This window comes from Osmia bicornis, chromosome 14, assembly GCF_907164935.1.
Source record: "Osmia bicornis bicornis chromosome 14, iOsmBic2.1, whole genome shotgun sequence".
NCBI lineage: Eukaryota > Metazoa > Arthropoda > Insecta > Hymenoptera > Megachilidae > Osmia > Osmia bicornis.
In genome coordinates this window covers 6277207-6410232 of record NC_060229.1, presented here as the reverse complement: position 1 = coordinate 6410232, position 133026 = coordinate 6277207, and the positions used below count along the sequence as shown (strand labels likewise).

The 133026-nt window shown below is 42.2% G+C and overlaps 13 protein-coding genes across 21 annotated transcripts; 5 read left to right on the top strand and 8 right to left on the bottom strand.

The window, feature by feature from the left end:
• The first annotated feature begins 3017 nt into the window (after positions 1–3017).
• On the top strand, positions 3018–19113 carry LOC114879546. The gene is made up of 14 exons (XM_046288660.1): positions 3018–3084; positions 10619–10928; positions 11000–11335; positions 13640–14745; positions 14917–15099; positions 15216–15414; positions 15477–15715; positions 16415–16542; positions 16620–16890; positions 16966–17182; positions 17253–17378; positions 17461–17668; positions 17993–18235; positions 18316–19113. Exons 1-14 carry the CDS (start codon positions 3027–3029, stop codon positions 18421–18423), a joined length of 3732 nt encoding a protein of 1243 aa, XP_046144616.1. The 5' UTR covers positions 3018–3026; the 3' UTR covers positions 18424–19113.
• Positions 19114–19196: 83 nt separating this feature from the next.
• On the bottom strand, positions 19197–27675 carry LOC114879526 (protein N-terminal glutamine amidohydrolase-like). Its single transcript, XM_046288664.1, has 7 exons — positions 27421–27675; positions 26732–26981; positions 26433–26594; positions 23068–23221; positions 22673–22943; positions 22382–22548; positions 19197–21464 (listed from the first exon to the last, which is right to left on the bottom strand). Exons 2-6 carry the CDS (start codon positions 26836–26838, stop codon positions 22394–22396), a joined length of 849 nt encoding a protein of 282 aa, XP_046144620.1. The 5' UTR covers positions 26839–26981; positions 27421–27675; the 3' UTR covers positions 19197–21464; positions 22382–22393.
• Positions 24697–26019, top strand: LOC114879525 (isochorismatase domain-containing protein 2-like). The gene is made up of 4 exons (XM_029194516.2): positions 24697–25053; positions 25188–25331; positions 25417–25602; positions 25680–26019. Exons 1-4 carry the CDS (start codon positions 24925–24927, stop codon positions 25830–25832), a joined length of 612 nt encoding a protein of 203 aa, XP_029050349.1. The 5' UTR covers positions 24697–24924; the 3' UTR covers positions 25833–26019.
• Positions 27676–29486: 1811 nt separating the features above from the next.
• LOC114879527 (ataxin-8-like) lies at positions 29487–31759 on the top strand. Of its 2 annotated transcripts, none has more exons than XM_029194518.2 (4): positions 29487–29660; positions 31149–31179; positions 31275–31488; positions 31597–31759. In XM_029194518.2, the coding sequence occupies exons 2-4, from the start codon at positions 31155–31157 to the stop codon at positions 31709–31711; spliced, it is 354 nt and encodes a 117-aa protein (XP_029050351.2). In that variant the 5' UTR covers positions 29487–29660; positions 31149–31154; the 3' UTR covers positions 31712–31759. The 2 variants fall into 2 exon arrangements, with proteins under 2 accessions (XP_029050351.2, XP_046144618.1); XM_046288662.1 differs by having other exon boundaries at positions 29492–29660; positions 31275–31484.
• Positions 31760–35075: 3316 nt separating this feature from the next.
• On the top strand, positions 35076–37213 carry LOC114879543. Of its 2 annotated transcripts, XM_029194541.2 has the most exons (3): positions 35076–35484; positions 35892–36208; positions 36996–37213. In XM_029194541.2, exons 2-3 carry the CDS (start codon positions 35893–35895, stop codon positions 37088–37090), a joined length of 411 nt encoding a protein of 136 aa, XP_029050374.1. In that variant the 5' UTR covers positions 35076–35484; position 35892; the 3' UTR covers positions 37091–37213. The 2 variants fall into 2 exon arrangements, with proteins under 2 accessions (XP_029050374.1, XP_029050375.1); XM_029194542.2 differs by lacking the exons at positions 35076–35484; positions 35892–36208 and adding an exon at positions 36232–36887.
• On the bottom strand, positions 37196–51238 carry LOC114879541 (transcription factor CP2-like protein 1). 4 transcript variants are annotated; one of them, XM_029194536.2, is made up of 12 exons: positions 50672–51238; positions 50150–50396; positions 48842–48986; positions 46870–46947; positions 45771–45980; positions 45544–45688; positions 45067–45303; positions 44548–44796; positions 43767–43843; positions 39668–39860; positions 38530–38980; positions 37196–38446 (listed from the first exon to the last, which is right to left on the bottom strand). In XM_029194536.2, the coding sequence occupies exons 1-12, from the start codon at positions 50807–50809 to the stop codon at positions 38394–38396; spliced, it is 2223 nt and encodes a 740-aa protein (XP_029050369.1). In that variant the 5' UTR covers positions 50810–51238; the 3' UTR covers positions 37196–38393. The 4 variants fall into 4 exon arrangements, with proteins under 4 accessions (XP_029050369.1, XP_029050370.1, XP_029050371.1 ...); XM_029194537.2 differs by having other exon boundaries at positions 45067–45279; XM_029194538.2 differs by having other exon boundaries at positions 50150–50354.
• Positions 51239–51409: 171 nt separating this feature from the next.
• On the bottom strand, positions 51410–58208 carry LOC114879542 (probable inactive tRNA-specific adenosine deaminase-like protein 3). Of its 2 annotated transcripts, none has more exons than XR_003789924.2 (2): positions 58004–58208; positions 51410–53254 (listed from the first exon to the last, which is right to left on the bottom strand). XR_003789924.2 is itself a non-coding variant. In XM_029194540.2 (2 exons), the coding sequence occupies exon 2, from the start codon at positions 56110–56112 to the stop codon at positions 54928–54930; it is 1185 nt and encodes a 394-aa protein (XP_029050373.2). In that variant the 5' UTR covers positions 56113–56117; positions 58004–58208; the 3' UTR covers positions 54787–54927. The 2 variants fall into 2 exon arrangements, 1 of the variants encoding a protein (XP_029050373.2); XM_029194540.2 differs by lacking the exon at positions 51410–53254 and adding an exon at positions 54787–56117.
• Positions 58209–59085: 877 nt separating this feature from the next.
• Positions 59086–70170, bottom strand: LOC114879531 (receptor-type tyrosine-protein phosphatase T-like). 2 transcript variants are annotated; one of them, XM_029194521.2, is made up of 29 exons: positions 69859–70170; positions 69646–69795; positions 69300–69577; positions 69029–69230; positions 68081–68443; positions 67859–68005; positions 67637–67792; positions 67431–67574; positions 66745–66863; positions 66487–66673; positions 66348–66412; positions 66092–66287; positions 65906–66024; positions 65637–65829; positions 65278–65577; positions 64049–64296; positions 63359–63973; positions 63035–63291; positions 62669–62969; positions 61624–61711; positions 61352–61563; positions 61147–61287; positions 60704–60901; positions 60341–60644; positions 60067–60281; positions 59865–59990; positions 59643–59797; positions 59389–59524; positions 59086–59310 (listed from the first exon to the last, which is right to left on the bottom strand). In XM_029194521.2, exons 1-29 carry the CDS (start codon positions 70073–70075, stop codon positions 59236–59238), a joined length of 5907 nt encoding a protein of 1968 aa, XP_029050354.2. In that variant the 5' UTR covers positions 70076–70170; the 3' UTR covers positions 59086–59235. The 2 variants fall into 2 exon arrangements, with proteins under 2 accessions (XP_029050354.2, XP_029050355.2); XM_029194522.2 differs by having other exon boundaries at positions 67637–67789.
• A 202-nt stretch (positions 70171–70372) lies between these two features.
• Positions 70373–73773, bottom strand: LOC114879533. The gene is made up of 5 exons (XM_029194525.2): positions 72547–73773; positions 71888–72133; positions 71406–71782; positions 71116–71270; positions 70373–71044 (listed from the first exon to the last, which is right to left on the bottom strand). The coding sequence occupies exons 1-5, from the start codon at positions 73154–73156 to the stop codon at positions 70738–70740; spliced, it is 1695 nt and encodes a 564-aa protein (XP_029050358.2). The 5' UTR covers positions 73157–73773; the 3' UTR covers positions 70373–70737.
• A 3032-nt stretch (positions 73774–76805) lies between these two features.
• On the top strand, positions 76806–80366 carry LOC114879535. Its single transcript, XM_029194529.2, has one exon. It carries the CDS (start codon positions 77956–77958, stop codon positions 79090–79092), a length of 1137 nt encoding a protein of 378 aa, XP_029050362.2. The 5' UTR covers positions 76806–77955; the 3' UTR covers positions 79093–80366.
• A 963-nt stretch (positions 80367–81329) lies between these two features.
• On the bottom strand, positions 81330–95474 carry LOC114879532. 2 transcript variants are annotated; one of them, XM_029194524.2, is made up of 10 exons: positions 94938–95474; positions 91448–93051; positions 91095–91281; positions 87167–87339; positions 86610–86672; positions 85956–86083; positions 85518–85883; positions 84606–84949; positions 83611–83898; positions 81330–83545 (listed from the first exon to the last, which is right to left on the bottom strand). In XM_029194524.2, exons 2-10 carry the CDS (start codon positions 93041–93043, stop codon positions 83103–83105), a joined length of 3588 nt encoding a protein of 1195 aa, XP_029050357.2. In that variant the 5' UTR covers positions 93044–93051; positions 94938–95474; the 3' UTR covers positions 81330–83102. The 2 variants fall into 2 exon arrangements, with proteins under 2 accessions (XP_029050357.2, XP_046144644.1); XM_046288688.1 differs by having other exon boundaries at positions 85956–86077.
• Positions 95475–103325: 7851 nt separating this feature from the next.
• LOC123988473 lies at positions 103326–104207 on the bottom strand. The gene is made up of 3 exons (XM_046288716.1): positions 104105–104207; positions 103728–103853; positions 103326–103657 (listed from the first exon to the last, which is right to left on the bottom strand). Exons 1-3 carry the CDS (start codon positions 104142–104144, stop codon positions 103326–103328), a joined length of 498 nt encoding a protein of 165 aa, XP_046144672.1. The 5' UTR covers positions 104145–104207.
• Positions 104208–108482: 4275 nt separating this feature from the next.
• LOC114879545 (uncharacterized protein DDB_G0287625-like) lies at positions 108483–118221 on the bottom strand. Its single transcript, XM_029194543.2, has 9 exons — positions 118003–118221; positions 114263–114633; positions 113994–114190; positions 113698–113925; positions 111430–112968; positions 110361–110627; positions 109995–110235; positions 109770–109916; positions 108483–108720 (listed from the first exon to the last, which is right to left on the bottom strand). The coding sequence occupies exons 1-9, from the start codon at positions 118219–118221 to the stop codon at positions 108483–108485; spliced, it is 3447 nt and encodes a 1148-aa protein (XP_029050376.2).
• Positions 118222–133026: the final 14805 nt, after the last annotated feature.

The window sequence follows — 133026 nt, the reverse complement described above, 5'->3', positions numbered from 1 at the left end:
AAAAAAAATGGTTCTACGAAACAATGTAGCCCAACAATGCCAAGAGCAAATAATTTTACATTCTATTATTCGATCCCGGATGAGGCTGAGTTACTGACCGACTAATTTCATGGATACTTGCCCAACAGGCTACCCGTTACACAGAAATGCAATTTTAATTCTCCGTGCGCTGCTCAACAGACGAGCCTGACCGAGCTTCGGAAACTTTGAGAATAGAAAATACTGCGACCGCTTTACGTGAGGTCAATGGGTAAATAGAATCCTCTCGTTCGAAGCAGATCTGGCGAAGAATTCTAAACGAAACCCCGAAAAGCGAAACGTTCGATACGAAGAGAGGCCCAGATATCAATGTACGCGTGTACACAGGTTTAATTAGGATTGCTCGAGTTCTTTTGAAGGGAATTCGTTCGGATTCGATACGCAGTCTTTTTGCCGGAATGGTACGAAAGATTACGATGCAATTTCAGCAGCAAGCTGACATTCTGAAGACCAATGTTGCTTGACTGATCGAGAAGGCAGAGCCGCGCATTCCAGTCTGGTTTGACCATATGAAGAAAGAAGGAAGAAAGAGAAGAAGAAAACGAAGGGTCGTTGCTGTACTCAGCGGAGAACATTACGTTGCGTTTGAAAGAACGATCGAGACGGTTTCAGAGAAACTTCTTCGCGAAGATTCACACCTGTTGAACTTTCGTGAGTTCGCAACTCTCTCGTTAAATTGCCATAATTGCGAGAAACGTACAGCAACAGATGATCTTTTTAAGTACGAATGTTTAAATACCATGAATTCTAAACACTTTCTTCGGGAGGATATTTATCGTTTCTATTTAATACCACGAGGAATGCGTACATTTCCAAACTTGTTCCTCGAGGTCATTAATGGAGCCTCGAAATCCCGCAAAAAAGGACCGCCTTGACCCGTTCCGTTGCTCCTTTTCTTCCACCCAGATCATTTATCTCCGGGGAACGTTTGTTCCTCGATTATCTTGACAGTGGTTTGTCCCTCGAAGGCTGCGTTCTTCAATCTCATCAACAGTTATCAGTAAATCTGCTTTACTTTTATTCCAGCTTCCTCAAAATTTATTTCGTTTCGTTTCATAATTTTCCCTCGTTTATACCTGTGAAGATGCTTCTCTCCAAGAACTTTTGGTTCCTCTTCTGCCCAACGAAAATTATCAGCCACGCCCTCGAAATTTATAACAATCATATTTAATTAGGGGAGATATATCCCCTTCGATTTTCTGGTCTAATGGACTGCCTATCTATTACCGCTTGACCCTACGAGAATTCTAATTCCCGCTATAATAAAGGCTCGATGTACCATTTCGGTCCCTACGAACCCTCGAGGGATACCGCAGTCATTCAGGACCTATTGATTTTTTCCGTTTAACCGCCGCTTACTGAATCCCGTTATCTGCACGTGCACAGGCTTCCATAGCTCGTGCACCTTGCACAATTTACCCGCATCTGCAAGAGAAATCTAGGCTGCTGTTTTCCAATGATTTTCTTCCCTCGACGAAATCCCGCGTTTCCCTTTCGCCAGAGTAAAATCGCGGAAGGTAAAGGAAGAACAGGGTAGGTACAGGTGGAAAATGGACGCTTCGAGGAGGTCGGTGCACAGGTAGACACGCTTCGCTGAAGAGACTGCAGACGAAGAGAGAGAAAGAAAAGGAAAAGAAAGAGGGAGCTCGGAGTAAGAGATAAAGTTTGAGGTGACCAGAGTCCCGAAAGAATCGAAAGGTAGGTCGAGGTAAGGCTTGTGCGTAAAAAGTGAGCAAGAGGATGGTGGCTCGCGATTAAGAGACAGATGAAAAGGTGAGAAAGAAACGGAGATAGAGAAATTCGAAAGGAGAGTGGGGAGAAGAGGAGCCGAGTGGACGATAGAGCTCGGGGCATGGTGGAAACGAGCTACGAAGACGTGACGTATACAGTGCTGAAGAGTAGTATAGTGCACCATGGTGTAGCATGGCATAGTTAAAGTGGGAGAAACCGTGTATGACCGTCCTCACCGTAAGCCAGTCCCGTGTGAACGACCGTCAAGCGAACCTCGAACGAAACTCGATCAAGCCTCCCGAGGCTCTTCCTTCTCCTCGATTCAACCTCCTTCGATTTTTCAACGAAATTCACCGAGATATTCGTTCGACCCCACGGTACGAGTATCGCGAAACATCGATGGAGGACGAGTTTTATCACAGTCCAGTGATTCGAAAGTCGGATACAGCTGTCTGCCGGTGGTAATTTTGTGTCAACTCGATAACACACTTCCGAAAGGATCGGTGAAGTTAAAAGCGTCGATAGTGGCAGTGTAGTTATGTGACGAAAGGTGTACGCCATGTAGAAACGAAGAAGAAATATCCTGTTAATAATTGGAGCAATTAAAACCGTGTAAAACTGGTCTTCCAGTTTGTAAAATAAGTGAAACGTCTCTCTAATAAGGACACCAGCAGCTGCGAGTGACATCAACCCGCATAAGCGAGACGCGACGTGGAAACGTTCGGTGAGCTTAACGAGTGGAAAGCTGAAAAAGCGCGAGAAAGTTTGGGGAAAAAAGGTGGAAAATCGAGGAAGAGATCGCGAGAAAGGTGGAAAAGAAGGTGAGACGTACTACATCGTACGAAAAAGCTGACTCGTTCTTGTTCACGAACGCAAGAACACACCGGACCTAGCTGCGGCCAAGTAGGTCAACCGGCGTGCGCGAGAGTGCGAGACCGAATAAAAGAGAGGAAGAAGGGAAAGAAAAAAAGAAAGAAAAGTATCGACGGGAGAAGGATTGAACGAAGAAAGGAAGGAAAGAATGGCGAGACGAGGGCATTCGAGTTTCCACGATGCTCGACGTTTTTACTCGGCATAGGTTCGCGATCCAAAATGGCGGCGATCGGCTGGTATCGTGGCACGATTTACAACGATAAAGACTGGTCCAACCACCGCCGGTGTTGCTAAAGAACTTCTCTCCAGTGTCCTTGACAATTAGCCTGACCTTGATCGGAAGGTGCAACCACCGTTCGACCGCAACGCTCAAGGATACCAGGATGCCAGGACTCGCGGGGTCGAAGGTCCTCGTGACCTTGTCGCTGCTGATTCTTTCAGGTAAGTGGATGCCGACTCAAGGTTACGCTTATGCCAAGTGCAAACACGAGTACAGGGTTTCCACTTTTGCGGAAACTTTGACGTTCGGGTAGATTCATTTTTAAAACGCTTATGGAATTAACGCGTGAACCTGTTTGATGGGACTTTATTAAAGAAGCCACGTGCGGTCGAGTTTTAAACCGGTACCTTGACCTCTGTCGAAAATCTCCTGATGTTCGAGAGACAAGATAGTGAACCAAGAGTGTCCATCGCGTTACAATAGGACCGCTTTTACGACTTGCTACTCAAACCGAGACGTATCTACTGAAAATCGGGAAATCGAGTGTATACACTAAAGCTTAATGATTTCTTCTTGAGAAGCACTATTACACGATCTGAAAAGAAATATATGGTTCCATTTAAAAAACGAAACTTGACCATCATATCTCTTAAACTAATAATGCAAAAGATTTTTCACTTCTGCCAAAACATAGGCCCCCTTTTGTCGTGCAATTCCCATATCAACCATTTTTTGTACCATTAATAGTTACGGAATAACGGAATTATAACACTTAAGTTGAGCCACCCTGTATACGCCGTCAAAAAACGATACTTCTTTATCAATGGATACTGTAATAAGTATCCTCAGGAATGCTTGCATCCCTAACACACAGCCAGAGGGTGCTTTCACGGGAATAATCATACAGATCGTGCAATCGACTCGTAATTGCAGCGGAAACTGATAACAGTCGATGATTTACCATGTTCCGCGGTGTAGATAGGTAAGTAGGTATATATCCGGCTCTACCAAAGAGTATCAATAATTTACTATAAGAATTCACCATAAAGTTGCGGCTAGAAATCAAGGAACTCGGTGGAAAAAAGGGTTCGTCGACCTGTGGAGAGTTATCTCGAGTATAAATATTCAAAAGTCGAGTAAAGCTGACGGTAATTAATTTTTCTCCTCGTAATGGAGTATCAGGCTCTCCATTGAACACGCATAGCGTTAACAAAGCTCGAGTAATTAAAAAATGAATACATAGGGACGTTGTTTGAAAGAAACATGCGTCACAGACGCGTTTCAAAAGCAACAGAGGAGAAAGCTGCAAACATGACGCGCATTCGTGTCCTGGCACGTACCTGTTACTCAGAGATTTTCACATCCCAGAGTAAAACGTTCGTTCGAAAGCGCTAAGAAACATTTACGCGTTCACAGTTTGCCGAGGAGAGCTGAAATTCTAAAAAATTACAAAATTCTTGAAAAGGGAATCGAGAAACTCGTCGTTCGATAACAAATACGTGGACGCAAACGGTTCGTTGACCTATGCAAATTGGACAGTTTTTCAGAACTTAGGTGCGGCTTAATCGCCAAGGTCCTCGGGTCATCGACCAGGATTCCACGCGCGATTAAACGAAATGAAAAATTATTTTCACGAGCTCTCTTCTTCCAATTTGTAACTTCAACTGGTTTACGCAACCAGAAGAATTTACATGAGACGTTTAACGTCATCGTTAACGTGGACGAGCCACTGCTACAAAGAAACGTATCCGGCATGGGGTTTCGTCACTCGACTTTCGCCCAGACGCGTTTGCCGTGAAAGTGTCACGAAATCGCGTCAGAACGGAAAGTCCATTGGTTCACCGTTCAACATTTCGTCTGCCGGATAAAGAAGACAAATTTTCATGAAAATCCTCCTCGAAAGGACAAGTGGACGATTGCCCAAGATAATGGTTAAATTGAAAGAGGATCTGAAGAGATAGTTGAACGTGGGTCGTGAACGCTCCACGTGGCAGGGTACGTGTTAACGAGTCCCAGGGAACACGTGTCGAAGGTCGCCCCGACACCTGTCGAACCCCGAGGATGGGGCTACCAAATGTCGTGTTCGCCAGCGAAAAGAATAAATATTGGGCTGGAATGGTGTACCGTTAACTCTGCCGTTACCGCCTCGAGTTACCGTCGCATAGCTCGGTCTACGGTCTTTCACGGACAAACCCCCTTCGACGTTTCTTTCTTCTTGCTTTCAAGTCGTGCCAGACGTTGTTAGAATTGCGTCACGGGTTCGAACAACCCAATTTACGGCGACAGATAATCTACAGGGTATTTTGGTGGACTACGTTCGGTCTATGTCAGTGGTGGCCAAAAATTCCCAAATATTATTTATCGACTGCCTGACGTGCCGGGTAGTTTTTTAAGTATATTTATTTAAATAACTACAGTCAACAATTATGCTAGCTATTAGAAAAAAAATGGAATCTATAAATTCGTGCCAACGTAAAGACGTGCCATCTCTGGCATGCGTACCCTAAGTTTGCCACCACGGGTCTACATAAGTAATGGGGGTGATCCTAAATTTGCGTGTATCTTCATTCATTAGCTCGAACAATCATTAACAGCTTGTAATGGCTGTGTTTCCGGATGGCTCCACCAAAATTGAGAACTCAGGTTTGGTATATAACCTAAATTGACTGCAAGAAACCGATTAAAGTTGGTTTCAGAGCTGGATGTCTTACTGTTTTCGAGATATCGTGGTAAGGTTAGGTTAGATTAAGTTAGGTTCTGTGTATGCGCAGTATCGAATAGCGCATGCGCAGTACCGAATAGCGCATGCGCAGTACCAAATAGCGCATGCGCAGTCCCAAAATTGCATAAAAATTTCTTACCACGATATCTCAAAAATGGTGAGACATCCAGCTCTGAAACCAATTTTAATCGGTTTCTGGTAGTCAATTTAGGTTATATACCGAACTTGAATTCTGAATTTTGGTGGGGCCATTCGGAAACTATACAAAATTGTACAAAATTGTACCAGGATATCTCAAAAACGGCAAGACATCCAGCTCCGAAACCAATTTTAATCGGTTTCTGCTAGTCAATTTAGGTTATATACCGAACCCAAGTTCTCAATTTTGGTAGGGCAATTCGGAAACTTATCCCTGGTAATCAATGGCAAAACGTAGATAATCGAAGAGACAAAGGAGGGTGGAATGACGGGTATTAAAGGCAATTGGGAACAAGAATGAAAATTAATGGACGAGGAAACGCGGTCGTTAATCCCTGTACACGCGAGATTCCATTAATGTGATTCAGTGGTCGGTAAATATCATCGTTACATAGATATCTCGTCAGGCAATCGAAGGTATCTAGAACCGGTAATATTTTTTACGGACGTTTTCCGCACAACACAGAAACTATGTTACCTCGTTACCTCGTGAGCCGCACGTCGTGTTTACCATGAACTTCACGCGAGCTCTTGCATTTTCTCAAAGTTATTCGTCCGTGTCACGACAGCCTATTATCTTTACACTTAGTATGCCCAATAGTAGAAACTAATTACTCCATAGAGTCGGTGAAATTTTCGGCGAATTCAACGGGGCGGTCAAAACGGTGAGGCCGTTAAATTAGCATTGCTAATTATTCCGGGCAATGACTTATCCGGATGAGGCAGACGCAGAAGAGCCTTGGGCCTGTTGAAGGATTCAGGACACCGCGAACCTGACCAACAGACTGCATTCCCCGTTCGCTGCGACAGAATCAACGATGCAATTCACCTACATTCTCACGGGATCCCATGCTCTCACGTTAGGAAGGTTATGGTATTCGCCAACACCGTTATCCGTTCGCGGCATGCAAGCCGCGTTTATAATTATTATTTACGCCTCGATCCAAATAGGAAACGAAAGTCTTGTTAACAAGTTAGGAAATTGATTCGTCGATCTTATCTGCGGGATAGATCATAGATCGCAAAGGGGTCGTTACGCGCGATTTCAAGATCGCGAACGATTAATTAACTCCTGATCTCCATAATTTAATAAAATTATAGGTATCGAACTTTCAAATTGTATATCGTTAATCAAAGCTTCCGACTGCGCTCGAAATACCGAATGCTTTTTAATTTACCCAGATTCTCACGCTGTTTCGTAGCATCATCGCTCTCCCCGCGTAATGTATACCTCGGAAACTAAGTTAGCTGCCTTACTGTAACCTCGGCTACAACGAACACCGTAATCTCGTCGACGGTAATACGTAGTGAACCAACAATGGCTCTACCGTTTCCACTTGGGAAAAAGAAGAAAAATGAACCGAGACACACGTATGTAACTGTAGTTCCGAGACGGACGATCTTAATCCTTGTACGAACTGATCATATAATGTGTTTTCAGAAATTACACAGGGCTGTTGGTGAATGACAGACAATCGTGTCTTTACAGGCACAGGGGGATTAAGAAACTGTGTTCTCACGTCTGATTTTCTTAACACTAAAACTACCTTTGATGCATACTTATGTTTCAGTTGAAAGGATGAAAAATAATTTAATGTATACATCCATTCTTTATCTCGATAATAGCCAACATACATTTCAACAAAAATACCTCGATGAAATTTAAAAATTAAAATAGGAAACTGAATGATTTGGTAGTTTTAGTGTTAAGTAAGCGTTCGAGTCTCATTGTCAGTAGAAAATCAAATAGATAAAGAATTAAACAATTTAATATTCAGGGTGAAGCATTTAAACAGGTCTTCTGACTAACTCGATTGCTATTGATAGAAAAAAAATGGGTCAGACGAAACTTGCTTGGTGTAGAGAATGACACAATTCTATGTTAATAGTTTTTTTTATAAGTGGACGTATTCTACAATCATATTCTACACTCCCAAAATAATTTGGGCGCCTTGAAACGCCCTATTAGACAGTACATAGAAAAGTGTACCATTTTAATTTAAAAAACATTGTTGAGTTTTATATGTCTTCTACATGTCTACATGAGAATTATGCCATCCTCAAAATCAAGCAAGTTTCGTCTGATCCACTTTTTTTGTATTACCAATAGCAATTGAGTTACTCAGGTGGCCTGTTTTAGGTGCCTCACCCTCTCGATAATAGCCAACATACATTTCAACAAAATACCTCGATAAAATTTATGAATTGAAATAAAAAACTCAAAGCCAGTCATTTTGTCCGGTTTCGCAGTTCTAATATTAAGTGTTCGAATTTCAGTTGAAAATAATTGTAGAAAATTAAATAGATAAAGGATGAAGCATAATTGAATATATATACATCCATTCTTTATCTCGATAATAGCCAACATACATTTCAATAAAATACCTCGATAAAATGTACAAATTAAAATAAGAAACTCGAAGCCAGTCATTTTGTCCGGTTTGGCAGTTCTAATATTAAGTGTTCGCAGTTTGTTGAAAATAATGTAGAAAATTAAATAGATAAAGGATGAAACATAATTTTAATATATACATCCATTCTTTATCTCGATAATAGCCAACATAAATTTCGATTAACATAAGCCTCGATAAAATGTCCAAAATAAAATAAGAAACTTGAAGCCAGTCATTTTGATTGGTTTGGTAGTTCTAGTGTTAAGTGTTCGAGTCTCATCAACAGCATCTCTTCAGCTTAATCTCCATAAAGGTGTTCCTCTAGCGTATCAAGGAGAATCAGAGAACATCGAGAGCATGATGTTCGGCGAGTAGAACGAACCAGCGGTCAGCTTAATTGCGGTTGCGAACGAACAACTGTTTGAAAATTCGTGTCGCTACGAACGTTCCTTAACGAGCAATTACCATCAGCTTCGCGCTATTAAAATTACTTGATCTCGCAAGTACTTCGTCATCTTCGCCGCAGAGTAATCAGACTTATCGATTCATCTCTTTCAAATGCAAGTAGAAACGTGCTCTGTTTGTTAGAAAATATTAATCACCGATTTATCGATGAAAGAATCATTCATTTTTCTAAATCATGTTCTTTAACTAAACGAACGTGCTCCGTTAGGCTGGTGCTCTCATTATCCCGTTAACAGCAGGAACTGTCTCGAGGCGGAGCATTCTACGAAACAGTCGGTCAAAGACGGTGAAAGGTTTGAAAAAGAAGGAAAAAGTCCGCAGGAAAACGATACTATAATATGCACACTTTCTACGAGACAAAGCTGAAGAGCCAACGTGTCGTTTGCGGCTTGCTGCTTTCGATGGAAACGCGTGGCCGTGCACGGCACTCCGTGTTCAATTTCGATCGGAGCGATTAATTATGTCGGTTAGTATTCCAGATCTCCGCGCGATATTTAGAACGGCCAGGATCGTTATTATCGTCCCGCGATCATCTCGACAGACCACAGGAAATTTTAGTTTCACTTAAATTGCTTCGCGCGTCGTTGAATCGCTGCATGGAAATCTTCCATTGTTTCTGTCCCCGTCTTGCCATGGAATTTCAATGCGTTTCCATCGAATGCGATGGCGAACTGGCTGGTATAGTCATGTGTGACAATGATTTCCCTTGCTAAGGGAAACTGCAGAGAAACGTGTTGTTTCAGAGGGTATTTTCATTTAGAATGGTCACTTTTAGGTGATTTTTGAAACTGAAGAATCTATCTTGTACATATTGGTGTACACAGTGCCGGCTTGGGGGGGGATCGTCCAGGACGCTGTAAATTAATAAAGCTGCCATGTAGTTTCATAATTTTTTACAATCTAACTACAGATTCATCGCTTCATATTATTACCTTGTCTTTCTTTCTTAAAAATTTTAAGCCCCTGAATGGGCATCACGATAATCTTGCCCAGGGCGCCAATATTGCTAAAACCGGCACTGGGTGTACAATACAAACAAACGCCTTTTCATTATAAGAAAAGTAAATATGATGCTTTTCTGATTGAAAAATGAGGTGGTTAACCTTTTGAAACATGGCGGAGCTAAAAATGCTTTTTATAACAATTCGGAAAATTAAAATTAATTGACACAGAGGTTTATATTGAAACCCATCTCAGTGTGTACACTAATGTATTTTAATCAATACCATTCATAGCACGATGGGGCTGTTTATATCCCACGCATTAATTAATTTTTTTTAAAATTTTTTATCAATTTTATGTAATTTTATTTCTCCATTAATTAAAATGAACTTAATTTGTTAAATTTTATAAGAATAAAATGTCTGGCCAACATGGGTCTTTTCATTGCCTAAAATTCGGTGCTTCAAAGAGTTGACGTGTTATGATCCTCGAGGAAATCGTAAACCGTTCGATTGTGTAATAGAACGTAATCCACGGGACGTAACATTAAGACACTGCTGATTGGGATCCCGTAATTGATTCCAGACAAAAACTACCGCTCGAATATCGCCGATGTCGATGAACCTTTTTTTCTCCCTCCCCGCAGAAAGCGGAAGATGCGCGACAGGAGGAATGTCGAGGGAATGAAAGAAGGAGGAGGAAAGAGATAGTAGTAATTTCATACTCGTCACGTCCACGGTTGGTCAAACCACTCGATACCGGCCTCGAGAATGTCAACCGTTCGAGTACCGTTTCCCTTGCCGATCGGCCATGGATCTTTGCGATTTTTTGCCACTCCACGAACCCTTCTGCCATGGCTATCGACAGGTTTCTTATGGCTTCGACCGGGTGATTTAAGTTAAATGCCCGATTGATCGAACGTTCGAGGAAACGTGAAATTACTTTTACAAAGAATCCAGGATTCATTGTTTTCGAAAATGCAGAAGCACTTCTGGCATATCTTTCGTGACGTGTAATCGATTAAATTTTCTACAGGTGTTTCGGCTATCCAAAATGATCGAACGTCTTCTCGGTCCTCTAAAGAAGACATCATCCTCAGCTCGTATACAGGGCCTGAGAGAACGTCCAGCGTGTTTCATCGCGATGCGTCGCCAACTTTCCAAAGAACCGTTCCAGCATTTCAACTGGAAAGCTCGAAAAGCGTCAATAACTATGACAAAGAAGAGATCAGGTTCGAAGACAGGAATACCAGGCACGAGGAATCTATCGACGAGCTAACGTCGTCGAAACACGTCGATCATATAGACGGGAACAACATCGAAGTGAAACCGGGGGAATATTATCAGTAAGTCTTTCAAAACAATTTTGTCGATCTACGATTTATATCCGCTATAATTCTCATCTTTCTTTCAATAGTATAACACCCACAACGAGCGAATCCATGTCGGGGGAAGGACAAGGGGCTCCGCAGGGACCAAAACTCTTGTCGGAGCCCCACCAACTGGCTGGAGTGTCAAACCAACAGGCACACTACTTGCAAGCAATAGATCAACAAAGACGGGCACGCCAAGAGATCCCCAGGATCTATAGCGAACACGCTCCGCCGCCTATCCTGCAGACCGCTTCTCCAGGAAACCGACAGGCGAATCCTGATATACAGGACATCATCACGGGTATCGTCAAATTGTTGAACGGGAACGTGAATGTCGCTGCCAACACGGTCAGGCCCTTGAGGCCGATTCAAGCCACCAGGTACGACCTGATTATTACCTTTCTAAGCAACTGTGGGATTGGAAGTTTTGGAAGAACAAGTGTCGCAATCGTTTAATGGAGGGGTTTCGTCTCCCCGGACGCCTTGAGTTCGGGCCGGGGAGCGCTAGGTGGCGGCGAGAGGAACCGTGCTCTCGCAAGCGCTCGCCCGGCATGCGGCTCGAATATATACAACTTTCGAACCGCGGTATGATAGGTGTATGGGGCAGGGGTCGTCTGTTGTCAGCCCCACTGACGAGTCTAATGCCGGCAGTACACGCTCGCCGAGGCGATTCGAACGCGAGATCTCCCGAGGCGAGAGTCCCGATACCCGAGATCCGAGAGCACCGTGTACACTCTCGCGAGGGCTACCCGTGTGCACCTAGTGTCGGCTTCGTTTCCTTTGACTCGTCCTGAAAGCTCGCGTCTAGGCCGAGCGCTCCGAGCACGAGGCGAGAGGGCACGAGGCGAGGTGAGACCATCAAGTACATTCTCGTGCTCGCCTGGTCTCGGGTCGCCTCGGCGAGCGTGTACTGCCGGCATAACAGACGATCCCGAGACGAAACACCGTTTGTTTTCTTTCGACTGCTACACAAGCTGACGTGTAATTGTATTTTTATTGGCCTAAGAAACTAAACTAGTCTAAATGTTCTGAAAATATCCACTCGCTATTCCTCGCTGTTCTGTTCTACACAAATCTACACAGTTCTACGCCAGACTACTCTGTTCAGTCCTTCCTGACTCTCAAAATCACTCTGCCCGCTTTTTCCTCCATGAGCACCCTTGTCACCAGGTTATTGTCGAAAGTGACCCTAGTGGGGTTCATAACCCGTTCTACCGTTCCCAAGCTTTTGCTTATAGCGGCGGTGTTCAATGGCGCTTATTGCACCAAAAAATAAATCTACCCCCCAGCAGCTACCATCCTCCAAGCGGCACCGGGTTTGGATAAACTGTCCACCTTTTGGGTTTGCCAATCATCGTTTTCGGGTACGGAAGACCCAACACTTGACTCATTGCCGGCGTAAGGAATGTTGATATTGGGACGAAAACACTAACCTGAGTGGGTTAATAACTCAACCCGCCAGTCACTCACTTCCATATTCTCTCTCTCTTATTCACACCTCAATGCCTAAACTATAAACTTAAAAACTAACTCCGGCAATGCCAAGTACGGTTCTATAGACCGTCACCGGCCGCCTGCGAACCATCTACAGGGTGATCCTCTCGCTAGGGGACACAAAGTAACACTGGCGACAATGGACCCCTTGACCACACCATAAAGAGGTCCGTATTAAGGACCTACCCGGGCCGAGACGACTCTGTGTGTCTTCATGGTGCGGTCAAAGGATTTCATTGTCACCAGTTCCTTTGTGTCCCCTAGCGAGAGGATCACCCTATATGTCCTGAGTGGCTCGATCATAAAATCGTTCGCGTATACCGCAGGCAAAGAGGAGGTAAAACAAGAGGCGACACTCCGGGCGGCACCTTTGATGTCGACGATTCGCTGTCCCTTTAAATGGGTTGTATCAACGAGCGGGAAGTTTGAATGAATTGGATGTAATACTGTCTTTTCATAACAATCTTTTATAACTAGAAACCTTTTTGCATCGTCAATTTTTCTGTACTTATATTATTAATCGAAGTATTTACATTAATTTTACATAATTGAAAAGTGGGAAAGTAAGAAATATAATAAAATGATAATATTAGAAAATATGTTTGAACATAAATTACACAATTATACAATAGGATGAGGGAAGGTTTCGGATAATATATTTGAAGACATTACAATATTTACAAATTTAATACAATATGAAGTCTTCTATCTTTTTTAACGCAAGTTTTAATCTAATCAATAAAATTTTAATCTAATAAATAACTTTAATAAATATTCAAGGGGAAAATTGTTACAAGGATGAATAAAACCAGTTACATTTCTACATAAATGATACATATTTTTACCTACATGGGTGCGAAGTAAAATAGAATTCATGGTTTATGACGGTCTGAAATGCCATAAACTCTTGCTTTTTGGAGCATTCTGACAAAGAAGTTTCCACAAAATAGGGTATGTACGTAAATCCACAGTACAAACTGGCCGCGCGTTCACGACTGTTCACGGCCGAAAACGAAGATTGCCGAATGGACCTTTAAATGGGTTGTACCACTTCGTCTCTCTCTACAAGTAGTTTCTCTCTCAGAGTGTCGCCTCTTATTATACCTACTGTTTGCCACAGGTATTAGGCTCTAACCGTCGCACCCCACATAACTATGGTTCATTAACAAACACGTGATTATCTGTTTTAGGATTAACAACAGAGGTCCGCCGAGAATATCCGACGTCCCTCCATTACCACCTGATTTCGATACACCTGGAATGAATCCTCCTCCTCCACCGGATCATCCTTATCCCTTCGAGAAACCACCAGCCCCGGACAGACCCTTGGTGAACCAATTACCGCCCGAGAGGCCAATCAGACCCTTCGTGAACGGCGTTCCTCTGCCAGAACAAATCGTTCCGCAAGGAAATCGTCCGTGGACTTGGAACCGTCCTGGTTCGAACAGGCGACCAATTCCTCCGTACAAACCTTTGCCACCGTCCTCGGAGTCCGCTTTCAATCGGGAGAAAGAACAGGAGGACAAAAACACGAAACCTGACGCAACGTTGACAGAGGAATCCTCGACGAAAAAAGAAGATCAAAGCGAAACTACCACGAACGCTTTGGAGAACACGACCAAGTATCACCAGGAGGGTGACAATCAAAAGGTCAGGTTCGATTCGAAGACCACGATGAAACCAGCTACAGAGGGTATCACGAAAAATCCTGAATCAGGAAGCTCCATGAAGAAGGATAACAAACATCAGTCTCCGTCTAAAGAGAACAAAGTGAATAATCATAACCCATCGTCGCCTCCAACGGAATCCAATAATGTTAATAAGATAAATAACATGAAACAGGAAGATTCGGCAAAACCTGTGATACCGTTGGAAGGTTCGGTGAAACCAACAAAGTCCACGAAAATCAACGACACACAGAGACCCAATTCCAGCGTGAACAACGAAAAATCTATCGACAAGCCGAGCGTGTCCAAGACCCCGATAAAATCCTATTCCACGTCCACGCTGAATATCGAGACCAGCTCGTCGGTCCATGTAATCGAGCCTACGACCACAAAAACGGTCGTTCAATCGACCACAATCCCCGTGAATAATAGTGCAAGTTATACGCCAATTGCGCCTAGTATAGTGGCTTTAGAACCGAGCAAATCGTCCGATTTTGAAAGTACCATCAGCACATCGAGTGTACCAACACCGACGGACAATTTACCATCGACTTTCACGAAAGGCTCGTCAATAGCGGACAAAAGTATAATCCATACTCCGGCCTCCAATACGTTCACAAAGAATTCAGGTAATAGAATAGACGTATTATTTTTTTATTCGATGAAACAAAGAACTTTTCAAATACAATCGTAGGGGTAGGCTCTGTATAGATATAAAAAGGGAAATAAGCTAGCGGTCGGCAAAGGGTTAATTAATTCCCTTTACACGGCTTATCATGCTCAACTAATTTCCTTTGTAGCTGCCACGGATCGCTATGCTTACCGACCCCGACCTGGGATAGTCCTTGACGACACCTTGGATTACACGGGCAGCCAAGGATTGGCTACTCAACGACCTTACGCACCACCGAGACATCCACCTCTCGGTGATATTTTTGATGTCACGGTCTCGGCTATTCAAGGACCGGGTGGCGCAAGTTCTGGTATACATTCATGCGTTTAATCCTTTCCCTTTGTACCGCGTATACAAACTCGTTCATTGTTGACCAGCTCGCGAATTAGTATGAAAACCCTGGGAGACTTTTCTTTGTTTCATTAGGGGATGGTGTAAGGGTGCCGGTAAACGCGGGAAACGCGGACGTGATTCTCACGTCGGCGGTCGAGGGTCAAGGATTTGTCAGCATCGACGGGAAAAGAACGTACTTGAACCTATTCGAGAACACAGATCGAACATCGACGCACGTGCAACCGCAGCCTCAGCCGACCAGAACGCAATCGCCCGCCGTCGTCGGCACTGGGTTCGTATCCTTAACCCTTTCGTTAACGATGCTATGCGAGGGATGACATTTTCCTTCTACAGATTTGCTGTGCCGCAACCGGACCCACCTACGGTGACTCCGAGGCCCAGCGGACCGATTCGAAGGCCCACGTTCCACAGGAGACCCACCCAGCCACCGGTCAGGATAGACACCTGCATCGTGGGCGACACGAGTACTTGCGACATCAGTCAACACGAGGCGTGTGCCACCGTTCAAGGGGTGTCTGCTTGTCACTGTAAACCAGGATACGCGAGGCTACAGCACTCCTTGCCGTGTAAAAGTTCGTACAAACTTGTTCGAATCAAGCCAAATCGAGAGAAACTAGATTAACACGTTGAATGCCATGAGATCCATATTTGGGTGACGCTTGAATTGCCAAAGGAAGCCATTATCTACAGGGTTTCGTTTAAAACAGGCCACCTAAATATCCCCTCTATCTCTGAAAATACAAAAAATGTTTCTAACGTAATCTAACTGGTTTCAAAAGACGAATCAGATGGAAGAATCGTTTTTTATAAATTGTAGTTTTTTAATCGTTTTTCTAGGTCGCTCATGTTTTTTACGTATGTACACACATTTTTTGTTGTTGTATATTATAGAAAATATTATTGTGCATTCATACATGTTTAATAGCACGACCTTGAAGTGATCGTGGACTCTAAAATTTAAACACGAGTGACTTTAAAAAAACGATTAAAAAATTACAATTTATAAAAAACGGTTCTTCCATCTGATTCGTCTTTTGAAACCAGTTAGATTACGTCAGAAACATTTTATGTATTTTCAGAGATAGAGGAAATATTTAAATGGCCTGTTTTAAACGAAACACCCTGTATATTATTAGGGATTTGGTTACTTATCTAATTAGAAATATTTTTACTAGGTATTCGGAAAATAATAAATAAAATTTTATCTAATGAAATTTTTAATAGCGTTTGCCTGGCAGTCAACGTGTTAAACAGATGATTTCTGTTGTTAGAAATCATCAGTATCGTGGTGTCGATGAGGGTGGACAAAATTTACGACAGGAAAGTCGTGTGGGACCGAGGATTCACGGACAAAGATTCCGAACCCTATCAAACTTTGGCCTACGAAGCTAATCGAGCTGTGAGTGAAATTAACGCTACGATTTGCGATTGAAAAGTTTTATTGAAGATTTGAGATAATTGTTTGAAATGTCCCAGATCGAATCCGCCATGTCGATGACACCGTTTTCGGACGAATACATGGGGTCCTTGATCAACGGTGTGTATCAAGGGGATATAAGCCAAGGCCAAGGGGGTGTCTTTGTGAACGCAACCCTGAAGCTCACCTATGAACCGAGAACAATAAGACCAAGTTTAGCAGGGGAGTTGCAGAGACATCTGCTCGGGGTTATTCATAGAAGGAGCAATAATATAGGGAACAGCGCTCTATACGTTGATAGTCCTCCTGGATCTATATCGAATTTACAAGGTCAGCATAAAAGACTACACGAGTCATACGTTCACTTTTTTACAATAAAATAACGATTTATATTACTTTTTGCAGACTTGGACGAGTGTGCTTCGTCAGAACTGAACGACTGCCATTCTTCGGCAATTTGCATCAACAATTGGGGTGGATTTACTTGCACTTGCAATCCAGGATTAAAGGATCCTCACAAGGATGATCCTAACGAATCTGGTAGGACTTGTATCTCCTGTCCTTCGACCTATTGCAACAATCGAGGCTCTTGTTCTTACCAAGGCGATCATATGCAGTGCTCGTAAGTAAATTAAGCTTTTCGGTAAGAACAAACAAGTTTTGTCTGCTTACAATAATTATTTATTCTATAGGTGCACTGGTAATTATTATGGTGCTCAATGCGAAGTCGATGGAGAGGTCCTGGGCGTAGCGATAGGGGCGTCCGTAGCAGCTTTAATCATTATAGTCCTGACATTAGTATGCCTGGTCATGTGGAGGTAATACTTTGGATAAAATTCTTTGGAAGATTTTCTTTTCTGTAGCAAAGTAACATAACGTTGTTTCCAATGCGTGCCACAGTCGACGATGGTCTCGCGAACAAAAATCCGTCGGCTCACCGGTGTACGGTTACATCCAGGGTGGCATCCCTGGGACGCTTCCAGGAACTCTGGCGAGGGTTGGTTCTGTGGGCACCCTCGCTTCCGTGAAACAAGGACCACCGACCAACTTGCCGCCGTACATGTGGGCACATTTTGGCGACCATATGGCAACTGCTAACGTATACGCCGTAAGTTATAGGGTTGTATTTCGAAGGATAAGGGTTGAATTTATGTTCTTCCAAATGGAGGGTATTTTAATCCTTTGAGTGCTATGGACGCATATATGCATTCAACGAAAGCTATTTGCGTGGACTATGGCGTATAGGAATTACAATTATAATTTAGTTGCACCCTGCGTATTCAATCAACATAATAGCAAAAAAAGTATTCCCTCCCCAATGATTGCAACCGCTAGGTGCGTGCCGTCCACGCGAACTGCTTCCGCCGGGAGTATTCATCGCTCAAAGGGTTAAAATTGAAGGTATATATTTATTCTTTTTTTTTTATTTCAGACGGAACCCATGGGACCAACGCGGCCAAGTTCCGCCGTGTTCGGATATCCACCACTGAACGTCCATGGAACGTTACCACCAGTACCTCTGCCAAGACTTCAAGCTCCGCCAAGACCGCGACAAAGACACCAACCCGATCCCGACAGCTCGGATTCCGAGCCACAGGACAAGGACAGGGCCGATCTGATCCCCCAACACAGCGGTTTTCATGTTCCCAGGCCACGATCTAGATCGTCTCTAGCCGTAAGCATCGGTTTTTCAATTTTATAAACGTTACCATCCATTTCACCGCGGTTTCGTGCTCAATGGTACTTCTATTTCAGAATCAAAGCGGAATTTACAATGACGTGGAGTACGACCAAGGTGATGTGCACCATTTATCGAAAAACAATATCCCGATGTCCACTTACAGGCCGTACTATCGAACGTGAGACACGTGAAAAAAGAACCTAGCTGTACTGTTTAAAAGGACAGAATTGTTAAGAGAGAAAAATATACGAGAAAAGTCGAAGCTGTGAATTCTGTCAATTGTTGAAATAATTGAAAACGAACTGTAAACGTAGATTATGGACACGTAGTATTAACAAGAAAGAAAAGAAATGAAATTAATGCACCTATGTATGTATGTTTTACAAAGATGTTATTTTACCTGTTTATAGATATTCAAGTCGATGTAAGGTATCAGCATTGCTAATTCTAGTTACTTATTTGTTATACTATATGAATATTTATTACCCTAACGTTACCCTCGATATAACATCTTGCAAAAAGAAAAATCATACCAAGGCTGTTTTATACGAACCTAGTGAAACGAAGGGTGCATACTGAACGACTAGTATTGAAGCAACTGCTCCTTTTAATTACTTTAATTTAGCCTATTATCGTCGATAATTATTTATATTTTATAGTTTAGCGATAAGTATCCGTGAAAATTTGTTAGTTTGCAGCTTGTGAATTATCTTGGGACCACCATATTTCAGATACTTATCACTAAACCGATAAACGATAACGCATGTAATATCATTACACAATCTAAGAGAAGAAAGATACGTATTAATAACCAAGGATCCGTAGTTCTCTTTGGAAACAAAGCGTGTACAAGGATCAAAAAGCAATATAAAATAAGAGTAAGAATAAGAATAATACTCGATGAGTGCGTGAGTTACGTTCTGGGGTGTCGAATACCATAATTCATTTATGTAACTCTTCTGTAATTATACATTATATATTTTTGCAAATTGAATACAATATACATTTGAAAATCCATGCGCGTCGTCGCTTTCTCCTTGAAAATTCTCCGATGCCCTAAAGGTACAATATCTCAACAGTGTTCTAACCGGATCATCGAACGTACGCCGGAAAATACTGTGCGCATAATGAGCAAAAACTTGAAAACCCTTGTATCGTTATCAACAAACATCAAGTTATCTTCGTTAAAGTGAAACACGTCGAACAGAGAGTAGAAAAAATCGATGGCGCTGAAAATAAGAAAAGGGACAGTTTATCGAAGGACAAAAATGTCGAGAAAGAATATTAAAAAAAAAAAATAAATAAAAATAAACAACAAAGCCAGTGAAATCGTTTCACTGATAATTGAACTTCGATTACCATTTGGAAGCATTCGTTCTTCGTTTTGAGACATGGCACCCGACCAAGGAAGAGGAGACAGGACCATGGAGCGTAGATGGTCGCGGTTTATAAAGATTTGAAAAAGTACATTGATAAAATTTCAAGCTGAGACGAACGGATTGTTCCGTTCGTTTGTAACTTATCGTAGACTCGAAAGACGAAGAGGTATCGTCGTTCCTCGTTTTTCGTTTTCTTCTCAATTCTCCTCGTGAACATGCGAGAATCGTTCAAATCGTACAATATGATATATCGCAGAATGAAAACGATAAGAGAACGTGTCGTTCGAACGCAAACGTTTCTGACCAAACCTCCTCTTATCGGCGTATCGAAATTGATACAATATAATTAAATATATATCAATATAATAAATATGAGAATATTGATAAATATATGTATGTATACAATATATATGTAATAACCATCATCATCTTCTTGATAATATAATAATTTCATCTGATATAATATATTTAGTAATAGTTTGAACGATAAAGAGATTAGGTCTTTTTTTCAACTTTTCCATTTTCTTCTTCTTTTCTTTTCTATTCTCTGGTAATCGAAGGTATTACAGGCTAAAAAAATCGGTCCCGGGTTTTTCCACGTACGATGTTCGTGTAAAAGCGACGAGACTTGTCCCGTGTCCACCGATCACGCCCGATCGGCTGTCTCCGAGTCGCAGACACGGTTGGCTTACAAGTACGTATGCAAATATAGTAAATATATGATATAGGTGAATCGGAGAAAAAACACATGTCGATGATAAAGACAAAGAGAGATCTAGTGAAAGATTCTGGAAGGCAAAGAGTGGACGAATTCTTAAACTATCGATCCTGATTGTCGGTTCCTCTTCCTCTCCTCGAGCGACTCTATTCGGGAGTCCGAGGAACCGATAGTTCGATTGCGTTCGCTCGTTGATTATCATTTCGAAGCGAGACAATGCAAATTCGCTAAAAAATCTACCGTCAATCTGATGCTATTTGTAGAGTTATTCAATCTGCGTCTCTCAAAGAGAAAGATAATTTGTGTCGAAAAGTTTCTTAACCCTTTCCATTGCTGTTGCATCCACAGACATCCAACTGTTCCTGATAACTATAAGGCTGGCAAACTTCTTTAATCTCTCGCAGCGAAAGGGTTAAATATATCAAGTTTCAGAGATTTCGAGCGTTCGTTGTCAAAATTCGTTTCGATGTTGACAAATTGGTCGTGTGGAGGTGTTTAACTCCTAATCGAATCTGGATTTAAATAATCAACAAGCGAACGCACGATCGCATTAAGAATCAGTTGTTTCTTCTTGTTTTTCATTTCTTCTTTTTAGTACAAACAGTAGACAAGTACAGCGTAGGTATTCAAAGTAGAAAGTGTAAAGTATCACAAGAATTACAATAATCGTAATCATTTACGTTTATCTCGCAAAGATTAAGTTCTTGCCCTTACTATTATGTATATATCAAATTGCACAATAATAAGAATAATAATTAATAATAATAATCATAATAAGCGCATTAGTCGCGTCTGTGCCAAGAACGCGAGCTAATTAGATTCAATATTGTTCGGAAAAAAAAATTGTATTTTTTTTTTTCTTTCTTTCACGTCGAGCTTGGAAATTGTCCGTAGATACATCAGTCTTTGACACAATTAATCGTAACGATAAATACCATCGATAGAGCGAAGCCGTGACAAAGATTCACGCGTTATGATAAACGTATGGTACGAAGACAAGAGAACACTTATATATATATATATGTATTTGTATATATAAAATCACGACTGAAAACTTGGAATATACATATGGTCGATCGTAACACGTGTAGCACACGACAGAGACCAGGCTTGTCTCCGGAAGGCTCTGCAAAAAAAGCCTTTTAAAATGGAAGGAAACAAACGTATCAATAGATATAGCTTCTAGAAATACAATAACAGGCGTTATAGAGTTATCGAGAATTATTATAAAGGAAAGAAAAGAAGTAGCACAAACGCGATTCAAGCCAAATCAATTTCTCTTCTCGCTTTGAAACGTTTCAACCAACTTATACTTTGAACGGACAAAAGTTAGAGGCGAAAGACAAAATTTGTGTAAATTCAGGAATGTCTGGCAAAAACAATCGATTGATTCCAAAGAAAGGTATCTTTGCCCGTAGAAACAAACGATTGTGATTTCGAACGATTAGCAACAACGATCAGGCAAAAGTTGGATTGCAGTTTCCCGGATAATTGATCTCGACTATTTTATCGGATAAATCAAGGTCGGAGAAGACGATAGGAAGTGTCTCGAAGTCGATATCACGTGGCGTTACAAAGTTATGGCCATTTTAAAAAATCACAATTTTTCAAAAATTTTCCAATAATTTCGAATCCAAAAAATAACCTAACCTAACCTAACCCAACACAACTTATCAGCTATAAAAGCTAGCCTTTGAATTAGCTTAGCTTAGCTCTCATCAGCTATAAAAGCTAGCCTTTGAATTAGCTTAGCTTAGCTTAAAATGGCCATAACTTTGTAACGCCACGTGATATCGACCTCGGGACACTTCCTATCGTCTTCTCCGACCTTGATTTATCCGATAAAATAGTCGAGATCAATTACCTGGGAAACTGCAATCTAACCCAGGCAAATGTTATCGTTAAAATTTTTTTCTCGACCCGATGTACACGTATCAGCTGGCAAAGGTACATGCACCTAACCAATTCCCTTAGGCCATACGATGCGATGGGTATGTTGTCATTGGAAATCGAAGGAAACGGTCGTTACCCTGCGGAACTTACTTAGCAGTTTACTTAAGTCGGCGTTGCTTGAGGCTGAGGTGTACGAGTAGCAGATGCGTTCGCGTTTGGCCTATGAAATCGGTCGAATAATTGCTCTAAAGTCAATACAACCCCGAACCCGGTTCCTGGATCCATGTTAATAAACGAATCCAAGTTATCCTTGCACGCTGGAATGTTTGCAAAAAGAAAAAAAAAAAAGAAAAAAAGAACAAAAGAGAAAACAGAAATGTTTCATTTTAAACACTGTTGCCAGAAACTTCATATCCTTTAATCTAGTTTCGATGAACATACTTGGTGTTGAGATCGGCGGATAATCCGGCGGTGTCTTTATCCATGTGCCATCCTCCCGTTTCATGTGATGCCGATCAGACGCGAACTCTTTCAAGTACACACTGGCCGGGACCATTCGGAATCTTCTGTGATGCTTCGGGGGCACAACTTCGTCCGATCTGAACGTTTCCATCGCGTATTTCCAAAAATGCGTGGGAAACGGCAACACGCTATCTAAATCGTATACGACCGCCCTTTCGTCGGGTGCGTAGATAAGGATTACATGGAAGTCCTATGGATACAAACAGACACGTTGGTATCCATATAGTACCGTGATTAAAAGCGACTATGTACAGGCTTAATAAGCGAGAAATATCGCGAGCTCTATTGTCCGTTTGCTGTTTGTTTTGACTAACCCAAACTACGAGCTTATCCTCATCCTTTCCTGCTCGTTGTCGCCAAAGCGGTACGCTACGCCAGGCGTTGCTCACGAAGGCAACGTAACAATGTTGTAATTCCGATCCGTGTCTCGTGGCTACATCCTGACAGAGCTTCCACACATTTTCTTCGCTAGAATGATACAGTACGTTCTTGCAGATTGACTTTTACCGTTCGATGATACGTCAAACACCCGTTCAGTTCGATGCAGATACACAATACGGTGCAGTGTAATGACGCGAGCAAAAAGCAAAATAAAAACGGTGTCTCGCTGGTGTCTAGCTAATAACGTTTATGAAACGTTGTGCTAGTAGATAGGAAGATAGTGGTGGTTGAAGTTGCGTAAGATAGTCGATGGAAATGAGGTTGTTGGATACGCAAAGGTGATTAATATACGGCTGGTTGGTGCGGTGCGTGTTGGTTATTAGAAGAAAAAATGAAACAAAGCGGGGAGAATGCATGTTGTCGACGATGATATCGTGCAAACTATCAGCAACATACATGCATTATTAATTAACAAAATGAGCGTGTGCTCGTATATTCCCGCTGAGCGAAGGATAACAAAGGCAAAATCGTGATTCTACCAATAAACTGGCCACGATATGCGCGGGAGTTTTTAAAGTCGAGCAGACGGTGCACCGTGATTCGTGGTTATTTCATTCGTTTCAAAGATGGCGGCAGCATATCGCACTGCCGTCTCTGTACCACTGCAACGTATCGATCCATCGCGGGTATATACCGCAATACGACACGTTTATTCGTTGAAAGTCGATCGTTTTTCTCGTTCGTACGACATCGTGCGAATCACGCTGTACAACTTACCAATAACAACTCGTGTACACGCACTCTGATGCTTTAGGAAAAAGCTGCACCAGCGGCTTCGTGTGCCCGGTCTCACGAGGCTCTCCGGCCATTCTTTGTTTACAAACTCGCTGAATGTACAGGATCTGCGGAATCGGATGCAACACGGGCCTGAAACGTTAGAACGTGCACAATTTCTGTACCGAACCGTACGCGTACGTCATAACGACTCGGTCGGGTATCAGCCTGATCAGCTTGACAAACTCAAAACGACCCTATGCATCCGACTACTCGGAACAGCATTGTTTGACTACCGCTCGTCCGCTCGTCGCTGCTGTTCTATCTGGCCTTCCTATGTTCCACTCGCACCTGGGTCGCTGCAGCAATACGCACGCGCCAAACCAGTCGATTTAAATCACTAAACTTTACGCACCACGATACGTTAGAAAATATATTATACAAATTGATCCTGTCGGTGCATGCTCGTTTCAAGCCATTCAGTTATGCCTCCAATAGGATACACTTATAGACGTATTGTTGCCCGTACTCTTTTCAATTCCATACCTTTATGACGTATCTATGTATATACGCAACAGATGATAGCTCTTTCTACCACTGTCATAAAACGTTTTAACGGTTGGGAAATACACGCACCTGTAGAATTGGAAGACCTTTTGAGATCGTAGAAGGCATCTCGAGGAACTTAATGGTATCGCAGATGCAGCGGTATAGATCTAAGATATTTCACAATGTTGCTTATTAAAGTGTTCTTTTACGCACTTAATTGTATCGCTTGCGCATCGAGAGGGTTCATTTGCAATCGATCAAGTGCAACCCGTCTAAAGTTAGTAATGCTAAGATTGACCATGAACTTTGAATATCGCAGAATAATATCACGTGCGTCACAAACGTGGACGCACATTACACTCAGAGATACATAGAAATTCGTTTCTGCCGGACTGCTCTTCTTCTGTAACGATTCAATATCGTGGTTAATATCCCACGTTAATTTGTATACATTATCGTGACAAATAATGGCAATTAACGCTGCCAGAGCAGTTCTAAAGCAGGGTAAAAGTGTTCTGATGATATGTGATGTACAAGAAAGATTCGCCAAGGCGATGTACGAATTTGATAAAATCACACAGAATTCGGCGAAATTGGTAAATATTGATGTAGGATTTATACAAGTTAATGGCATATAAATCTTTACTTCCATTTTGCAACGCTTGTAGAAATGCGAGGTTATGTAATCAAGGTACCATTACATTGGTTAACTATATGTTCATTTCTGCAGATAAACTCGCTAAAACTTTTGGATGTACCCATGATCGTCTCTGAGCAAAATCCAAAGGCTTTAGGAAAAACAATTCCAAATTTTGATATCTCTGGTGCCAAGGGACCATTTGAAAAGACTCAATTTAGCATGTGTACACCTGAAGTATGGACTCTATGGAGTTTCTTCCTCCACAGAAACACACATCATTTTGAGCCTGTTCTTTAATAACATTTTTTATTTACCTTAGATAAACAAAGAACTGTCTACAATTTGTTCTGGTCAGAAACCAGATTCGATCATCCTTATTGGCATTGAAGCCCATGTATGCATAGAGAATACAGCAATTGACTTAAGACAAAGCGGGTATGAAGTACATACTGTTGCAGATTGCTGTACCTCTCGTACTCAAGAAGACAGAATACTGGCATTAGAGGTAATGATAGTAAAATATGAAATAGTAGCAGGTATGAGAAAATGGATACTGTAACTTAACTTATGTTATTTTGATAGAGGATGAGAGAGATGGGATGTCACATAACTACTTCAGAAAACGTTATTTTTAAACTCTTAGGAGATGCAAAACACAAAGAGTTTAAAAATGTACAAAGCTTGGTGAAAACACCAACACAATACACAGGCCTTGTTCCTACTGCAAAAATGTAAATTGCAATAGATAACAACTGTATTGTGCCAGATCATTAGAAAAGAATATTTTTATACAAAGTATATAATGGCTATTATCGCTGAATGATCAATCATCATCATCATTTTGTTATTCTTTTATTAGAATAATAATACCTTGTAGGTGAAGATACAAAAATATAAAAATATAGTGAACATATAACTAAATAAATCTAAAAAACACTTTGTATTTTATTTCAATTTTTTCCTGTGGAACCGAACCCTCCTTCTCCTCTATCTGTATTATCTAAAGTAGGAACTTCCTCAAGTTCAGGATATGTGATTTTTTCACAAATTAACTGTGCTATACGATCTCCTGGCAAGACTTTAAAGTCTTCGTTACTGTGATTAAATAGTATTACCCCTACATTTCCCCTGTGTTAAAAAAAAAGAATAAGATTTCAATATCTTTGACGTAGATATATTACGACCACACATACACATGCATCCTAACTTTCTGGAAACACGCTCTTAACTTTGTAACTTTAGAGAATTGAGCACATACACATACACATATACATATACGATATTTAATCAATCATTGCATCAATCACATGTTTCAATCAATTTTGAACAACTTACCGATAATCAGCATCGATAACGCCGGCACCTACATCAATGTAATTCTTCCACGCTAGTCCTGAACGAGGTGCGACTCTTCCGTACGTGCCATCAGGAACTTCGACTTGCAAGTCAGTCTTAATTAACTCTTTACCACGTGCTGGGACGACATATTCGTATGCACTGTTGAAAAGGTATACACATAATACTCTTAAATACTACTAATACTGACTACTCCTCAGATAACATGAAACAAATGAGAAGCCGAATCATTACGTTAAATATTTATTTAGACAAAAAAATTGAACGTGTTTGTGTACCTTCTTAAATCAAATCCAGCAGCATATTTTGATCCTTTCATAGGTGCATAAGCCTTGTCTGTTATTTTTGCAAATTTCAGCACTGCTGCTTTATTCACCATAGTCATGATGAGCTCACAAAATGTTTCTCGTCGATATGAAGGATACAATAGAAATGACCGGTAAAGGATCCCTTTTGTACAAGGTTTTACCGCGTTTTTGCAAGGCCTAACTGAAGTACTACTCTAATAGTTGGACTTGTTATTTTTATCTTGTTTAAAAAAATGAAATCTTATTAACTTAAGTATTATTTCTATAATAGTTATTAATTATTTCAATATGTTTTTCAAACTAAAAGGACCTTATAAATAGTTCTTTTAATTGTTCATATGTAACATACTATCGGTCCGCGAAATTCAAAAGTTGCAATTTCTGTAGGATAAACATCCTTACACATCTTATAGTTTAAATTTGATCTGCTTGATATGTGATGGATCGTTTTGATACCTATTAATAGCACATTGTTGACTTGTAAAACTCACAACAATTTTATGAAAAATTTTTAAGAAACAAATTTTCTATGGTATATCTAATGAATTTTTGAATAATTTTAACAAATTAGAATAATTATAAATGTAATAAATTATATAAATTTCTGCGCCGACGCCGTATTTAAAAATCAATACGAGTTATAAGGTGGTTAAAATCACCTGCGACATAAACTACGTCCAGTAGTTCAGGAATCAAGTGACATGGCATAATATCATATGTAACATATTTGGTTCGCAAACAGCGAACCAAAATATGTACTGTTAATCCGTGGACTCCATAACCCTAAAACAATTTCAGATCAATGACTATAGATCTATAAAGGCTAGACATGCTTTTCAATTTGTGTCTCGAGAACGAGCGCCGTCTGCTATACTAGTATGCAAATTTGAAACACTTCGCACTGTAACACCGACGAGATACTGTTAAAGACTGCCAACCCCTGTGTTAAATTTCGGCACGCCAAGTGGGCCCAGTCACCGACGAGATACTGTTAAAGACTGCCAGCCCCTGTGTTAAAGTTCGGCCCGCCAAGTGGGCCCAGTGGGCCTGGGGTACGATCGGTAAATAGGAATGATGGAGGGTAAACTTTACTTTACCGGACCCAAAATTTTGGACCTTTTTTTTTTTTTGATTGATAGGTTTTTTTGTGTAGAATCTGAAAATGCAAGTCTCAACTTTAGGAATTCAGTGGTTAAAAAGTTATAAGCGTGTAAACTTTTACATTTTTAGCGGATTTGCTACGTTACTGTGACGCTATATTGCCTTATATGTATAACCTGATTGGTTCTCACATGGGCAGTACAGTCTGTTTGTAAAATAAATATAAACTTAACTAACTGAGATAGTATCAAATGTACGGTTTGACTGTACCCGCCAAAGTAGTCGGCACCCAGATGAATCTGCCTGCAGCTAGCGACACCGTTCATTGGACAAGAAGTCAATATGGCGTTACAGTACCGTAGCAAATGCGCTAAAAATATCAAACTTTAGATGCTTATAACTTTTGAACCATTGGATTCCTAAAGTTGAGACTTGCATTTTTGGATTCTCCGCATCAAAAACTATAGATTGAAAAAAAAAAAAGTCCAAAATTTTGGGTCCGGTAAAGTAAAGTTCACCCATGATGGATAATGTAGAATAGTGATATTACCCATTCTACCACCGAAAAAAACTGTTATACCACCAACGAGATGATTTAGCTTTGCCACAGTACAATAATTATATCGTCGGTGCTGCTTGGAAAACAATTATATTTTACCTTATAATTGTATTACATTCTTATTGTAATACAATAATACAATTATTGTAATAATCGATACTAAATAAATATATGAAAAATAAGAATATTTGATATATAACATTCTGAAGAAATACAAGAACTGAATAAAAAATAATAAGTTGTATATAAAATAATAATAATAAGTAAAATAATAACTGAATAAACAATAAGTTGCAGGATCTGCTGCCAATCTGCCGCAAATCTGCCATCACAGTCTGCGCGCTGACTGTTCTGTTTCTGCCTCCAATTTGGCAACAGATTATGTTAGCGGGATCTGCTCGGTTTCTGACGCCAATCTGCTGCAATAACTGTATTTAACAGATCCTGCATCAAATCTATAGCCATTCTGCTTACAAAACCATGTAACAGGAATCCGACAGAATCTGCTATGCGCAGGTTTGGCTATCAGGGTTCTCGATTTCGATGATTTTTGGATATGGTATAAAAATCGATATTTTGAACAACGAGCCCAGTGGAGCTTCGGATCCGTAAACAAGGAAAGAGAATACGTATTACGCGAGAAAGCGAGATAGATGGATTATAAAGGGATGCCGCGAGTAAAACAAATCAGCATCCAGTAAAGAACATTACATTTGGACTAATTTTTGTCGTACCTTGGAAAAGATAGTACCAATGGATTGCTGAGGTTCTTCCGATTAAAATAAGTCCAAACACAACATAAATCGGTTTAATTTTACTTTAATTGGCTATTAATGATTGACTGGATCAATTTAAATTGATTAATAACAAAACTAGTCCGATTTACGTCGTGTTTGGTCTTATTTTAATCAGAAAAATATCACAAATCTGTTGATAAAAGTTTCACAGCAAAAAAATTAGAAATAGAAAAGTTTCATCGTTGCATTAGGATTGTTTTACAGACATAGAGTGGTTTGTTTTCGCTCCGTCTTCTTTTCCATTTGCTGTCCTTTTCTACGTTCGAAGCAGTCGGTAAACTTCAAACAATGTAGGAACTTCACGATATTCGTGGATTCATACGACGCAATAGCGAAACAATGCGTGCGATCATAGAATGTGCCCCACCAATTCTCTCATTCTCTTCCTTTAGAAGTAACAGATTTTTCTTCAGTTTGAATCGAAGCGAGCTGCTGTCGAACGGTAAGTACCAAATAACAAGCAATATTTCATTTTAATATATGTTATATATACAGGGTGTCCCGTAACTGATGGCACGAGCGAGTAGGGGGTGATTCTACGTGAAAAATGGAATCGAAAATGTAGAATAAAATTATTTCATATGACGCTTTATTTTCGAAAAAAATAAGTTTGAAAATTTATCGAGTACACGTGTACTTGATTTAGCTTCAGTTCGACGGACACGACGAGTGTTGAACAATTAAAACAAAAATTATTATAGCGTTTAAACAATTAAAATTGCAATTTAATAAGGAGAACACAGTTATGTTTGCAACAACGTGGACATCACTTCCAATAGTTCATAAATTAGACGAATTCTAGAAATCTGTCCATCGATCTATTGACAACGTTTACGAACAAGAATGAAGGTGATCTACAATGAAATCCGTTGAGCTGAAGCTGGTCCAAGTGCACGCGTACTCGACAAATTTTCAAACTTATTTTTTATAAAGCGTCATATGAAAAAATTTTATTTCACATTTTCGATTCAATTTTTCACGTAGAATCACCCCCTACTCGCTTGTGCCGCTAGATACCGGACATCCTGCATATTAATTTAACCCTTGATGGTTGGTGGTTTGGTTGGGTGTAATTCTGAAAACCACTCACCCTCGATTTTTTTTAAACCACAGTATTCTTACGCTTTTTTTATACGCTGATTACGAATATTATAGTGAAAAATTGGCAACTATTTGGCCATTGTAAGGCGGCCGGCAGCGCTTTCGCGAAATAATAACAAATTCTTTAAACAACATTATTATTTGCAAATTTTTGTGACGGCGACGTGTTAAGAAATTAGACGTAGATCTGTTTATTCAATTACATCAGGATATTAGGATTTGCTATTTTGTGGCAGTACCACTTCCGCTTGTGAGAAACAATTGTATGAGATGAACGTAAAAAACTATAATTTTTATTTTACCATGAAAATCAAGTAGTCACCAAATTTTAGTATGATATTTGTTCAATATTATATATTTAAAGCTTCGATGTAAGCGTTAGTAGCTCGTCAATAAAGTTCGGTAGCATTGTCCTTATGCGATCGGCCCCGCGTCCCGCAGGACTGTTTTTCATACTTCGACCTGAGAAATGATAAATTTCAACGCTTGCTTCGCAATCACGCTATGAGTGTGAGATTCGAGTTGTCGACGAAACATTCATTGTAATCCGTGAGCTCAGGCTTGTACGACGAAGACCGCGAGAGGAGCAATAAAGTTTAAAGTTTAACACAGGACCGAGAAAAATCCTTTTATCCTTTTATCCTTTTTCTCAATCGGATCGGTTCGACAAAATTAGACCGAGACGAAACATGACGATATTCGTAATCAGCGTATAAAAAACGTAAGAATACTGAGTTTCAAAAAAATAGAGGGTGAGTGTTTTTCAGAACTTTATCCACAAATGCGAACGGATTATTTTTTATTAATTAATAAAACCTTTTTTATTCAGAAAAAGATGGGCAAAGAATCAACGAACAATCGTAAGTATAATTCCAAATTCAATGGAAAATGAATATACTGCATGATTCAAAAAGATGCATGTAACATATATGTATATTTCTCTTTTTGCTTTCAGAACAGGAAGTAAAAAAAGTGCTGCTGCAATTGCAGCAGCAGCTGCAGCAGCGGCTGCAGCAGTTACAGGAGTTGCAACAGCAGCTGCAACAACAAGAGCAGCAAAAACAACAACAACAGCAACAGGAACCCCAACAACAGCAAGAACAGCAACAGCAATCCCTACAACAGCAGCAGGAGGAGGCTGATAAAAATGAGAAGCCAAAGCGCAGTAGGTACCACAGATCCTATCAAACAAATAATTAATCCATTTGCGTCATAAATAATAGAAAATTAATTCTCAAATGCATGACCTAAGTAACTGTTCAAATTTTACATTACAGAAAGAGGAACGGCTGCAGGGTGGCAGCGGCGCCTCCGCCGCGAGATATGGCGGCGCGGCGGATGGAGAGGCGGCAGAGGTGGCAGGGGCGGCCGATATTTAAATTTTCATTTTAATTTAAAATAAACGAATAAATAAAAATAAAAATAATTAAAAAACTAATATTCAGATTGTTCTCTTTTATTTAATTATCCGACTCAACTCAATTAGTATATATTTTGTTTTTTAAAAAAGTATGAATTAAAATAATTTTTATTATCAAAAAGTACAACCGACTTCAAGTTGCGCTGAAAAAGTATAAAATAAAATAATTTTTAATAATTTTTAATAAATGTATTTAGTATACTATTTAACGAATAAATAGATTTTATTAATAGCTGTTGGGTATTTGTATAAATGAAATAGAAATTATTTCATACTTTCTAATGCATTTTGTTGTAGAAATGAAGTATACATAAGTTATTAAACACCTTTTAGCGCATTTTGAAGTCAGTTGTATTTTTTGTTTAAAATTATTTTATATTTATTGTAATTATAATTTATTAAAGGAGCAAATTAAAAAATGCGCATGCAAAATAACACGATAATAACCGCATCATAAAACAGAGTAATATATTTGCAAGCATTTGTGAAAACATATAACTAACCATACCATAAAACATTAGTAAAATTATGTCAAACTACATAGGTAACTACATCATAAAACATTTGTAAAACTATGTCAAACCACATAGGTAACTACAACATAAAACATTTGTAAAATTATGTTTAAAAACATAGGGAACCACACTATAAAACACATTAATAAATCCTTAAATAAATGTCAAAACATTTAGGGAACCACATCATAAAGCATTTGCAAAAGTATACCAAAACACATAAATAATCACTCCATAAAACACACTATATATTCGTATACTCATGCCAAATCACATAATACAGACACATAGGAAACCACACCATAAGACGCATTAAAAAATCCTCATAGGTGTGCACAAACACGTAATAAAAACACTATGCACATGCACTATCATTTTAAGGAATCCATAGATGAACACATAGGGGAAAGGCGGGTAGCCCCGGACATTTTTATGTCTTTATTGTTACGTCATATAGAAATACAAGTGACATATGACAACATGGCTTCTGTGCTTAAAAAACAATTGCAAACCAGTAATTGTATGCACACCAAGCAAATTAGATCATTATATAAATTTTAGTTTCGCTGAAGGTATCCGTGGCTACTAGCCTTTTTTCGAATGAGTAAAAACAGAGGTTCCAGTTTATTGCTTGTTGTCTTAAAGTTATTTAAGAAATATGTTTTTTTTTTAAGATATAATGAATCAAAAAGACCTTATATTTATTACCTTAAAAAAAAATTTGATTACAATTGATTGATTCTATGTTTTTTTTTGCATTTTATTCAAGTATCCGGGGCCACCCGCCATTTTTTCGACCGAGTAAGAACTGGGGTTCCAGTTTATCGCTTGTTGTTCTAAAGTTATTTAAGAAATATGTTTTTTTTTTAAGATATAATGAATCAAAAAGACCTTATATTTATTACCTGAAAGAGAAATTTGTTTAAAATTGATTGATTCTATGTTTTTTTTTGCATTTTATTCAAGTATCCGGGGCCACCCGCCATTTTTTCGACCGAGTAAAAACTGGAGTTCCAGTTTATCGCTTGTTGTTCTAAAGTTATTTAAGAAATATGTTTTTTTTTGTGATATAATGAATCAGATAGACCCTATATTTATTACCTGAAAGAGAAATTTGATTAAAATTGATTGATTCTATGTTTTTTTGTATTTTATTCAAGTGTCCGGCGCTACCCCCCGCCCTTCCCCTACTTTAATAATACAAACGTGGACTCGTACCTGCATATGTTTAGCCGCGTACTGACTTGAGCATTTATGTGCATATGCGATATTTCCGCCAACCGCCGATCGCGTTCGTACGTGTTTAGAATCAGCGCACACGCATAAACGCTTCGTACTGACCAGAGAATTCGCGTGCGTGCAAAAGGCTCAAATGAGTATGAAGTTTTTGACAGGTAGATTCACACCCCTGGATGGTCGCGATAAGACTAACAATAAGTTTTCGCTCGAGGTCGAACAGTTGACAATAGACAACAGAGGTGCCAGAAGTATGACGTCCTGCATCACCTCCTTCCGAGCTACCATCGACTTCAGTCTCTGATTATTTTACTATAATTTTTAATTTTACAATTATTTATCAATTAAATTATTATTTCTTAACTGAAATTTATTATTTGTATAACTTTCACGCGTCGATATTTTACATAATTTTGTTTATTATTATTATTATTATTATACAATCTATTTAATTGCAGGTTTTAATTTTTTAATAATTTATTAACTAAATTTATTATTTCTATAACTTTTATAATTATTTATCTTTTAATATACCATATAGAAAAGTTATTATTGTATTTTAATACAAATTTGTGAAACAATTATTTTTAATAATTCTTCGGTCTTGTGCTCATTTTATGATTTTTACAAAATAGAAACAAAGGGGCTCAAAATGCTGTTTTTTCATTTATCAGTGATTACAGATCTACGTGCCTTTCCCTGTGTGGTGTTCACCAAAAGAAGGACAGATAAAACAGGCACGACTATCATACCGTCTGTGCTCTGTACATACCTGCAGACCTAACCCTACCTGGGGGTGTCAAGGATCCCCAAAATGATGACCTCTCACGAACAAAGGCATGTCCAGTCTTTTTGTATCTATAGTCACTGCAGATATTATATCTAGATGGCGTTAACGTGACACCTGTTCTAGTAGGATAAGTGCAGGATATTACGGTCCACGAATTTTGTGAACAATTTCCTGTGTATCGAAATGGCAGATCTTAACGGTGCCTTCGAGGGTCCCATCGAACCTGGCTTCAGCAATATCATCTTCGTTATTCCAGCGGTTTGTGTGGTTGGTCTCGCCGGTAAGGATACATTTCTGAAAAGCGCGGCATCTGACACTGTCCTGTACACCAATAACAGTATTTCTAGAACATATGGTTTCCTATCCGAGTTCGAAAATATTGCTGCTTTCTCTTTTATGTTTTAACCACTTTATTTGCTATGCCACTATCTTAAATCCCTTTAAGTTGTCAACCGGCGTTGCTCGACCGCAAACAGGTACTTACCAGAGGCAACAGGTTTCAACCTAGTTCCACAGGTCAAACACCTGGAGTTGTTGCACGTGATTTAAATGATAGATTGATGAGCTGCAGCACGAAGAATACCCAAATCCATTAATTAAAACATTAAAAAATATTCAACTTTTTTATGTTCAATCCTGTAATAGCATTGAACCGAATGAAATATCATCAGTTTGAAGCGAAAATAATTCGATTTTCCATGCATATGCTCGAAGATAAAAATAATTGCAGCGGGGGTAATTAATCTTCGATATAAGTTCAGCTACACTGCACGATAACGTGTAATGACGTGAACGTACAAGGCGTAATGCGCCTGCTTAACGCGTTTTAATCTACACGTTGGAAGGGTCAGATCGTTCTACCGAGGTTAACTCGGAATTCGTGGCTTGAGAGTTAACACGTTGGAACTAGCCACGTTGGCCTGAGACGTACGCATGACCAACACCATTCGAATCAACCAATCGTCATCCACGTGTCTGCTCGTCGCTTATCTTCCCGCCAAACACGAGTGCTTTTTTTCAGTAAACGATCATCTGGTTTTCAGTCTATACACACTCTCGTGGATTTCGATCGTTTTGTGAGATCATCAGTTTGGACGCATGATCGATTTCCCTGGTCAAAAGTGTTTTAGGATCGCTATAGTTTTTAGTTGAAACCAAAATTTCAGGTGTTCCAAGTACATCACCGAGGTGTTCTCCGAGCAGTGTGAGTAAATCGCTAACGATCTTTAATTGTGTGCAAGCGTTAAACTTGGTTGAGACTGAGACAAAAAAATATTACTTCTCACTTTGGTGCGAGTTTTCAGGCGCGTTAGTTGGTTACTTTATTCTAAGACGTTACTCTTTTGTTATTCCAACGAAGAAACATATGGTGGTTCACGTTATCTTATTATCAATGAAGGTTCTTAGGTGCAACAATATCGCTATCTAATCATTGAGAAGTGTATAACTTGGAGTGAGCACAGTTTAATAACTTACAGGGTGTTTCAAAATTTGTGCCAAATTTTAATAACCACATTTCATTAGTGAATAGTTTTAGGGGCATACCCGTAAAACATTGCACTGCTTTTATTAAACTTCACCCTGTATAACACGGACGATATTTCCAATTAGGATGTGGGGGATGATGTTTGCGAGTGGCCTTCAGCTCGCTGCTTCCGCAAACGCGGACAAAGCAGCCGGCGTGGCACCCGAAGAAGCTTCCCAAGGGATTCCGAACATGGAAGGGGAACTTCCTACACCGGAACAACTTCTTGAAATGCTTGATTCATTGGCTGGTATATCGGACGAAGAAAAAGCCACGCTCAAGGAGGAATTACTGAAAAATTTACAAGATATGACTGGGGCTGGCATGTCTCCCGCAGGAAATGACATGACAATGCAGACCATGGTCCTTCTTTCTTTGCTGGCTTTAGTCGCTCTAATCTTTGGTAAATATCCTCGGTTGTTGAAGCTTCGATCCGTGATCCGATCTGAGCCAGTTATATAAAAGCAAAAATTCTGGGTCACCTGTGCCCCGCCACTTCCTTTTGCCCTTGCCTCGTTTTCTAAACAATTCACGCTGACTCAGGAAATATTTTTTATTTGATCAGCAACGTTGCATAACAAACGAAATTGAAAATTGCTGTTTGGGCATCAGGTATAATCACAGTTCAGTTTATCTCGCTACCTGTTATCTAATCGACCACTTAACCGCGGCCGCGATCATCTGATCAATTTTAATTTGACTCTCTTAACGAAATTAGCCTTATAACGTGGTTTCTCGCGAACGGGGGAAGGTTCTGTGAATTCTGTTTTTTGAACTCTGAACTATGGCAGAGAATATTTTGCAGTCGTTAATGGACAAAGGTTTATTATCGGAGAATGTGCAAGAGAAACTGTTGAACCTTATACCGGAGAATAGCAGAGAAAAGCTATCGGGTCTCTTTCAACGATATCAACAGCTGGACGAACAAGAAAAAAATGAATTATTGAACCAACTGGTCGGCAGGTTCAAGCAAACGTTGCATAATAATATGTACAATGAGGCGAGCCTGTTCGAGAGGCTTTTGTACTCTAACTCGTACACCATTTTCTTTTTCGCTCTGCTATTTGTTATCCTTATTCTCGGTACGTTCTCTTCGGTCTCGGATAGGAAACGTCGTTTTCCTTATCGTTTACAATCTTCTTCTATTTTATTGTTAACAAATTGATAAGTGTGTTTCTGTGTGATTGCAGTGTTCTTCGTTTACAAATTATTCAAGTGTCTGTCCGAGAGGCAAATCAAACGGGAGGAGAAGAAGAAGATCAAACAGATGAAGAAGAAAAAGTAACCACGAAGACTGTCGTAAATTCGTGATCGTGTTATTGCGTTAAAGAGCGTCATCTTTACATTTTATTACGACTTATTCTATTTTTTTGTTAAATGAAATAATATATTTACGAGTAAAACGCTAGACTCTGTTTATTTTCTTGTGTACCTTGTAAACATACTGGTTATACATTTTGGCATCATTGAATATTTATTGTGCCGTTTACTGACGATACATGACACTCGTGGAATTTCTCTCTATTTGAGTACTTATAAATCGAAGAGCATGCAATTCGACCGATATTTACTTTCGTGGTCGGTTTTACATTAAATCTAGATTAAAATAATAAGACTAAACAGCTCCCTTGTGTATAGCATCGCACATACAATGATCCATTCTAATTGTTATACACGATTAAAGAAAAACAAAGTCGTATTGAGCATTTTGAAGTTACATCAATTCAAACGTAACCATACGCTTCATTTAACATAAAATACAGAACAGTTTTGGTAACTGTATTATACGGAATTATTATTAACACTTTGAGATTAACAATTCTGGTTCTTCGTGAGAGAACCTTTTTCTAGCTTAAAATTCTTCAGAGTTTGGTAATAGATTATAATACTATCTTTCACGATCTTCGAAGACGTGCAAGGAAACATTGATCTTTCTTTCGTTTTGTACTATGGAATAAAATGTTTCTTCCCTTGGCGAAATAATTATTCCTAATTGTCAAGCACTTATTAAATAACTTCTAATATTTTGCTATTTACGAAACCAAAAAGAAGGCACTTAATATTCTTCCTAATGAATGCACCTTTCATTTATCATAGAACAGAAACCTTTGGTATTCCATTCATATTACTTTCTTTTTTTTCCTTTGCTTTAGCAAAGTTTGCTCCTCAAAGAAACGATACGCTTTACCTAAGTCTTTCTATAAGACAAACATTTGATAATACTGTCGCATTCCGATCATAGCAAGTATAAAATTGTACAAAATGCAACTTATCGAGAAATTGTACACAAATGTGCCATACTTAATCATTTGTTATCTCGATGATAAAAGCATACTTGTTCTATTTATTCAATATTTATAATTAATGGCTAACATTACATAATTTCCATCACATTGCAATAAATAATGAGACAATTCACTCGTGTCGTTGCTATACCTCTATAATAATCTCATGTCTCCGCTCTGAAAACAATATGTTGTAACGCTGAAGGAGTAACGTGCTATCGAATCACAGATATATTTGGCAATTTAGTACTTATGGAAGCAATTACTCAATTTTCTAATTAACTTAGCAGCGGATGTACCTTTTTAGGAACGCGACGAAGGCTTTAGGAGTAGCTTGTAGCGATCGGTCGCGTTATCTGCAACAAAGTAGAAATTATTGTCCACAAGGTTAAAATGATATAAAAAGGCTTCCAGAAGTTTCGAAAGTGTTTCGGCATACCTTTGATGGTTTCAACGAAGTACATGCTCTCGTCCTTCATATTCGCTACCAGTTCGTCGGTCACCAACACGTGAATACCCTGGGGACCAAGGAAGAGTACAGAATGCAGTCGATCGTGAGGTAAGCTCAAAGCGTTCAGTAGTTTGTTCATCAAGGCACTGCTGGTCAGACTTTCCAGATAGGCGACTCTCCAAAGCGAACCATTGTCTTCCATCGAGAAATACAGCGTGAGCTTTGGGGTTGGAGGTTTCGAATGCAAAGCGTTGAACAATCGAATCCCATCGGCTAGACCGCAGATTTGGATCAAGTCGTCTCGGGAGAGTCGCAGGATGTCCGAAGCCGAGAAGCTTGAGAACGTCGATTCGAATGCGCCGAAACGACTCGCGCGAAGCCACGTGGTCGTTTGTGCTGCACTCGCGTCTGGTAACAATTGAGTCAAACACGATGGTCCCTACGTAATCAGACAAATATTATTTTTATTACTTGCACTGTAAAGTAATATTTGCAGCTGAGCTTCGGTACTGATTGTGTTTGATGAGTGGAGCAATAAAAGTAGAGGGCGCCATTTTGTTCAGGAGTGTCAATGGACCATCAGTGAGGCTGCTTAGTAGATGATTATTTTAGATGTGGGAACTTAGAAGGAAATTCAAGAAATTATGAAATTTTGTGAATATGTAGGGGATGTCCTCCTGATTATAACGTAATTTTCGTTTGCTGCCCGTTTTCAGTCTAAGAGGGTGGAAACCGCTCCTAAAATGTCAGCCGTTTCACGTGTTTTTTTCTTTTTCTTCAAAACCGTTGGAGATATTAAAAAACTTCGTTAGCAAAATTTGTTCGTTTTAATGTATAATATTTTTACTTATTGAACTTATAAACAAAAATATTTTAAGGGCGATTTTCACCCCTTTAGACTAAAAACGGGCACCAAATGAAAATTGCGTTTTAATCAGGAGGACATCCCCCACATATTCACAAAGTTTCATAATGTTTTGAATTTTGGGTTCAGGATTATTCCTTGTTAGTTCAGAAAGACTATATGTACATATATTTGGTTAAATAATTAGCAGAGGACTATGTAGGAGTAGTGTCACATCGTTAGTACAATAGCGGATTAACACTAATCTGCTGACAAACTAACTTCGCTTTCGACGCAGGACTGATCTGGCAAAATAGCTGCGGGCGATGGTAGAGCTGGGGCTGTTCCTATGTTTTCCTTCACAGCATCAGAGGCAGGAACCACTGGTACGATACTGGAATTGGAAACTGAAAGTGCCAACGGTGCTGCTACCGGCGAAGTATTGCCACTTACGGTGGACCGAGTTTGGGGTGATCTATAACAAGATTTCCTTCCTTTATTACAATGTCATTAGTTGTGTTATTGCACCGTTAATGGTCAAGCCTTCTTTGCATTCATCAACCGGATACATTGTGAAATAAAGGTTACAGAGGACTGATACCTAAGCGCGACGTGAATTAACATCATTAGATGCAATGAAAGCAAACACGATAATAATTGACACCGCAACCTATAGCGGTGTACGAATATTAAGTCGTCAGAGGCAGTCGGTGAACGAGGATCATCATGCAGAATGAACGATTCTGTTCGAAACATGGCAAAGAATAAATAATGCGTTACTTGATCCTTGACCTTAAAAATCGTCTAATTTATTGTAGAGTTATGTAAGCGCGCGAGCATGAAACCTAGAAACACGCAAACTAGAACAATTTCCTTTGTCTCTTATTCCTGAACGCGAACATTTCATCGCTCGACTATTTCTTACATGGAATGTCTCTTCAAGTGAAATATCAGCTTGGAGATTTCCCTTCCGTTGATCCTTTTGTTATTTCTGCCTTTCCTTATTGTGAGGCTGACTAATCCACCCCGCATGAGATGATTGCTTCTCCGCGTTCTGAATTCCGAAATAGAATGAACAAACTTAGCCACCAGTTCAACTTGCAGGGGCCCACCGGTCACTGTTACTTCGTGTTCCAGGAGGTAAGCCGAGGAGGAGGCATTACCACGAAATTTCGCGGCCGATCTGATGGCCCAACAGCTCTTCAACCTCCAATTCGCACAACTCTTTGGCATCTCGAGTACGCGTCTTTTAAATCCCATCTGCGTTCCCAAACTTCTCGTCTTCAATCTTTTTCTCTATTCTATTTTCTCTTGTCCAGAAATTTCTCTAAGAACCGATCTCTAATTTCGAAATATTTCTTTATCGATGATAAATCCTGACTGGTTCAATATCGAACAACGTATAACCACCAGGGACTACATTTTTACTATCCTTTCCTCTTGGTCACCTCGATTACGATCAAAATAAATAAATGTTAAATCGAGGCGTCTTTTAAGTGCTAAATATTCAAAGTATAGGCAGTTTTACATTTCATTCGTGACTGACTGATCCACGATTGATCGTTCGAAAGTTTCGATTGGCAAAGCAGTAGCCTTACGAATCGGATACGATCGGTGCGATTCAGATCGTCATTGGAAGACGAGTCTGCTCTGAACCGGATATCTCTAGTCTCGTCGGTTCGCGCGCCACTGTTGCGCTAAATTTAAAAAATAGTCTCGCTTCGTGACGATAAGGAAAGTTGTGTTTCTCTTCGAAAATTCCTTATCACAATCTCTTCGAACTCTGTGAGTCTTTTATCTAACGTTATCTCGCTCTTCTAGGGACCATATCGGTAATCATCTGCATTCGTCTGGTCTCGTAATCTTTTACGACAAGTCGTTCATTAGACAACAGCTAGTGAATGATTTGAACGCATCTTTTGACGTAATTCTTTCTGTTTCTGAACAATTAGAGGCCAGAATAGCGTCCGAGGACAGGCTGTTTCTCTTTGAAAACAAAGGAAGAAGTATCCGTAAATTCTTGGTGAATACGTTCAGTTCAAGGCTGAATCGAACCGCCCTGGCATCAGCTTTTCGGCGGCCAGGCTGCTCGTCATCTGAGCAAGTGATCCTGCCGTGACAGGAGCACCTGGCTGGCCAGGATCTCATACACAAGCACGCTCTGATCGTCGACGCGTAACGATTCCAGGTTAAGGATATCCGACACGCGAGGCGATTGAGCACGATCGGATAGAAATCGAAATTTTACACCGGACCGGGGCATTCCAACGGTGTGAAGCAGCTTCGTTCTCGATTCGATCCTAGCTCGATAAACTGTCGCCGATTTCTCGAGTGTTCTTCGCTCGCCGTTGCGGTTACGATTTACTCGGCAAGGTGGACGAATACGCAGAGAGCAGGACTCTGATGCGTGATAATTATCGTGCTCGTGATTCTCTCAACATCACATATACACGCACGTTTCGTTTAAAGCGCGTCTCTTTTATTGGCTCGTTCCAAGTGCCTGAGATGTGGACGCGCATGCGTGGCAGGGAAGCCGTGATCGATAACTCCCTCGTATCTCGATCGACACTGTCTCGGTGGCAGAGTTTCGGAATCAGCTAAGGATTTATTTTTACGTTCACGGTCGGTGCTGTAATCCGATGGCGTTGCCGGTGCTCGATTGGCCGAAGGACGTAGACCCGCGCGGCCGGAAAGCGACCGTAACTAAAAGTTCTTTCCGGTTCGCAGATTACTTCACACGGTAGAAATCGTAGCACTCATTACCGTGCATCGTGCACGACGTTCCGTTTACGTTTACCGGAGCGACCAGTGCGCACGTGAAATTCAACTCCCTCGGATGTTGAACGTGGCTGACGTAACACGTTTACGTTGTCGAGGGGGACACACTCGGCGATCGCGGCAGTAATTTCTGGATCTCGCGCGATCTTTTTTCTCGGCCGACAGCAGCGCACTTCAAGCCGTATCGAATAACCCGATGAATCTCACCAGTTCTAAAAGACGGTCACCGATCACCGCTTTACTTAAAAAACATGCGGCCTCAACGGTAGATCATGTCTGCGACTCTCACTGGGTACCGTTTTTTCGTTCACTGTTCACCGACGACGGATCGTGGGGAATCTTCGACGCGTCGACGAGGTGGGAGAGACGAAAACGAAGCCGAAGCACGAAATGCGAATCCCAGCTTCCGAGATCGGTACTGTATCGCGGCAAGACGAACGATTCCGTGGATAGAAGGCTGATGGATATAAACGAGAGAACCAACCAAGCGGCTGCGCGGTGACGCGTGTATCGTGCTGCGTTCTGAATTTATTTGACGTCGCGACTGTCTCTCTCTTTCGCTCGAAGCGTCGTTGTCGGCTCTACTAGACGCCGGCTCGTGCCAGTTCGAGCCAGTTTCTCGACTCCCGAGCTTGGGCACCTCCTCTATTTCCACCACTTTATCCCGAGCCTCCTATCGTCCATTGCCATTACCATCGCCACGCTTCCACCACACCACCAACTATACACTAACTATATAATATGCTTCTACCTCCTCCACCTTTCGATTCATCCACGATCCCCCACCAGAACCGCCTTTGATCCATCGTCGTTTCGAAAGAGACACGGCAACGCAGCGTTGCATTTCTGTATTTTCCTCTCCTTCTCGTGGCGATGAATCCTACGTGAGAGAATTACTTTTTTTTCCCTTTCGAATTTTCTTCCTACTCGTCCTATCGGGCAGGGATTTTTCCGCCTTTCTTCCCACTCAAACGGGTTAACCTCTTAACGGCTGGAAGAGCGACCTTGAAGAGCAAGGCTTATTCCTTTTGCGCGTTAACATGGAGGACACGTTCTCCGTTCTTTGTTTACAACAATATCTATTAATAACTGGATGTTTTGAGAGGAAAAATTAGTCCTCCATTTATCCAGTTCGATTATTGAGACCAAAGGTGGTGACGAGTTCGATGGTTCACCAAACATGTCCAGAGACGACCACCGTGTTACTCGAAATGCGTTTAACTGATTGTTTTTTGTCTACAAAAGAAGGTGGGCGACGATTTGTTCGGTTGGACGGCGGTAACTTGTAGTATCCGGAACGGGCCAGTTTATATTTACATAGCAAAGGAAAATTTACTACCTGTCACGTCTTTGTACGACTACCAACACTTTTTTATGTACCGAGATAACCCAACGATAAGTTTGTTACGATATTATAAACAACCGGCAATTACTGCACAATCGATGCAATTTACAAGCATGCTTGCGAAAGAAGGAGATACAAAAATTTGTGGTATCAGCAAACACCGATGTTATCGAAACGGTTACAAAAGTTAGCAGACAAAACACGAAGAGCTGCAGTAAACACATCGAGATGCAAAACTGAAATCAGAACTGTACTTACATCGCTTCCGTGGAAGCATAAGGGCTGCCTCCGTTTTGAGTTATCAAACTGGACGGCGATAAGGAGTCTAGAGGAATCTGTAATCAAAATCAGGCATCTTCGAGTTAGTATTGTAGGATAGTGGACATCTATAGTTCGCCAAAAGAGATGAGTCAGTAAATGTATACAAATTCTCAGGCACGATAAACAATAAGAAGCTACTGCGTTTGGAACAATAATAATAGGTGTAAAGTCATCTCCCAAAATCATGACAAATCATTTTTGCGCACCCTATATACACGATTTCAAAGACGTTAAGTTCCCCCCTGCCTTTCTAAGCAAGGGCCCACGGCAAAAGACCGCCGAAAGTTGGCCCTGAACTCGACACTTGACTTGTTTACATTTATTGACTCGTTTCGTTGGACGGACTATAGTGTTAAGTTTAGTTATACGTATACGTTTAGTTTAGGTTACAATAATTTACGATAGGGTCAGATGACGCGTCGAGGGCCTGCAAAGTCGAAAAATCGGGGGTGGCCGAGGACCTTACGAATGGGTCAGTCATCGTGTGTCGTTCGTATTTTAGTCATTTCGTCGTAATTTTGTCATAGTTTAGTCGTTTAGTCCTAATTTAGCCGTTTAGTCGTAATTTGGTTATCCATAGTCTAGACGGTTCGGGTTGTAACCATTTATACAAATATAACCTTCACTCCATTCGAATCGAACTAGCATTCGTTTTCGCCTCATCATCGCTGAACCCCACAGTATCTTGCAACAATGGACGTATCAAGAGGTCACTTACGTCGGAAAGGACCGTGCAATCGTAACTTGGCTGATATTTGTCCTGTTCGTGTGGCGGTCGTCGAAGTATCTTGTCTCGATCCTGTTTATGCTTACGATCAGCTCCCTTCAGTTTGAATACCTTCACCTGACAAGAAGCAGCATGCAAACGCGGACCACCTGGCAATCGTGTCTCCACTTGGATTCGAAACGGTACACCTTTCTCCCCACCGTGCTTTTTTGGCGTAAATTCGGTGCTTATACAGTTCACCTAGAGAAAAAGGAACAAACGCCATTTTATTTAACCCCTTGCCTTATTTTCTTTGTCCGGAAGGTATTATAGGATGCAGTAAAGAAGGCTAAGACAAGGGGGTTAGCCCTCTGGCGGCGGGCCATTGAAGCTTTAACCTCTTTCCGACATATTGGTTCCAAACGTCCAAATATAATACTTTCACAGGATTGAGTTAGAAGGGTTAAGGAATAATTCAAGCATTTTATTTATTGGGTGGATAAAATCCATCTTGGTTCAGGTCTCTTCTACCTTTATATAAACGCCGACTTCTTTGGTGGGATCCCACATAAATTCCACGCTGTTATTGGACGGGGACGGTTGACACACGTCCACCATCCCATAACTGAGAGGAACGTCGACCTCGAGCAATCTCTCACCGGGTCTTGCCCGTTGCCAAGCTTGCATTTGTTCCCGTTCGGTGTACTGAAGCCTCCTCTCGTGGAAGCATATGCGGATCGTCGACTGAAACAGAAAGGTTGCGTGTCCCTTCAGAGACGTTGTAGCACCGTTTGGGTGACACATCTTTCGAACGTCCGGCACCTAATGAGCTCACGCTGAATTGACGATTAGTTTAACCGCGAAAATGGAGTTTCATAGGTTGAAAATTTGAATGATAATTGAGAGTGACCTCGCGAGAAGATCAGTACGTTTTGCAAGATGTCGATACCCAAACACAGGAAAACCTGCTGACCCGTTTCGATGGACAGGATGGAAATGATAGGGTACCTTCAGAATTTTTCCGCGATACGCGGACAGGTCTCCTAATTTTTTCAGTTTAATCTCGTACGACTGACCCTGGTTCAGGTAGGTGAGCGTCTCCTCGTTGACTTTCGTTGCGATGCTTGTGGCGGCAGCGAGCACGTATTGAAAGCTACGGGCAAATGTTGTATCATCATTAACTGTACCAAAAACTCCACTTTCTCACACAGGGGATAAATCATCGACAGACGTACCGACAATCCTCGTTAAGCTCGTTTCCCTGTTGCGAGGAAGACACATGATTTCCCGATGACGAGGTCGGGGGATACTCTTCGTTGGAGGAATAAAGCAACTGATGAAGATTCGTCGTTGTTTGACCGTTGTTGTTGCTGTCAGCCTCTGCAGGGCTGTTCCCGTTGTTCGCTGGTGTCGAATTGATCGTTCTTTGCGACACGTGGTTTAAACTGAAGCAGACATTGAACGTGTAATTTTATCAACAGTTGATCAACACCGTCGAGACGGATTCGCTTCACTCACTATAAATTAAAAAACACCGAAGAGGGTACGATCAAATCCGAAGCACTTCTCATCGTACTTTGATTCGCGACTAATGCCGCTGATTAGAATTCTTGATTAACGATCATTTCTACAAAAACTCGCGCAACTTGCAAAACACTCCGCTGGCAATGCTTCCATTTTAATTACAACGCGCATAAATGCAAATTTCCTTCAGGTCCAAAGTGGAGTGCGCAGAAAAGGTTTCCAATTAATGGACGGAGATTAAGTATAATTGATTTCACGTCTCGTTTCTCGTCGTTTTTCGAGTAGCAGCGTCACGAAGATAAACGCAACACTGATTACTTCCGTGGGATCGCGGCGAAGCGTAAACCGCGTCACGTTTTGAGGGAATCGCGTTTTTCGCACGGTTTCATCCGTCGAACGACTGGCGTTCGCCGCTGACAGGGTAAAACGAAGAACGATAACTGCGGAGGAACCTTGCAATAGTAAAGGTCTGACCTGAGTGCCATTCGACTGATAATTGCGTGAAGAAACACGACGATAGGATGCCTTATCGTGGCTAATTCTCTCTCTCTCTTTCTCTCTGCGGGGGAGTCTTACGGCAAATTCCGCTTAGCTTTTGTTTGTTTTCTTTGTTGATGCCACCATGAACGACTTAACACATTTACTGGGACAGTGAGTAAAAAAAAAAAATAATTGCGGTGACTAGTACGATAACGCAGATTGTTAACCCCTTTTGTTTTGAACGAAGTGTACACGAGTCCTCGAAAATTGACAATCGACAGAACCAAGGCGTATAAAAAGCGAGTGGTTCTTATGCAAAAAAGGACTTACTTGGAATTTTGCTGGTTTTCTGGCGATGGTGCTTCTTGCTTGAAGACCGTCAACGATGGCAAAGCGAGCAAGGCTTCGCTGTAAACAAATGAACGCTATGCTTACAGTTCTGTATTGCTAGATTTTATTATCTTTTTGGGACGAAGAGATCTGATACACAATTTCAATCAGAATAATTATGTTTACTGTTCGTAATGTCAATCTTGGTTTGGGTTTATCCGATCAAAGGATGTTCGATCCGATACTAACCGATAAATTCCGGTTTCCTTCATTGGCAATTAGGTACTGATTATACAGAGCTCGATAATATAACCGACTGAGAATCGATCAACACTGATCGATTGGGGACAATAGTTAATTACACGTATACATCAAGTTTTAATTTATACAGAGAAGGTATCTATCTATTCTATCTGTTATCAGTACTTAATCTCTGTTAATAATGAAATATTGTCCATTATTTTCTTTGGGGTGTTAAAATAATAGAATCAATATGAGTCTGAACTCAATGACTGATACAAAGAACGTAAGAATAGTTTGAGAACCGCTATGATAAGAATTAAGTCGCTAAGGTCAACTAAAACCGGAACGTACCGGTTCTCGAATGCAACGAAATTAATATCGCACAGGCAAAGTACCGCGATAAGACATCGCCGAAAATACGGCATTAAATCATCTTTTTTCGATATTTTTTACATTAGTCAGCATAAATGGACACACCGTCAAACATGCTAATAACTCACCCACTTTTCAAGTACTGATGCATGATTTTGATACTCGAATATTAGTCTCGATTCTTCCTCTTCATAAAAACATAACGATAACCCCATAGACAGTATTCGATCACAAGTTACGCTAGATACACTAGTTCAAATTTCACCAAGTTTCGCGGTGTCACGTGGGCGCCAATATTTAGCGCTCATTTAAATAGGAAGAACGAGAAAGTGGAAAGTGATTCACCGCACCGGGCTCAAATCGCCGAGAATAACTGGTTCCGTACTCGCGAATAGTTACAAGGATTATTATCTCACAGATCAGTATCACGATGAATTGGTTTTCGGCAATTTTTCATTCATAAATCATGGAAAAACTAGAACCGAGTTTCTCTGCGACGCAGAGACGCGTTGAATGTCTCGATCAGCTGATCACCATCAAACTTTCCCGCTTTTTTCGCGTCCAACCTTCGCAATATTCGTTTTTATCTCACTTTCCCTCGATATGAACGAATATTACTCGCTTCGTTTCGTAATTAAACCTTGATCTTAATGTTATTCGATTAAGCAACAGTGCTCCAGTTATTCCATAATCTATGATTTATCATCAATACTTTGGCGGAAGCGATAAAAAACGAATATGCTCAAACGGCTGATAAACGTTCGTTTCAAAACACGTTATTGAAATAACAGCTAATTTTTCTGCAATTGAAAAGATTCTTTTTTTCGGACAATTTGGTAGAACAGAGTTCAATAAACGAAACAAAAGTATAATGAACACTGTCACAAACGTGTAGAGTTCAAGGTATTGACACAAATGTTCTGGAGGACTCTTCGCACCGGATGTTAGGTGTTTCAGAGATAAAAGTCGTAACAATTGGTTCCGGGACAGAAATGCACGTGTGTCTGTACGCGCCTACACTCGGCAAGCGTCTATAAACGTTTGTGAGCAACGTGATTTCCCAGTGTGTGTCGTTCGAGCAACGAAACACCGACAACTGTGTCTGGTTTCAACCGGATTCCTCGTTCGGCATGTTTCTTCCCACTACCAGCTAGGTTTTAATCGAGATTCGATTCTAGTCTCGAAGGAAACCTACTTTATCGACTCCAACTAAAGTAATTCGCGACCCAAGAGGCTCTTCATGATCGACTATCGGTTAAACTGGAAGAAACTTTCAGTAAGAGTCTACAGAGCATTTTGTGTTCTAATTCACCTGACTGTTGGGCAGCTTTTAAGAAAATCTGAAGAAAATATTTACCTCATGTTGTAAGAAGCAACGGCTGTCGCGAGATCTGATGCTGCGAGGGCTGACAGGGATCCATCGAAATCGGCGGCAAGATGTTCTGCCAGTTCCTCCACTTGGTTGGACCAACCCTGGCCGGAACTGTTGCTTCCGACAGATCCTGCGAACACGAAAGACTCTGAATTAGAATTTCAAGCCAGTAATGTAGAATGGAGGATGTAGACTTGTTTTAATTAAGGGTACAGAGAGGATCTCCTATCATCTGCCTTCGGTTTTGGGAGAAACTCAGAACTTATTTTTCAAAATCGACATAGTACCACCTTGTGGATTAGCATAATTGATGTAAAACTGATGGTGCATGGTTCCCATCCTAGGCTTCGCTTCCTGAATAGCTATGACCGCGTTCCGTCGTCGATTCTTCGACGTAATTGGTGAATAACGTCGACTCTGTAGCAATGGCAGCCTAGAGCTGTCCACTTCGCACCACTTCATTCTCTATCTCTGACAAACTAAACGAACACGGGGCACACACCTGAGGAAACACTATCAAAACAAAACTCGAAGATAGCCGTACACCTTTCGCGTAATTTCCGTCGGCTGGAGAGTTAATATTGGCTTCTTTCTGTCTCCTCGGATAGACATAATCTGCGAGATACCGTGTACTCAGGAGTTATCAGTTTCTACGACCACGTGGTCATAAAGGCGTCGAACGTCGGGAAGAATGTTTGTCGTCGATCAGTCTGGAAGTGTTCTTCGCTCTGAGCACGCGTTCTTCGTATTTGACAAAATTTAGAATTTTTCATCGATGGAAGACCAACAAGGATGCTGGTGAATCCATGATAACTGAACAGCTCTTGCATTTGAGAATTTATTTTAACAAATCAATGGGGGTGTCTTGCAATTTGAACAGGGTAAGTGAGATTCTTGATCACTAAAAACTACTACATATCAATTTCATGTTTCAGATAATAACGTATAGAGATTATTCTTCGCAGGAAGAGTCTGCGCCTACGACTGTGTATCTGAGGTCGTTCGTACACGACCTTTCGACGTATCTACACCGAGAGCAGAACGATAGCGACAATGGGTACAGAGAGAAGCGAGTACTTCTTAAAAATCACAGAAACGGAATAGAGGGAACATCTGTGCCTGGTCTCTTCGTATTCTTCAATGTCTAAATACCAAAAGGTTCAATCGTATTAGCTAAACTATTCTAAAAAACGAAACCCATGCTACATCATACAGTAAACTTTAACCTATTCTATTGTTGAACGGTATTAACCGACGAAACTTGCAGTTTCATCGTCTTAGGAATATACTAACCATCTCGTCTAGCATGCTTCTTCTCGAGTTCGGTAATTTGCGGCAACGGTTCTCCGGCTCGACGTTTCAGGCTGCTTTGTTGCTGGCAATTAGGAGTGGTTGTACCAGCATCGTCGGACGATGGGCTGAAATGTTGAAGCGACTCGTTGTTCGAACGTATCTGGACACCGTCCTCGGGAGAATCCTTCGGTGAACCGTATTTGTCCTGCCAGAAAGAATTTTGTAGACTGTGATATCCCATTGACGCCTATAAAATGTTTCATTACCGTCAGTTTCGGGAAAGGATTCGCGGGATTGTCTTGTTCTTTGGAAGGAATATCGTCCTAGGGTACTATTACGCGGTTAATCCTTGTAAGGACAAGTGTGGGATACTTATTAAATCCGATTTGGTCCTTTAGTTTTAATTGAAAAGTGGGTATGCATCGAACTCCAGTAGCTCTATTGTTGAAGTTGGGTTTGAAAACGACATTACTTGTGGAACGACCCGATGGAATTATCCTCGTGGAAAATAGTGATACTTACGTGTTGGGAAGCGATGGCGTCGCATCTGTTCTGACGAACAGGGGACAGTTGCTCGTACGGAGGCGACGGTGTGTTTGGAAACCATATGGTCCCGTTCAAAGAGTCTGCACTACCGTCCATGATGAATTGGAGCTCCATTCAACGATTTTGAATCCCAAAGCACTCGTACCGCGAGAGTTTATCTATTCTGTTACACCAGCGTTTTGATACCGAATTCCTTTGATCCTGATTCAAATTCTTTCCCTTGTCGTTCGAGTGCTGAAAGATTCTCTGGAGAAGGCTTTGGTAGCCGGTAAGTTCAAGCTAGTTAACGGATCGTCCAGGATGAAGAAACTTGAAGGACTTTTCTTTGAACTTTCCTAAACGCTAGTCTGCATTCTGCGGTTAACGATGCTCCTCGGTCCCTTTCTTTCCTGTCTTATCTTTCTCTAAGAATCAAAACCTTTACCAGCTTATTTCGTGCGTTCTCCGCGTTTGTTTCCTTCAGGAAGGATCCACGAAGGTGTCGCGGGAGTGCACGGTGCATCACTCGACCACCGTCAATTAAAGGGCCGACTTTCCTCGGGCAACAGTTATCCTTAGAACATCACGAAGAAGCTGTTGTACAATTTCTTGATGCCAGTTGTCTCACGTTGCCGGTGCGTTTCCAATAGTGCGCAACCCCGCGACTTGAGGGACAAAAAACGCGAAAAGACGACGAACGCGTCCTCGAATACCATTGCCACACCTTGACTGCAACGCATTTTGTTACTATTACTCCTCAGCGAAATTTCTCAGCTACGGGAAATGACTACGGTACTTGGTTGTTCTGCGATCGTACGTCTGTTATCCTTATCGAGTCCTTTAAAAAATCACAGTCGATCGCTGTTATCAAACTCGATCGTACGAAACTTTAAACAGGATCGTGCTAGATCTAGATCGAATCCGATGAATTCTATTCACGATTAAGCTGTTTCAGTTAAGAAACAGCCTGAACGATGTTGTTGCTCTGAACGAGTGTCACTGGACACGTAAAATATTTATCTCGATTGCTGTCTAACGACTATGGCTCACACACTCGATAGTGTCTTGGTAATCGAAGGCCTTCGCCTGACACGTCGTCACCACATTTTCAGAATCCTTCGTTCCATGGTGCCGACAGAAAGACAAAGTTGATCGTGAAGAAAAGAACGAGGCTTCGTTGCCGTTTGACCAAGTGAGAGACGCGTTTCGCTCTTCGACAGTTTCCCAAACTCCTGTCGATCTTCCGAAAGACGAATCCTTCGTGAAAATCACCAAAGAACGATGTTATTTTCGGCCGAACTCGGGAACTGAGACCTTCTGACGCGGACGTCGATCCGTTTGCTCCTTGAAACGTTCCAAAGGCAAGCAAGGTTTCTTTGCTTCCTGATAACGATCACGATCAAGATCAAGATCTTTCGAAGAGCAACAGCCAATAGATTTGAGCCATTCACCTGGTGATCTAGACTTCTGCTTTTATCGCTTAAAGCGTCGCTCTCGGCTGGAACGCTGTTATTTACGACAAGGCTTTGTCAATGAACCTTCAACGATGCGAATCCTCTTCGGAAATTGGTCGCGTGGGAGTCTTTGGTGTATTCGTAGCGTCGACTTCCTGATAGAGTCGCTTCTTTCTCCGTCGTTTTTGATTCCGTTTTACGAGGCTCGCTGTTACCGTTGACCGACTTAAAACCGACTGAGATAAACTGAACGAGCGAATGTCTGTTTAGTTCGTCTCTTTACCCTTACGACGACGACGACGACGTGTGGGACAGTAAATTGCGCGACACTGACGACGTTAAAAGTTTTGAACCGAATGCTCCGGCTATGTCTTCTGTCTAAGAACGAACCGGCTATCCGATCCAATCGCGACCGTTGGTATTAAAAGGCTGACCAATAGTGTCTACGCTGGAGGGTCGACCCGACCCGTCAATTGGAACCACTCAGTGTTGATGAGCAAAATGTGACTCGGTTTACCTCGTACAATCGTCCCGTATTTGATGACGTATTGAATTTGAATTTTCATTAATACCTGACTTATTCTTTGCCCCACTATTCTTTCTTAGACAATTTTCAAATATTTTATTCGTTTTTCTTTAATTTTCTTGCGATACAAGATTGAAACTTTCTACTGATATCGTTGAGAAACGAGGACGAAGATGTTCTCGTCGAGTTTCGACGAAGAACCGTGTCGTAAAAGCTGCTTGTTTGCCACGTGGATTAATTACTTTCGAGTCGTTATCTCCCAACGACCGTGTTTTCGTCGCGAAACTTTCAATGAAATCGCGAAGACGAATCTTTCGCTGCTTCGCGAGCGTCGACAGCGTAGCCTGAATAAACGGTGGAAAGAAACAAGGTAGCTGCTTGATGCGTTTCCGGGTGACGTTAATGGACGACCACGTGCCAGCTAGTGCAACGAAGTACGTGGAACAACTTCTTGGTCGTTAACAGAGTTTCTCCGTGAAGCTTCGAGGTGTGTCTGATACGAGATATATCCGTCTCTCCAAATCGTCTCCTTAAGCTTAGAAGCTTAGTATCTTCGTCCCAGAAAATCGACGAGCTAAACTAAGATGGCGGATGGAGAACCTGAAATAACAAGGTTAATATATGTCCATGGAACACTCGTGTACTCGGGTGTTTAGCAAACTTTTCACGATCAATCATTCTGTGACTGTGGGAACAAATAAGTTAAACTCGATCAATGAATTGCCTTTATTTACTTGTATGTAAGAATGGGAACAGAGAAGATTCGAAAGATGCTATTTGCTCGAGCGACAAACGAATTGTCTTGCTTCCTAATTCCCTGCTGCCGCCATTTTCTCCTAAGCGCGTGCTTGCACGTACATCCGTCCAGCAAAGCTCTGGCCAGCCCAACGGGGTTAGACGTCTGAAGTTTCGCTGATTGAAGTTAATCCGCGAGGTCATTGTTATACGCGCTACTCGCTTGCACAGAAATTAAACCGTCTTACGAGAGGAAAGCTCGGCGAACAAGAGTTTCGTCGTGAACGACGCGATGGAAAGAGGGGTGGTCGCGTTCGCATCGCGGAAAAGGAACTCTTCGTCGTCGTCGCCGCTATATCGCGCCACATTTCCAGCGATCCTACACGAGATCAACGACCATGCTCCCCTCGAATTACTTCGCGACCTTGTCTCTTCGCTGCCGCGAAGTACACGACTTCGTTCTTCGAGCAACGAGGTTATTCGTCCGCGTGCCACGCCGTTCGTTTCGCAGAGACTAATACTTTTCAAACAGGACGATCGAATCATGACAGTGATACGATTACTTTCGTTATTATCGATTCCGTGTCGACATGCTTTTCTCCTCGTTGCCGGTCACGTGTACGTCGAGTCGAAAATCGACCGTTAATCGGGTCAGACTGGTTCATTTGGTATTCGTCCGAGTAATATTAAGTAGGTGATCGATTAGCTGAATAATTGCAGAATGTGTATCTGGATTTTTTCTTCAGGGTGGCATATGGAATGACAAATCATCAAAGGAAACTTCTGCATGGAGCTCGAGCATCTGCAACGACTTCTTTTATAGCCTTAATGATCGAAACGTTCTTCAAAGGAGCACAGATATTTGCTACCTCTGACGCAACGCTTTTAAAGAATCATCTTCTTAATTAATTAACTACGAGTCGTCTCCGAGCTATGCTCGCTCCTTACGAACCTTAAATCTGTCGAGCATCCGATCTTCTTCTAGTCTTTGAACGACATCAAAGTGAAAAACTTGCAAAAGAAAGTTTGATGGGTCTTCGGTTAACGTAGCGGTGTCGGGGAACACGGAACCAACGAAACGTTTATCTGGTCGTGTGGATAAAGGAACAGCGACAGACCGATGGATAGAGATCTCTATTCCTGCAAATTATACCAAGACACCAAGGTCGTCCCGTATATCTACCTCGTAATGGACAAATGCACGTTCGAACCACGTGTAAGATCATGTACGCCGTCTGCTTTTCATTGAAATTCTAAACCGGTCGTTACGTTTGCAGTTAGAACGTCGCTAACACGTCTGTTAAGCTTCCTAAACGACCATCAGGTACGAAACCTTTCACAGGTGTCCAAATTTGGGAAGCAGACTGATCGAGATCGATGACCCATTCAAAGCCGACTTATTTCCACTCTTTTAATCTTCATAAAGTACAAGAGGAATATTCCATATAAGATATTTTTTAAAGGCATCATCGTGGCTGTTCCACGAATCGTTGGTTAATAGAAAATTACAATCAATTGTTGCGGGTGAATCGGCTGAGTCAATCCGTATTTCTGTTCTGGATTTCTTGCAACACTCGTCGGCAATCTTGCTCCAGAACACCGCTCCAAACCTGATACCGATGATTCAAACCTGGCACAGCGTGTAGAACCGTTTTAGATCCTAACACGCCTGTACATTGATTAGGTACTCCATAAAATATCCTCGAAACTCTGGAATGCAAAAGAGCCATGGCGCAGAGAGGACATGGTTCCCTCAACAGAAACGTCCAGTACCCTGTGCACAAATAGGGACCACATTTTTCTGCGTTTACTGCTTCACTTTTCCCTGAATCTGTCCTCTTGGAAATGTTGTTTCTGCGTCCTTGTTTAACAACAGTCGACTTCAAAGACTCTTCTTCCGGTAGATCAAGGATGGACAACGACGAGGGGTAATAAAGTGGAGCTTCCTCTATGTACTTCCTTTTTATCCTTCTTTCCCTGGTTGCATAGTCTTCGTCCGCTATTTGAACACTTTCTCGGGAGTCTTTATTCAATTTCCAGGCACCGCCACCTTGAAGTTTGGCCACCAGATCCACGGCTAACATAACCGCGTGCCACATCGGATGCTGATCGATTCTGGAAGCTGCGATCGCGAGGATCCTTCCATCTTCGGGATCAACGATCACCGCGCTACCATTGCAATGCTCGTCGCCAATGGCTTCTAATTTGGCGGCTTCTATAGCAACGTTCATGTACCTTTCTATCAGATCCAATTGCTGATCCGCGAACACGGATCCATCGATCAGACATTCGATGTTAGGATCTGGATGGAAATTCAGAGGCCAAATCTTCGTGGCTCTCGCTGCCTGTGCTTTCGTCCTCGCGGCTCTGGATGGCACTTTCAACACCTGGAAATCTTCTTCCAGCAAGGATAAATCAAAGCCTTTCTCCTTTAACATCGTTTTCAACTTGTCTGAAGTTAAAGTATGTTCTGATGAATGTAACGGTGCCAGGAGAAGCTTGTTCGATGAACAGCGTTTCAGATGATGAAAACCCGGCAGAATGGATGATACTGTTTGAATAGCTGTTGATGTATTCTGTTTCTGCTTCAACAGACCCACGTAGACCTCTTCCAAGATCGGATCGTCCGTGAACTCCGAGCTCAATATCGGCCTTGCTATCCAACTTCTAGTCCTGGCTTCTACTTTGCTCTCCTTGGAACATTTCGGCGAGGTGATCGCCATTTTCCCTGAAAACACGTGGCCTTCACTTTTCCTCGAACCATCTAAGAAACTGTCTCTTCCTCCGAGTCTAAACGAGCGTTTCGGAAGGCACAGTAATTTGCCGCTAATTGCCGATTTTCGTCGTCGTATGTACACGTTGTGGGCGAGCAACGATTACTTGTTTAACATAATTGTAAATGGGCCTAGCAATAACTGCTTAAATAATCATAACGTCGGAACAATAACGCGAGTTGCTGTATGGAGAACGGATATCCCGTGGATAATTCGATCGGCGGACGAGTCGTGTCAATTCTGTTGCACGTTCGGGGAAAAAAAGAAGAAGAAGGCGGAAGAACGTCTAGGATGGGTGCGATTCGTGGGAGAATCGGTAGTCGGTGGCGGTGCACTTGGTACGGCTCACAGGAGGAGAAGCGATTTTAAATTGCTGTCAAGTTGGGCCACGGTCGGATCGATTGTCGGAGTTAGACGCAATTGTACGACGTCGATCCGCGAACAGAAGAAATAAGACCCTTGTTACCAGGCCGCGATAGAGTCCTGATCCTGCCGAAGACGCGATCGCTTTCGAATTTCTGTTGGTAACGCGTCGACCGGAATGGTAATGATATCGTCAGCCGAATATTGTGAAATCAGGTATTTCTCTGATTTCATGGGTGCTGCTGTTGGCACGGCTCGTCGTTTCGATCTTCGAGTGACCCACAAAACACTCGAAACCTGGCTGTTGCCTTTCCATATATTATCCAGAGTGTATGCTAATGGAAAACTGACGAGAAATCCAACAAAATATTTGTCAACGCCGAGCGCGATTGCCAGGTAAACGAGATACCGCGTTAAGTAGGTCTCATCGAGAAATACCATTTTCTTTCCTCAAAGTTAAGATTATTGCAATATTTTACGACTTGGTTATTCCGGAAATGAATAAAAAGATGATTGTTACGGACGCGTTTTGCAGTAACGAAAACGTGATTCGTTAGTACCGACGGGGAAGTCACATCTTAAAGCATATTAACGGTCAGCGGGAGGAAAATATGCCATGGTCGGATGATCTGTGAATGGATAAATGAGTGGACAGGACAGATTAAATTATAAAACGTTCATAGCGTAATAGCGTGCCGCGAATACGAGGTTATTGTTAAAGATGGTCATTAGGCGAATGATAATTTTATTATTCATTGACGGTGAAAGAAGCTAACAATCCAGTGAGAACTTGTTCAAAAGATATACTCGAAAAAACAACGCGATTAAGTAGTCTGGAAATTTTCAAGTTCAATTTAATACGCATTTCGATATATATTCTCGTTTTATCGTGGAAAATCTTGCGCCTACGTGTGTGAACAAACATAAAGTATAAGAAACGTTTATTTAAAGTTCAAACAGTTCAAAAAGTTAGTTAAGATCGATCGTAATACGAGAGGAGTGACGTTCGACGGTTAGTCAAACTTCGCGGGTCGGTTACGTCAGCAACATGGCGGCGACACATTCGTGCGAAGCGTGTTCCTTATATAACAGAAAAGAAACAACAAGCGGGCTTCTGTGACGCAGAACGCGCAAACGTAAACTCGTCAGGCGAATGTACTCGACAATCGGGACGAACGATGGAGTTTATACGCACAAACAAACACTTTCCGATCGATCGGAAAATCGCAATTGTCCGTGATACAGGGCGGCTCGTTTTTTTTCACGGGTCCTGTTCACGTGCCAATATGTCTTCCCTGGCCTTGAATCGAAACATGACACGCGTGTCCCGCATCTCTGGCGCCTTTCAAACAAAACAAACGGTCTCGATCGCAAAACACGTATCGTGTTACGGAAAAAGTGATACGATTACGACACTAGGATACGCGTGCATGAATTTTTTACGAGTAGCAGCGAAAAAATTCATGAAAATTCTTACCTGCTGCTCGTAAGAGTGGCACGTTCTTCTTACGTCTGCTTTCGCGCTGTTTCTTCAACAACACAACGAATAAAGCGATCCCTGTCAGCCACACCTTGCACACCTTTTTGATACTTTCCACTTGATCCACGACACACGGAAACGCACGTGAAGATATCCGCGGAGATGAAACGTTTACAGGAGGTCGACTGTGTATACCTTTGGCGATTACCAGTTATCGGCGCTGCGCTTGCGCCCTCTGGCGGTCATTTCAGTAAGCTCGCGACTGGAGGAAGGGAAGCACGACTACGGAACGTTCCTGTTATTTTCTTTTTTTCACGGGAATACATTTTTCGATTCCGTTAAAGTTTGTTCTATCAATTAACCAACATCTTTGCAAACAACAAGAGTTGAAGACTGAAACGTGTCACACGATAAATCAACCGTATACTGCGACAAAAGTGAGCAGACTTTGATAGTTATTCTTATTGCCGTGTCAAAATCAAAGTCGATGATTGTAAACAATAACTTCGTTGAAATGACATGTGACAGGTGTTTTTGAGATTGACCAGTGGTTGAATTATACTTGTTTCATTGTTTGCTTTCAGGATACACCACTGTCAATGGTCGTGACATTGATGGGATAGATCGATTTTAGCTGATGAAATTTGGCGCGAAATCGTTTGGATGACGTAACTGGTTGGGCGGCCATCTTTGTATACAGTTCGAAGCCAGTTCGAAAACAGATTTCAACTTTTCTACGGTTTGGTGAGTACTTTTATTATTCATTATCGATCACCTCGTAAATGATCGCTATTTATGTAGAGTTGTAAGAATGATTTAAAAATCCTCTATAATTTTGTAAGAAATTTATATTAAGCGACCGAAATTGGTGAACTGTCAAAAAATTATTTAAAGACATTCTAATTGACTGTTGGAAAATCCCACATGTATGCATGGTGCGATCTAGACGAAATCACGACAGTCGTTACTACACACGTTACGATGTATCGGGATAAGGTTCGTGGGAACGAAAGTCGTTTGCCTTGAGTACACGAAAGCGATGGAAAACGATGAAAATCGGGGAATAAGTAGTCGTGGCGTTAAAACGATTACGTAACGATTGTAATTTATAGTTGAGACGATACAAGAGATTAGAAAAGCCAGTCTTGATTGGAAGCTCGTTGAAATGAATCGAATCAATTTATGTAACAAATTGAACCGTCTATGCTCGATTAACAATTGAGATTTCTTCAAGAGAAATTAGCGTACGTTTCGAAGTACTCTAGGTACGTTATCGCCGCATCGTAAAGATATTCCATCTGTTTCTGAAATTCAAATAATTATAGGTTATCAGTCTCCTAAGATACTTCAAACAGATAACACCGCGTTTATTTAAAATTTACCAAAGATTTGACGAAATCGGGCCTCGATCTTCTAATCGCGCGAATTGCCAGGCAAACGTCGCATTCTCTTTCCACAGCCATTCTCTCCAAAAGAAAGCTTAAGGCCAAGTAAAGTCCACAGCCGGTTACACCGTCGCTAATTGGACAAACATACACCTCTAGATACATTTCGCAATTTCTGTTTGATTTATACGGGATTTTGAATCTTTCAGCACTCCGGATACGACATTTCGCGAGATTCGAGTAATTCTTACTGGCAAAGAACGGCGGTAGGTCCTCCTCCTCTCGAAATCTTTTCCGCAGCTTGCCAGAGGGTGACCAGCATCCTCGTGGCAGGTGGATCTTGATCCCTACCACTTCTCCATTCCGTAGAGCATAAAATCGTTATGTGCTGTTCCGTCACAGGCTTCTGTAATAAATTCTCTTCGGAATAAGAATCGAAATTTTTATTCCGGAGAACCGATTCGATCACCTACCTCTAAATTATTGATAAGTACCAATTTCTGTGACGTGTACGATTCGTATTCGATAAATTCCTTCGATCGAACGTTTATAAATGGTACCGGTTTAAATTCCTCGCTTGGAACCACCGGACAGCAAGTCTGGGAACAATTCCAAAGAAAGAAGTAGATTTTCTTGGTGAAAATGTATTTTCATCGGTTCGATCCGAATACCAACCGTATCTTTCGGATCTGGTGGCTGTAACAGCACGATTAATTCCACTTTGTACTCGGCCACCATTCTCCAGAAATCGCTCAACGTTCCAGGCAACGGAAGTTGCGTTGCTAGGTGCTGATTTTGCAATCTTACACCGTCCACATAGACAGCGGCTATATAATCACTGTCCTCGTCCGTGGCTGGATATCTTTTCAAATACACTCGGCTGAAATTTGCTGCGAAGCAATGTAACTGTCAGACAACGTTTCTAAACACGTAATTAAGTATTTCCAACCTGATGATAATTCTGGGTATCGGTTCTTGGCAAGGTTGCGTTCCGATAGAGACACTCGACTGGTCGATGGTCGAAGGGCCTGTTCTTGCCAGGTCATCTTTTCTAAACACTCTCGTTGAACGTCTAATTGCTTCTTAAGCTCCACGATTCTTGCTGGCAGGTGTTCGTCACACGGAAGAGACGTTGAAATGGAAAACAGACACTCGACTAACGTTAAATGAGCTAGACGATACTGTTGAATATTGTCCACCATGTTAGCCCTTTGACTTCTGATCGATTCGACTTCAGCAAACACGTCGATTGCCTGGAAATATTTGTAAAATATTTTAAGATGTTCCAGGGTATTTCTTGAAAATATTTTACCCCTTCAACGGCGATCCGTCGCAGGCATATGTCGCATAAAATGATAGTGCCGGTTCTTCCTGCACCTGCGCTGCAATGGACCACCATCGGTCCACTTCCAGTCGGCGTCGCCAATACCTTCTTCAAATATGTTGCCACCGAATGCGTGGACAACGGCACGCCGTGGTCTGGCCACGTTGTGTAATGCAAATGCTCGATCTGATTTTTAAACACCGTTTAAACCTAGGAACGTTCAGTCTTTACCCTTTCGCTGCGGTATTTTTCGTTTGATCAATATCAACGAATAGAGTTTTAGCAATCGTATGAAGTGTGTTTTTGCCTTCATTTCTATTGGAGACTGCACAGGTCGTTAAAAAGTAATTAGCGCCAGTATTTAGAAAAGTTTGCTATCGAGTTAAGTGGCACAGCGAAAGGGTTAAAAGTTTCATCAACGATTGCACTACCTTACGAGCTTCGTCTCCGCACGACACATGCAAAGTACGAAACGTGAAATCCGCGAATACGGTGTGTCTAGCGTTGAAAACAATTATTTCACCATATTTCTTCTTCTTCCCGATGTCCGGCCAATACTGTTCGCACTTTACCTAAGAAAATTTCATTATCAACTTTCAGCCAGTGTTGATCTTTCGATTTTGAAAAGGATCTTACTTTTCCACCTTCTGTGATGTTCGCAAGCATGCAAATAACGAGAACCTCTTCTTGCCAAATCATCCGCCAGAAGTCGATGACCGTGTTCGGCTTCGGCCCTTGCGTCGCTATGTAACATTTCTCCGTCTTGTAACCTTTGATGTAACTAGCGTTGATGTAATCCGAGAAAGGATCGTCGGGAAGTTTATTCAATATCACTCGATTCTCATCGTCTACGGAACGTGACTATTTTTCAGAGACTTTGTATATTACAGTTTACAAGGATCACTTACACGCTATGAGATCTCCGTATCGGTTCTTTGATTTGTTCTCCGGTAACTTTCCGTAGTCCCATGGCCTCGTTTGTCCTCGTCGAAGCGTCTTCACAAACAATTGAACGGATTAGAGGTGTGCGAGTACTCGAATTTCGAGTCGAATAATGATCGGTCGGTCGAGCCGAGTCGATCGCTTGAATTTGCCCAGCTACTCGAAATCGACGAATTACTCGAAAAAATCGAACTACTCGAATATTCGAGCCCTCGTAAATCGAAGTTTCACAAGGGCTCGAATATTCGAGTAGCTCGCTTTTATATCAAACAGTTCGCGATTTCGAGTAGCTCGGCAAATTCAAGCGATCGACTTGGCTCGAACAATCGAAGCGAGTTCAGCTCGGCTTGTAAATTACGAGTACTCGATTTATTCAAGTACTCGAATTTCGAGTCGAACAATGATCGGTCGGTCGAGCCGAGTCGAGCGCTTGAATTTGCCGAATTACTCGAAATCGACGAACTATTTGAAACAAAAGCGAGCTACTCGAAAATTTGAGCTGAAGATTTATCTTCAAGTAAATCGACGGCTCGAATATTCGAGTAGCTCGCTTTTGTTTTAAACAGTTCGTCGATTTCGAGTAATTCGGCAAATTCAAGCGCTCGACTCGGCTTGAACAATCGAAGCGAGTTCAGCTCGGCTTGTAAATTACGAGTACTCGAATTTCGAGTCGAATAATGATCGATCGGTCGAGCCGAGTCGATGGCTTGAATTTGCCGAGCTACTCGAAATCGACGAACTACTCGAAAAAATCGAACTACTCGAATATTCGAGCCCTCGTAAATCGAAGTTTCACAAGGGCTCGAATATTCGAGTAGTTTGATTTATTCGAGTAGCTCGCTTTTATATCAAACAGTTCGTCGATTTCGAGTAGCTCGGCAAATTCAAGCGATCGACTTGGCTCGAACAATCGAAGCGAGTTCAGCTCGGCTTGTAAATTACGAGTACTCGCACACCTCTAGAACGGATCGTCATAAAATTTCACAGCTGACAGTGATATCAAGCACTCACCTTGTATTGTGTTTCAAGTAGCCCAGACTGAATTGCTTGTTTCACGTAATCTTCGAAATCCTTCACCTTTACCAGAGACGATCGTTCCTCTCTCTGATTAGCATCGTTCACGAATACCGCGGTATCTTCTTGAGGCGTGTTCGAGCGTGATAACAGTTCCTTATCAGAAGGAGTGGACATCGCGGTAAAAGGTTGCTTCGAGCTCGAAGAAAGTGATTTCACTTCGAGATTGTCGTTGTTGTACGCCAGTGCCATTTCTCCTCGTAGAATAACCTTCTGCAGAGACCTTCTTCTTTTTCTCCTGGAAAACGTTTCCGAATTCACTTTCTTTTTTAATCGCGCTGATAATGCGAAAGTAGTAAATACCTTCGATACAGGTAAAAAAGCACGGCTTTGACGAGGAGAATTATCGTAATTGGAACTAGCCACGCTTCGTGTCGCTTCGATGCGTCACTGATACGAATCGATGATGTTTGCGTTATAATCTGATCGTCCAGCGATTCTTCTTCGCTTTGCACAATGATTACTATTACGTAGGATTCTTCTGGCTTCAACGGGCAATTCGCGGCGCCTTCGTTAGGTTCGTAATCAATCGTGAATGTTTTGCCAGCAAATTTTTCTGTCTGTCGTAGATAAGAAAAATGAATTTCAGTCTTCCTTATTAGTTTTATCGAAATATTGGATACTCACGGAAAACCTGTAAATACGCCAGACGTTCTCGTAATATTCGATACCAACTTTCTTGCTCAGATAAGGATTCAATTTCTCGTAATGTTCGCAAGCTCTTGGTCCTTGTACAACCACGGTAGTCAAACTGTTCCTCGTGTCATTTAAGACGGCAGGAATATGCAACGAGATCGTCGAAGAAGTCTGATGCACCTCCGAGCTTGAATTCTTCTTGAATCCCATGGACGAAGGTGTTTGCACCTCTGTAACCTCCGTCGCTCCAAAGAGACCCGTGTTCGTCACGGCGTAAATGGAGATCTTGTAAGTGGTCGACGATAACAAGTGCAATTCTTTATAGTACTGAGATCGATAATCATCGATCGAATACTCGTGAGACGAGAGCATTTGCGATCGCTGTATCTTAATGCGAAGACGGGATGATATTATCTCAACGATGATCCGAAATGACACCAGGTGACCACCTGATCGCCACGGATGGGACCAGGTGAAATTCACGATTCCGTTGCCCAGCGCGCTGGCGGTGATAATTTTAGGTGCGTCTGGTCGGATTTCATCGCGATTAATCGGCACGGATGACGCGACGCTGAGCGTCGAAACGTTTACGTTCTTGGCTGAAACCTGAATCGCGCGTCAACACTGTCATACCTGTTTGTTTTTAAACGTAAAATAATCGAATGCGAAAATGATATTCACCGTGACAAAGCTGGTGAATTGACGTTGATGGGATATTTCAACAGTCGCGCAAATGTACTTGTTCCATAAACTGCATTGCTCTGTTGGTTGCACTTTCGAAACAACCGTGCAAGTCGAGTGACAACTGCGTACAACATAGTATTCTATCTTTCCATTGATCGGTGGTTCTGGTTCTTGCCATCTCAAATGCATCATCCCAAATAGCGCGTCTATTTCAAATATTTGTAGATTCCTTACAGGAGGCGGGGCTGTTAAAGACACATCATAGTTATTAATTTAATAGTTAACCCTTTAACTGCGGGTGTGGTTTATAATAGAGGTGTGCGAGTACTCGAATTTCGAGTTGAACAATGATCGGTCGGTCGAGCCGAGTCGAATGTTTGAATTTGTCGAGTTACTCGAAATTGACGAACTGTTTGAAAAGTGAGCTCCTCGAAAAAATCGAACTATTCGAATATTCGAGCTGAAAATTCATCTTCAAGTAAATCGAAGTTTTACGACGGCTCGAATATTCGAGTATCTCGTTTTTGTTTTAAACAGTTCGTTGATTTAGAGTAATTCGGCAAATTCAAGCGCTCGACTCAGCTCCATCAATCGTAGTAAGTTCAGCTCGGTTTGTAAATTACGAGTACTCGGTTTATTCAAGTACTCGAATTTCGAGTCGAACAATGATCGGACGGTCGAGCCGAGTGGAGCGCTTGAATTTGCCGAATTACTCGAAATCGACGAACTGTTTGAAACAAAAGTGAGCTACTCGAAAAAATCGAACTATTCGAAACTTCGAATTACTTGAAGATGAATTTTCAGCTCGAATATTCGATTAGTTCGATTTTTTCGAGCAGCTCGGTTTTGTTTCAATCAGTTCGTCGATTTCGAATAATTAGGCAAATTCAAGCGCTCGACTCGGCTCCATCAATCGTAGTGAGTTCAGCTCAGCTTGTAAATTACGAGTACTCGCACACCTCTAGTTTAGAAACGAAATACTAAAATTATAGCCAGAGGCGAGTGTGGTACATAAACAAAATGTTAATTTTTGCTAATATCAAATAGCGGCTGTGGCATATATACCACTAAAATAAAAATAAAGTAAATACAATAAAAAGAATCTTTTAAGGAATATCACTCCAGTAATGCAATTTAAAATTAGAATGCAATCGGCTGTGCTAAAAGTGCCCGCAGTTAAAGGGTTAAAGTCACTTTGTTCCAATTATTTTTCACGACAAACCAACTTTTTGACGGAGTAGTGAAAACAAGTTTCTCGTAAAGCGATTCGTCGTGCTGTTCGTGGTAATCTCTAATGGCGTAAATCCTTGCTTCGTACGTTTCCGCGCCATAAAGTTCGTCATTTAAATCGATCAAGTGCTTCGTCGTTTGTTTGGCGATGCTGACGTTCAGCACCGCGTTGCTGACACCTTTCACGATCGCTTTAGCAATGATAGGTCCAGAAATCGTGGTACAATCTTTTGGCGGATCCCACATTAGCGTGTAATTCTGGACTCTCAAGTTTGTAAACTTCTCGGTTGGGATTTCTAAAAACACGACAGGTTGAAGTATTTTCGAACAACATTTTACGATCGATGGACAGTACCAGTTTGTGGGGTGGAAAATTCAATGATCTCTTCGAGGCCACAGTAGGATGTGCAGGCTGCAATTTTTGCAACGTAATGTGTATATGGCGTTAAATTTGAGAATGTGATACTAGTAAAGGCTGTTGAAGTCGAAATTGTATTGTTTTTTCGAGGCTGGACCTGTCGATTTTCGCAGCCAATGTATCTTTGTATCTTGAAACAAGGAAAAGTATTTCTTATTAATTTGATCGATGTTGGTGAATGAAATGAATTGATCTTGGTTGATCACCTGGAACACAGCTTCGTATTTTGTTATCATTCCATTTAAATTGCGCGGAGGATCCCATTTCAGAGTTACATCTCCGTTTGGGAACAGCAACTTTTTAATATTTCGTACTTGAGATGGCACTGTCAACACAAAGAAATACATATTTAAATAAAGAAAAATCTCACTCGAATCTCAGAAATGTATTACCTCCTTCGAGAGTTTGAATCTCTCGCGAAAACAGAACCGCTTTCCCTTTACTGATTGTAATTTTATAAAGCGTATATGGTGTCAAGTTTCCAAATTCGTGTGGCAGTTTGAATAGACTCCCTTTATTGATTTGAACTTGCGTTTCAACATTTTGAAAAATGAAATCGTACCATCTGTCTGGGCAGGAATTGGGAACCTAGAAAACAGGAGACTTCAATTCCTTTAAAGGAGATACAATTAAAAATTCATCACTTACTGCCTTTTGATCCTTTCTTAACGTTAAACTAGTATTTGTAGTTTTTACTTGAAAGTCGTTTGTCGCTGAAAAATTTCATAATTTATTTTTGCATCGTTAAATAGACGATCATTAATCATCAATTTAATCGATAACTTACATGTGCAACGAGTTGTGAAATTTGTCCATTTTCCGGGTATAGACACCGGATCATTAGTGTACAATATGCAGGAGATTTGATAAGAAACACCAGGTTCTAAATCATCTGTGTACCCAATCAATTGTATCGTATCGTTACCAATTTCGGTATAATCTCCAATGAAGCGAGTATCGGTCTCTCCCTCTTTCTAATAATAAAACAGAACCCTCTGGCAATGATTAATAAACGCATAATCACGTTAAATATGTGAATGAATACCTGTACGATAAACCGATAAGTAGTAGGTATCAATTTATATTGTTCCATCACTGGAACGATAGCGCGAACTACCGTTTCATTGAGAAAATCAATGTCAGGTGGTGGAAGAACATCAATACCTATACAAAAATTCTTTCATTTGTTTGCGCAATCGTTAAAGTAGCTAATACAGTCCCTGGCCATCGAATTAGGGCCATGTACGAAAATTTCACTTTTATGGCTATAATAATATGTCATATGGAAAATTGTCTTAGGTCATTCAAATTATTACTAAATACATTGATAACCAGGTATACATAGCAATAGATTTGTTACTATTGTGATGAAAATAAAATTATACGGGCGATGAGCGATTAAGGGCCGTGCCTTTGGGTTTGTCTGGAGCCTACTCAAAGGACTTAAAGAACAAAACAAAAAAATTACAGATATTTGGGAAAATAACGAAGATATGATAAAGCAACGTGCGAAGCATGCCAGAAAGGATGCAAGCTATCATTAAAGCAAAGGGTGGAAATACGAGATATTAACATGTGTTAATATTGTTATGTACAGTAGTAGTGAATTACGTTAGTAGCTAATAAATTATATCATTACAATTTGAACAGGCTTTTTAATTTTACGGAAAACGTGAAAAATGTTGAAAATTTGTAGTGGTCCTAATTCGATGGCCAGAGATTGTGCATTACCTATTTTACAAAAAGGTGGTATATTGTATCTTTTAGAATTGTTGCAACCACTTTTGCAATGTCCTGTCTTGAAATTACAATTGTTTCCCTTACACCAGCCACAAGTTTGCTTACAACCGTGACCATATTGACCAACATCACAACCTGCAAGTACAATTCAGCAACAATGATCTTTTTTTATTTCTATTGCAATAAGAGGTTCTTACTAGAACGGCAATTCTTTCCCACGAAACCTGGTGGACAGGTGCAACCATTTTGGTCGCAAATTACTGTTCCTCTGCAGTCTGTATCTTGTTCCAATTGATAAAAGCAATTAATGGAACAGTAAGGTCCCACCATATAATCAACACACTGTGGATCTTCTGTAATACAATAAACAACGTTAACGTGCTCATTTTAATGTAACAGAAATTTATCGAATTAATTACCGAAGTCTGAATCGAATCTTGCGTCGAGTGCAGAATTGACGACAACGTTTTCCTTGTAAAATAATTTTTGACACGTAACGTTTGGCCAGAAATATGCACCGTCCGCGTAATCTTGGGTTGCTTCTATCCTACCATATCGCAAAGTACCTAATAACAAGTTATTATAGTGATTTTCTATCGATTTCATCGAGACCTTGTCCAATTTTTTTAATGAAAACACACCTACTGGGGGACACGTGCGAATGTCTGCCACGGCCCACAATGGACTTGAAGCTCTTTGTTCGAGATCTGAGATCAATTTGATTCTTCCTCTTTTCCCAATGTACGAGGATATTGTTCTCTTGATCTGAACGTATTGCCACATGGCCAATTCCAAAGTTGACCCATCAGCAGCGATTCTTGCTGATGCTTTTATCGTATCTAAACTTTCTCCCTTTTCTTCGTTCTCCGAATCAATTAACACTATTTCCATCTGACATTTTTTGCACAGACCAACCATCATTTGTATGCAAATGTTTCTGCTGGTTAGGTCCATCTCAGGACTGATTAATGTTGCCGCTGGGGAAGTTGTGTGCAGGAAAGTGTCTAAAATCGAGTTATTTATTGTAATTATTCGTGGAAGTTGATTAATATTGGGTTGTCGGAAAAGTCTGCAACAGCTGGTACTAGTTTACTTTTGGAAGTACTAGAGTCATTTGACAACTAAGAGTTCTAGCTTCATACTAAACAAAAGACTCATCGGTTTGGTTGAATTTTGAAAATTTTACGATAAATTGAAGATAGAAGATCAAACTTTCCATTTTCGCCATATTCTATTGTTTTACTTCTGTAAAGGGAAGAACATACGTCAAGCTTGCGAAAAGTTGCGATTTACGGTGACAATGCTTTACAAGAACGTCAGTGCCAACGATGGTTCACGAAATTCCGTGCTGGTGATTTTAATCTCAAAGATGCTCCTCGGTCAGGGAGACCCACCGAGGTTGATGATAACAAAATCAAAGCATTAATCAAGACAAATCCACCTTACTCTACATGAGAGATTGCAGAAACATTGGGCAATATATCACTGATTGATCTTTGTCCTTTATATAAATAAATGACCTTTGAAAAACCAAGAAAAAATACGTCATGACTTTTCCGATAACCCAATATTCAACACGAGGGACTCACATATGTGAAAGCGAAAAAGCATCGTCTTAGAACTTGCTAGAAAGATGTTGTAATTGGGATGTATTACTGTTCGATTTCGTTGTTCTTCGTTGTCTGTATACATCATTAGAAGTTTTGTATCATCGTAAAGTGATATGCTTCTGGTGTTCTCGTTCCATACGAGGATGAACGTTCTCCACTCAGTTGGGGAGAGTATTTCAGACTATATAACAGCCAATAATTAGAATTAATTCGTTTATAACAGCGAATTGAGCAGGTATAAGGAAATTACATAGTAGGAACTCCTGATCTTAGCACAGGTAGGCTCGATTGGAAACGTCATCGGAGGTGGTACACCTTTGGCACACTTTCGTATCACAGATCTAGTGTTGTTCCAGCCACCGATGATAATCCAATAACAAAAATTAGTTTCGTAATCCTCGTCGTCGCACAAGAGCATATAGGCATCCATGGATCCACGAATCGACATCACGAAAGCTCCTGATCGTTCTAATTTATCAACTAGTCGGTATTGGTTCAATGTGCCGAAATTATTGTGCTCTCTAAAGCCTATAAATTTAAACGTCGCTTTAAAATTGATTATTTGATCGGAGAACAGTCGATTTAACCGAGCAAACCTTCCCATCGACGATCAAACGCAGGCCCCATGGGTGTTCGTTTGGAATTTGTCAAACTCCAGTCACTACGCCATGCCGACATGCAATCATCGTGGGAATTAAAATCGCAGTCTATCTCTCCTTTCCGATACTCGTTTAATAGCTGAAAGTCTATGCAGAATTTCTCTTGCTTATTTCAAAGATAATCACCAGTTTTTGTACGAACAAACATACCTGTATTCCCACCCCTGTCTGAAAATTCATAATAGCTGTACGACCAGTTTAAATTGCTGTTCCATATCAAACCTGCGCCATCGTCTTCCGATAGACACAACAATTTTCTGTTGCTCTGAGTGTATCTTCTTGTAACCTCCTTTCCTCTTAAAACAGTCAGCTTTGCAAAAACGACAGAAACTTGTATCGCGAAAATCAGCACCACCGATGCTCTCATCTTCTATTTTTCTCGCGATTCGCAGTAATTAAATCATATTTTCTTGCACAGTTATTTACATTTTATCGTTGCACTCTTGATGGTTTACTCGCGATTAATAGAATAACGTAGAACGTTTGACGCGTATGAAACTTGAAAGAGATTTTACCAGGGGCAAAGGAACTCGACTTCCTACTGGTGAATCTGCGATAAGGAACATATCCGGGAATGACGTGACATGTCAGACAATCGCAAATAAACATTTCACCGAAGCGCTTCGTTTTAAGGTTTATTGTATCGGTGTTTTTATTTGATGATCGTTTATAAATATACAAAGGTTTACAAAACTATTCTTTTGAAGAATACAAATGCCTTATTCCTACGTTCTCCTTAAGGTTTACACTTTATTTCGTACATATTACAAACTTATTTGGCTTTGCGTTTACAATTGGGGGTTCGCTTAAAAACGACGCTTTTAACCCTTTACGAATTTATAAATTCATGCATGTGCCTTAAGTAATCTGTTAAAAGGAAAATTGCATCGTTCGTAAAGGATTAATTATTCTCTTAGATTATTCCGTACTGTAATTTAATAAAATAGCAGACTAGGATTTTCTTTTTTGCTCAGTATCAAACATCCCTTCTCAGAAATAGATCAATAAATATCGATCAGCTATCGAAAATTAAGGCGACAGACGGGGTATCCAAGAGTGAACCCTTCTGTGCCTTCCCAAATTGCATTTCGGTGATAGAAGCGCTATTAACGCTAAAATGGCACCCAATAAAGAGACTCCGCACAAAGCACCAGCCGTGACGTCGTGAAGAGGTGTGCCCGCTTTGGGAGCTTTTGCGGCAAGCAATAAAAGTCCCGCGCAGCTCAGTGCCGATAGTCCGGCGAGGCCGAGTCCTGTCCAAGTCTTCCTCAGTGTCCTGCAAGCTCCTGCCAGGGCGCAACAGGCACCGCAACCGGCTGCACTGTCGTAATAGTATCTGGAAAGGAATGCCGACCTGTTTTTAGCGTTGGAAAATAACGTCTCACCAAATTGCAAGGATGTAAATACCTTCTTCCTTGCGTCCAGGATAAATAGAGTGCCAAACCGCAGGTTAAAATGCCAACAAGGATCAATAGAAGCGGCGCGTTTCTTCTGTCGTTCTTCTCCAAACCACTGGCCAAGGTTGTGTTTGCCTCGCTGTTCGGTGGCGACAGCGGAGGAACCTGCGTAGATGAATAACCAGTTAAATCATCGTTTTCTATCGCATATTTTCTATAATTGCATCGTTTCGCAATTGAGAGGTGTCAAGGTTTTTGCAAGCGCCATCGATTCAACTGTATGAAAGACTTTGTACTCACCACGGCTGTTCTAGCGATGAACGCGCTTTCTACGCTTTGATAGCCGCTTCGTTTCTGTCCTGCGGGTATCATTTGATACCGCGGCGAACCGGATACCATCGGCATAGATTCTGGCCCGTTTTCCATGTACGCGTAACGAGGCGGTGGGTCGCCGTGACCCATCGTGACAAGGTCGACTGGCGCGGTGCCAACGTAGCGTAGTCTGCCGCAATTGCTGGCTGGACAAACGTCCTGTTGCCGGGACGAGGTTTCCGACAATGGTAGACATCTTCTGGCCGAGGATTCTTTATTCGGTGTAGAGGTTTGAATTCCTGAAGAGTATCCACGGTTGGGAGGAGTTCCTTGAGGCGTGGAACGAGTCGGACTGAAGGTTCGACCTTTTAACAGAATGTCCAGGACGTTTTACGGACCGTCTTCGTTTGGAAGCTTTTTTGAAGACGTAGTTGCACGCGAAGGATGTTCGTAGTGAAAGAAATACGTACCGGTTGGGGAACCACCTGGAGTTAGCGCCCTTCTTTGTGGCGTACCGGTTTGATGGAACGACTGGTGTCTCTTTGGGGACAGGGTCCTTTCCTCGGACCTGGATCGAGGTTTCCTAGGAGTGGTCAATATCTCGTGCAGCTTTTGCGTGGCTAAATTATTCTTCGGAGAGACGGACAACTCCTGCGCGTTTCGTTCCGGAAGCGCTGGAGGGTCTTCTTCTTGCAAAGGCACTCTGGTGTAACGACCTAGTAACACGCTACCGTTTAGTTACTATGCTCGCAATCAGAACCATGAAGAACTTAGTTGTTCATTTTTATTTTTTAAATTTTAGATCATCGCATTAACTCCTTGGAGCATGCCAGAGCTATGCCTCCCTCCTTTTTGATATCTAAATATGCATGTTGGAATGTTTTTTATACCACATCAAAAAATTAAAATTATTTGAAGCACAGTTTTAATCAATACTGTTCATAGACCCATATAGCACGGTGGGGCTATTTATGTCCCACCCATTAATTAATTAATTGATTAAATTTTTTATTAATTTTATGTAATTTTATTTCTCTATTAATTATAATAAACCTAATTTGTTAAATTTTAGAAGAATAAAATAGATTTTCTTATTGTCTAAAGAGTTAATGAAATCTCTTCAACGTACCATGGGGTGTGTTAATGTGCCTCCGCGTTGGCGATAAGTGATTCACGTTGTTCCAACTGTTTTCTTCGTCCTGATAATTTTGATCACCCGGTACAATGGCGTACCTTCCAACATTATTTCGACGACTTTGTATCTGCGGCTCTCGTCCATCGTCTTGGTTGGTCACCGGTGTGGAACGTTGTTGCACCTGCTGGTGCGGAATGAACTCGTACCTCGAGGAACCCCTTCTTTCCATCCGACCAGTCTGCTCATCCTGAATATATTCGTACCTCGAAGGTCGATTATACGTTGTCCGATGCTCTTCTATCGGCAGACTCGAGTATCTTCGATGAGTCGGCCCGTTGTTTTCCTCCAGATAACAGTATCTTTCCCTCGCCTCGTAAAGCCCGACTTTACTTTCGACCGGCCCTTGAAACGCAGGATTGCTTTGGCCACCGTTGTACTGCAATTGTAATGGCGGAGGCGGTGGCGGTAAATCGTCGCCGCCGCTTTGAAACTGCGGAGGTGGCGGTAGATCGCCCGTTTGCTCTTCCGGTATGTACTCCGATTGTCGACAAAACGACGGATTCGTGTAGCAGTGAACCGCGGTTGGTTCCGTTGTCTGAGACATGATCACGATCCTTTCGTATTCCCTTCGATGATTCGATTCAATTTTGATCCGCGCGTTCGAAGCTCGAGATTCTCACTCGATGAACGTTCCTCGTGGCACGAGGCGATCTTGATTGTCCGCGTGGAACACTGGACTTAAATGGATGACTCTTCATTAAGACGCACACGACGCTCGTCACGCGCATTCAGAGTTCCTGATGGTCATCGTTTAAGCGGGAGTTCAAGAACCGAGGAAAATTCACTTTTTGTATTTCTTTTCTAATTCACTTTCGATTCAGGAGGATCAGAATGGTACTGCTCACGTAGGAAGGGGGTGTCCAAGTTTCCAGAGAAAATGTTACCGTTCTTGCGGGTGGCGAGACAATTTCCTGAGAGGAACCTCGATGTTTCCTGCACATTTTCTTCAGTTTCCCCAAAGAGTCTCCGCTTCTTCCAAATTACATCCCTTTTTACAGAAATCACTGTACAGAATGCTTTTTTAAATTTCGTCTCGTTTATCAGAACAGTAAAAATTGTCAAGAATAATGTATTAATTTTTCACTGTGTGCTTCGAATTTTTCTTCTGAAGACAGTTTATTAGTTCGTCGGGGCAAAGACCAGTGCTCGAACGCGTTCGATCCGTGTACTACGGTTGCCTCCGACAAACTGCCATATGAGTTTCCTTCCCGGCAGATGTACGAAGGGCGTTTCTCCGAGCGTTTCCAATGGACACGCGTGTGTATGTGCAACGTACTACCTGAGGGGTTGTCAGAGGCTTCACATAATACGGGCCTGGTGTCCCGTCACAGAACGAGGGCCCCCGTTACCTATAGTGCGTTCTTTCCAACGTTTTTCTGCTACCACTACCCCCTCGACATTGTGCCAAGGAATTTATACCACCTTTACAGTCAACCCTCGACGCGTCTCCGCAGTGACATTTAAATTTTAAATCCCGTTTCCTTTAATTTTCGACAGTTCTCTTCTCTTCGCTACTTCATTTTCCATATCTTTTTGGGGAAATTTAAGTTTTCAAAATAAATCTTCTTACACATAAAAATATTAAAGAGTTAAATAATGCATGAATTATCAAATGGAGGAAGCTATTTCTCAAAATTCTTATTATTAATCTTAATTAACTTAAAGTTGATAATGCAATGTTTATTTCATAGTTTTTGAATCTGCATGCCATGACATTGTAAATGGTGAATGGTAATGATAATTTATGATAAGATCAAAGCAGTAAGCAATAAATTCATCGCTGTGTTGATCTACGTCTCTTTATTTTTTTGTTAATGAATGTTATATATGTTTGTTTTAAAGATGCAATGTGAAAGTATGCAACGTTTCGTGTATTGTGAAGGAACTTTAGTTGAGGACACTATAGAGAATTTTCTGGGCAGCTGTTGCGACCGTTGGGACGCGTGCCCCAACCGTAACAGCTGCTCCAACACAAATGCATTTCGATCACAAACACGCTCTTTATCTTTCACTCTTCGCGAGCCGAATATGTAACTGCATAATTGTTCATTTTTCTACCGTTTCAATTGTTTCATCAATCTATGCCTCGACAGTGACTTCAGAACCCCTTTTCTTCTCCGCTTTCTTTCTCGTTTAAACAAATTGCAGGAAAGTTTGTTCTTAAGAACAAATTCAGCATCAATTAAGTTTATCGCAAGATTGTTTCACTGTTACTTTTTATGCGCTAATAATCGGTTTCCAGGAAAGTATGGCAAATTTTCTGCTCCAGCGATTGATCAACGACATAAGAATTTAATGCTATAAGATCGAGAAAGTTCAATTTTCTCTTTTCTTACATTAAGTACGAAACTTTGCATACGTTTCTCCTTAATTGTTGCGCTTCAAAACTGATAGAACGTTTCGGGTGCTGTACAAACAGGATAAACCATTAACACCAACCTAATAAACGGTCAGTCTTTGATCGTTGAGCATTCACAATTGTTTGTTCAACAGCGTACATTTTCAAACTGGGAATCGAATGCTCGCTAGGGTGGTTGGAAAGATTAATTCGAAAAATAGGGGTAGCCACGTGCGTCGCCATTTACGCGGCACGCGCTAAAACGCGTGTCGCCTCTTTTTTCTTCTGCTTCTGTCCATCATTCGTGTCGGACACTGAGTCATCGAATCATTTTCGATTAGCCCTTTGATTTCTCTCGATTGATGGACACTCGCTGATCGCTAAACCTTGTGTTGTTCGCATGTAGTTGCAATAATTTATCAGCTTAGTGGTTTTTAACTAGCACTGAGGATGAGCTTGTTAATGAGTAAAAATCATTTTTAATGATTTTGAAGAAAAAATAAAAGGACGTAAGAATTCCTCTTAACCGTTTTTGTGGCTATTGGAAAATGGTTACAAAAATATAAAACTTTAAATAAATAAAAAGTATGCTTTACTTACTTATTTTTAGAAATTCATAAGGTACACTTTGATCAGTCTTTTTCTTTTATAGATTAATATAAAAATAGACGTTGTAAGGATTATCGCTCGTTATCATTTCCTTAAAACTAGTTCCATTACTTTGGTAAATTTAAGGTTACTTTATTTTTATCAATGCTCCCCAAAATAACCACTAAAAAGGGAGCTAGCATTATATTGATTTTTTACAAACTATAATATGAAATATTTACAAAAGAGGATAGAGTGATACCTGCCACCGACGCTGTTGGAAGAAACTTTAATATTCTGGTGTATATCGCCAAGAGCATAGTATTAATTATTTAAGTTAATTGAATCTGAACTCATTTGAAAGTATTTAATACACGTCTTAAAAAAAGAAGACTTAAAAATTCGAAGTAGAAGTTTCTTTTTTTGGTTTTTGATTTTTTAACTGTGACGTACTTTAATAAAAGATTTGAAAAAATTCAAGAGCAATAGTTACCACAATAATATAAAAGTAGTGTTCTTACGTTTTGAATAAGAAATCGCGTTTTTCCAGATTTTTTGTTCGGTTTTTCATTTTTTATAACTAAGATTTACAATGGAAAAATCTAAAAAATTCCTTAATATGCGCTAGCGAGCCCGCAGTGTGCCAAATTTTTTTCAGAATTTTCGGATGTCATTAAATAGGAAAATTTAATAAACTGGAATTTCGAATTTTCCTCTTACTATTTCCCTGGTTGAGATAAAGGGTTGAAAATTGGTGTCCACTGTTTTCTTTCGATATGCTCTCGAATGACGCATTCCAAGTTTAATTTGATACGAAGGCCATTTTGACTACTTTTTCTGAGATCTTCGAAAGTTTTTTTCCCGTGAGAAAATCGACAGTAATGTTACCTTCACGTTATTCTTCAAAGGAAAGGTCGACTGCCAAGCCCGTGTGTTTCCATCGCGAAGAATAAAGGTTACCATGATCCTTCGTATGGATTCTGCACGGTTCTCAAGACCTCTACCTCTTTTATTATTTTTAAAAACTTCAATAAACATATTGCGTTAGAAACCAATATTTTCCGTCTCTTTTGAAAATTAACACGTACGGCGGAATTTTTACAAGGATCACGGAGCAAATACGTTCATCTGTATTAGATTAAATTTTCCCACTTCTTTTTTTTCTGTCTGCAAGCGTGACATCGTTTTGCGTCCACGGAAAGTGGCGTGAAGAAGGCATAAAACAACGCGAAGGTTCGCCTATCCGTCGTCGTTCTCTGTTGTCCCTTTCACTGCGAACCGACCGCGTGGGAGGCCTGTTCAGGATCTCGTAGTAATTTCAACGAGAACTAGCCTACCTTCGTTCGCGGTTCAGTCTTCACCGGAGTGTCTCTCGCGAGCAGTTCTCATAAATCAGCCGTGAAATACGATGAAAACTTTGTACTATTTGTAACGAGAACATGCGTCTTCGAAAGAGCATCTCTTGTTCGAGCAACGAAACGTTCCAGTGATGTACGAGTGTGTTTGTTAATAATCTTAACGAAGTTAATTGATCGACAGACTGAAGAATAATTAGGGAGAAGAAGTATTAATTAAAAGATTGATCAAGATAGCTTTTATCGGCGGGAATTGGATCGTTGATTTCTCAAGAGATCGAAAATCCAGAGCGGTTCGCGCAAGAAATCGGGGAAGAAAATCGTCTGAGAAAAGCTGAGCCTCGCTGGTACAATCGTACCAGCGGGATAATTGAATCGCCTCGTAATCAGTTGCATAACATTCGCGGGCAAGAGGAAGATAATAGAAAAAAAAAAAAGAATAATAGTTGAAGCAACCACGAAGCGTCAGATTGTTAAACCTATTTACCGTTTCGCGTTCACGCTCATTGGATCCCTGCTGGATCGTGTGCCTCTTCCTTGCTTTTCGTCTCATTGTTAGAGACGCGTTGCACAAGCCTGGTCGTGCACCAAGTCACGAAGAAATCCACGTGATACGGTGGGACGAAGATTTCAATTACAGTCGAAGCGGTTAGCATAATTGCCGAGCCGAGCGGTCGCTCGTGTCGGCTAGAAAATCATCGACAATTTCGTCCGCGATAACGCGACTAGTCTGCTGGTTGGTACGATTCGCGAGCTGGAGCGAAGAAATTTCTTTCGAAAGAACATTTCGTACTTTGATGACTCGTTACACCCGGTGCATTTCGTTCACGGTCAAGTGCCTTTGATTCCGACGACCAGCAGGAAGTGCAAAGCAATTTCCGTTGAGGGGAACCAGGTTAATACTGCGTTACGTATGGACATCTGGAAAACTTGATGGCACCGACGATGTCCCGTCACGATACAGTTTCTATCCAGTTAAAAATCTTCTACCCTGCTGTTAATTAACTTCATTCTGTGACTTTGTTCTCGTCCGATTGCGTAACAACCATTGCGAGAAGAACAATGATGGAGAACGTGTACGTGATAAAGGTGAAAACGAAGCCAGCATTATCCTCTCTGTACCCATCGGAGCGTCGGTATTCAGCGTCGACCGTGGGTGGTCTGTCCTTCGTTCATTTCGGTCTGGGTGCGCTCTCCCTTTTGCTGGGCAGTCTCGCGTTATCTCTTCAAGGTCCGATCCTCTCGATCGCGTGTCTGGTACCGTTCGTGACCGGTCTGCTCGCCTGGAGAAGATGGTACATCGATCGGAACATCGCGATTTTCTTTTACGGTAGCCTCTTCTCTCTGATAGCAGCGGTCCTCTGTTTTATCGCGACCGTTCTGGATATCGCCGCTGCAGCGGAGAGCAGAGGAACATCGTGGTCCTTGGAGAAGATTCTCGATCAGCCTCCAGATCCTTCTCACCTGGAGGAATACCTGAAGACGGATACTTTGATGAACGAGACGATGTCCCTCGACGAAGACACTTTCAACGCTACCGGCACCCATGATCGTTTGTCGGAGATCAATCTCTACTCGCCAACAGCTGGGATCGTGATCGACAACATGTCCAATATATCCGGATACATTCTGAGAACTACAAACGAATCCACGGACGATCACCTGAAGAATTCTAGCAAATCTTCCGCTGAAAGTCCTGAGGATGAACTTCTGTCCACCGAGGGACCGCAGCAAGATTCGTACAACTCCAACGTCGAAACTTTGCAGATGATAAAGGATAGAATGATATCGTTTTGGAAGAAGGATCATCAAAACACTCCGCATGATAAGATTTTACTTACGGTGAATGTATTGGTCGCGTCTCTTCTGGAGGCGTTCTGGTCCGTTCTGAGCGCAAGAATAGCGTTGCGAGGGATGAGGAATAGATTGCCGGAAAGCGGTTACTCGAATGGATCCGTCGAGAACAAAGTGGACGGAACAGTGGCGGGAAAGAGGAAACCACCTGCGCCTAGACCGGATATTCTGGATCACGATCGTAGACTGACCGAAAGTTTGCAACATTTCAACGCGTTGCATGGTCTACGAAACTCCGGGCCGAGACTTCCCTTGCCAGAATCCAGCAGGGAATTCAGAGAAAGGGTTGAAAGGTTTCTGGCGAATCAGGCGGCGCACAGGGTCGTCGAGGGATCCTGTTCTTGATAGAAACGTGAAACTGAACGAGGCGGAATAAATAGTTTTTGACGATAGGAAAATTTCTTGTAGTTTCTTCGATCTCAATAAGCAATACTTTAGAATAGGTATTTAACCCTTTAATTGAGGGTACTTTTAGCACAGCCGATCGCTCTAATTTTAAATTATATTACTGAAGTGATATTTTATTTTAAAAAATTTTTCTTATTGTATTTATTTTATTTTTATTTTAGTGATATATAAACCACAACCGCTATTTGATATTAGCAAAAATTAACATGTTGTTTATATACCACACCCGCCTCTGGCTATAATTTTAGTATATGGTCTATAAACCACACCCGCAGTTAAAGGGTTAATATGGCGGTTTCACCAGCATCGAAATTATGGATCATGTTTATAAAACGGTTAACGAACGCAATAAAAGATCCGTGTAAGAATAGCCGTTAATTTTTCCTCGTTTACCGGTTCGTTAATTAATTCGAATCGGTAGAAATGTACTGTTAAATGCACTGTAAGTAATTTGTAAGTAAATTGCGTCTGGCTACGATTGCAACACAACTGCTGCTGCTGCTGCTGCGGATTCAGACACCCGAGTGGATACAGTTAAAGAACGGTAGTCCGTTTTGCTAACGAACCTTCATTCGAAAAGATCGTATCAACCGCGACACGATCTTAGAAAACACTTAATTGCAATTTATTAACATCAGTCGCTACGTTCCTATGCCTTTGGTTAATTAAATGATTGAGCTTACGGCATACGAACCCGTTGTCAGTCAGATGGGATCGTAAGAGTGGAAAACTTGGTCAGAACTGACAATTTTATCGTCTGTTACATCGATCAAGATAACGTAATTTCTAATCGCGCTCATTCATGTTTCGTATTGTATTTATTTATTGAACTTGAGTAGGCGATAGAAAAGGATGCTTTCCGTGCTGTCGCTGGTGATCGATCTAGATTACGCGAAATTAATGGTAACTTACAATGGTCAGGCATCTCGTGTGTGCACACGTTCTTGCGAAAGTTCAACGATCGTGCCGCCTGTTGCGAAAGCGTATAATCTGATATTGGGCAACGCGCAGAGAGCGCGGGAGTTCTCTAAGAAAATTGCTGACAATAGCTGTGCCCGGTATAGATCTCGCATTCCTTTTTAAATGCTTACCTGGGTGTGTTTCAGTGACATATAGACCGCGATAATATCGTTCGTTCGGAATTAATTTGTGTCCTGCTTGTATCGGTTTCTTTATTTTTTCATTTGTCTTAGTCCGATAACCCTTAGGCTACGGCGCGGCGGTTAGAGGTTAGAGGGAATAATTAGATTTATTCGACTACTCGAATTTCGGGTCGAACAATGATCGGTCGGTCGAGCCGAGTCGAGCGCTTGAATTTGCCGAATTACTCGAAATCGACGAACTGTTTGAAACAAAAGCAAACTACTCGAAAATTTGAGCTGAAGATTCATCTTCAAGTAAATCGAAGGCTCGAATATTCGAGTAGCTCGCTTTTGTTTTAAACAGTTCGTCGATTTCGAGTAATTCGGCAAATTCAAGCGCTCGACTCGGCTTGAACAATCGAAGCGAGTTCAGCTCGGCTTGTAAATTACGAGTACTCGAATTTCGAGTCGAATAATGATCGATCGGTCGAGTCGAGTCGAGCGCTTGAATTTGCCGAATTACTCGAAATCGACGAACTGTTTGAAACAAAAGCGAGCTACTCGAAAAAATCAAATTACTCAAATATCCGATCTGAAAATTCATTTTCAAGTAAATTGAATGCTCAAATATTTGAGTAGCCCGCTTTTGTTTTAAACAGTTCGTCGATTTCGAGTAATTCGGCAAATTCAATCATTCGACTCGACTCGAACAATCGTAGCGAGTTCAGCTCGGCTTGTAAATTACGAGTACTCGAATTTCGAGTCGAATAATGATCGATCGGTCGAGTCGAGTCGAGCGCTTGAATTTGCCGAATTACTCGAACTGTTTGAAACAAAAGCGAGCTACTCGAAAATTCGAGCTGAAAATTTATCTTCAAGTAAATCGAAGGCTCGAATATTCAATTAGCTCGCTTTTGTTTTAAACAGTTCGTCGATTTCGAGTAATTCAAGCGCTCGACTCGACTCGAACAATCGTAGCGAGTTCAGCTCGGCTTGTAAATTACGAGTACTCGCACACCTCTAATGGCGGTATCGTTTGTTACATACGTTCGATGACAATGGACAGTATTGTTTGAAACGAATCACGCATGATTTCTTTACAAAACAAAGCTTTATTCTTAATAATTGTCAGTTACATCGTTCGACAATGTATCGGACTTAGCTACGTATCGCTGTTAAGGTACACTTTTATCGAGTAAACAACGTTAAACTACTCTCCTAAGCTGGCCTTGCCTCTTTCACTCTCGAATCATGGTTATAAAATATGCATCTGCTTCGCGTGTTCTATAATGAACGGCTCTAGTCGACGGTAGTGTAGAAAATCTGTCACGTTAATTCGGTAAAAATCGCATCTTTCTCTACATTGTTCTTGGTCCACCTGGATTGTATATTGTTCTTGAAATTCACGGTTCTAGAACGCAAAGTAACTAACACAGATCGCCGATACGATTCGTTCGAAGCGATAAGCATCGACAGGCACGAATAACGACAATTTCTTTGCAAACATTGTAAAATCGCGTCGGACTTCGTGTTCGGATGCTCGAAGATATTTCGTTCGATTTCTTGGAAGATAAATTGTTGGTTTAAAAGGCAGTGAATAGAATTTGATGAACTAATGGTGCGCGAATCGGAACGTATCGTTGAACGATAAATATTTTTGCAACGATTAGCATGTAAGTGCGAAAATCGGCTGACACCTAGCAAGATATTGGCAAGAGTAAAGCACACACGTTTGTACATGGACGTTTCTAACGAGTCGCCAAGGAAAAGATATCCATTGAAAAATAGAACATTGTTTGCAAAAAACCTTTGGAAAAATCTATCTGTTTCTTTCAATGATTATTCGGTTAGATTGCAGTTTCCCGGGTAATTGATCTCGGCTATTTTATCGGATAAATCAAGGTCGGAGAAGACGATAGGAAGTGACCCGAGGTCGATATCACGTGGCGTTACAAAGTTATGGCCATTTTAAAAAATCACAATTTTCCAAAAATTTTCCGATAATTTCGAATTCAAAAATTAACCTAACCTAGCCTTAACTAAACTAAGCTATTGGGTTAGGTTAGGTTATTTTTTGGCTATAATTTTTATCAGAAAATTTTTGAAAAATTGTGATTTTTTAAAATGGCCATAACTTTGTAACGCCACGTGATATCGACCTCGGGACACTTCCTATCGTCTTCTCCGACCTTGATTCATCCGATAAAATAGTCGAGATCAATTACCCGGGAAACTGCAATCCAACCGATTATTCTATTTCATAGACACCTTTTCCATGACTTGTCACCTATGAAACTAATTATCTCTTTCTCTATGTACGATTTCCATTCGACATACATTAAAGATTAACGTTACGAACAACATCGGGCGACATAGCGTTTAATTAACAAAAATACATTGCTAAGTAGGATTATCTCGGGAATACTCTCGCGTAATCCTTTATCAGACTTCTGTTAACGCGACATAATCTCGTTCGCTTAATGCTCTAACGATTAAAGGTTTACGTCTTAAGCTATCGTACCACAAATCACAACGCTTAAACTCTATTATAAACATGGTAATTATAAGATTTCTATTCTTATCACCATCTTTATATTCTACACGGACACGATCCCCTATCTAACTCTGCGGCAGTTCAATTGCGATGAACTTGGAAGGATATCTCCAACGTGTACAACGAAAGGCTAAGAGGAGACGATCCTTTCACTGATCCTTGAAAAATAAATTCTACCGAGCCGAGGCTCGGATCGTTGGATAAACCACCTTTCCGTCTACTTCTCTTCTCTCTACCTTCATTCAGACTATAAGTATCCTCAGGCTTAGTACAATCCTCCTCGACCAATCTTATTTCTCATTGAAATCTAATCACACGTTCACCGGTCGTACGTTATCGTCCGATTGTTGTTGTTCTCCGCTTTGCCAGCCCGAGTCCAACGTCGTCGAGTCGCTCAGACAACATTGAGGTGTTTCCTCTTCCTGACTGCTCCTGTAGTCCCTGTAATCCCTCTCTCTTCCTCTCTCACCTTCCTCCTCTCTGAAGTATCCCGAAGTCGCTGGACCTTCTTGCAGCTGTTCGTCCTCCTTCGACGCGTAATAAGAGTATCTGCCTTGTTGAATCACCTCGTACTGGGCGTCAGGAGCTAGAAACGGGCCTCTCGCACTTCTGGGTTCGTCGTTGTTCGCGTAATTGTCCGACGGTATGTCGCCGCTGTCCGACGGAAGAGGAAGAGGCATCCTGGACCTCTTCGAGAGTTGTCGTTTACCTAAACGAGCTGCCAGGTAATCCACGCCCTCCGAATGTTCCGCGCCTGAAGAAATTCAATTGAAACAATCGTTTATTTCTGGCGAGCCCTTTGTAGTCGAAAGGCTGTACCTTCTTTGTCCACGGCCAGGTCGTAGAAACTGCTCTCTGGTCCGCAACAGGAAGACACGTCACCGAAATAGAGTTCGCTTTCCGACTGTTTGGGACCAGGATTCGCTTCCTGTTGGAAGGCACTGTTTTCCACGCCCTTCAAAGGCTTCCTGGTTCTTCTCCCCTTCATCGTACCCTCGTTCCCTCCCTCTGGGTCGGTGCTGTTCGATATTTCCTCGGCATTCTCGTAGTTATCGGAAGGACGTTTCACGGATCTTGATCTGTGATCTGCAGCCACGGTGTTCAGACCTTCGATTCGAGCAGGATATTATTTTAGTAAATTTTAGTTGGTACGAGGGTAGCTTTCAGAGACACGTCGCGTCGTGACGTTTGTTTAGAAAAGACCCTTGATTTTTAGGCATCGCGTAGCGTCAGAGAGATCATCGACAGTTGTGTCGTTGTATGTCGAGTGTTGCAGGTTGCGTTTTACCTTCTCATACAGGGTGTTCGACAACAGGTGGGAGATTTTTTAAGGGGCCATTCTGGGGATCAAAATAAGACGAAATAGCGTTTGCGGCTTTGTTTTCCAGTAATTAACGTTCAAAAATTTGAGGAAAAACCGCCTAAAACCTGCAATCTGCCCAGCACCGACGACTGAACGTCAGGTCTTTCTCCTCTTGATTATGACTGTACCCCTGCTGACCTGACGTTCAGTCGTGGGTGCTGGGCAGATTACAGGTTTTAGGGGCTTTTTATTCGAATTTTTAAACGTTAATTACTGGAAAACGAAGCCGCAAACGCTATTTCGTCTTATTTTAATCCCTAAAATCGCCTCTTAAAAAATCTCCCACCTGTTGTCGAACACCTTGTATATGTATGAATGTTTACCCTGTTGCCGTTCAATAAACAATAATTTGAAACATACACTGTTGCTTCGCAAGAAATAAATATTCCCCCGCGATTCTGATCCCATTTCCAGCGACAGTAAATATTTTAACGCTGGTCTAGATCCTTACCCTCGTTGTTTTCGAAATTCTCGATCCGTTTGGTGATCCTTGGCCTCTGTTCAGTCACTTGTGGCCTCCTAGCTGGACTGTTGGGATCGCTGTAAGGTGGCGGAGGGCCCCACATAGGGACAGGAGCCTCTAGAACGCTGTAAGAAGCTGTGCTGGGGGTGTACGGTCCGTTTTGTGCGTTCAAAACCGAATAAGGGCCACTGGATTGGGAATTAAGGACGCTGTAAGGGCCGTTGGTATTTTCTACGTTGGCTTCTGTCTGTCTGGCCTGCGTGTGAAAGCCGTAATTTGAATCAGGACTCGGTGCTGGCCCTCTGGACCTGGACCATGGAAGTCTCCATCTTCTGCAACATCAAAGAGAAACGTATTCATTGAATCTGTCAACGGCATAAAAGAAATTTTTCGAAAAGGTGAAGCAGAACTTATCGTAACCTTTCACGAAAGTAATCGAGAGACACGATCGTTGCTTTTTGCGATCGCTCGAAAGAATGGATCGTTCGTCATAGTGAATTTCAGAGACGAAGGAATCTCTGTTTCTAAATGTCAGAAGCAGAATGCTGGCTTAATTAATGCCATACATTAGCGGATTACAGGAATACAATACACATGTTCCCGAAGGCTGGGATCATTGGCTTGTTTACGAGTTTATTGCACCCCGGATCCGATATTCGTGACATTCGCGGATGAAGTCTATTGAATATGTATCGTTACGCTCCACGGCGAACGTACACGCCGCATTTGAATTGCATCAATAATTTCTCAATGAAGCCAGCTCGCGGGAAGCGGCGTTCTGTCGTTGAAAATTTAATCACGCGACAACGGTGACGGTAACGCGTTCGTGTTATACAACGTTCAAGGAAGCATTAGCAATGTTCGTCGATTGTGTATCCGATCGAAACGAAACTGGCGTACCTGGACGGTGCCAAATCAGGATTCGGCGTGTACAGATTTCCGGGTGTCTGGGCCCACCATGGGCCAGCACCACCGCAGTCGTTGCAGCAGCCACAGGAACCAGTCGCTGGTCCCACGGTGCCTCCTTGACCGTACAGAGATCTGCATCTGAGCTCCAACTGCTCCCAGTACATCTTCTTCTTCTCGTGACTCAGTAACTGGTACACCAGCATGCACGAGAATATGCAGGCCAAGATTCCAGCGACGGAAACGCCGAACAGTGCTCTCAAGCAGGCGTGCAAGGCACCGTGAACCGCTTCGCAATGAGGAGTGCCTTCGAAGAGGACCCCGGGGTCTCCTTCCGGTGCCCCGTAACACGTGCACGACCTAATTCAATGATTATTAGTAATTTGATTATCTAAGATTATCTAAGATTTGGTGAAAATATGAAATACACACCTCGCCTTCACGGTGTAAACGCACTTCCGAAGACCTTGCAGTCGAGACATGTGTATCACTGTTGTGGTAACTGTGACGAGCACGCATACCAACGCGCACACCACACCGACGGATCCACACACCTTCATCTATCAAAAATTACGAAATTATCTTAACAAGAAAATTGTTGACGAGCTACAGTAGAACCTCGATTATCCGAACACGGATGAAGCACAGAAAGAAAGTACCCCGGTGAAATTATTAACTTTGAAAATAATATGCAATTTGGCAGCACAAAAGGATTGGGAAAATAAAAATGAGTAAACAATATTTAAAATTAAAAAATTAAAATTAATGTGTTTCTAATATCCAATGGCTTATTAGAGCCATTAAGGTTTTTACATTGTGTAACTTTTAATCAATAATTCTCCCCTATTAATATACAAAAAAAATACTCCAAGCATCAATACATCATAAAAAAGTAACAAAAACTCTGTTTAACTCGGTTTTCATTTCAGAATGAATCATTTTTATGTAAAATCGTCAATTTATGCGAGTGGCTCTAATAATTTGATCACCCACTGTAACTCGTTCAATTACCCGAACATTCTAAACAGAATTTTATTTCGGATAATCGAGGCTCTACTGTATTTGAGATAATTGTAACGCACTTACCAGAAGTCCATATCTGTGCTTCCGCCTGGCGAGCAGCATCGTGAACAGACCCATTAGAATTAACTGAAAAATACGTTAGAAATCCATGGAGTTATTTATTTGATAATTTGTTAACTAGAGGTGTGCGAGCTGAACTCGCTTCGATTGTTCGAGCCGATCCGATCGCTTGAATTTGCCGAGCTACTCGAAATCGACGAACTGTTTGATATAAAAGCGAGCTACTCGAAAAAATCGAACTACTCGAATATTCGAGCCCTTGTGAAACTTCGATTTACGAGGGCTCGAATATTCGAGTAGTTCGATTTTTTCGAGTAGCTCGGCAAATTCAAGCGATCGACTCGACTCGACCGACCGATCATTGTTCGACTCGAAATTCGAGTACTCGAATAAATCGAGTACTCGCACACCTCTATTGTTAACCCTTAGGTGGGTGCAGGACAGCTGAATGCTCGATCGGCCGCACGAGGATTAACCATAAGGTCAGGATGAAATTTAGTGGTGCGTTGCATGCACGTTGAAGCGAGGTCGATCGATAGATTCCGATCTCTGTCTCTTACCATTATGCCAGGAATGTAAGATGGTACAGTCTCAAAGAGAGCTAGACTGGCCGTGTGGGCTGAAAGGACCGCGTGTACCGCCAAAAAGAGACTGCCAACCGCGGCGCTCAAGCCGCCACAAAGGCAACAAAGGACAACGTACTTCTTGCAGCAACCACCTTCACCGGTATGGCCTGTAAAATTCAAATCGGTCATTTACAGTAATCCTACGATAGAAAGGAGTACTGAATGGGATAGTTTTCGGATATCTAACTTCTAAAATCTCGTTGTTGTATCGTTTCAAAGGATCTCTAAGAAACACGAAATAGCTGGAAGGATATTTTTCGACGGCCAAACGGAATCTTTTGTAAACGACTATCGACCCTTTTCAGAAAAAAGGTCCTGCACGACTTAGATTTCTCCTTTCACGTTGCGTGAGAACCCAACAACGGTAGGCCCTGATCTAACCAGAATTAGAAACGTGCTTTCAGCGAAATTCTTCGAAACTACCTAGATCGGTGATTACCTCTTACGTCACCTTATTTTTCTTTGTTAACCACCTCTCCTGTCAATTGGTTACAAGCGCAAAGAATTAACCATTGTTTGACGATGCTTGGGTACGTTGGACCCCTTTTTTCTTCTTCTTTCAAGTCATACTCCGTGCTGAATTGCAATTCAACGAGAAGATACCGCGTTGAAACGCGTCGTTGAAATTGCCTCTACGCCATGTAAGCATCGTAGAAAGCGTTATTTTTCTTTGGTGGGACGTAACAGAGGTATTCCATTTTCAATCATCCGGGCTCTTCAACTTTTGTTGTCAAAGCTCGCAATCGAGCCGACTACGCTCTATTGAAAATTCCTTCGATGAATGTTGAGCGGTGCAAGCGTCGATGCTATGTCTCTTCAAAGACAATAGCAGATCCTCTCTTTCCCTCCTGAAGAGAAAACGAGACTCGACAGAGCTGAACTTTTTAATCAGGTTTCCCATTAATAAAGGAGGGTACTGTGCCTTTCTATAGCACACCGAACGAACGAGTGGAGAGATCATCTTCTGTAATTAAAAATCTAATTATTTTTCTGCCGACCAGTAAAATCCACCAAGATTATGCGACCAACGTTCCATTGAAAGATTCTATTGAACCAGAATTTATATTTTCTCAGAGATTCGGTCATTCTTCACAGAATAGACTTCTGTTGAGTGATAAATTTGAAGATTCTAAAAAATGAAGCAAAAATCTTTTCCTTCGCTTTCCTACGCAACCTTGCTTCGAGCTTTCTCTAGTCTATTGAAACCGGCTTAGAAAACACTTTTATTGAATGCCTTCGGCTACCTGCCACCTTTGTTACCTTTTTGTGAATGCAAGAGGCCAAGATTTCTGACCAAACTGCACCTGTATTACCTGGACCGGTACAGTTACGATTCGAGGATTTAAACGTCAATGCAAGAATGAAATACATTTTCAATAGCGAAAGATGAAAGAAAAGGTGAATTTTCCAATTTTCATTTAGAAAAGTATCCTCGAGTAATCTTACATCTTCCAATCTTACATCTCTGCTTAATCTGCACAATCTTCAGCGTCCCAATTCCAATCAAATGCTTGACCTTATTACAGACTCGAAAACTACTTGATTTCCGATGTGTCGAAGTTGAATTTCAAAGATTTTATCGCGCTACCTCACGGTACACCGTTAAACGCGTGTTTTATTAAGAAGCTCGTCGATATCTATTTATACGGCAACCTTTCGTCATCCACGTGACCTTCCACGGCAATGTAACATATTTTTTTTACTATGTAAAAATAGAATGTTCATGGTGGAAGATAAGTTTCTGAAACGTAGTCCTCGACATCGCTTTAACATGTTGAATGCCACAGTGAAATTGAACATTTTTTGTGGGACGTATTAAAACTCTAATTATTAAGAATAGTAACAATTAATTTTCAAATTTCAAATGGCAAGCTTTCTATTTGCCATTTCACATTATTTGTACCATAGCAATATTACTTAAAATAATGTTGTTTTATTGCTTTTTTCTTTTTTAATTATTCAGGCGCGTGTAAATTGTGGGGCCGGTCACCGGTGACCCCCATGGCGTTCAACGTGTTAATGGCTTATTTTACACGAGCGTTCCGTTGAAAAATTCAGGTGTCTAATTTTAGTGAAAGCCCGATTGGAAATATTTCGTATTTTCGTATCGCGATTGATCCTGTTCGAGGATTAAAATTCATCCTATCAAGGGATAACTTTTCTGCCTCGAATGTGATCGTAAAATGCATGTTTAACGATCGAGGGAATTAATTATCGCATCAGAGGAGACTTAATGGAATAGCTAATAGCAGATTACGCGGTTACGCGGATCAACGGCGGAGGCAGAATGGGGTTGCAGAACCGATTGATAAATTAACAAGAAGGGGTTAATCGGCATACCACAGGGGTGAGGGTAATGCGATCTCGGGAAGTGCGCGTGGTTTGACGGATGCGGCAAGTGGGAATGCGAGTGTGCCGCCATTGTGAACGGATAACCCTGGTTATCCATCTCCATTTCCGTTCCAAGTCGACATCGCACTATCTGGAGCACCGGGTATCCATCCATCTTCTATCTTCTTCAAGTAACTCAGTCAAACTTATCTGCCTCCACCCTCCGATGATTTCGATCCTTTCTCCAACTTGGCTCGGCCAACACGTGCCAGTCACGACCAATGTTTTCTTTCGCACAAACGTTCAATTTTTATCACGTTGTCGTCGCACGATCCTCTCGTGTAAACCTCTCGAGGAATTTGAATTTTAAATCGCGTACGGTTGCGTTGACCAGAAAGCAGAAAAATCGAAGATGAAAATCACGGCACGCACTAGTGTCTTCTGTTCGATGGCACATAGACTACGTTTGCGCATCGCCTGTCTTTCCTAGAAGGGTCCACTACTTCTCAAGGTCAACCCTTTACAGTCCACTTTTTCATTGATCGGTTCACGATCGAGTATGATAATCACCAGTTATACTTATCGTCTTATGACAAGATCGTTACGAAGATTCTCCCAGATGTTACGAAATCCTCGTGTCCTTCTCGAATCCCAGAAGTTTCAGGTGCAGCGTGTTTCTTCTTACAGGTTCGAAGACGAACGCGAGTGCACAACAACTGGAGAGCCTCTCCACGAGTTCTCTATGTTACCCCGCACGCCGAGGTGTCCCACAGGTGGTGGTGGTGGTGGCGATTCGTAGGCCAGGGGTGGACCTTTGAAATTCCTTTTGAAAGCACGCCCGAAACGGCATTCTTTCCGACGTTATTCACGCTGCAACGTTCGGATTAACGTGACAGAGGGTAAAAGTAACGTAGCTTGTTGTTCGATTCGCAGAAGCATTCTTCACGACACGATGCTCCTGCTCTCGGTTACTGCGAGCATCGACTGGTCGATATACCCTGACGATTCGAGCGACTCGACGCGGTCGAGGGTTGAAATTGCATCAGGGGTTGCTTCTTCGAGCGAGCAGAATCGGTCAACAGCGCTCTTCGACGTCGATAACGTGTCTCAGCTATTGATAAGAAGGCTGGTGGATACGTTTCCTTGCACGTTATTCCGCTGATACTACAGACGTTAGGATGATCCTCGGTTTTGACGACCAAGGATGGAGCTACCAGCTAACTTCCTGTGAATCTAACTCCCGGAAACGCTGTCCGACTGGGTGACATGCTTGTTTTAAGCGGAAGTCGAGCGAGGGTGAGAAGAGTGCTTCGAATGGAAACGATACTGCTTATCCACCATTCAAACTGACAAGCTTACGTGCTGGAAATATTGATTCCCTATTGCGATAGATGTTCTCCTCGAGTAACCAGTTTCTTGGGTAGTCGATAAATAATTATATTTGTTGTTTTTTGCACCGCAGTCGTTTATACGCGTTTATATAGAGGGAAATGTTAAAGTAATTGAGAAAAAATAGGTGACAAACACTTACACTGGTTGACGGACGTTGTCTCGTATCGCCTGGTCGGTCTGGGGGGTGGCCGGGGAGGAAGCGCAGGGGGTTGATGCGTTCTTGATGTCACTTCAACGCCTCCGTCGCTTTCACCCTCTGGCCCTCTCTTGTTTCCTCCAGTTTGCACCACATGACACTGACATTTACTCTTCGAAGGAGCCGATACCTAAATGTCACAAGCATCATTTCGTAAGAAGCTTCTGGACAAGTCGGGAAAAAGAAAAATCACGATAAATCGTTGCCGTAGACAGGGAATTTGATATTTAAATTTTGAACCTAAACGAAAGTAGAGATTCAATTATTTCGCATCGTGTTGCAACCTTGGCGAATACCTGTATGGCATCGACGCCGATCAGAGACGTGTTTTTCGTCTCGTTGTTCTGCGGATGCTGATGCCCGTGGCTGTGAATGTGCCCGTGATGATGATTATGATGCTCCAAACTGGACGGAGCTCTGTCCCTTTGCCGGGCGTCAGGGTGGCTCGCGTGCAACGGATGCACTTGTTGCAAGTGATGATGATGATCGTGGACGTGATCTAAACGGCTATGGGTTCTCGTGTTGGCGTTCGACGAAGAAGACTCGCAGGATATACCCGAACTGACGTGATGATGATTCACGGTAGAGTGTCCGGTTAAGCTACCCGACGAGCTGCCGTGATGATGGCTGGCAAGCGGTGTCGTCGACAGACTGCTGTTGGCGTTTACCACGTGTCGATGAACCGCCGGTGAACCTCCATGATTTAACATACTCGAATTCGAGGAAGCACCACTCATCGCGCTCGAGGTACCATGATGATCGCTGGAGAAGCCAGAGTTCGAAGGGTAGTGACTGCTCAGGCTGGCATTCCCAGCTAGACGATGATGACTGGTTGGCGATGTCCTGTGACCCATCGTGGTAGACGCAGGGATAGGGTTCGGATGATGATGAGTGCTGGGATTCGCGGTTGCAGTTTGAGTTCCATGACCCGAGCTAGAGCCACTCAAAGGACCCGAGCTTCCGTGAACGTGGCCAGCTAGGCTGGGTGGTAAGTTTCCATGATGGTGCCCCGTCATTGTTTGCGGGCCATGGGGGTGATGCACGGTCGTGGGTCCGTGATGATGCGCTACGTTGGTAGTCTTCGTGTTTCCGTGATGATGATGAGTGTGTTGTCGTTGGTGCTGTTGAAAACCCATCAGTCCATCGGCAACGTCTAAATTCGTGCCACCTCGAAAATTGTCGGCGTGTTTGTGAACGTGTGCATGGGCATCGCTGTGGAAATGTCCATGAACGTTTCGTTCCGGCGACGTGGGCTCGTGATGGTGCTGATAAGGATTCAGGACCTGCTGAATGTTCTTCAGCTTATCTTTACCCGAAGCGGCTTGCTTTGGCGATAACCCGGCGTGATCGTCTAGCTGCTTGTCCAGATCTTTCGCGGACGTCTCGAGCAAGGCCGAGCTAGACTCCAGCAAAGGGCTAGGGCTGGAAGTTAGGCTGTGTTGGTTGTCCTGCAAGTTGCCGGATTCTTGAACTCTTCTCGCAGCCTCGAACGCCAAGTTTCGGGAGAGATCCAAGTTTCTCGGGCTACACGAAAGATTGTGACCATGTCTGGACAGAATGGCGGTCTGCCCGTCCAACGATCTCGCGCCAGGCGACAGGGTAGCCTGGTGTTCCATGATATCTACGTTCCTCGTGTTTTCTAAATTGATCTGTTGGCTTTCCTGATGAGATAACGGACTTTCCAGTCTTTTTATCGGCTCGAAAGCGCTCTGAAGCGCCTCCAGACCTCTGGGCAGTTCTTGGCTGTTGGAAATTCTTGTACTTCCCACGCCCCTTTCCGCTCTCTCCCTCTGCGTCCTCATGGAATCCATGCTGCTCATCGCGGAGCATTGACAAGGGTGTTGCGGACTTTCCGGAACGTCCAAGTCGCTGGTCAGTTGCGGCTGGGACATTTTAGTACCTGAAAACACGACCACGATACTGTGAACCGAACAAAACCGCGCGAACGATTAATTATCTCTGAAAGGATCGTGTAACGGCCTCGTCTATCCGAGAATCTAAGGGACGCGGAGGCGATTCGTTTTCCGCTCGGTCGCCTCGTTGAACTTGACGAATCGGCTAGGATTGCGCGAAACAGCGGGAGACCGCGCAAACGTTTGATGCTCGCGTAAGAAAAATAACAGCAAGAATTTTATCGGTACGGGACTTTGACGCTTTGCGGATGAAACATGGGAAGCTGACGGACGGTCAAGGGACTAACGAATCTCCCAATTACGACGCAACGTGGGGTCCGAGTAATGGGACGATGCTAACCGAGGATATCGCGTCCGTTCTGGACACGGAAACGCGGAAAAACTTTCGCAGCCTATTACCGCCTTCCGTCGTTAAAACTTTCCCGAATGGCTTTCGACGAACTTGGATATAAATATTCCCGGCGAATATTAGACGAATCTTCTCGAGTTGCGACGAACGGGCTATTCACCGTTTGCATTGTACTTATTCGAAAGAATTCCACCCTCTAAGTTCTTTCGTACTACCTTGTTAAGAGATTGTTGCGAATCCCGATAATAAGCAGCACCGTAAACTATTGTTGTAATCTTTTCACCAGTAGCCAGAAAATCGATCGATTTAACCACGCGAAATCCGCCATTATTTCTCATCGCGCTCTTCCAGTTTCCACGTGAAACGTTGTATTATCGCTTCTCTCATTAGCCATTAGCGGTTGACACGAAGCAGGATTATTTAACGACTGGTTTTCAAGAAAATCATCTTAGACTAATGGACCCTTTAGCGTTTTACCTACCGAGCCGATCGCAAAATCGCTCGCTACATCCTTAAGTTAAGCGAACGCTTTGATACACGGCTACTTGCAACAAATGGCTAACCATTTCGAGGCATTACGGTTGAAACATTGTAACCAAGTGTGGACTAAGCTTTAAACACATTTGGTATCCGAGCATCTAGTTGCAACGACCAGTTCGAAGTAGTCCTGGTAAGTACAGGACGGTGAGTCTCGGCCACTCGCATTCCTCGTATCTCGTTATACGAGCGCAAACGCTTCGAAGGCCACGGTCAAGTTCGATGCCGATGGCATTGCTCGGACTCGGTTCAGTTTTTCTCTCGTTCGATGATCTCTCGATCGCTGGAAGAATGGGAATACTTCGCGGCACGTGGATTTAATTTCGTTCACGCAGAAAACCGAGGATACGCGCACCACCGTATCCTTCCTCGGGCTCCTACTCCCCTTCCAGACGCTTCTCCGCGATTGTGTCGGGGTATTCGCCAATGATTTTTTGCCCTGTCTGTACAGGCGATCGTAAAATCGATGTAACCGGCAAGGTTATAGACCACAAGATATCGTAGCCATTCGAGAGTACCTATCTGTCTGCCGTGGAGACGTCAAGAGAAACGGAAAGGGAGAAGGATTTCGGTTTTGGGAAAGATCGACGACCGTGGGACGGTAACTTTTATCGGAACGTTTGGCGCTGTTAATTTCTACCATTCAGATAAGCTATCTACCTTGGTCCTTTTGCTACGAATACCGGTTTCCTTCGTCACCGGCAAACGCAACGCCTGTGTCAACAGTTTCCAGAAATTCTGTTATACAGACCAGGGTTTTGGGGCATCCTGGTTGGAATGTAACGCATCTGGCGATTATTAAAAAGTTCCTGCTCGTTAACGATCCTATACCGTAACGAGGTATGCATCGTGAGAAAAATCTCTGAACCTTTCATACACGTATTAATTTTCTTCTCATCGCACGCGATAGAACGTTGCGAATCGCGTATCCATCGCGTGTTCGCGTTAAGTTAAGGGAAGAGGATAATGTTCTACAGTGTTGCTCACCTGCGCGATCGAATATTCAAGTGCTCCCGTCTGCCGGATCCTCTCAATCACTGTCTCCCGTTGACGCTTCTTCCGCATGCCCGACGATCGGTGCACGGGCCTGAACACGAGGGCGAGAGTCTATTTTCGACGCGGTGTCTCTGTTCCTTGGTCTTCCCACTGGAATACCGGGTTACGTCGTTAGGCGTGCGCATTTTCGAATCACGAGCACGCGAGCTGGCGCCAAAAAAGACCCACCACTACCACCACCACCACAAGCACCACCTTACACGAACACTCGCGCTGTACACGAAACGTCTGTTTAAGAGCACGTCGGTTTCAACGCTTCACGGTCGACCACGAATTCTCTTGTTAATTCGATTGCGAGCGTCGTTTTGCGTCGCGTATCGCATCGTACGGGGCACGGCACTGGCACTGGCACAGGACGATCCCACGGGGACGGGTGAAAACGAGCGACGACGAGCTGGGAAGAAAGGAAGCGACGAGGATAGGAGCGGAGCGCAATATCGTGAGAGACTGCTGGTGCCTTCCACCTTCACTGGCAGCCGTTCTGCCTTGGAATGTGCCTTTGCCCCCTCGATCCCCTCTCCACTGGTGTACCGGGCCTGAAGCCCGACCGAGGGACCCTCAGGGCCCCGACTCTTATTCCCCAGCCCCCGCCATGTCCCGCCATTCGAGGCCCGACCGTCGATTTCGTTCTGGGACCAACGCTGTCGGGCCCACCCACTCTCGTGGCTCTCCATTCCTCTCACCGGGTAGGGTAGATCGTTTGCCGTCGTGAAACACGCTGAAATCAGGGCCGTATACCTCTCTAAATTCGCAAACTCTTCGTCCATCTCCATATTTTAGTTTCGCCTACTGAAACTGTCCTTGGACTTTGTACACTTGGGATGTGCCGTGACCAAGAAACGAATGGAAGAGCTTAGGGAATTCTTGTAAAGATAGGTATTTTCTAATCCACTTGGACAAAGGATAGGCTCCCAGGGTGTACAATAGATTAGCAGGTATGAACCTATGGTCGACTCGGTTCATGAGCGTTTAAAGCTGAAGGGTGTAATTTTCTGGGAGGGAACAATGGAGTAACCTATTAACGCAATCGTTTCGTGTAATTGGAGACAATTGGCACGGTCTTGATTGTTCGTTAAACTTACTCGAAGAAATGTGTACCCTGTCTAACCGTGCTGAAGGATACTTTCTTATCGAGCGAGACTCTTCGACGAGAACAGAATATAGAACGGTCTCTGACCGATCGATGGTTGGTTTCTCTATTCTCGTTTCGATTTTCTAAGGTTTTATTGCACGCTCTTTTGTCGCGAACAATCAAGGGATATTACGCAAACGTGTTGTCGGGGAACGTTAATTGTTTCATTGTAGCCGCGTTTAATGCGATGCGCGAAAGTGTAACGCGATATTGGTTATCAGTGCAGCTTTGAATGAATCATCGAGAAAGGGAACAGCAGCTGCAGCATAAATGGACGGTTACTTTTCACTGCCATTCGACCGCGGCTCGCTCCACATAAATATCCGATGCTAAAAACAATGGGATGCCCAAAGGCGGTGTTTACCGAAATAACATGGACGCGCGAACGTTTATGGGCTCGTCCATACAAATGCTCATTGAGCGATTGTTTCTATATGAAAGATGGACAATGGAGATTATGAATGGCAAAATATTAGAATATTCCGGCTTTCCTGAATACCTATTTCGATATTTTCTTTTTTAATTTTTCCTAATTGTCCAGCAGCCCATGCCTGGGTCTGCTTAGGTCCCTCCATGGTACCCAGGGGATTAAGTTTAAAAAAGTTTAAAAAATTATATCAGGTATCGAAAACAATAATTAATTGCAGGTTTATAATTTATTCTATGCGACATTCGTTGATTGCAATACAGTCCGTATTCTTTAGCTGTATTCTCACAGCGGCGAGGGGGAAGGGAGAAAGAAAGAACTCTTCGGGTACAATGGACAGCGTAATTAAGGGTCAAAAGTTTTTCAGCTTCATTAATTACGCGAACACTTCAAACGGTGCCATTATCATCCCAAGAATGCTGCAAGGGAAAAAAAAACGGTGCGCTATGCATAATGTAGTTTCGTTTCGCCCTGGCTTCGAGGCCATTTTCTGAATCAGTTCAGGGAAAATAATAATATACGAGTGCCTTAATTGCGACAGGCTAGTAATTATATTAGAAAAGGAGAATCCTTATTTATCCTCAATTCTTAGTTCATCAATTATTTACTCGGTGAAATGTGCTAGGTTGATTCAATTAATACGATATCGATCAAAAAGAAACGTACAGGATGTATAGAAGAAAAATGTTGCATTTTTTTTAAGAAAAAGTGCAATTCAAGCTGCCGATAATTCGCGGTAGATAATTTGAAATAGAGATATAGTTCACGATATTGCTGCCAGGTGGCGCCACCGACGCCCGCCGATCCGACGAACCGTTTGATTTGACGTTTTCTTCCTGAAAAGTGTTCGTTGACGCCAAGTGGTGCACGTGCCACATTAATTGTAAGTTAATTCGTGTTAATTGATTTGGAAAAGTGGACGGATACGCGAGTTGTGTGGTCAGAAGTTGGTCTCCTCCTTGTAGTGCATCGAAGTTTCATGAATTCCTGCTTGATGATCTACTTGGTGAGTGTAATTTCCTGCAAATTATTGTTACGTATCGAATAATGTAGAAATCTGAAAATGGAGGGAAGACTGTTAATAATATTCAGCACAATATAACATTTATGAATGTATTATGATTTACTACTATTGAATTAGTTGATATACAAATGGATGAATATTAGAGGAATAGGGCACATTCTATTATTTAATTCTACGTTGTAGTCAGTATGCAATATGGCGGCTATTAAGCCCCACGTCATATTATCTGCAAGTAAATAATCATATTAGTGTTATAAGGCACAAATTAATTAAACAATCACTCTTCCAATTATTAATTTACAAAACTATCAATAGTACATTGTTCCAAGGTGATTTCAAGCGAAATATTTTCTTTCATTACACAGTTCGACGAATGTATCCTTCTCTGGTACTTAACCGAAGATTCGAGCCGTTTGATTTTATAAACAGTTTACGTTTCCGCGGTGATTCGCGACGGTCGAGGCCAGATCGACCCTGGTTGTATATATTTATAGAGTATACCCGTCGACGGTTTGTCTTTGTTGACGATTTTTTCTATTTTCACTCGTTACGTTCGACGATATCATTGCGCATACCTCGCTCTCCCTTTTCTCATTTCGACAGAGATAGTACACACGCGAACACGTGTCTCTAAGTCCCGTATATTTCTCGCCTCTCCATTTCGAGATTATATTTCGATCTGGCCGAATATTTTAAGAGACAGCTTGAAGGAAACCGAGGCTCTTAATCGACCTATTTTTCCACATTTGTACCCCGGGTGTATTTCTGTGACGTTGATTCTTGGCGCCCTCCTGCGATCGCTCGGTAGGTATACCTGTACTATATTTATAAAATCATTTATTCCCGATAGTTTCAACAATTTTTGTTCTATATAAACGCTATTCAAACAATGGAACGTTTTAGTTGCAGAGTGTTCGAATAATGGATGTCCTAAAATCGTCGGTGAGGAAAAATAGGGAGAAACGTATTAAGAAAATCGTGAAAGACGTTCGATTCGGTGGTATTAATTCTTGAAAAGGAAACCGAGCAAAAGTATCGGTATTTCCCTTGCTATTCCTTCGACCGTGTTCTCGTTCTACTTCTTCAGCTTCTGCAGACCGAAATGTCGAAGAATTATGAGCAAGTTATAGTTTTATCAGAGGGTCGGGGGTGGGTCAACGATTTCGCTAGGAAGCCGCGAGTCAGGGTTGGCCCGGCCAGCCAGGGCCTCCGTATTCGGACCATTAGTCCAATACGGCAATTCGTCAAATCGGGAGAAATGTAGTATCAATAACGTCCCGCAGCTGCTGCCATCGAAGCATGCATTTTCCTGACGCGCAAATTGCGCGCGCGCAACCTCTCTCTCCCGATCTCTGCCTACACAAGCGACAATTGTTTCCGATTTTCCCCGATTTTCCCTCCCCTCTTACCCTCCGCCAATCCGTCTGATTGTTTTTGTCCCGTCCCGATGTTTTTCCACTTGTTTTGCCACCGCGTAATCTGTGAATCGATCCTTCGATTGATGCCATTTTCTCGATTTTCATCCATCGTTTGCGACGTTCTTTCGGTACCATGGGTTCAAAATTTCCATCGGGTAGTAACGTTATTTCCGTTGAACAGTCGGTACACCGGGGTGGTAAACGATGGACATTGATGATTTTTCAAATTTCATTCGACAAGATCGCCCAGTCATCCATCGGAGGCACGCGTTCTCTCGATAAGAGCGATTCGATCGAAACTCGATTGGATGCGGTATTTTTCATCGTTAGCGGCCGGACTAAACACGTGTCTAGACCCGAGCACCACGTGTCGCCGTTAATTTCCTGCGGTCTCCATTCTCGAAAGTCGTGCTCAACGGAAGTTCCACGACCGATGTGTGATGTTTGCGGATAAATCCTCGTGGCCTGGCATCGTTGACCCTCTGCTCGCGCCTTCTCTTTTATCTCTCTTCAACTACCCCGCCGTCACCTTCCGTTGCTCTCCTTTCTATCTCTGTTCATCCCTGCCAGCCGTACGCTCCTCTCCCTTCCAGCGGTATCCTCGCTAAATAATAAATACGAGAGGGTTCTCCGGGAATACCCCGAGGGTGCCATTAGCGGGGTACAGGGCTCGGACCAGCGTCTCGCACCATTCGAAACCGTCCTCCGGCCTTACACAGCCATCGCCAACCCCCTCACGGCTTCTTCCACAGAGTCGAAACGCGAGTCTAATACACTTAGAGGAGAGAAAGAGAGAGAGTCCCGTGTCTATGGATGAAACGGCGAACGCTCCCTCCCGATCGCTTTATGGAGGCTGCTCCTTTTCTTTTCGTCTTCTTCGGCTCGCTTGACGAACGAGCTTCGAATAGACGAGCTTCCTAAAGTTTACGGAAAGACCGTGGGGCTAGATCATATTTTCAATGGCATTGATAGTGCCACGTTCGTTTGCATTTACCTCTTCGCTTCTATTCTTCCACTTCTTTCTTCTATTTTGTGTTTCTTTTTTTTTCTTCTTTCGTCGAGTCGATATCGGTTTTTGGTTTCTAATCGAACGGATTCAGCGAAGAAACTCCTGCGATATCGAGCGGAGAACTTTTAATCAGTGGACGACTCGTTTTCTTGATTTTTTTTTTTTTTTTTATCTTTTTGAAGGGACCAGCTTCGTCCAGAATTCGATGCAAAGAAACATTGAAACGGTACCGTCCGACTCGGGATATCTGTAGCAGGCTTCCTGTAGATTTAATAGGACGAGCTAGGCGTCTGGAAAACGTTGACCACTCGTTCTAGCCGGTCAAACGGTTAATCGAGGCCATTGCGAGCACAGCGGTTCTCAGCCCTTCCCCTTTTACCCTTCGATTCAACAACTTTCGAACTAGGTACTACTTTTGAAACTTCTGCTCGTTCCTCTAGGCGCAGATCGTTCCCTCCTCTTATCCGCTCGTCTTGATTAGAACGAACTCGACGAAACAGGAAGATTTCTTGTTTCCTAATTTTCTAACGCCTGTTTTCTGCTTCCAGGCGAATTTTCGAATGGACAACCTTGGTCGCTGGACGATGCAGCCGTGTGAACAGGATGGAAGGACGCAAAGCAACGCATCAGATCGGAGAACATGCAGCCAGGGCGGCTAGAGGGGTAAGTATCAATAATTGAGCACCATGGGGGTGGCTCCGGTTGGCCATTTAGCGGTCGAACGAAGGGGATGGACCGCGGATACCCATGGTACGGGGATATCGGTGGATGTATCGCACGGCGAGGCCTGCTATCGACATGTCGACGATGCCAGGCCAGGGCTGTATATTCCACGATATAGGAAACTATCCTAGCCGCGATCATGATACGCGAAAATACCATCTGTCATTCGGGGGTGCGTGCCAGATCCCGTCCCAACGTTCCAACCACCACCCACTTTTCTCTCTTTCCACCAGCATTTTCACTCGGTGCCTTTTGCTTTCTCCCCCCTTCGTTCGACCGTTCCTTACCTTTTTTATTTCTCTTGTTCTCAACGTTCGCTTTCTCTACCGAGTTAATACACCTAAGCAAGGACCTTACCCTTAATACAAATAATTTGTTGAAACGAGGAACAAGACGGTAAAGTTAGCGTTAATAAACGTTTTCGCAAGTAGCCCGACCATAAGGGACAGAAACAATTCCGTATCTGGAAACAATTGGCATAAACGGTGCGGTGGCATCGAAACTAGTTGCCACCGACAGTCGCGCGCTCTCGTGAATAATCGTGTCCCGTAGTCGAATTCATTTTCCAATTAAGAGCCACGATTTGCATTCGACTCGTTCCAACGAGGATCGATAGGCCGTCAGTGAATCGAGGTCGTCGACTGGGTATCAGCAGTCGAAAAACGTGGATAAGCGTGACTAACGATTGCTTCGATGTCGCGGTGCAATGTGTCGAACAATGTGTACTCGTCGCAGAACGAAGCACCAGAATTATATCCACAAAATCGTGTCTTCTTCTTTTATGATTGTGCATGCACCATTCTTCCGTCCTTCGTTTGTATGAAATCGTATCAGAGCAGCTCTGAAAGGTAGCTACCTCGATATTCATACATCACGGTTGCTCGCCTCGTTGAAAACACCTGAATCTGCATCGATGATGATTGCTTTGGGAAATTGATAGGCTGCTTCTTTTGAATAACGATCGATTTATTAGCCTGGGGGGAGTAAAGCCAGAATTTTAGTAGAGTTCTATTTTTAGAAAAATCTAAGTTGTGTCGTTTTTGATGAAAACGTTTTCGATCGATGAAATTTCTCTGGATGCGTTTACGCGTCTGGTGTCGTGGTTCCGCGCTCGCGTTTTAACCCCCATTAGTGACCCAACCCCTTGAACATCGAGGGCCAGGACTCGCGACAACTTAATGTTATGTAAAAATATCGAGGGTTTCCGGAGTCCTGGTCGCAGACGCGGACTCCCCGCGTCGTTTCTCCGTGTATATTAATGCCGGGTCGAAAGAAGAGCGAAAACGAGAGCGAGGAAAAGCGTGGCGGACAAAGAGAGGCTGATAGTCGAAGCTCGAGCAGATGCTCACCGTTGGAATATCTAAATAAATCCGCGTGTCGGCCACCCTTAAAATCCTTGAGTCGAATAAGTAATAACGTTCGTCGAGCGTGGTTAGATCCTTCCTTCCTTCCTTCCTTCCTTCCTTCCTTCCTTCCTTCCTTCCTTCCTTCCTTCCTCGAGTCCCACCCTTTTCCGTATTCCGCCTTACCCTTGCCTTGCCTGCATAAGCGAGCGCGTCCGATTTCGGGACTTTAATTGGCCCGGGGGAATTCTGCTACGTGGACTTACTTTACGAGAAAACTTTCCAGATATTTCGTGCAGAGACGAGAAAATGCATATTTTTTTTTATTGTTTTCTTTTCCTGTTTCCCTGTTTTTTTCTCTCTGCTTTTGCCGCGAGTTCGGGAGACCGGGATGAGATATGCTCCTTCTTCGTGGCGAGATTTAATCAGTTTTGCCGTCGGAGTTGCGGTCGATCTAGGCAGATTAAGGAATCGTTGGGAAGAATCGCGAAAGTTTCTTTTCTCGTTGCTTCGAAATGCTTTGAAACCGCATGACCGGTCGCTTAACGATTTTAAAGAAAAGCTTCTCGTTTACTTAACAGCTGAATCTATTCGCTGGTACAGCACGCTTAGTTGGTGAACAGCAATTAGCCGAAGGTAATCGCCGGGCTTTCGACAGTTTTCGTACATAGATTAGCAGGGGCGTTGTACTCGCGTGCAAACATACGAGAGGAGCGTCGAGTTGATCGCAACGACAGGACGATTTACGAGGTTTCACAGGCCTCGCCTGTCCGCCAGATAGAGCGAATGTGTCAATTACGATAAAGCTCATCGACGATCGATGTATCTGATGAAATTATTTAGACGGCCGCTGTCAAGCAACCACGGGAACCTAGCCGGGGTTCGTTGCGATATTACGCACAGCCTCGCACCATTCTCTCGCAAATACAATTACTCCACCTATGAATTACCACTGTTCTACTTGAATTATCGCTTTATTTATATACACGATCGGCCGTGGCGCACTGGATAATTAAATGGAATCGATGAAAGGGTGAAACGATCGGAAGATACAATTAGAACAATACCTAAACTCCAGCGAATTGATTGGAACTTCCGCTAGTATCGTTAATAAAATTTATTACAAATTTCATTTCGTACAATTAGTATAAAAGTAGGATTAATTATTATCTAGCTGCGTCGAAATTGATTCATTTTCCACGGTTTTATTATTTTTTTTTTAAATTTAAATCTTGCTTCATAATCATCTGTTATCTGAATAAACGTTTATCTTCTCTTCGAGCATCCTCAGTTTGTCCTCGTCTGATAAATTGTAATTACTATTTCGATTATTTTCATCATCTTTCCTTTTGGTTCTTGCATTCTCTGCTGAATTTTTCTTCTTATCGATTTCAGTCAATTTTTCGAAAAGCTCCTTCTCCACCAATCCCTTCCTCATGTCCTCCCCGAATGCGACCTCCTCCAATTGTTCCTCGTTCTGTTTCTTCCACGATTGTCGTTTATTGAGCAGAATTATCTCGTCCTCCAGTTGATCCTTTCCTGTTATTGGTTCTTCCTCCCGCAGCACTGGGTCAGCTACCAACATGCATTTATCATCTTGTCAATAGAACGAAATTAAATGGAAGAATTATTTAAATTTACTTACTCTGATGTTTTTGATCAAACGTACTACTTTTTGGTAACTGCAAATTGGTCGATGCTGTCGAGGTGTCTCTTTCAATCTTGGTGCTGGTTTCCATGTTCTCATTCGTTAACTTCTTTTCTACCACATCTCCAATTAACGTACTTGTATAAAAATTCAGCAGTAATGACACATGTTATTCCATCATTATACCTGGATTGCCAACTTGGCTCTTTTAGGCCAAATTCCAAAAATCTGCCATTGTTTAAATTCGGTTGGCTTTTGCAATTTTAATAAAATAAATATATTTAAATGATTTTGGCTTTTTTCAAACAGTTTTTGACTTAAATTCAAGATTTCGAGTTGGCAACCCAGCATTGTACAAAAATTAAGACACATACTTTCTACCACTTTCATCTTCGGGGTTCTCTTTAGCCTCATCGCCGCGTTTCTTCGATTCAGCGTTCTCAAAGTCCATTGAACTATAAATTAGCGGTTCCTCGTATTCCGAGTCGAAGGAATCCCGAAACTCTTTGTCAAGGTATTCGCGTTTTTGTCGCAACGCGATGGCATTGTGCAAGGTGTCCTTATGTGTTGGCTGATCAATAGCGTTGCCACCTTTGTGCCGTTCACGATGCTTCTTTTTACGTTTCCCGCGTTTTCTCTGCTTCTTACCAGCTTTCGAATGCTTGTCCAGACTGCGGATTGTTCTGTGCCCTTTATGGAAAAAGTCCAGCCCGTCTGGAGCACATCAAATATGTTCATGAGCTTTCAAATCTCTATGAATGCCGCGAATAACGAGACCGGGCTTCTTGTACTTTACCCTCGGGAAAGTATTCCTCATCCGCGAGGAATCCGGCTGAAGAGACCATACTTGCCCCCTTCGAACGACCATGATTACTAATATTAGTCATTCCTCCTTGATACTGAACGATCATTTTGCTTCCACTTTTGGATGATCCAATCGAAGACGCCGATCGCTTTTTCTCATTTACTTCGACGTATTCGAGTAACAAATCCAGCTGCTTCGACTGATAATTTGTCTCGTTAGTCAAAGAAAATTCGGCATTTAAGTTAGTATTAATAACTAGAGGTGTGCGAGAACTCGTAATTTACAAGCTGAGTTGAACTCGCTTCGATTGTTCGAGCCGAGCCGAGCGCTTGAATTTTCCGAATTACTCGGAATCGACGAACTGTTTGAAACAAAAGCGACTTAATCGAATATTCGAGTCTTCGATTTACTTGAAGATGAATTTTCAGCTCGAATATTCGGGTAGTTCGACTTTTTCGAGTAACTCGCTTTTGTTTCAAACAGTTCGTCGATTTCGAGTAATTCGGCAAATTCAAGCGCTCGACTTGGATCGACCGACCGATCATTATTCGACTCGAAATTCGAGTACTCCTAATTTACAAGCCGAGCTGAACTCCCTACGATTGTTCGAGCCGAGCCGAGCCGAGCGCTTGAATTTGCTGAATTATTCGAAATCGACGAACTGTTTGAAACAAAAGCGAGCTACTCGAAAATTCGAGCCTTCGATTTACTTGAAGATGAATTTTCAACTCGAATTTTCGAGTAATTCGGCAAATTCAAACGCTCGACTCGGTTCGACCGACCGATCATTGTTTGACTCGAAATTCGAATACTTGAATAAATCGAGTACTCGCACACCTGTATTAATAACTCACCAGGTAATCGTGAACCGACTGAACCTTCGTCTTCTCCTTCTCCGACAGTGTTCTGTACTCGTTGATCAACTTCTCGATTAATCGAAGCTTTTCGCGTAATTCACTGTATTCAGCTTCCTTTTCGTCACTTGGAGAACCGTCGAAGAGAAACTTGTCCTTTGGAAAATGAGTTGGAACGTCCACCGCGTGGACCAATGGCAAAGATGGTAGCTAAAATGGAATTTAATGTTCAGAAAGTTTGCCGGAATTCGTGTATCATATAGATTACTTGTGCTATGGAATTTCGTCTTGGATTCACGTCCAGCATCCAATCCAAGAATTCTGTTAAATCCGGGGATAAGGAGACGCAGGTTTTTCGCTGCACTTCGTCGAAAATTAATCGATTGAGGAGTAGCATAATTTTGTTTAACAATTCTGTCGTGTGATTGATCTGTCGAATTATAAAAATCATCTGATATATTAGTACCTTAAAACGTAATTTATTATTAAAAAATAAAAGAATCTTGATGAATGTACTTCGTCATTGGTGAGTGCTTGACGATACGTCTTGTCAGATGATACTGTGTCTCGAGTTTTGTACTTTTGATACAGACCTGGTCCTAAGGACACTTTTAGGTCCTCGTTCTTTTGAACCTAATCGTTTAAGAAAAACATAACGACATCGTCTCAGATAATCCAGTAAACAGCTTACAAGGAGAGGGTCCCAAGTGTAACGCAGACCTTTTGATAAGCTTTTGCACAATGATGGAGCTTGAAAAACTGAAGCTAATAATACCCAGTTTTGGGCGTAGACGGTTATTAATTTATGAGATATTATTAAAGTTATTACCCTGTTTATAATTTGAAATATAGAAAGTCTTTTGAATAAGGACCGTGGCGTAACCGGTAAGGGGTCGGCCTTCTGGTAGGTGGATGTTTTTTGTCGCGAGTTCAAACCCCGTTGGACAGATTTTTTTAACATGTTACAATATTTTTATAAAAACTCCCGGTTCATGTACAACTTATATTCAAAGCAACAATTAAATAAAATTGTTTAAAAATATAAAACATTGTTCAAAAATATTGATTATTCAATTATAATAACAAAAAAATATATTTATTAAAAAAAAAAAAAGGAAGAAGTGAAATATTGTAATAAGTTGAAAAAATCTGTCCAACGGGATTTGAACTCGCGACAAGAAACATTGTCGCGTTGGGTTGAAAAGACTTCCTATACTTCAGGTCATAAGCAGGGTAACAACTTATAAACTAATAACCGTCTGCATCCAAAACCGGGTATCATTAGCTTGAGTTCATCAAACTTTCAAAAAGTCAGCGTCATTTGGGGTCACTTGGGGTACCTGATCAAAAATGTGTTCCACGATCTTTCCAGCAAGCTCGCCATGAAGAGCCGAGTCCATCTGTGATTCATCTTCGACGTTATCGATCGATAACAGCGAGGAGATCTTTTTTCTCTGTCTATCACTATCCACGTTTATTGCCTAAAAAATGACCGTCGATCCTTTTCTCAAATTGTATTATATATTACCTATCATCCACGTATTTCATGGATCAATAACAATCATTTTTCTGTTACTTACATTTTCGTTGTACATTTTCTCTCGACGGGTCTTTCTTTGATTTACAGAAGGTTCCTGATGACTATTATGAACCTTATCATCGACTTTGCTCTTTTTGCCATTGCTATGATGATTTACAGTCTTCGACATTCGTTTCTTGTGTTTCCGACCATGTTCGTGGTCCTTTTTAGAAGCATTCGAATGTTTCTTCGGATGTCTTCGCTTTCTACGACCCGTACCAGAATACTTGGACTTTTTCGCGTGATCTTTCTTCTTCCTTTTCTTCAACTCGTCTGAATATTGTTTCTTTCTCTTCTTATGTTTCTTTTTCTTCTTCGAGCTTGCTCGCCTAGCCACTTTCCCATAATTTTCATCCTCCGCCGTGTCGTACCGTTCCATTCCCTCATCCGATTTGGAAATCAAAGACTGAACAGGATTGTTCATCCTCCCTCCCTTCTTCGGATATCCATAGTAATCTAATTTCTCTGAATCAGCTGGCGGTTCATTCGTATCATCATAAAACGTATCGTAAGGCTGCGAAGCTTGCCTTTTCATTCGATTGGTATTCTTATTAAATAATTCCAGCAAATCCAAAGGAGGATACTGAAGAGCAAGCTGAGAATCTTCCAATTTCGATGTTGTTTTCATCGTGCTATCCGGGATTTTCGAAATCTCAGTGGAAACATTCAGCAGAGCCCGCTCGGTAATTAAAGTCGACGTTCTCTTTTCTCCATCTTCGACTTTAGTAACCGAGTCAGCTCCGAAGTGGTCGATTTTGTCCTTCGACGATTCGGGATTCTCTCGATCGATCGTTTTCAAACTTCGGCTCAATCTCAGCCTCGTATCCTCGTCGAAATCGTCGATCCAGTCCAATGGCTCCACGAAGGATTCGTGCAGGTCTCCGGAGCTAATAACCGTCTGTTTCTCGCGATCTATATTTTGGACGCGTTCCCGGGGCAACCGTGATTCCAGATATTTACGATTTTCGTAAGGAGAACGCGAATCTGTGTCAATATATTGCCCGCGGCCCGTTAATGACCAGCTGCCGGCATCTTTTTCTCGGGCCGGCTCGTTACTCACTCCGCTCACCTGGCCGATTCAAGGTTTATAGAGCGAAAGAAGGTAAGTCGGGGTAATAATTTATTGGAAATGCTTAGGTTTATTCTTTAAGTGTTTTTCTTTCGTACTTTTTGCACCGTGCCGATAGAGCTGGGTTCTCGTAATTTCACCTCCGTGCTGTTACTTTGCTCCGAGCCGCCTTTAAACATATCGTCCGTGCTTTTAAGGGCGAAATAATTATTTTGAGAAACGTTGCTCGATGTTCGGCTCTCGGGACGATCGGATGACTCGGTCGAGCACGTTTTCATGCCAGCTACCGATCTCCCTGATCCATTGTAAACGAGCAAAAGAGGCAATAAGTTCGGGCTAGAAGCTGAAGTTGATCGTAGTCGAGGTGGTATGGATTTGAAATTTTGATTTGAATTGATTGGTAATTAACGCTTTGAGTGCCACGAGGATCTAATTACAGTGGCACTTAAAGTGTTAAGATTTTATTAAACGTTTCAGCCACACCTTCAGTCTCCGGAATCTCGATTTGACCTGCTAATGATTCGGACATCTTATTGGTTGGATCTAGTTTGTCATTGGCCCCGTAATACATTCTGTGATCGCCTTTAATCCTCGGTTTGTTTTGCAATTCGTCCTCGTTCCAGTCGTATATCTTCTTCAATTCTTCGTATAATGGTTCGAAATTGTTAGACGTTTTCTCATTTCTGTGAAATAAATTTGGTAATTTGGATATTAAATTCAGGGACTTTAACACTAAATCTACCAACACTTCGTGTTACCTATTCCTACCGTGGGCGGTCAAATATGGGCTTTAAGAAATATATATTTCTGAATGTAGAGTGAACAATTACATAGTGAATAATATATTTTTTTGTATTTAAAATGCGTAATATTAAACAAAATCGTGAAGTTAAATAGCTGTACAATAACGTCGTATGCAGGAAATTCTAAACGAAATTTAAAAAACGGTCATTTGACTGTACGTGGTAGGTATAGTGTTAAACCGGTGAATAATTACATAGTAAACAAAATATTTTCTTATATTTAAAATGCATAATATTAAGAAAAATCGTGAAGTTAAATAGCCGTACAATAACGTCGAATGCAGGAAATTCTGAACGAAATTTTAAAAACGGTCATTTCATCGCGGTATAATACCTATAAAGTTATACCAAAATCGATAGACTACGGAAATAGACAAATATTGAAACTGTTATAGTATCGAAATAAACGAGAACCGAAAATATTAGAGTACCAAAACCGAAATAAATATCGGAATTAAAAAATTTTTTTCTTCGATGACATTATAAATTAAACTTTAATCTGAACTGCTTTTAAAGTAAGCTTATGCAGATCGGCATGTTTGAAACATTGTATCATTAATATAATGGCAGCAACAATGATGGTCACAATATTAAACTCGTTTTTGCTCGCAATTTATAATCATTGTTTAAATTACTTCCAATTGTACAAGAAGAGAGTGAAAACAGGAAAATATTGATTATTATTTTTAATTCGGTATTATGTATGTATCTATCGGTTTTGTTATAACTTTGCCAACGTAATTAACATAACATCACGTATAAAATCCATTGGTTTTAAGCTTCTGTTTAAGAAAAATGTTGAAAGTTTTTTGAAAAAGGAAAACGGGAAAAATTTTTCGGTATTTCGATTTTTGTAATACCGGTATTATACTGACATTTTCAATTTTTGTATAAATCCCTGATTGAATTCCGAAAAAGGATGAACATACTTTCTATCTATTGACTGAATATCCTCCAAAATATCATCGATCATTTCGGGATCCAAGTCCTTTTCCGCGGTGAAGATATACGTCACTGGATCCTTCGAACCGCCCCTTAAGAATTTATCTTCCCTCTCCGCGATCGATTGACTTAACCTGTTGATACACCCTGATTAGTCTTAAAATTAACCCCTTCGATGCTGAGTATCATTAACCCTTTCACCTTCATCTAACCTTCCCGATTGTTCCTGGGGCCTCTTAAGAGAGGAACCTTCTTCTCCCGTCGACAAACTCTCGAAGCTTTTCTTCTCGCCGGTTTTCTCGGTTGCGTTTTTAGGTTCAGTTTCACTGTCGTGTACGATGAATTCCTGTTTCGGCGGTTTATTCTTTAGTTTCTTCAGCTTCAGTACCTCTTCCTCTTGTTCGTCTTTCTTCGCAGCCGGCGATAGGCAAGAGTGTTTGATCTGCCCTTTTTCTGTTGCAACCGAGAAAATGAAAAATGGATCACCAATTTTTTTACTTTTTTCATACATAGTTCTTAATACAAGTATGTGTAGTGTAACGTGTATAGTAAAATTTGTCGATGATGGGGGAAATTACCAAGTCCCGCATCGGATTCGATAGGGTTCTTGTCATAACTAGTTTTAAGTCGTTCTTGTTCACCAGTCTCGTGTTCCCGTTGCTCGTTATCGCTATCGTAATCGTAATACTCGATCACGCTTACTGGATTACGCCTTTTCCTCGTGGAATCCCGACTGTATTTCTTTCTCTTGTCCAGCTTCTCTTTAATCAGTACGTTCACTTTCGCTTTCCCTTTATCGCGCACGGCGGCTCGGGCTTTTCTTTTCAATGATGCACTACTTTTTTCTAAAAAGCATCAAGATTTATGGTTAGACTGCGAAAGTTTATGCAAATGGATGTTTTAGAAAAATAAATGAGATTTTGCAGAAATATGTTTCATAATTAGGAGATCTCAAAAATATAGTTTCTTATTTTGCATATTTTTTATATTTCTTGCATATACAAAATTTGTTCACGAATTAGCTTGAGTAATTGCTAGAACTTTTCTCATTGTAAGTCTACAATTTAGTTAAACAACTGTGGTTTCAATTATTCGTAAAACCTGGATATAAAATAATACACGTATGTATGTGTATACTACAATAGTTTAATAGTAATATAGTTAATAATTAAATTGTTCAATTTTCATAGTATATTTGCAAAAACATTTAAAAATTTTGATGTCCATGTTACATTGAATACCATATGTATAACATAATTATTTTTATAACAATTTGTGTAATGCACAAATAATGTTAAATGTATTGTTTAAACATAATTGTACAAATTTTCTAGTCCCTACGCAAATGCTTATACATCAATTGTACCCTGCACACATTAGTTATACAAATTAATTTGGTACCTTTAATATTACACCTTCTTAGTTACTATTTTAAATTCGACCTTTTCCCGCGCTTTTGTAAATTTGAAAAATGGCGCGAGAATATGATAAATTCAATAAATTGTAGTTACTATAATTTCTTAAAAATAAATCACTAATTAAAAAATGAAAAGGCACCGAATTAATTTGTACACCCAATACTTTGCATGTATACTTACTGCATAAACTTCCGCAATCTATTTACGATAAACTTATTTGTTTACTTACCAGCTTGCCGTTGATTTTCATCTTCTTCCTTGTCGCTGTAACTCGCGTCTGCCTCTTCGACATCGTCATTCGAGTATTCCATGTATTGGAGTATTCTTCTCTGGGTATACATGTCATTTAGCTTCCGGTCGTCCAACCCCTCGGGTACTATCACTATCTGAGTATACTTTCTCTTGTTCTTCTCTTCGGAATTTACTGATTTGTCTTCAAGATTGGAGGAACTTGTATCACTTGAAGTTGTTCTATCAATAGAATCTTCCTTTATTTTATTATCACTTAATTTTTCCTCTTTCTTTCCAAGCAGATCCTTCCCCACTGCATTTTGATCGTTCATATTTAACTGATTATTATTCTTATACCAGTTTTGAGTTCCTTCCTTCTCGCTGCTCTCTGTTGATCCTTTATTAATCTCCACAAAATTTATTCCTTTTTCATCAATGTTCCTTTGATTAATATCATTAATATCATTCGTTAAGTCATGCTTGTTTTCATAAAGTTCATTAGCTTTATCCTTCCCCAAATTAGGCGAAGCAAATGGAATTTGCTCTTCTCCTCCCACTCCTTCTCGATTATTATTACTCTTCATAGGTGAATCAACCTGTGCCTTCTCGATTTTCACGTTAAACACCGTGGCCACTGATTTTCCATGTTTGTCCTCATTTTCCACGAACACTTTCTTCTTCATATCGAATGTGTTCAGCATGTATGGCTGTTCACCTTTGAACCCTGAATTTTCATTGCCACCAGTGTTGCTAAATTTAATTAAATTTTTATTCTCCGATTTGACAAGGATATTAACGTTGTCAGAGTCCTTTGGAGACCTCTTCTCCTGCGGTAATTGCTGAAAAGGTTTTGCTCGATCGTTGTCTTCAGGTTGGAAAACTTTCAGTTGCTGCATTCTGGCTTCTTCAACTTTATCACTGTCATCTGTGCTCAGAGTTAAAGTCCTGCCGGTAGCAGGGTGCAATTCGTTCGACATAGATCCGAAAATATCCAAAGAATCTCCTTTTGCCTCATCCTTCATCAATTTGTTTTCCATCTGATTACCATGATCATAATTTCCAATTACATCCATGTTTCTGCTGTTCTGAAGGAGATTCGAGGTATCTTCGAAATTATTTATTGGTTTACTATTTTGCTGGAAAGCATCGTTCGGCTGCAAATCATTGGATTCCTTTTTGTTGGAATCATCCAGGTCATTGCAATCGGTTTGCTTTGGTATTTTCACCGGATCTTTCTCGTCTGTTTGTAAGCTGTTTTTATCACAAGACCCGTCCAAACAATGTTTCTCGTCCGACAGGATTCCTTTGCTGCGTCTTTTACGGTCATGAAGCTCTTTTAGAGCCACCTCTTCAAGGTACGACTCCCCAAACCCCGCGCGGTGGAAGAGTTTCGGGCTATCATCCTCGTTATTATCCTCGGTTCTTTTTCTTCTCCACGATTTTCGATCTGCTTTCTTGTCATTAACGTCATCAGCATCCTGTTCACGCTTTTTTACATCGGACGCTTCTGGTTCCGAAGTGTCCGACCCGCTGGAATCTGTAAAAAGGTAAAGAATGTGTGAAATTTGAAGGTGTAGGCGTTCAGTGGAGGGGGAGAGAGGGTTTCGTCTCCCCGGACGCCTTTAGTTCGGGCCGGGGACCGCTAGGTGGCGGCGAGATGATCGGTAATTAATGTTCTCGCTAGCGGTCGCCCGGCATGCAGTTCAAATATATAGAAGTCCCGAATTGCGGTATGACAGGTGTCTGGAGCACGGATCGACTGTTGTCAGCCCCACTGGACGAGTCTGACAGACGATCCCGAGACGAAATGCCTTTTTCTCCCCTCTCCTAACTTCAGAAGTGGAATAGGTCCCTGCGTGAGGCGCCCTTGTCCGCCTGACGTGTTTATGATTTATGATTTACGATTTAGATTGATTTGGTGGTGATTCCGCTACCCTCGGGTTTGTTTCTTTGTGATTTTCTGTGCGCGTGACCGAGGGCGGTCACATTTGTCAGGATTGGCCGAACTGTAGGCGTATTTAGTGGAGGGAGATAGGGTTTCGTCTCCGTGGACGCCTTTAGTTCGGGCCGGGACCGCTAGATGGCGGCAAGATGATCGGAAATCAATGTTCTCGCTAGCGGTCGCCCGGCATGCAGTTCAAATATATAAAGTTCCGAATTGCGGTGTGATAAGTGTCGGGGGTGTAGGGGTCGACTGTTGTCAACCCCACTGGACCAGCCTTTTTCTCCCCTCTCCTACAAAGGGTAATGAAAAATGTGCGAGTACCTGTATTCTTTTCGTGTTTCCTGTGTTGATTCTTGCCTCGGGTATTTCGTTCTTTCGCATCTTCTTTCTCCTTTACTTTCGCTTGGCGCCCCTTCTTGCCATCCTCGTTTAAACTTTTCTTTAATTCCAGTATCGTCTCTTTAAGCGACTCCAAAGATGGCGATTCCTCCTTCTTCGTCTCGTCCCGTTGGTTTCTCACGTTGAATCGCGAATCCGTTTTTAATGGACCTGTTTAATTTTCTTTTATAAATCGTGAAAATTACGCGAGGAATAAAATCGAGATTAATGATACGTACTAAGGGAATTTCCCTGATCGGATTCGTAGTCTCGTTTATCCTGCTCCGTTTTAAAATTCTTGTTTGAATTTAACCAATCGTTCAAGGAACAGATGTCCTTCGTATTGGACCAGTCTTTTGGCAATTGATCGCCTGTCATATCTTTTTCGTTCAGAGGTTTGCTTGATTTGTATTCAAGAGTCTCTTTTCCATTTATTCTGAAAAAAGCATCGCGATTACGATTTCTCGATGCCAAATCAATATCTCAATTAACTGCAGAAAATTTGTACCCATTTTGAGACGTATCCTCATAATCGGAATCCGGACTCTTTTCAAAAGGCATGTCACTGTCGAGATACACTCTCTGAGGAGATCCAGAAGGATCTTGATCGCGCGATTTCTTTCTGTTTGTCTTCCATAGAAAACTTCTTTTGTCGCGCACTTTCTTACCTCCGTGCGAAGAAGTTACATCGAAATTTGGCATTGCCGGATACTTGTTCGATCCAGTGAACGAGTCCCCATGTTTCCGGCGATCAGTGCTGTGTACAACTTGATCTATCCATTTCAAGTCATCCTGCGCTTTAAGAACGTCTTCCAGAAAGGTGTTCAACGGCGAGCCATTTTCATTGTTAACTCGTCCATGATCTTCTGTGTGTTTCACCTACAACACATTGCATTTGGTTAAAAATATGCGGTTCAATCGGTTTAGTTCAAATCGGACACAATCCGGACGTGTCTCCCAGGATGTAGATTTTATTACATTGGCATATTAAATTTTATAACGTGGAAAAACCCCAACATCTAATTGAAATTAAGCGTTTAGTTCCATTTTTTGCTCTTTAGCAGTGAACGCGTCATAAACGCTTTCTTTTATCTGGGACAAGTAAGGGACCGGCAAAATATTTAAAACGGCATATACTACCCGATTACCGATACCTGGCATGACTTAGGGATTTCCCTAAGGAGTGACCAAAAATAGGACACGGTGACCGCCAACATTTCTCATTAATTTTCATTTGGCAGCGGTCTTTCCCTAGCATTTTCTACTTCCTCACCAAAGACCCACCCTCAGACACAAAATAACTATATAAACACTAGACAATAGATTCAACCCCTTCGCCTATGATTTGTTCGGTAGTTGCGTCAGTCATAGCTAACTATTCATTGCTTCAATTTTAAAATAAATAAAGAAAAATGAAATATTATGCGTACATAGCATTCGACGATCTTTAACTGAGCAAATTATAATTAGAATTAAACTCAAACTTCAACCATGTTAAAAGTATCAGCCAGATTTAACGCATTTGAACTGTAAATTGCGTCACGAGTATGACAGGATGTTGTACGGCAAAGGGTTAAGGCAGAACACTCGAAATAAATTATTAACGACAAAAAGGCAGAGATAACGAAGTACACACGAACTTAACAAATTTACTTCAGATTTTCCCTTTTTTTAAATTGCTCGATTGAAACGAACTCGCGAGGTCGGTCACTTTTGACCTCCAGTTGCAGCGAACACTCGTTACGAGCGCGTAACCAGTGTACCGGGAGGATGGTACAAGGACCGTGGTGGTTTCCCGTAGATTCAGCCTCGTCCTGTCACTGACAATTCCTCCTCCCATAATAATACTCGTCCGCGGTACGCATCGCGTCCGTGTTCGTCCTTTTTCCAGCGCGTACGACACGGCCAAGACAATGGGATTCTACGCGGGACCGCGGATACGGGCACGGTGTTATTAAAAATTCACTCCCTCTAGCGGGTGAAGTGGCCTCTGGCAATCTGCATCTCATTCCCGGCGGGCCCTTGTGCCAGCCAGCCAGCCAGCCATCAGGTGGCTGCCAGCACGCGGAAAAAGGGGTGGAAAGCTCGAGCGTGGAAAACGGGCGCGAGGGTTGTTGCCTTCGCCTTCGCTTCCTCGCCCTTCCGCTCGCTACCGTCACGAGAGTTGGCCCTTTTCCTAGCGACCACCGTCGTCGCCTCGTCGCCGAACAAAAATAGTCTTACACCCAATTACACGCGGCATTTAACTAAATAAACACTCGCCATCTTCCTTTACACCCCCTCGCCAAGTCTCTCAGGTTCGCTGCGTTTTTTCCTTTTCACACTTCTCGCTTGTCCGGCTTTTTTCTCTTCTTTTCTCGCTGTTCGCGTTTCCACGGGGACCTTAATGAAGTCCGCTTTAATGTACTTTACCCCCTGTACCTGTTTATTTTTTCTTCCTTTTCTTTTCTTTTCTTTTCTTTCTTTCTTTTTTTCGGTGCGATTGTTCCTCCACGGTTGCGGGAATTTCGAGATTGCCCCGTTGCTACGATCTCTGCCGTCTTGTACGCGCAACTCGTCGTCGCCTCTAAATGAACCGCGATATTCCCCGATGATCACTTGTTGAATGTTATGTAAATCCTACGCTTCCATTTGCATCGCGCGAGGATCACGCGTTCCCGTTATATTGGCTTCGTCCGTGTTATGAATGCGTTTTATTGAAGTCGTTCAAACATTTACGCTCGAGGTAACTTTGTTGCGGTTAAACCTTCTACTGTGTGCTCGAGTGCGTCGTAATGCGTTTGCAATTGGACCGTGTGTCGTTACACCATTACGTTGTAATTTTATTTACGGAAATGTACCACAATTTCCGCTGCAGAGGAAAAGTGATCGAATCGAGGCAGAAATTTTGGAATCATTTTTGTGAATAGAAAGTAAATAACACAAAATTTCTCAGCGTACATAATGGGAGGGTTAATGCAGAAGGTTCGGCCTAGTTCGTTAGACTTTTTCCGGAAATTCGGGATCGTTGAAAGAGCCGTTAACGACATCTCGATCGTTTGCCGAGGTAGCGATTCCTTTCGCAGTCTCTCCATCAATCGCGTGCCACGAAGGGTGCTGGTATAGGAGCCAAAAGTACGGCGAGCATAATCAATCACGAGACGTTTTCGGCCGTAATACGCGGCCCAGAGGGGTGTAGACGGTTCGCATAGTTCCGAAACGGAAACGGTAATATCGCTGGCCCGGGGCGACCACTCCTTTGTCATTTTGTCATCCGGCGTAAGGACGAATCGTCGTGGAGGAGGACGAAAGACACGGGTGGAATAGGGGTGGGAAAACGAGCAGAGGTGCGCGAAGACAAAGCAGCGACGGGGACAGTGTGTTTTCCGCAAAAAGAAATTAATGCTTGAGATATTAAAACGCGTCCGAAAGGAAACGTCTGTCGGCTCGAATCCGCCACATCGACCTGGTCTTGATGCACGAAAGAGGCGGTGCACAAATTACTTTATGGCGGGGCCATAAAGGGCCCGCACGAAGGTCCATACAGAGCTCTCCAGAGCCGAAAAATAATTTAATATTCACATTTTTTCAATGACTAAGGCCTTCCAGGCTGCCAGGAGTTATTTTTTACTGACTAAAGTCATTCAGGCCTTTTTTATTAGTACTTGGGGAAAATCTTCCAAAGACACCCTCAGCCCCCCTGGGGAGGGGTCGGAGGTAGTGCGGGATTTTTACCCGCTAAAACCCCCACGGTGGCCAGCACTGGGGCTATATGGAGGATCCCGGGATCTCTTTTTCGCTGACTAACCTAACGTAACCTTTTTCTATCTAATCGAAACTGAAAGAAAGCTCCCACTGCTGATCGAACGGGTTAAAGGTTGTACTGTGTAATCTGCGCAGGAGGAGCTTAGCTGGCTCCTCAGCACGCACGCGCTACTTTCCAAACCAGGTATACAGTACAGGACCTTCGTGCGGGCCTTTTATGGCCCCGCCGTAAAGTTCGAAGCCCACCGCGAAGGACACCTTTCTTGCTCGAGGAATTTTCGTACGATTTGATACTGTGGGAGTTATAAACGGAATTATGGTGCCCCGGCGCTTGGGCGTCTTTCCCGTGATGGCCGCAAGGTGTCGCGCGTGTAACTCCATCCTTTCTCGCAAGTGCTCCATCACGGACCTTGTTGTCCACGTCAGCCCCGCTGACGAGTTCTAGTGGACGGTTCTTCGAGACGAAAAGCCATAATTTTTCCGTTGAATTAAAAGCCTACTTACCGTCGAGTCCCCGTTATCGTCGCTGTGCTTCAATTGCTTCGTATTTTTCGAAATTGCATGTTCGCCCTCGGCTTTCCTCTCGTACGTGTTCCCATATTCGCGTTTATCGGCATCGGTCGCGGCCAGAATCGGAAACACGATGACGAGGATGACGCAAATCAGTAAGGACGTTTGATGACGGCAATCCATTAAGTCAATCACGGTTCCGATCATCTTCATCGCTTCTATCTGAAAGCAAACGCTCGTTGGTTACATCAGGAATTCAATTTGCTTGACCGGTAGTAGGTTTGCTCGTCGAATAAAGTTCGCCGGCGCGAGAAAGTGCATAAACGGGGCTGTATTAAGAGCCGATCTCGGGGAGACATTAATTTCACGGGAGGGCATAATTTTCCTGTCACAATTTGCATTCGCTCGGCCCTTTCTTTAAGCATGTGCGACGGGGGAAATTAAAAACGTCCGATCGTAAAGTCTCGAAAAGAGGTAAAATATCACCGGTCCCGCACCCTGAATCGTAATCAACCACCGTTACCCCGTGGAAAAACCTTCCTCTCCGCCTTTTCCTTCCTTTTTCCCTTTCTTTCGATCGAATCGATGAAAAGCTGAGCCAGGAAAGAAAACCAACTGCATTCCGCTCGATACAGGCGGTGACGTTATCGAAAGCAGGGAAAAAATGTTTCCAATGGTTGAATTAATATTTAACGGGGTCACGAAAGGGGGTTAATTTTACGAGGGTAATTTTAGAGAGTCGGACGAAAATGTTCGAGTTGGCCGGTTACTAAATTAAGGCTCCATAGAGAAGCTGGGTAGGTGCAAGGAGGGAAAGGGGGGCGAGAGCCGCAAAACGTGAGACAAGACAAAGGAAAATAGGGCAAGTAATTTGAAACGAACGAGGCTATTTCACGGCGAGAAGGGGCGGCGGTATAGTTATTCGGACCAGAAGCTTTTCAATGAAAATAATTCTGGCCGATGATTTCTCCTCGTTTCGCGTCGCTGAATTTCACCGCCGGTTTGGATCCACCATTCTATCTATACGAGAGGAATCTGTCGCTTTTCGATGACCGAATCACGGAAATCCCTGTTCAATATTTCATTCCTTTTACGCGATACGATATAATCCCCGTGGCCAGGGCATTATCCAATAATGAAACCTTAATCATTGCTGATCGCTTGAAATTTCGTCGGCGCACCAAAGTATCACGGCGCGAACGATAATGATTAAGGGGTTAAGCCACTTTAGAGCAAGAAAAAATAGGTACATTTTGGGAATTTTTTTTTTAAATCATGGAATAAATCCAAATTCTGTAAGCCTTTATTTTATAACTGATAAACTTTAAAAATTAATTTTTGTATAGTGATTCAAGTGAAAATATGGGCTCTGCATTTTTTAACTTAGGATAAAAAACCAAATATTTTTGATTATACAGGGTGTCTCAGGTAAAGGAGGCCACCTAAATATTTCCTTTATTTTTAGTGGTACAAAAAATATCTATGGTATAATTTGGAGGAATACCGTAGAAGACACATTTTTTCAAGGAAAACTTATATTTTTCTTTATGCCATTTTGTGGCTGCTGAAAAAATACATTTGAATATGCTTAAGTTATGTTTTTAAGGATGATCTTGAGTCTTATTATAACATAAACGGTAAGTTCAAATGTGATTCTAATATTACCCTACAAGTTTATCATATTTTTGATACCTACTCAAGATCATCCTTAAGGTCATAACTTAAGCATAATTCAAATGCATTTTTCAGCCGCTACAAGATGGAATAAAGAAAAATATGTTTTCCTGATAAAAAATAACGATGACCTTAAAAAAACTATGAAAAATAATCGAACAACAAAATTTGTCCTCTACAGTATTCCTTCTTCGATACCATTTAAATTATACCATAGATATTTTTTGTACCATCAAAAATGAAGGAAATATTTAGGTGACCTTTTTTAGCTGAGAAACCCTGTATATGAGAACAGCTACCAAACAACGTAGGATCTTTTTGATATATTGATTTTTGCAAAAAGAGAAAATGTAAAATTTCAAGAAACAATCGCCAGAAAATTATTTATAACAAAAGAACTATGCAATATAATAAAAAAATCCTACGTAGTTCGGTAGAGAATTTAGTTTTGAATATACTGTTAAATTTTCAAATCGATTGGTGGTGATCTGTTTGATTTATGAGTCCGGCCAGTTTGAAAAATGCATTTGAAGTTTTCAGACCGGGAGGGTCTGCGCCAGAATTCGAAATTTGAGTACTTAGAAATTTCCCCCACCCATAATCTTTTGCCATAACATTTTTAAGACATTAAGGCACCTTTTAAGCAAAAGCAAAATTTTCGATTTCTTCAAAATTCTAGTGGCCTAACCCCTTAAAGCGTTTCAATGACGCTTTTCGGTCGGGACTAGCCTCTTGGGGCTAATTACGCCAAGAGAGATATTCAGTGGCTTCGTTCCTCCGCTTTCAACGGTTAAAGGCAGGGTGAATTTCCAGCCGATAAAAAAGGAAGAAGCGAAAGAATGAGACGAGTTAAGCGATCGTTTCTTCCTCGACCGATCATTCGAACGAGTACAACCAAGGGTGGAACCGTAAAAGATTTTTGTTCGACTCGAAGGAAGAAAAAAAAAAGAAGCGATCCCCTTTACATCTTTCCTCCCTTCTTTTAGCCCCTTTCCACGTCCACACGTTCCTTTCACCCTTTTTTACTCGTAGACAAAAGTTTTGCATGCCGCGAGCAAGCAAGCAACCAAGTAAGCCGTAGAAGGATATTTTTGTCGTTTCAACGAAAAAATTGCAAATAAAAGAGCGAAGCCACGAAGATAAAATAAAAGAAGGGGGGAAGGGAAGGGACCGGTACCGACATAATGTACCGCGCATAAGAGCCATTAGGTTATTAAAAACAGTGCCGGCTAAACACGAGTAACGAACCGGCTGCTGGCCACCGAGGGATGCGACAAAGGCGAAAAATTAGCCTTGATAACTTGGCGTTTCGATGCGAAGAAGGAACCAGGGCTGAAAACTCGGCCCGCTACGAGGAGCTGAAGACCAGCGGAATCGGAGAACGAAACGAGCCGTAATCTCTTCGACTTTCTTCCCTGCCACCGCGAGAATTGATTCTTCCGTAAAATGCTTTCACTCTTCGGGCTCGTCAGACATTCACAGTCGTTGCTTCCTCTTTGTTCGTCTGAATCGTGGTCGCGAGAGCACGGTTAATTAGCATCGCGCTGTCTCTAATTATTTTTCAAAAATATACTCCAAGGGGTTCTAGCCGAATCGAAAGACCGTGGACATTTTGTTGGTTCGTGAACAAATGTTTGATTACCTGGTAGCACTTTTATCGCTGGGATCTTCGAACGAGCTGCCTCGTTTGCGGATACGCAGAAACGCGTACGTCATCGGTGATAATGTTGGCGGGATCGATTTACGTCACGACGTGTGCCAGCCGAAAACCCACGCGCGTTGACGTTTCGCATAACAAATTCCGATTGCACGCCGACTGTTTCGTCGGGAATCGATCGATATCTCTCGCTTCGATCCTTGCGTTCGCGATCGCAACGCTCGACAAATCTTGACGGTTGCGTCGCGGCGTTTCATTCGACGCGACGCGAAACAAACAGGCGAAAACGTTTACGGCTCCGCTCGCGAATAATGATTGGTTGAAATTCAGTTTATTTCGGCATATGGACGTAAATGAAACTTCTCGCGAGTTTGAATGGGACGAGAGGAAGTATAGAGGGAGAAGGTGGCGAACGAAGTTAGTCGAGAATTTCGTAACGAGCCTCGCAGCCCTCGCAAGGCGCCTACTGTAAACGCATAAAATACCGTATAAGTGTATATTAGTTTCCTCCCCTATACGCTTTTGCGCTCTGCCTACAGTTAACCCTTTCACGCTTTAAGTATGTCTTTCGAGGAAGGGTCATCTATGAAAAATTCTGCCAGCGTTGACTAACGAATGTTCGCACTGCCGCGGTTAGAATAATTAACCCTCCGTCCTGCGTTGACCGTCGAACGGTTAATGAAACACAAGATTAAAGTCGGTGATCGAAGAACGGAACAATCGATGCGCGAACATTGAACTCCGATCGCAAATGCGGTATCGCTGATTTACTTGTTCAACGGTATTGCAGAAAATGATCTCGGCGAGAGTAATTAACGTTTCGATCGGTGTTCGCTGTCGGTGATTTTTAGTCCCAGTTTCCCCGGAACAACGGGTAGCGAACGGGTTTTCAGTGAGAGATAGTGGGAGGGAAAAATCACAATGATGCAGGGTGGAACGATCACGCGATTCCTCTCTGGTGGCTCTCTGGCTCGTCTTTTCCGCTCTGACTGATTGCGTATACATGCTTTTGCTCAGGTTAACGCAAAAGCAAAGGGAACAAACAAACGGGGAATACAAATCTAGAGTGAAATGAACAATGCCTGGGAGAGTTACTGCCTCCTAATTGAAAGCAACCCCCCGGCACACCCTCCGTTTTCTCTTTCCACTACCATTCTCTCCTACCCTCTGTCTCTCTCTCTCTCTCTCTCTCTCTTCGTTTCGCCCTAGTAACTCGTTATCCCCTTCTCTCGTGATCCTTCCATTCGAACGTTCCTCTTTTTCCCCTCTGCTATCCCGGTCCTTCCTCTTCCTCTTTCCTCCCTCTCCATCTCTCTTTCGATCTTCTCCAACCCCGTGCACACCGCCTAATCGTCCCGTACAGATGCGTGCCGCGTTTTCTCTCTATCCGCGCATAAAGCGTATAGTTTACGACAAAAGTTCGGGCTCAGAGTTTAACAAAACGACCATTGGCCCGTTGGAAAACGCGAGCCGGTGTTTACATGCGTGGAATGAACAAGTATCGATCTACGGTTCTCGGGCTCCGGGAAGGTGCACCGAGCTTTAGCCGAACAAAGAAATCAAAGTAACACATTATTTCCTGCTATTTCTGGCATAAATGCGCCATCCACAACCGTTACGGATGAAGAAACCAAAGAAAAGGAAAAGAAAAGGAACGACCGAGCCAACCATCGTTCTGCGTCTCTGTTTATCTATTTAATAAGAGGAATCATCTTTCAATCTCTTCGTTTGTCGATAAAATTGATAGCAATCGATCTGACGAGAAGAAAAAAAAACATCATTCGTTTCACGGTTTTGTCGATATAAGGTGGACCAATATAAAATCTGCAGACTTCGACTTATCTTCCGCGATCCCATTTCGCGGAGCTATTTTGTACGCGAACTCGGTCACCGGTCGTTCCACCATTACCAGCCGCGGTGCTTCCGGTTCAATTAACGAAGAAAATAGCGCTCGAAGGAGCGAATTCGTTGTTACCACCGGGAACCTTGCCAAAATGACTTCCTTAACTAAATAATTTACTCCTTCGCGTCCCGCGTCCAGCTCGGAGATAAAAGGATCGCGAAACTTGGGGGCAAGTTTCTAAATAGGAAGAATTATCAGGACTGTGTCACTTGAGATCATTTTCGTTTTTCTCTACGAACCGTATAGGTGATACGAGAGGAGAAAGGGCGCAGGAAGGGGTGAATTTTATCCAAGCGTGGTTTACAGTGGATATTACTAGCGGGGGTGGAGCAGTAAACAATTCTAGGCATTTTAATGCAGCCCCCAGCGGGCCATAAGGAGGACTCGAAACGAACGGTGTCTTGCGTACGCTGCGGGAAGCTCTTCTGTCGAAATCGCGAATGAAAGAAAAGGCGTGGAGAAAAGAGAAATAGAGAGAAAGAGAAAGAGGCCTTATCCTTTAAGGCCTTCGTACGACCATCGAAAAAGCATACTATAAGGCAGCTTCGATCTCGAACAGCCAGCTAAGCCTACTCCCGTTTCTTTATCCCCGGTCTCCTGCTTCGTCCGCAGTCTCGTTCCATTCTCTGCTGCCTCCTCCGTGTTTACCACTCTCCACGCGAACCGTCAAATCGAAATCCTCCTCAGATTTGCGGCTAACACCTGGTCACACCAGCGACCTGGCTTTACGATGCAATTCTTGACAAATATGGAATTATTTCTTCTCGATCTACCATCCGGGAGGAAAAGGAAATTTTTCATTCGCTCGGCGTAGGCGGGCTAACGATCGTTCCAAATGAACGTACAAAAAGGCACTCGTTCGGGGGATGAAACTTTTTCGAAAGGGTTCAGTAGACAATCCTGTTAGCGAATTCTCTTTAACCGCAATGAACACTCAAGTTCGCAAATGAATTCTATCAATTATCGCCATTCGAATTGCGTAATAGTCGAAAGAGCCGATCGATTGTTAATGAAGTGGATAACGTCGTGTATCAGCAGAGGAGGGTTGGCGGTCCAGTCGCGAGGCGTTTAATGGCTCGTTAACCAGGCGAAACGAACGAACGAAATTCCCCATTATTTCGTTCTTCGTCTGCCGAAACTTTGATCGCCTTATCGATCGTCGGAAATTTTTGTCGAATGAGGGAAAAAAAAATAAATTTCTGCTTTATATTTCTCGGTAAATTATTTCGAATCTTTCTATCCTTCGAGGGTGGTCTCGGTCCCGTTATTTTTCTGCCTTTTACCTAACAAAAAATTACATAATTCAGTAGAATGGTGAGCGTGTGCTGCTGATATATTTTCATTTAGGAAAAATTCCTTGGCTCGGCTCCAATTCGTACCATCCTTCAAGGCGAAGACCTTTAAACCCGCTGCTTTTAAGGTGTATTCACAAAGATCGTAGGTTTAAGTATGGTGGCATCTAAACGAAATACGATAAGCACTTAGCCGAGCAGTATCTATCAAATATAACCCTTATGCCGGCGGTTCTCGAGGGTGTGGTGCACCCATGGGAGAGCCAGGAAAGGACAACCTTCTGGAATTTATACTACGGTACTCTACCTCATCCTGCTGCCGCTTTATCACTTATTCATATAGCGTTGCGCGAAGAAAAGTTACCCTAAGTGCCTATAAACGTTTAGTCGTCGTGTGTTTCTACGTTTTCAACTTCCACCGTCTTCTGATTCAATATCCTTAAATTTCTTCGATGGTGCATACAATCCTCGTCTCGAATCTGATATCTTCTTCTTAATTGTCCAATTAGATAATTAATGAAAAGCGTCGTTAGTAGACACCTGCGTAAGGGTAAGAAATATAGGAATTTTGAAAGTAGAAACCCATTTCCTTCGGGATATTCTTCGAATCCTTTCTACTTTTCCTCACGCATCTCCTGCGTCCCTGGAGCTCCAATTTCGCTTTCTCATCTCCCGGGAATTTATTCCGCTGTCAAGTGATAACCACCGTCTACAAGAAAATTGGATAAACTTTTCAGGTGGTCATCCTTCGGTAAAATGAATAGCGAATTAATTAATACCCCGCGATCGATGAGAATAATCGATGATCCAGTTTCCAATTACGCGGAATGGAATTGGGGAAGGCAAAGGAGAAAAGAAGGGAAAAGTACGTCTCTTCGATGGTCATTTTCCCCACGAGAGCGAGAACTGCAAATTATTTTCCAGTCATTCGTCGGTATCCGCCGGATATAACGGGTGATCCCGAAAATTCCCGCGGGGAAACGAGCGTCCTATGCTCTCGTGGCATGGATACAGCCTCATGAAATATCCCACCTTATGGTGATCCCATGGCACATCCACCCTGGAACTACTACAACCCCATAACTCGGCTCCTCGCACTTTGACCTCTCGTGTTTCTCTCTGTAGACCTTATGCACGAACTCTAAATGGTATTGGTTCCACGCTCGAGCGCGACGTGAATATGGAAAAAATTTATTTATTTATTTCGAACATAAATATTCAACATGGGATACTTATTATCACCGAAATTCGCCTTGTATTATCTTAAGCATTCTTCGGAATAATTGCACGTCGAATGGTTTACCGTTGAACGTTGCCGGCTAAGATTCGCCTAATCGTGGCTAACCACGCTTGCAAGCAGGGATGATAGCATCAGCGTAGAGGGTTGTTGTAATGCGATCACGCTATCCCGACGTTGCGATGGCAGAGCAGGAATTGCATGTAATCGCAATACTCGGATCGATCCTGATACAGACGTTTCCTGGATCGTCAAGTCTGTCACTAACATCGCGCTGTTAATAGGATCATCCAAGACACGAGTATGCGTACCCTTTCTAGGGCAACGAACTTTCGTTAATTATTTCTTCGTGTCACGGTGGAAAAGTTTCGGAGAAAAATTGACAAGAGTCAAGCGATCGTCACGGAAGGTATCGAAACATCCGTTTAATATTGGAAGAACGAGCGAAGGGAGGAATGGTGGTTGGTTGGTTGGTTGGGACGCTATAGCAGGCAGATTTTAATCCTTGTCGTACCCGTGAAGGGAAGGGAACGATGCTGAAGTGACTTGAAGTCTCTTCAGGCGAGATGCTTAATTCCACCCCGTTCTTCTACAACCACCCTCCGGCATCCCCTCCCCCTCCTCCTTTTGCACCCCTGCAGGAATAATCCTCTGTTCTTTAATTCTCCTCCGTCGGATGGACTGAAAATTGTATCTAAACGTTGTAGAAGTAAACGTTCATCCGTTCCTTTGGACAGGCACGTTTTTTCATCTGCCGCATCCGCGTGCAAGATATCTTCCGGAAATGTATCATCCAGAATGATGTTCCATCGGTGAATAATTCGGATTTTAAATGGGACATCTTCGTGCTGAGATTTAAAAATCTTCTTCGTCTTCGGAGTACCCTTGGCTGGCAAAACGCAGAGTCCAAACTTGAAAGTTTCGAAGCTGTCCAAATTTTTATTAAAAGCTGCTTCGCTGATGACCGATATTCGATCAATAATTATCCTGTGGTATCGAATTTTCCCGGGTAACGCGCGAATCGAAAAGATTTCTCCAGAGAACGAACAAAATTCCGGGAGAACCGTCAGCCTCCGAACACCGTTTCATCCCCTGCTCCCTTCTTTGCCTCCTTTCTTTTTCATTATTTTTTAGTATCCTCCCTGACAAATGTATCTGTGTCCTCGAGCGCGCTGCGCCTTTCATCTCTCGTCTCTGCAGTCGCAGCACTTATACAACTCTCTCTCCGCGAGTCTCTCTTCTCTCTTCTGTTTCTACTACTCTCCTCCCCTCTCTCCTCTCGCATCTTTTTTTTCGGTCTCTTTGGTCTCTGTGTCCTTTTCTCCGCGCTTCATACCGCTTCAGTCTTCGCGTTCCTCTCGCCTTCCGGCCTCTACTCACCCAACCCCGGCTTTCGTCTTTCCTTCTGGCCCTCGGTATTCCAGGATGACAACTGTACCGGCTCGAGTCGAGTTAAAATACATCGTGATTTTAATACTTTTAACTTCTGTGCCGTAATCCGCTTTCCACCTACACAAGCGATAATCACGCGCACAAAGACCGCAGGCTGGTGTACCGACGCGTTCGGACGCGTCTTCTTTCTTAGCGACGCTTGCGACGTGGATCGAACACGAATCGCGAATCTTTTCACGAATGTAATTTCACCATTTATCTCTGCCCGTCCGCAAAAAAGGAGAGGAGCAACGCGGATATGATACGCCGGGGTTGGATGCTCGCAATTTGGGTCGAGAAGCGGTGTACCGGCCGTGGTCTCTCAACGTTTTTCGTACAGTTGGCTGAAAATGCATTTGTTGGGTCTTTAAGATAATTTCACTGGCGGCCGCTCGCCGGGTGTACAATTGTTTCGTGACAGTTCCAGATAACGGCTTTTGTTCCCGTTATCAGCGGCTACATAATAATTGTACGCACGCTCAGATAATATGAGAACTGGACTCTTTGGTCTGGAATTAAAATCATTATTATCATAACTGTCACGGCCTGTGTTTCCGAATGGACCTCCTAAAATTGAGAGCTCAGGTTCGGTATATAACCTAAATTGACTACAAGAAATTGATTAAAGTTGGTTTCAGAGCTGGATGTCTTATCGTTTTCGAGATATCGTGGTTAGGTTAGATTAGGTTAGGTTAGGTATTGAGTAGCGCATGCGCAGTATCAAATAGCGCATACATACGTAGTCCCAAAATTGTACAAAAGTTTCTTACCACGATATCTCAAAAACGGCTCTGAAACCAATTTTAATCGGTTTCTGGGAGTCAATTTAGGTTATATACCGAATCTGAATTATCAATTTTGGTGGGGCCATTCGGAAACTTATCCCTATCGCGTCTACCGACGAGCTGATAATAATTAATAAGAAATCCTGACTTCTTCCCCTCATCATTGTTCGACACAATTTATAGGAGAAAATCCTATGATTGACTTGAATGGTGTTTAAAGAGGTTTAGCGCGTGGTACGCGCAGAAGGCAGACGGTTAAGTAAAGATTGCGAGGTAAAGGGGTTGCCGTCTTAATCCGTGGGCTGTCTGTTTGCGGTATTACCGTGTTAAGGGAGCAACTTCTGAAACACAACCGGTGTCTGCCGTTCCACTGATTATTCGCGATTTCGTATCGCGACATTGTCTTTCTCTGCTTAACATTCTATCACGGCTGCTCGAACATCTTAAGTCAGAGATCTAAAATTCTCCGCCTCGTCGTTGACAGACATCGGGTCAAAATTGACTGGATGTTGTCTGGACAAGAGTAAGGGGAAGGTTGCCAAAACCATCACTTAAGATATTATGCGTAATATGAAGCTCTGGTATGGCTGTTTGAGAATTTATCATTTAAATAACCTGTGGACAACGTTAACTGCATTTTGAAAATGGTTGTTATATCTTACATGAATTAGTAAAAATATGATACAAAGGTACAAAATCCTACCTATCTCTGAGTTATAAATAATAAATTGATTTTATTTAACATTGATGACAATAATAAGATTTTGTGTTTTTTTGACACGTGTACCCTTAAACATTGTATCATATTTTCAAATTGAACTTCTTCACGCAAACTGCAGAACCACTCCTCTTCATTAACCCATTTCTTCCTAGTGTTGCGTACACGCAACACGAAGTTTAGCTTCAGAAATATTTGCAGATGTACTAGTTGAAGCCGTGTTTTTTATTGTTTTTGCACTCCACTGTCGGTACTTTCTTTTTGACATAGCTGTAACCTAAAAAAAATATCTAAAATATTGCTCACTTGCTTAAATCGTACTGGTACTACTACGCCGCAGTACAATTTAGGCTACTCGCCGACTCTTTCATAATTTTGTTTTATTTAATTGAAAAATAAGTTTTAACATGATTTGAAAATTGGCGCATGTACATAAAAATGTAGCCTTATGTGTGTAAAAATAAATATCATTAAATTATTTTAAAAAAAGACAGCGCAACCGCAACTTGATTAAAATTTTACATTAGGCTGACCTGCTCTTTCAAATTTGTTAGAACAGCTACTGTACATTGATTTTGATACACTATTTAAAGTCATGTAGGAATACGTATGTCTTAGCTTATAAAAAATGTTAGCTGGCGTCGCCATTCAACATTAAGCGAAATTTGAATTTAGGAAACTAGTACGATTTTGGCAACTTCCCCCTAAAGCTGACTGTAATGGGAAGGCTGTCTTCGGTGCTGAACAAAGTGATTATTGGTGTAGGATGTAGGGATCCGAGGGAGAAATCGAACGACAGGTAGGTGTCGGTGGCGTAAACGCGGTTGCGGCCGCGTTTCTATTCGCGGCCAGGCGATAGTTCGATAGGCGGTCGCGAATTTGAATGGGTGGCTTTCTGCCAGCGGAGCAGCTCGCGTGGCATACATTCCGCCGCGAATCAACGCCGGCTGACACGTCTTCTGACGGGACAAGGACGTTCCTGTACGCCGGAAACGCAACGTCCGGCGATAATGTCCGTCAACAGCGACGATGCGAACGTCCCGGCAAACAATGCGCCATTGTTGCCAACTTATTCCATTACAGATAACTCCCTCGTTCATTGTTTCTTCTCTCTCTTGCACGCGTACCAACGCGTTTCTCCTTTCCCGCAGATTCTCCTTTCTCTCACTTCGATTCCCGACTCTTTCTTCACGTGTCCTCCTACCTCTGCTCTCGATTCTATCATCTCCTCTTCAAGAAGGTGAAATTCTTCTCGATCGAGGGAGTGCACCTGAAATCGGGAAGATGAAAGAAAATAGATGAAAACGTTCGAAAAAGAATAGAACCCTTCGTGTTTTTCAAGAATCGTAAGAAATATCAGATACTTGAATGGGTTATTCATCATCAAGCAGGCTTTAATCGCGAAACAAACCGATTGTTTTGAAACTCTCCCCGGGAATCGGTAGAAGGATGCGTTAAACGATGCTTGCAAGGCGAACTCTTTAATGGAAAATCCGTCTCTACCGATGGAGGGGCACTTCCTCCGTGGTTCGAACTCTTTGATGCCACTGCTGCCTTCTCCCGATAAAAATTTCGCAGCCGCCGAGGGAAGAACGACGACGACGACGACGACGACGATGGCGACCACGTACGGTGAGGGCGTGTGTTTCGATCGTGTGCCGGAAGGGGATGAAGTATCCATCCATCGGTGGATGGGGGGACAATCCCTTCACTCGTGGATTGCTTGTTCCGCTATTTAAAAGTGTCCTTCGCCTAGCGGGTAAGTTAAGTCCCTTGGACTCGCGTTAAACGCGACGAGGCTCGATCGACAATAGCACGGCCGTGTTCGGGAAAGTGGCGCTGTTTAATATTAATAAGCCGGGGAGGTTCTGCCCTTGGCAGGCACGTAGATGCATATCAGGCCAGGTATTACGAAAAGACGACTTCCACGCCAGGGCACGCGAGACACATTCTCTTTTTTCCTTTGGAATTTCTGAATAATCTTCTAACGCGAAGAGACTGGTATCTTGGACGCGTCAGCATTTCCTCATTCGGTCCCTAAACTTGTCACTTGACATCTCGAAGGAAATTCTTACCCTTTGATTTAGATTATTTTATTCGCTCTTCTTTATTTTATCCGATTGAAACCGATGGAAACGCAAGCGATCGGGCATAACGCGGAAATAACTTCGTTATTTTCCCAATACCCGTATGATCGATATCGCATCCAAACAGCGGTGTTGACTTAATCGCGTATCCAGCGTTCGCGGTAATTAAAATCCCAGCCACCCGGCGCGCACCTTCCACCGCGTAAAACGCACCCCGCGACCGAAAGGAATGCGCGCTATCAAAAAGGAAAGCGATCAAGGGAGACAGAGAGAGGAGGTCCTGGTAAAACGAATATACGCAAACACCCTCTTAACTCGCAAATCCTTTTGAGTGGAACAGAGAGACGCTCGTGGCGCATTGTACGCGCATTTTGAAGTCTTCATTCGTAAACCATCATCGAGCCCCCAAGAGGCGGGAGCGAGACACGTTAAAACTCCTACGGTGTCTCCCTTCTCTGCACCCCTTATTTTCCTTTTCTTTTTTTCTCTTCCTCTGTCGCCGTTGCTTCGCGATTACACACGTAGCGGCGATTTAATGCAAAACGGTGCTTCGCGGCGAACCCTGCAAAAGAGGGACAGAAACGACGACGACGACGACGACTATGAGGACGAGTTGTCGGCTGTTTTGCACGCGTGTTGCACGTCCGCTGAAGAATACTCGGACGGTATGGGTGTATCGCATGCGGGCTCCATTTGAAATTATTTCTTTTTCGCTCGCTCGCCATTTGCCAGCCCCGCACAAAGACCATTTTCTGTCCGTGAACCCGTTTCACGGGCTCCAGTCGTCGCTAAAAGAGCACGAAATCGCGTGTGATCTGTCCTTCGTACGGGATAAGAGTCGTCGGGTAAGTGACACGATCCTCGAGTGAGCCTTCTTTTATTTCTCTCCGTTCGGATAATGCACTGTTATTCCGACGACGGTGAATTTTTCGGGAGATCCAGCGCGGACAGCGACGAAGGGAACGAATTTCAAAGGGGTGTCGTGAATTTTGGTGATACGATCACAAAGGAAGTCCAGGATGATGAAAGCTGCGATGAGTTTATTGTGAAACAGTCTCCTTTTTAACTCTGACGAGTCGTTTGAGAAATCAGATTCCAGGGGAGAATGACAATTAATTAAGAGAACGAAGCAACGTCGCTTGTACAGACATCTATACGCGTTCTCTTGTTAATCAATTAGCGCTAGCTGAAGAAGGTTGACAAATAATTTGCTAGCAGTGTGTGGGGGGATCACGGTTCTCGCTCGTAGAGATGCCGCGTGGCTTAAAAGCCAATATATCAGAATAATAACTTGTCCATTAAAACGCTTAAGTAGTAATAAGTACGCGAGCCTAACTGACAGCCACTTCGAACTTCCAGCGGATTAAAGTGTCCAACTTCACGAATTTATTGGAGAAAATAAATAATAAACGTATTCGTAACTTTCCTCGCTTACGATCCGCTTGCAATTACAACCCTTACGATTTTCTATTTCTCTTTGTAAATTCGATTCGAATCTTCGATCCGGACGAGAGGAACAACCTCGACAATTTCGTCGCCCTTTCAATTTATTGTCGAATTACCTTCTTGTTCGGTCCTGCTCGTCGGAAGATTCAATTTTCGATAGAGAAAACGATGACTTTTAATCCGGAAAGAATGCCCGTACGTGCTTTATTGATCTTTGCATTATCGCCTGGATCTCGATACAATTTTCAACTTCAGAGGGTTACGCGCTCGCTCGTTCCCTTTTCGTAGACAATTAATCGGCTCGTTATTACGAAGAATAAGAAAACGATCGACGAAATTTTCACGAGTTTCTCGCAAGAGAAGAGAGGTATCCTCTTAAATATAGCCGGGAACTTTAATAAAATACGAGCTGGAAGAAATTTTCTGAAGGTGTCTGGAAAACTCGTGTACATTGGTAGAATTCCCGAGATGCAAGCCCTTTCGATGCGAGATGGTATCGTTTCTCAGCGAAGGAGTAGCATTAAGGGCTGCTGGAACGGATCAGTCGAGGCCGCCATTGCTGGAGAAGAAATTTCGCCTTGGCTCGTAAGGAGGAGCACTCGGGAACAAATCGAAAATGGATTTCTTCGGTCTTCCTCTTCTTCTGTTCCATCGTAGCTCGCAGCGGCGAAGGAAGAAAGCATTTACCAGTTTATTTCGCGGCTGGCTGTTACCCGGCAGCCATCTTCCAGGCGTCTCGATGGCATGAAAGTTGCAGGCGTCTTTGCAGCTACGCCCATACGTGGCAG

What these genes read in the sequence shown, in the direction of transcription:
- LOC114879532 (XM_029194524.2), bottom strand. Translation starts at nt 93,043, where the DNA reads ATGTCCCAGCCGCAACTGACCAGCGACTTGGACGTTCCGGAAAGTCCG. An exon ending in GTTTACACCGTGAAGGCGAG is followed by an intron (nt 85,884 to 85,955) that starts GTGTGTATTTCA and finishes TCATTGAATTAG; the next exon opens with GTCGTGCACGTGTTACGGGG. An exon ending in CCTGGCCGTGGACAAAGAAG is followed by an intron (nt 83,546 to 83,610) that starts GTACAGCCTTTC and finishes GAATTTCTTCAG; the next exon opens with GCGCGGAACATTCGGAGGGC.
- LOC114879541 (XM_029194536.2), bottom strand. Translation starts at nt 50,809, where the DNA reads ATGGAGCTCCAATTCATCATGGACGGTAGTGCAGACTCTTTGAACGGG. An exon ending in ACGCCATCGCTTCCCAACAC is followed by an intron (nt 50,397 to 50,671) that starts GTAAGTATCACT and finishes AACATTTTATAG; the next exon opens with GCGTCAATGGGATATCACAG. An exon ending in TATGCTTCCACGGAAGCGAT is followed by an intron (nt 39,861 to 43,766) that starts GTAAGTACAGTT and finishes ATCTTGTTATAG; the next exon opens with ATCACCCCAAACTCGGTCCA.
- LOC114879543 (XM_029194541.2), top strand. Translation starts at nt 35,893, where the DNA reads ATGTGGGGGATGATGTTTGCGAGTGGCCTTCAGCTCGCTGCTTCCGCA. An exon ending in TTTAGTCGCTCTAATCTTTG is followed by an intron (nt 36,209 to 36,995) that starts GTAAATATCCTC and finishes GTGTGATTGCAG; the next exon opens with TGTTCTTCGTTTACAAATTA.
- LOC114879526 (XM_046288664.1), bottom strand. Translation starts at nt 26,838, where the DNA reads ATGACTATGGTGAATAAAGCAGCAGTGCTGAAATTTGCAAAAATAACA. An exon ending in GTTATCGATGCTGATTATCG is followed by an intron (nt 23,222 to 26,432) that starts GTAAGTTGTTCA and finishes GTATCATTCTAG; the next exon opens with CGAAGAAAATGTGTGGAAGC. An exon ending in TCCGCCGATCTCAACACCAA is followed by an intron (nt 22,549 to 22,672) that starts GTATGTTCATCG and finishes CAAACATTCCAG; the next exon opens with CGTGCAAGGATAACTTGGAT.
- LOC114879545 (XM_029194543.2), bottom strand. Translation starts at nt 118,221, where the DNA reads ATGAAGATGATCGGAACCGTGATTGACTTAATGGATTGCCGTCATCAA. An exon ending in ACGATAACGGGGACTCGACG is followed by an intron (nt 114,634 to 118,002) that starts GTAAGTAGGCTT and finishes AATGTGTTGTAG; the next exon opens with GTGAAACACACAGAAGATCA. An exon ending in CCCCAGGAACAATCGGGAAG is followed by an intron (nt 109,917 to 109,994) that starts GTTAGATGAAGG and finishes GTGTATCAACAG; the next exon opens with GTTAAGTCAATCGATCGCGG.
- LOC114879542 (XM_029194540.2), bottom strand. Translation starts at nt 56,112, where the DNA reads ATGGCGATCACCTCGCCGAAATGTTCCAAGGAGAGCAAAGTAGAAGCC.
- LOC114879533 (XM_029194525.2), bottom strand. Translation starts at nt 73,156, where the DNA reads ATGTCTCAGACAACGGAACCAACCGCGGTTCACTGCTACACGAATCCG. An exon ending in TCCAGGTGGTTCCCCAACCG is followed by an intron (nt 71,783 to 71,887) that starts GTACGTATTTCT and finishes TTCTGTTAAAAG; the next exon opens with GTCGAACCTTCAGTCCGACT. An exon ending in TCATCGCTAGAACAGCCGTG is followed by an intron (nt 71,271 to 71,405) that starts GTGAGTACAAAG and finishes TCATCTACGCAG; the next exon opens with GTTCCTCCGCTGTCGCCACC.
- LOC114879535 (XM_029194529.2), top strand. Translation starts at nt 77,956, where the DNA reads ATGATGGAGAACGTGTACGTGATAAAGGTGAAAACGAAGCCAGCATTA.
- LOC114879525 (XM_029194516.2), top strand. Translation starts at nt 24,925, where the DNA reads ATGGCAATTAACGCTGCCAGAGCAGTTCTAAAGCAGGGTAAAAGTGTT. An exon ending in CACAGAATTCGGCGAAATTG is followed by an intron (nt 25,054 to 25,187) that starts GTAAATATTGAT and finishes TCATTTCTGCAG; the next exon opens with ATAAACTCGCTAAAACTTTT. An exon ending in TTAGCATGTGTACACCTGAA is followed by an intron (nt 25,332 to 25,416) that starts GTATGGACTCTA and finishes TATTTACCTTAG; the next exon opens with ATAAACAAAGAACTGTCTAC.
- LOC123988473 (XM_046288716.1), bottom strand. Translation starts at nt 104,144, where the DNA reads ATGAGGCTAAAGAGAACCCCGAAGATGAAAGTGGTAGAAA. An exon ending in GAAGATGAAAGTGGTAGAAA is followed by an intron (nt 103,854 to 104,104) that starts GTATGTGTCTTA and finishes CGTTAATTGGAG; the next exon opens with ATGTGGTAGAAAAGAAGTTA. An exon ending in GTTTGATCAAAAACATCAGA is followed by an intron (nt 103,658 to 103,727) that starts GTAAGTAAATTT and finishes GCATGTTGGTAG; the next exon opens with CTGACCCAGTGCTGCGGGAG.
- LOC114879546 (XM_046288660.1), top strand. Translation starts at nt 3,027, where the DNA reads ATGCCAGGACTCGCGGGGTCGAAGGTCCTCGTGACCTTGTCGCTGCTG. An exon ending in CCCGCCGTCGTCGGCACTGG is followed by an intron (nt 15,415 to 15,476) that starts GTTCGTATCCTT and finishes TTCCTTCTACAG; the next exon opens with ATTTGCTGTGCCGCAACCGG. An exon ending in CCTACGAAGCTAATCGAGCT is followed by an intron (nt 16,543 to 16,619) that starts GTGAGTGAAATT and finishes GAAATGTCCCAG; the next exon opens with ATCGAATCCGCCATGTCGAT.
- LOC114879531 (XM_029194521.2), bottom strand. Translation starts at nt 70,075, where the DNA reads ATGAGAGCATCGGTGGTGCTGATTTTCGCGATACAAGTTTCTGTCGTT. An exon ending in TCGCACGTGTCCCCCAGTAG is followed by an intron (nt 68,006 to 68,080) that starts GTGTGTTTTCAT and finishes ACTTGTTATTAG; the next exon opens with GTACTTTGCGATATGGTAGG. An exon ending in GGGAAAGAATTGCCGTTCTA is followed by an intron (nt 67,575 to 67,636) that starts GTAAGAACCTCT and finishes TTGTACTTGCAG; the next exon opens with GTTGTGATGTTGGTCAATAT.
- LOC114879527 (XM_046288662.1), top strand. Translation starts at nt 31,155, where the DNA reads ATGGGCAAAGAATCAACGAACAATC. An exon ending in CAAAGAATCAACGAACAATC is followed by an intron (nt 31,180 to 31,274) that starts GTAAGTATAATT and finishes TTTTGCTTTCAG; the next exon opens with AACAGGAAGTAAAAAAAGTG. An exon ending in AAATGAGAAGCCAAAGCGCA is followed by an intron (nt 31,485 to 31,596) that starts GTAGGTACCACA and finishes TTTACATTACAG; the next exon opens with AAAGAGGAACGGCTGCAGGG.